We start from the raw sequence: 144,179 nt of genomic DNA, 5'->3' as shown, positions 1-144,179 counted from the left end.
AACCGGGTCTCAAACTGCTATATCATTATAGTGGCCTGATATGAGGTTTGATGTAGTGCAACCTGTTCGTGGTTTGAGGTTTGATGTTGTGCAGTCCGGTACCGTTAGTCATTAGTTGTCATGGTAATCTTGGGCACTTATGGGAGATTCTCTTTAAAAAAAAACCTTGTGCTGTTACTAGAACGTCAATATTCAATGTGTTACTCTGTGGTCCGTGTACATGTATTCGTACGTTACTTCTCAGAAGCCGCCCCAGATCTTAGACAAGTTTTTAGCTGTTTTCATTAGTCCCTAAATCCAATTCAAAACTAGTTCAACTCGAGACCCACTCCAGTCCGAATTCTAGCTCTTCCTTTGCGTTTATTACGCATGCTCTATTATAATAATTTTACATATCTTAGTTTCTACCGGACCTACAATGGTTATATTAAAATCAATAATGGATAATCAAATCTGAACGCATGCCAAAAGATTACGATACTCATACTTGTGTCACCAAAGAAACGTAAACAGTGTAAATAGTTTGTCTAAATAAACATGTTTTTCAGTTAACCTTCAAAAATATCACGTAATGTTATCATAATACATGAAATACTATGATTTGTTGTCATAAAAGCGTTTGTCACTCAAATGACTAAAGTGTCTATCAAACTTGATATGAGTAATAAAAAAAGAAACGAGAATTAGCCTTGTAACAATATTGTTCATTGTTTCCATCTTTTAGACGTATGTATGTTGTTGTACTAGTTGAAATGTGTATGTGGCTTAGGGACTCCATCGTCGTAAACCACAGCCTCTTTTACGGCACCGTTCAAGACGCACTGCATCTTCGTATACCACAGCCTCTTTTACGGCACCAAGACGCACCACTGAGAGGCTAGGTAGCTTCAGCCGAGATGTGTGCTCTGGCTTGCGAAACCCTTCAGTAAATTATAAGTGTGTGTGTGGTTGGGGGGGGGGGGTGAAGCCCAGGTTGTTGTGTAAAATGTGACTTCCCGACTTTATTTTTCAACTACTGCCCTCCCTCAATTTCCTTTCTTGAAAACCTGACCATCCCCGATAAATATTTCATAAAATATGAATTACAATGTTGTCAAAAGGGACACTGCTGCCAGAATCAATGGTAAGGACTAGATCCCACCGCTGCCACCAGATTTATAATTTTAAAGACATTGGTCATCATTTACCGCTACTACCAACACAGTGTGGAGGCACTACATTAATTAATTAATTAATTTCTGTGTTTGATGACAGAACTGAAGGCCATCTGTCCGTAAGACTAAGTCATAGATGAGTGCACTACTGACATTGTCTGGACTAAGGTCAACATCCCTGCTCTACACATTATTTCCAATATCTTATCACACTGTTTCCCCTTCACTCCTGTGAGACCCACTCCTCTCCTCACATCACAACTAAAAACTTATTCACTGCACAGTTGTCAGCAGGGAGTGTTCTGGTATTACCATGATTACTGTACAATGGTGGCATTGGTGGGATGTGGTAGATGTGACAGCGGTGGCAGCTGTTGGATATGTAAATCACAAAATATTACAAACGTGCGTTTATACAAACAGAGGGAGATATTAAAGCAGACACACACATCGTCTTGGCTATCGACTGCCTCATGATTAAATATATGATGGGTAGATATGAAGCACTAAGTGTTGCGCGGCAAAATATTTTGCAATTTTACAAGGTAAACGACTGTTTCTGAGGTTTAAATTTTGTTCAGAGCCAGTTTTACTCTTCAGTGATATTATCTGCCTCTGTGTATGTGTACCTCCATCAATACACATACAAAAACATTTACTGCCACCTTTGAACTTCATTTTTTTAGCTCCCTTCCCTCCCCCTCCTTTGCGACAACCCCCAATTTGTTTTATGTCCACACATTCCTCCCCAGGCCCATGCCATAAATTCTGACTACAGTCTTATGTGTGTATGTGTGTTTTTTATTAACTTTGGGACGTGATATTGATGACATGATAGGCTTACATACTAAATATGGCGGAAATTACTAAACCATGCACGTGTCTCTCGACTACAGGAACTCCGTGTTATAACATTTCCCGTTTAAATTCACTTCCTGAATCCCGTTCTTTCTCCATTGCTACTTCCGTGCCATTAGGTTTCCTTTCCATCAATTGATATTTGTTTCTGCGTGTGTGATATAGCCTTGGCAAGACTGTTCTAGCCATCTGTTTATGTTACGAAATAAAAATAAGTCTGTTAATATCAGGGCTACTTCAATTTTTTAGTGATGGGCATACACCTTCACTGCTGGACTACATTCCCAACTTTATTTTAAAATCATGTATTTTATTGATATGTTCTGAACAGTACAATTATGCATTTGAGTTAATTCCATATTATATAATGTTTTCTTATATACAGTGCTTTGGCTCTGATGATGCATACAAGATTGGATTGAGAAACAGTTACGTTGTTGCATATCCAATGTGCATTATTAAGGGAACAACCAGAATATGACAGGGGGAGGTCGCTGAGAGAAATCATTAATGAGGGCCATGAATTTCTGGTTGTCTGAAAGGGGAACTTTAGATATTTTGCTCCCTATCTGTGTTTTTAAAAAAAGACAAATTAAACTTCGGGAGCAGTCTTTTTTTTAATAAAGACTTGAAGTGTACATTAATTTTCAATTCTTGCAGCTATGACACAACAAAATACACTTCATAGCCGGATAATAGGAAAATTGCTTCAACACTGGTAGTATATTCAAGTATTGTGAAACTTTCACCATCGAAGGTGTCCCTTCCCAATCAGTAATGGAAGTGTACCCTCCCAACCAGTAGTCACCGTGGTGACAATGGAGGTGTACCCTCCCAACCAGTAGTCACCGTGGTGATAATGGAGGTGTACCCTCACAACTAGTAGCCACCATGGTGATAATGGAGGTGTACCCTCCCAACCAGTAGTCACCGTGGTGACAATGGAGGTGTACCCTCCCAACCAGTAGTCACCGTGGTGATAATGGAGGTGTACCCTCCCAACCAGTAGTCACCGTGGTGATAATGGAGGTGTACCCTCCCAACCAGTAGTCACCGTGGTGATAATGGAGGTGTACCCTCCCAACCAGTAGTCACCGTGGTGATAATGGAGGTGTACCCTCCCAACCAGTAGTCACCATGGTGATAATGGAGGTGTACTCTCCCAACCAGAACTCACTATGCTTTTTTTCTGGCCTAAAAAGTTCAAATAAAGTAAATTTGGATTTTTAAACCGATACAGCAGAAGTATTAGTGATATGTATTTTCATTATGGAACGAGGCAAGACAAAATTAGGCCTGGTAAGCCCTCATAAATTGTGAACATTCAGTCGGCAAAACTTAAACAAAAATTCAGAAAAAAATATATCAAGGGTTCAAGTGCAAGTAATAAACATATACAAGTAAGTAACGATCAGCTACTAGGTGAGAGAACTCAGTAAAATTATTGAGAGGCAAGTTACTTGAATGGTGAAATACTATAAAAGGTTTAGTAATGTCGAAAATAGCTCAGACCACAATAAAAATATAATGGCCTGGGAAAAATAGTGACCAATAACAACATACTCAATATCTTTCTTGCATTGAAAGATAATGAAATATGTTTTTAAAATTAATAAATTCACATTTATTAAACCATAGCTGTACAGTGAATGATCATGAATGGATCCAGGGAGTGACGACCTCCCTCTCGCTCTCCCAGCGTTGTCCATTTGATCACTCCATGCAATGCAACTGCTGTCACGGTACGGTGTAAACGTAGACATTAACTTTATCATAGCATAACAAATTTTATTGGTTGTGTTACTCATACCAAACCCAAACTTTTCATGTGAGCCAACTACGGAAAATCGTGGAGGGACGAATGGTATAGTAACACATCCCTGTACACAAATAGCGTGGTCCAATGACCTTGCCCCGGGGTCAGTGTGCTCGATCATCAACATCACATATCATCATCATGGCGAGGCCCAAACGGTTCATGAGTTCTGATCGGCTACAGGCCTACAGCGATGCAGTTTATGCTATCGTCATAACTATCATGGTAAGTTGGATAAGTCTCCAGTACATTGTCTGTCACATGTTTACGTTTGCTTTGGTAGACAGTGTGTATTTAGCACTTACATTGTCCGTGTTGATAGTATACTAGCGCTATTGTTCAATGGACACTGAATAACAATACATGTTTTGTACGTAGGCCTACATGTAATTATCATAGGAGACACGCTAAATGAGCTTTATAATATTATGCGTGGCAGCCACGGCGTACAATACACATCTGGGACTACATAATTTTTTATATACGAACAACAACAACCACAGCATCACGGACCAAAGGACAGTAATATTAGTTTCGCCAATATTATTTATTATATTAAAAGTAATAAAAACAATATTTTTTGCCACCTGTGGTTTTTAAACTTTAAATTCTAACTAAACGTGTTAATAATAACGGCCTAGTACTACTATTAAAATTCATGTTGTTTAAATGGAGACGTTATACGTTTTTACAGGCTGCAGTAACGTGTCGATTTATGCATAGACAATGGAGGGGCTTTTTATCATCGAATGGCCGATCTTAATTAGTCTGGGTGTGAGACGGGTCGTATTTCTGGGAATCGATTTTATGTACGTTAGGGACTGTTGATAGTAGTGTTACAAGATAAAGACGCGGAGTATTCCCGGTATCAATACTTTCCCTGCCTGCAGGATGAGATTCTAACTGTTGTTACCACAGGCTCTTGAATCAATCTGTGTAATTTTTTACTTTTAAAAATGTACTCTTTTAAAATATTACTATACATGTAGGAATTTTAAAAAACCCCACAGATTCATTCAAGTGCTTGTGGTTGTTAAGAAACAGTCAGTTGACTCATCAAGTAGCAACTTGTTCAACATTACCAGTTTCAGTGACTCTGTTTGGAGTTCCTTTTATCAGCAGGACAATAACAAGATAAAAACATAGCTGTATACAATGATGTTTAGTAAGACTAACATACACAAATACCATTTCCAATTCACACTATCATAATAAATATTCAGATTAATTATTACAACCAGTGACAGGCAAGCAGTAACAAACAGCAGAACTTGTTACAACCAGTGACAGGCAAGCAGTAACAACTAGAACATGTTACAACCAGTGACAGGCAAGCAGTAACAAGCAGAACTTGTTACAACCAGTGACAGGCAAGCAGTAACAAACAGCAGAACTTGTTGCACAGTGGCAGGCAAGCAGTAACAAGGAGAACTTGCTACAACCAGTGACAGGCAAGCAGTAACAAGCAGAACTTGCTACAAACAGTGAGAGGCAAGCAGTAACAACAGAACTTGTTACACACAGGGAAAGTAAATAAATGAATTGAATTAATGCCACTTTGCACAGTGTGTTGGAACTTGAGATGTACATTACATTTCATGGTTTGATAATAATCTTTTACAGCCTGGATATCAGTTTTGTGGATTGTGGTTGTAAGGAAGGTCCTAACTGTAGATTAGTGGATATTGGACCTAATCATAATTTTTTTTTTCCTGTACACAGAAATTATATGAATTAGAACACATTAAATATGCAATCAAGCCATCAAAGAGAATTCATACATTAATAACACTGACTAATTTTAGAGCCAAGTTTAAGTTTTACTTTCAAATGAAGTGATATATGTTGGTGATACCACTTTAAAGGGGTGTAAGCTTCAAGTTTATATGTGTTAAGGTATAGTTTTTACCACATATTTAAAAGGTACCCGCAATATTGTAACCACTGAGTACATTAAATCACCACTTGCAATTGACAACTCAAACCTGGTATTAGGATGTAGCTCATAAATAATCTGATGATGTAATTTATGATACATAGCAAAAAAATGTTCAGGAAATGTCTGTTATGCAGTCAGCTGTTCTAACCATACCAGAAGACAATTGTAATGTTATAGAAGACATGCATTGATGTTAGCATTATACTGGAATGTGGTTTTATTTAAGTATTTTCACTTGAGTGAAAAACCTTATAAGCTCAGCTTGTGCCCCTTTAAGTCATGTGACTAGAGTAATAAACACTATTTCCTGAATATGGTTTAAACCTGCACTAGCTGCAACTCAGACATTTTTTTTATCAAATAACCAGAGATATATTTACTAAAAATTAGTCAGTTACTTATAAAAATACATTGTATCTGTTATTTAGTGGTCAATATTAGTGTATGTCAATTAGTGGTCAATATTAGTGTAGTGGTAAGTTTAAATCTTGAACGAAAGCTCGATTTTGAATCTGTCACATGTTAAAACTGTAACCAGTGGTATTGGGAGTATCATTTTTTCAATCAGAAAACCACAATATATTCACTGAAAATTGTTAAAATACTGAATTAGACATTGTAATTTCAGTGGATGATATTATTCATAAGCAGTACAGAAACAGGTTGAAATCGTGATCGCCATTGAGGGCGCTGATTTTTGGGCGTGGACCCAAAAATCAATTCGATTTATCGTGTATACAGCTACAAAAATATGTTTACACACAGGTGATACAATACTGTTCACAGTGTATGATGTTACAAATAATTTATTGTAACTAAAAAAATGTTTTTAACTTCAAGAGATGAAGTGTATTTTTACAACTAGCTGCCAAGTGGTTTCTTTACAAAGATTGGTCTTATTGATCTACTGTTAGGTCAAATAAAAAAAGTTGTTTGGTTCTGGTTACCTGACCCCACCTAGTTTTTCATGCCGACCCTAAACTTTATTTTACGCATTCGAGAAAAATAATAATATAATCGCAAAAATCATGAAGTCTCGCAAGAAGTAGTGGATGCGGAAACTGACATCAACTTAAAAAGACGAAACAAAACTGTTCTTCCAATCTGTAATGGCTGTACATCTGATAGGAAGAAATAAACACCACAGAGACCATTTGGAAAACAATGGAAAACCTGAACCTAGACACTCACACATGAATAAAAATATATAATAAAATAAAATAAAAAATCTACCTACCCCACCTATTCTAAAATTGAATGTAATCGGAACCACACAATTTTTTTTTTATGCCTTAGCATAATATGATATGATAATAAAGTTCGTTTGAGTGCTCTTGAAGACACTTGTGTAAAGTGTGTACGTGTGTGTTAGAGCTTGAGTACCACATATATTTAGAAAGATGTCGTTGCTGATTGAAATTTCATTCACAGTGTAACAAGTCTTTGTTATCATACCAGATGTGTGTTTACATTTCCCACAGTGTCAGTATAGGTGAGACTGTACTTTAATAAAACTGCACTGGTGAAATTAAAACTAAATAGTGTCATAAAGATCGCAATAAATACAGTGTAGGTGGTTCCGTGAATCAGGCATGATTATACACAAAATCAGTTGTAATACTTGGAGATTCTGATTGCCTGATGTATATAGGGTTAATGGAAATGAACCCATATTATCCATCTATCCCCCAGGGAGGGAGGTACTCACTTAGTAAAGGGTATATACACATATGTACAGCAGTTTTGACCCCCTTTTTTGACTCATGTAGACTTTTGACTCTTGTAGCGGGTAGACCCATATTTGAATGCATGGATGACCTTTGACCCCATATTTCAGGCAACACAGTTTCCAAGTTGCCAAGATTTTCCGAAAATGTACTTTTGCACTGTTTGTAATTTATTGAGTGAGTAACTCAGTGTTGCAAACTTCAAGTTAGAAAACATACTAGAGTTGTCATAAAAATTAAAAATCCAAAAATAAATACCCCATTTGTCATCCGTAAGGGCACTTTAAGCCAAAGTAAAAACTATTTTTAGTACATTATGTCATCAGTTGATATCCAATTTATTTTTGCATCTTTTTATAAAATTTCACACACACTATCAATGTATATTGTCATGAGTCAAAATCACACATGAGAAGGCTAATTTTCACAGAGCTTTATTAATATTTCAATCTAAAATTGAAAAATAAACATGAAATGAGTATGAATTAACTGACAGAGATTGTATATGTCTAGAAATACTATACTATGTAAAGTGCAGTAAGTGATATTATGTTTTACGATGTCGACAGTGACTGGCAATCAATCACATCTAAATGCCAGAGAATCTAACTCTGCATTGCAATCAGCACTGATTATTCATACAAACCACAAAGGAAATAATTAAACCTGAACAATTTATAGAAATTATGCAACAAATTGAAGTTAGTAATTGTGTGAATATTGCATGGATAGCAATAGATATGGTCGTAAGTAAAACCTAATATTACATTGACACTGTGACCTCGTAGTTGATTGATTTATGAAGAAGGGTGAATCATTAATTTATTCATTAAAAAACATTCTTGCTTGAGTGAACATTGATGGTCACAACCTTAATTAGATTAATTTGATATTTCTTAGGAAGTCTTTAGATATTGCAGGGTAGTACTTACTTTACTGGGAAATATTTTGAGATTAACTGAGTTGCAAAATTTGAGTGACATAAAGGGCCTTGTCACTATGCGTCAAAGACAAATTTGAAGTGACATAAGGGGCCTTGTCACTGAGTCAAAGACAAATTTGAGTGATATAAGGGGCCTTGTCACTATGAGTCAAAGTCAAATTTGAGTGACAGACATAAGGGGCCTTCTCACTGGATCAAAGGCAAGTCTGAGTGACATAAGGGGCCTTGTCACTATGGAAATGTGGTTGACATAAGGGGCCTTGTCACTAAGTCAGAGACAAGTCTAAGTATTGTCCAGGCAGAATTAAGAAAAGTGTTAGACATAGCTGTGCAGCTGTGCTAATTAAATCAAAACATTGTGAAACAATTGTGAGTTGTATTTCGAGCATGGGTGGACAACTGGATGCAAATATTAACAACAACAGTAAAAATTTATTTTATCCAAAGCATATGAATTGTACTTATAATATAAAATGAATTAATACAAAACAGATTCTATATTTCCACTGTTTATTTTGTCTTATTTTGTTCTCTGTCATCAGGTTATTCCTTTAACACAGGAAGTAGAGAAGTTAGATCCAGACATGGTAAGAATGAATTCATAGTTTATGTTAGTGATAACAACAACTATTCTCTGATGTACCAACCAGGTGTTTCTCTGGTTGACCAATCACATTTTTCTTTGATGGCCTAATCAGATATTTCTCTCATTTGCCAGTCAAAAGTTTCTGTGATTGATTGGTCAATACTCTGATAGGCCAATCAGAAATTTCTTGGTTAGGCAAAGGGGATAAACATCCAAAAGTGAACACACATATACCTAGCAACAAGACCACACCTATAGCAACAGTCAAATGATTGTGTATATGAAAGATAACAACAGGGTTAATTAGGCAATTAGATAAACATTGAAAAAAAAGGAAATATGGTCACCCAACAACTAAAGATATCACACATAGCAACAGTAAAATAATGGACCTTGGTGCATTTTGCAAAGGTAACAACAAAATTGTCACATAAACTGTACAATTGTGCTACAACGCCATTGGTGGTATTTTTTCTTCCTTGTAGGATTTACTGGAAACATTGAAAGATATTTATGTGAAGATTGTTATTTACATCTTATCATTTCTCATCATTTATACCTTCTGGGAAGGCCATGTTTGGTAAGTTATTTCTCATCATTTATACCTTCTGGGAAGGCCATGTTTGGTAAGTTATTTCTCATCATTTATACCTTCTGGGAAGGCCATGTTTGGTAAGTTATTTCTCATCATTTATACCTTCTGGGAAGGCCATGTTTGGTAAGTTATTTCTTATCATTTATACCTTCTGGGAAGGCCATGTGTGGTAAGTTATTTCTCATCATTTATACCTTCTGGGAAGGCCATGTTTGGTAAGTTATTTCTTATCATTTATACCTTCTGGGAAGGCCATGTTTGGTAAGTTATTTCTTATCATTTATACCTTCTGGGAAGGCCATGTTTGGTAAGTTATTTCTTATCATTTATATCTCAGTTCTGGGAAGGCCATGTTTGGTAAGTTATTTCATATCATTTATACCTTCTGGGAAGGCCATGTTTGGTAAGTTATTTCTTATCATTTATACCTTCTGGGAAGGCCATGTTTGGTAAGTTATTTCTTATCATTTATACCTTCTGGGAAGGCCATGTTTGGTAAGTTATTTCTTATCATTTATACCTTCTAGGAAGGCCATGTTTGGTAAGTTATTTAGTGTTTACTGATTTGATCAGAGACAAAGTCATTTTTTTGCTGTTTATAAGGTGTTCATCGCATAATCAAGGGCGTAAAATGTTATTTTAATGGCAAAATTTATTGCAATTTTGAGCAGAAAGCTAAAAGTATTAGTAGTTAAATAACATTCCAGCTATTTTTTCCACACATGAGTAAGAGTTTTACTTTTATTTTTTATTTCAAAATGCTTGATTTCATTGTTGATGTTTGTTTGCGACACTTTCAACGCACCCAATGGAATACCTTACCTATTATATGTCTGAACTTATTAGTACATGTGTTACAGTACAGCTGAAGACTTACTTTCTTAAATTTTGCTTATGACCAAATAGTCTCGAAATTGTATATTTTCATAATTACAAATACCCTTCATTATATATATATATTGTATTGCAAAAGCAAATACTAAAATCACAAGGGTTTTATTACATCATGTCCTTTATATCACTCCTGCTTCCTTTGTTTTAAAAGAAACTTAGAATGATTTTATTTAGATGTCGAATGTTTACCATATGTATATAGCATGTGTATCTATCACCATGGTAACAACAAGTACAATGTATAACATTTGTATATAGCATATGTGTATATATAACTTACCATGGTAACCACAGGAACAATATATTAACATTTGTATATAGCATATGTGTATATATAACTTACCATGGTAACCACAGGAACAATATATTAACATTTGTATATAGCATATGTGTATATATAACTTACCATGGTAACCACAGGAACAATATATTAACATTTGTATATAGCATGTGTATCTATAAGTTACCATGGTAACCACAAAAACAGTGTATTAATATTTGTGTATTTTGGAATTGTTGCAGGATATTTCAGTGCATAGAATATGTTGGTGATATGGTAGTTTTAATCAATCTGGTAAGTGCATATACTTTTCAGTGTCAATACTAAATGTTAATGACAAGGATGATGTGTATATGTTGCTATAGAGATAAGTGACAGGTCTCAAATGTCAGGCCTCAAAAATAGATTTTAAAGATCAAAAGACAAGTTTAGTACAATGAGTAACTATATCACTCAGTTGATAGATGTTTTGTCATTACTACCTGTAATGTGTTTATTTGGAATATATTTAACTATGTTTTTTAATTGATTTGTTGTACACTATACGTAATTGTCATTTGACATTTCTGACGTGAACAGCTGTAGTTACACCATGTGTAATAAAGAGGGAGTTAAACGTACATGCAGGCCTTGAAAATTTATATTTTTGTCCGCTGATCTTGGCCCAGTATTTAGCCTCTAACAGCTGCAGTCTTTGATATGTTGGTTTCTGTGTGTCCACTTTGTTTTTGCTAAGGGTGGTATTAAGGTAAATCTACCAGAGTTCCCATTTCATTTTAACTGGGTTCCTAAACAAAATTACCATAGACTCATGGGGAAACTGCCATTTTTAAACCTTTCTCCCTTTCTGTTACTGGGTTCCCCAACCTTAGCAAAAACATTGGTCCAAGTGTCCATCTGACGTGCAGTATCTCTGATATGCACAGGCAAATTTGTTCAACCCTGGCATAGATTTCACATCAAGAGGTTCACTGTAAATTGTATATGATGTGAATGATTTCATTTCTGACTCTTATGTTCTGTTTTTACTTGCAGATATTACTTTTGATTGTGACATTTATTCCGTACAGTGTAAGTGGTGATATAGTGTATTAGCTAGTCTTAACTCTTATTGAAAACTCACATGATACCACCCACCAGTTTTTACCTAGACTTTCTTTACAGTCAGCTGGCTTCACTGGATAGTAAATAAAAATGTTACATTAGAGAGATTAGAATAATCAGAGCTTATGACTGTTACAACAATGTTATGTTTGTGCCATGTGTTGTCAAAACTTGCAGACTTTTTTTTTTAACTCAGTTTAAAGAAAGAAAGTGAATACACGTACCAAGAAAAAAGCAGAAAAATGCTCCAAGTTCACAAAAAAACACACACGATCTTGCAGACTGTAGATGTTTGTTTTGCTTCTGTGAACTGGTTTTAATGAGTCACATTTATTGTAATTTCACCAAGATTTCTAGTTTCTTTTACAATTTTATTTTTTCCAATACAAAGAGTGTCTTCAGATTATCTCATGTAAACACTGTAAAACTATAATATTGAACCGATGTGCATATATCATACCCTCGCTGTAAAATGCATACTTGGTACTCGAGCACTCATACAGGCAATAGGCCGGTGACATTTCCTGCATTTTATAAGCGCTGGGGGGTGGGGGGGGGGGGTGTTCAGGGGGGGTTGTTTCATAAATTGTAAATGATAGAGAAATGAATCCATACTAGATTCTTCAAATTTGTTACTGTAAAATAGTAATTGTTATAAAAATCAACAAGAATGAGACAACAATGCAAAGACGGCATCTCTACTAGCCATCTTGTTCTTAGAATCTCTGCTTATAAATCTATCTTAACTAAAATCAAACAACTATACAGCTGTGAGTTTAGAAAATGTTCCTGTAATCCCTTTTATGGTATGTTCTTATTGCTCTAACAAGCCTAGGAAAGTCTTGAACTTCTAAAACTTGCTTTACGCCAATAATTTTATAATTTCTCATAGGTCAGATGAATTAGATTGATAATTTGAGTTTCACTAGTTTCTTGTTTTTTATCCACTTTCTAGGTGACCCTCCTGACTGAACACATGAAAGACAAATTTGCTGTCCTCCTGTTCTGTGGTACACTTCTGACTATCACAGTCATAGAGGTAAGTGGTAAAGATGATAAGTTTTACTTTTCTTACTATAGCCTAGATATTTATAGAGAAGCCGTACAATTCATAGTTAGTAAAATTGACTTTTTCTTGGTCCCTATGCACATATAAAGAATTCAGATAAATTTACGTCAGCCATCATCTTTGTTTCCAATTAGTTCAATGACAAATTTTTTGATCTGTTTCTGTTTCAGATTTTTATTGTTTTACTTGCACTATGCAAACCAAAGATGGTGAAAGAAGAACTTATTGACAGCGGTCAGTTTGTAAGTATTTCAAAATATTATATAAATAATAACTTGCTCACATGATAAATGTACGACTGTTGATTAGCCAGGGCCATGCACACACACACATGCGTGCACATGCACGCACACACACACACACACACATACACACACACACACACACACACACACACACACACACACACACACACACACACACACATACTCCGACACACACACACACACACACACACACACACATGCACAGAGACACATACAGACAGACACACACATGCACAGGGACACACACAGACAGACAGACAAACAGCAATTTTGCTTTGTGTTTGGTTCTGACAGTTGACATCACTATTACTAATTTTTCTCGACAGCCATTTCTGCGTGGAAGTATAATCATAGCACTGGTATTCAAGATGATGTTGATTGTAATGGCTGGTGGATTCAGTTTTGTACACATTTATGCTGTAAGTTCTACCATATGTGTTTTTGTCGTCTCCATGTAGATGGTCCAGATGCAATAAAATAATAAAATGTTGTGTTTTCATTTGAGAACGCCATCATGTAAATGGGGTCTTAACGTCATCTGTTCTACCTGTGTTTACAATATAATGAAGTATCTAGGTCAGAATTCTACCATTTGTACGTTATTGAGATACAGTGTCTTGATTGAAAATTTGGTCTTGTTTTCTTTGCAGTCTTGGGTGTTTTTGATTTTGTTGATTTTTAGTAATACTCTGTCAGCCTTTGTGTGTGCTGGATATAAACAATTACAAGGTAAGTAGACAAAAAATTATCATTTGAATCTTATTTTTTCAGTGGAATTAGCATATCGCTTGTAATGTTCATTGAAAATTTCTGTAACCAGTGATTTTTTAAGGCAAATCTGCTGTGTATTTGTCAGATTTGACAAAGTCAAACCTGCAAAGTCCACATTTAAAGTGTCAGTCATGATATGGAAAGTTATTGACTAGTTGTATAATAGTAAATGTGTAAGTCATGACAGAAAATTATTGACCAGCTGTTTTGCCTTGCATTTTCTATTACAAATTTGTCAAGTTCTGTCTAAACAATTCTGGATGTGAATCATTATAAATCTATTTAACTATTAAATAAGTACTTTTGTCTTTTTTTTGTTGTATTTTATGCTATCTTCATTGGCTATAGTAATATTTTGAGGATGTTTTATAAACAATGAGTTTCCTTACACTAGTGGTTCTGTCAATACTCTCTCAATGAATACATATTAATGTTTGTGTTTTTTTAAATGCTATGCTTGTCAATTTTTGTTGAATTTACCATCATTCTTTTTTTACTCATACCACTGTACCAGCCAACAAGGATGATCACCATGGCAACTGTTGCAAATATATGTGTCATAGATTAATCGGAGAAAAGCTTCACAAAGGAAGAATTGAAGGTAAGGACACTCCATGTGGTATTAGGTATAGATGATACTGTCTGTCTATACTTTTTTATAAATCTATAAATTATGTATTAAATAATACAGTTATGTCTATATTTTTCAGCTTTCAGTGATGGTGTGTATTCAATAGTGGCTACTTTGATTATATTGGACATCTGGTGAGTTGACACATTTTATTTTTGGACTTGTCTCAAATACCAATTGAAAGTCGAATTATAGATTTTTTAAAGGTTGTGTGTGTGCACAGTGTGTGTGTGTGTGTGTGTGTGGGTGTGGGTGTGTGTGTGCAGTGTGTGTGTGCAGTGTGTGTGTGTGTGTGCAATGTGTGCGTCTCTGTCTGTGTCTCTGTGTGTCTGTCTGTCTGCCTGTCTGTCTGTCTATATGTGTGTGTGTGTATGTATGTATGTATGTATGTATGTATGTATGTATGTATGTATGTATGTATGTTATATGTATGTATGTATGTATATATGTATGTATTTATGTATTTATGTATGTATGTATGTATGTATGTATGTATGTATGTATGTATGTATGTATGTAAGTATGTATGTATGTATGTATGTATGTATGTATGTATGTATGTATGTATGTATGTATGTATGTATGTATGTATGTATGTATGATGTATGTATGTATGTATGTATGTATGTATGTATGTATGTATGTATGTGTATATGTGTATATGTGTATATGTGTGTGTGTATGCATGTATGTGTGTGTGTGTGTGTTGTATTGGGGACTACATGTGTGTATTGATGTTGATATTGACATATAGTTTGACAGTACTGGTATGTTTCCATGGCGAAATACAAATTATTACTATTCTAGTAATGTTGATATTTACATATTATTTTATAGTACTGGTATGTTTCCATCAGCTGAAGAAAGATCCTCTGTGTCACCCCTGTCAACAGTTATTTTACATCAAACTTCTCTCCTACTTGTCTATGCAGCTACATTTATGACTGTAGGTGAGAAAATAGTCACCAGTTTCTATTTTTACTACATTTCGTGAACATTGTAGATCAACGTCATCTATGAGATCACAGAGATAATATGGCATAATTACTATGTTTATAAGGTTACATACGGGTTGTAGATCATCAACCTGTTTCCATGACAACAGATACAATACTGTTTGTGTTTGATACATTTCGTAAAGGTTGTAGGCTAATGAAATGTACAACCATCTGTATTGTCCAATCATCCTAATAATAGCGTTAATTCTTACCTAGTACTGTTTTAGTCTTACCTTGTATTGACTTTTATCTCTACAGGAATGCTGTGGTTCATACATCATTCCATCTTTCAGGTCAGTATTATAAGATTTTCATGATTTTACAATTGTATGATGTCACACAGTTTACTTCAATGTATGATGTCATAGTTGACTTCAATGTATGATGTCATACTTCTATGTATGATGTCATACTTCAATGTATGATGTCATAGTTTACTTCAATGTATGATGTCATACGTCTATGTATGATGTCATACTTCAATGTATGATGTCATAGATTACTTCAATGTATGATGTCATACTTCAATGTATGATGTCATACTTCAATGTATGATGTCATACTTCTATGTATGATGTCATAGTTTACTTCAGTGTATGATGTCATTAATGTCATAGTTTAGTTGTGTGATGTCATGGTTCATCAAGATTTACTGCATAACTCAAAAACTATATATACATGTACATAGAGAACCCATTCAAGTGTCATTTTCTGTATATCATGAGTACTCTGTATTATTTATTTGTTGCCACAAATTCTTTTCTCACCTTGTCACATAGAAGTAAAACATTGTTTTCAAAAGGCAACAATTAATGAAAACTAACTAGTAAGTTCTGTGGACTTAACTATATAAACAGACGTTAAATTAATTTCTCTTTCTCCTTTCTCCATAGTATATATTCCGTGTCCATAGACTGATGAGTTTCTTCAACAAATTGGTAAGATTGGTGATATAACCAAGATCATTGTTTTGTCATAACTTACTTTATTCTGTGTTTCTGATCATAACCGCTTAAAAATTATATGCCAGTTAGTGGTTTTGATGATTAATGTTTATTTATTTTTCTGTTATAGAGCCTGCTGTTTATTGGTTTGATGCCGTTTGGATTCCGACTTGTCAACCTGTATGCCTTAGATGTGAGTATAATATCTTAATTCAGGGGATTTCAGGATCAAACTTGGCAGTGAGGAATAGCGCCCTCACTTTGGCTGTGGGGAAAGTGGGGAATAGCGTCCTCACTGCAGCTGTGGGGAACAACATATATATGGCAAATTGTGTGTTGTACAAAGTATGGTTTCTTGAGAATTTTGTCATTCAACTTGATATTCTGCAGTAATGAACACATCTTTGGTAGTTTCCATTTGTCTTAAAAATTCAGAATATGAATGAGTGTGTGTGTGTGTGTGTGTGTGCACGCACGCGCGCACGCGCGTGTGTGTGTGTGTGTGTGTGTGTGTGTGTGTGTGTGTGTGTGTGTGTGTGTGTGTGTGTGTGTGTGTGTGTGTTTGCATTTATGTTGCTAATGCTTCTGCCCTATGTTGTTATGTTTACAGTCTGCTTCTAACAGTACTGAGCTACCTCTGTCTTTACAGAGTTTGCTTCCAGACAAGGTAGTACCTAATACCCCAATATAATCCCTGTATTATCTCAATGAGGATGTAGTATTATTTACATTTCAAGTGCACCCGTACTCTGCATGAATAATACACAGTCACTGAATGGTAATGTAAGGTGTAATATTTAATATCAGTCTTTGTTATCACTGTACGAAACTAAAGACTTCCGGTTGTTATTAAAGTTGGGATGTATTGGGATATATACCTACCACTTTTTGCAACCTGCCTGCCTTCCTGTTTGTAGTCTGTCTGTCTGTCTGTCTGTCTGTCTGTCTGTCTGTCTGTCTGTCTGTCTGTCTCTGTCTGTCTGTCTGTCTGTCTGTCTGTCTGTCTGTCTGTATGAATGTGTGTATATGTGTGTGTGTCTGTCTGTATGTCTAAGTCTGTCTGTCACTGTCTATCTGTCATTCTGCTTGTCTGTCTGTACAGATTCTGAATACTGATATTTAATTTTAATGAGGTATGAGTGTATCATTGCATGCTATTTATATTACACAACTCAAAACTCAAAATCTGACAATCATTAGATTTCAATATTAACAATAACTGTTGGAAATTTTCATACATTGGGGTCGGAAAAATGCATGGTAATCAAGATGAACTTGTAGCTAACTTAATGTTTGTATTAAATGGAATGCCACCCCAGGAAATACAGGCGTTTTCATAAACTTTGGTTTCTGGAGAGTCATTTGAAATTCATGGTTTAAATGTACATCACTCACACTATGTGCAAGTTCAAAAAAACGTCAAGTGAAGTTGGCCCCCATTTGGGAATTTTAGCTGTTGGCCACATTGCCTCATGGGAGTCAGCAGAAATATTTATGCAGTGGTTGAACAATGAATATTCATGACCCCCTAAGAGCATATCACCTTCAGTGAAAAAGTCATGAATATTCATTGTTCAACCACTGCATAAATATTTCTGCTGACTCCCATGAGGCAATGTGATCCACAGCAAAGATTCCCCAAATGGGAGACAACTTCAACTTGATGATTCTCTGAATGTTGGAGATTTTATGAAATGACTTTCCAGAACCAAAAGTTCATGAAAATTCCTTTATTTCCTGGAGTGGTGTTCCCCTTTAATATAATTATTCTGTCTGATCTTGTATGTCCATGGATGTGTTTTTTTACGTTACACATATTTAATACCCAGTATTATGGTTACAGACTTTACAGCCATTTCCAAATATATTGTGTATAGATTACATTACAAATACTAACAAAGTATTACTCAAGAATTCAAATATGACCAAACACCATGATGCATGGGTACAAATGTGGTGTAGTTGGGGTATTTGCATGAGTGCTTGCAGCGTTCTTTGTTGACACTTTCACAAATGTAACGGGTGAAAGTGTGGCAGAAAACTCTGCAAACATAAGTGCAGTACCTCTGAGGTTCTGCTATGACACTAGACATCGAGGTTCTGTTTATCCAAAACAACAAATTAAAATAAAAATTATAGTACGATCATGCTATTCTGTGCACAAGGAATGTATGTGCCCTCATTTGCATACATTTGCATACTGTATCCAATAACGTTTCGGTATTGCACTGCCAGTGAAAATACCACTAGTATGCATACATTGGTGTAAGTAATCACTGGTACACATGTATAGAGTATGTAGATTACATGACAAATTCTATAGTCAAGTACCTGTAGATGATAAATTATAATGAGTTTTGTTCTTAATTTGACAGAAATCAGACAGAAAAGAGTACTACATCATACAGTTGAACTGTGGTGTAATATTCTGTGCCAGTATGTGTCAGCTCTTCATGTGGCTATCAGGACACTGGAAAAGGTAACGGGGAACACAAAGAGGCTGGCTCATGAACTTTGTTTGACATTATAAGCTTGTTCACATTCGTGGGTATAACACACTTCATTAAATACATATTGCAAGTTATAAATATAAACTAAATCAGTCCCTATAAACCAAGGGTAACCTTAACTTTCTAACTTGAATTCAGTTGTGTATATTCTTGCACAATTAGTTCAGGACACTTCGATGTATATTCCAACCCAAGTTGAATCAAGATTAGTCAATATATACAAACATGGTAATAAAAGCTGTTCTTGGTCTGAGAAGCTTGAAGTCATAAACCACTGATCCAGGCCTATCGCCATAGTAATATGGTAGTTAGTGAGGATTTCGGTATTTTACATTTGGTGGCAAAGTGATCTTGTACGTCAACAAATTAAGTTTATATGGTTTGGGGTCAAAATAAATACAACTTGATCCAAGCAGAAAATTTGTGTAATATTTGGTGGAAATGATCCAAGAATTGTAAAATTATGGTGTTTATAGTATGATTTAAGTGTAGATGATCCCAGGGTTGCATTATCTATCATCATATTAAACCACCTCCTCCATTTTACGGCACTGTCTAAAGACACACCACAGAGAGGTATTTTGTTGCTTCAGCCGAAATAAGTACTCTGGCTTGAGAATGGGTTATGTATATAGGAATGCACATGGAGTTTTAAAAGGAATACATTCCATAGCAACTGTGGTCTGATCCCTTACAATATTTTAACTTTTTTATCTTTAAAAGTCTCTCTAACTCAGTTATTGCAACATATTGTTGGATGATTGGTTCTTGTGTAGTAGTGACAGCATTTAAATACAGGTATTGATAGTCAGTTATACCGCATTGGCCTGTGCCATTTGCTCTTTTTTCACACGTATTATATTTTGTATTAAAATTGCTTTCAGGAAGAAGCACCTTTATTTACACCATAAGGGAATTAACTATGGCATAACGTTGTGTAAATTACTTGTGTATCCAGTTGTCAGGTGAGTCAGAAACACAAGATTTATATGTGTATTAGTAACTAATTTCATAATATTTATGCATGATTATGCACATAACGTTTAAGTCATATAAAGGAATATGTGTATCAAATGATACTGTGAAATTCGAAATTTTCACCTGGAAATTATTTTCACTTTTTTCTGTTGGTGTGGTTTTCTGTTGAAATAAAAGCCCTTGACAACACTTTTTTATTCATATATACTTTATTGTACACCCTAAATCAGTGAAATTAAGTAAGGCTGCCCTCGATCACGACCGAGTAATAATCTTTTTATCCATGGTTTTACATTACAGTGCCACTGTTTTTTGTTTGGCATTCTCCAGTTTCAAAGTGACGGCTGAGCTGCTAGCAGTAGTAAGTACAGAAATGTAACGGTATTCAATGTAGCCATACTTACTGCATAGTATATGGATTAATAACATTCATTGCATAGTACCCAGAACGTATCACACCATTGCATGTATCCAGACAGATGACATCATTGCATAGTACCCAGACCTATCACACCGTTGCATATATCCAGACAGATGACATCATTGCATACTAGTACTCATAGATCAATGACATCATTTCATAGTACCCAGACTTATCACACCATTGCATGTATCCAGACAGATGACATCATTGCATTGTACTCAGATCAATGACATCATTTCATAGTACCCAGACCTATCACACCATTGCATGTATCCAGACAGATGCATCATTGCATTGTACTCATAGATTGATGACATCATTTCATAGTACCCAGACCTATCACACCATTGCATATATATCCAGACATATGACATCATTGCATAGTACTCATAGATCGATGACATCATTTCATAGTACCCAGACCTATCACACCATTGCATATATATCCAGACATATGACATCATTGCATAGTACTCATAGATCAATGACATCATTTCATAGTACCCAGACCTATCACACCATTGCATGTATCCAGACAGATGACATCATTGCATAGTACTCATAGATCGATGACATCATTTCATAGTACCCAGACCTATCACACCATTGCATATATATCCAGACATATGACATCATTGCATAGTACTCATAGATCGATGACATCATTGCATAGTACCCAGACCTATCACACCATTGCATATATATCCAGACAGATGACATCATTGCATAGTACTCATAGATCGATGACATCATTTCATAGTACCCAGACCTATCACACCATTGCATACTAGTATTCATAGACAGATGACATCATTGCATAGTATTCATAGATCGATGACATCAGTCATTGCATAGAACTTATAGATTTAGGAAATTATTGCATAATGACATTTCCTGTTACTCATACAAAGACTAATTGTAAAAAGCAAACTTCATTGCACAATACATCTTAATATTGTCAATGATATTGTTGCATAATAGTACATGACATTTATCATACTGTGCATATCAATTGATTTATGGTTCACATTGACTGATGTTATTCGATTCTCTACATATTAGATCGCATTGACTGATGACACAGTTGCATAGTACACATTGACTGATAGGCTGTTGCATAGTGATACATTACATGGTACACGTTGACTGATGACATTCATTACATAGTACACATTGACTGGTGACATTCATTGCATAGTGCACATTGACTGATGATACAGTTACACACTGATAGTACATGTTGACTGATGACATTCATTTCATAGTACACATCAACTGATGACACATTTGCATAGTACACATTGATTGATGATATTCAGTGCAGTGGAGTAAACATGGACATAATATTCATTGCATTAAGTATATATAAACTCAGTGTTGATGGCATCAATCCTTGCAATCCTTTATTGCATACATAGTGCACATAAAATGGTGAGTACATGGCATAATACACATAAACTGATGACAATTGCATAGTAGACCTAGACTGATGACATTCATAGAGTAGTGCACTTTTTGTGTCTGACTCATCACCATTATCATTTTAAATGGTGTATATGGTTTTTACAGAGAATTCCTTTTTTTTTTAATTTTCAGGTACAGCTGTGTGTCTTAATTGTTCATTTTATTATCAAGATGTTTTATGAAATAATATTTGTAAGTATTTTGTCATGCTAACAAGTTGTTAATATGAAATTATGAGACAAAATAATTATTTTACTGTTATAATTTATAAATTGTTGTTATTACAGGCAATGTATAAACTGCAATTGAAATTATTGAAAGGGGTGCCACTCCATTGTCATGAACTTTTGGTTCTGCAGAGTCATTACATTGCATTATGAATTTATCCCCCTGGGGATCTTTGCTTTAGGCCACATTGCATGGTAGTCAGCAGAAATGTTTATGCAATGGTTGAACAATGAATATTCATAACCCCTAAGAGCCTGTATGGCAGTGCTAATGATTATAAGAAACTAATTTTTGTTCTGTTTTGTTTTTTCAGAAAACCTGTGGCAAAAAGAGTGCTGAAGAGACAGGTGAAAGTGATGGCCAATTAATGGTTTTAGATAGTTTGCCCAGATCTTCCAAAAACAGGCACACTGAATCACTTCGGGCTGGTAAGGAAAATACCAAAAACATAGAAATTAAAAAACTTGAAGAGAGCTGATATTGTCACTAGTCATTAGCAAAAGTCAATAAAAAATGGCATCATTACTATGATCATACCAAATGTGTGATTTTCGTCTTAAAATTTCAATACCAAAAACACAGAAATTAAACAACTTGAAGAGAGCTGATATTGTCACTAGTCATTAGCAAAAGTCAATAAAAAATGGCACCATTACTATGATCATACCAAATGTGTGATTTTTGTCTTAAAATTTCAAAAGCTACTAAGCAGATTGGGCTGGAATTTGATGGAGGTATTTCTAGGGATGTGTAGATTAAGAATTGTTCATGGCATGATGATCAATGAATGATGTAAGTTTGGTATAAAAATGCTATTTTTAGCCCCCAACTGGCACCACCTGGAGGGGGCTTATATGTTGGGTTCTGTCCATGTATCTGTGCATCTGTCTGTGGGTGCATGTGTGTACCCTCATCTCTCTTGCATTCACGAACTGATTTCAACCAAACCTGGCACAGAGGTCAGCAAAGGAAAGCACAAGTGACCTAAGGGGCCTTGTCACTACAACTCACTAGATGAGTAGTGACAAACCCTTAGATAACAAGTATTATCTGACTGAATGAAGAAAAATATTGTGGAATAATGTAATTATACCTTATCAAGCATAAATTTATGAAACATTGGGAAAAATAATGGTGATTTGGAACATTTTGACTTGGTCATATTTTGAGCACAACAGAACCAGTGATGTAGACACAGGCTGTCATGTTGTAGAATGACTAGGGTATATAATCTATATTTTCTGTTCAAAGACAATGTCTTGGCTTGTGCTTGGTATAATGTGACCTTGTTTACATATTAGTGTAATTATGTATGATATAATTATAAATTGTATAAAGAACAAGCACATGGAAGATATTCAAAGATATCTAGTTCTTATTTTATTCATTTGCAGGTGTTTTCCTCAACCATGATACAGATGACACATACTTGTGACATAAGGAGGATAGCTGTGGACAGGATACTGACACTGACAGGACACCTGAATTAACAAAAGGATATGGACAGAATACTACGATTGACCGTACACCTGAATTAACATATGGCTGATTGCTATGGACCGTCAGGATACTGAGATTAACAGGACAACCACATTAACATATGACTGATTGCTATGGACAGGATACTGAGATTAACAGGACAACCACATTAACATATGACTGATTGCTATGGACAGGATACTAAGATTGACAGTACACCTGAATTAACATATGACTGATTGCTATGGACAGGATACTAAGATTGACAGGACACCTGAATTAACATATGACTGATTGCTATGGACAGGATACTAAGATTGACAGGACACCCACATTAACATATGACTGATTGCTATGGACAGGATACTGAGATTGACAGGACACCCACATTAACATATGACTGATTGCTATGGACAGGATACTGAGATTGACAGGACACCCACATTAACATATGACTGATTACTATGGACAGGATACTAAGATTGACAGAACACCCACATTAACATATGACTGATTACTATGGACAGAATACTAAAGATTGACAGTACACCTGAATTAACATATGACTGATTACTATGGACAGGATACTAAGATTGACAGGACACCCACATTAACATATGACTGATTGCTATGGACAGAATACTAAAGATTGACAGAACACCTGAGTTAACATATGACTGATTACTATGGACAGAATACTAAGATTGACAGTACACCTGAATTAACATATGACTGATTGCTATGGACAGGATACTAAAGATTGACAGAACACCTGAATTAACATATGACTGATTACTATGGACAGAATACTAAAGATTGACAGTACACCTGAATTAACATATGACTGATTACTATGGACAGAATACTAAAGATTGACAGTACACCTGAATTAACATATGACTGATTACTATGGACAGAATACTAAGATTGACAGAACACCCACATTAACATATGACTGATTACTATGGACAGGATACTAAAGATTGACAGTACACCTGAATTAACATATGACTGATTACTATGGACAGGATACTAAAGATTGACAGTACACCTGAATTAACATATGACTGATTGCTATGGACAGGATACTAAGATTGACAGGACACCCACATTAACATATGACTGATTTCGATAGGATACTGACACTGACTGAATTAACATACACAGACAATATAAACATGCTATACAATAAAAAACAAATATAGTATATGATCAATAATGTCAGACTTCGAAGGTGATTAAACTAGTCCACAATGGTCTGATGTTTTCCAAATTTAACTAATTATGTAAACTTACAAAATACTTTGATTAATGTCTTCATGAAAGCAAACATGTTCTGTATAGTGAAGCCAAATTACAATCTGTATGATGTCATATGGGTTCTTCACTACAGTACCTCTTTGGGAAATTTAAGCTAATCCATGCTGTGTCTTTTCAAAACCTTTAAATATAATGGTTATTGGAGTAAGAACTTTTCAATATATTCAAGTTATACAATTTTCGAAACAAGCATTGCATTCCTGAATTAGAAAAAGTTAGAGGTGACACTTTATGATTGTATTGTTGAGTCATTTGTATTGCATTCAATTTAGCCAACCAGTGCTGTAGTTCCTACATCAAGGCCTCTTTAAGGGAGCCCCCAGTGATTACGGAGGTGGGGGTGGGGGGTGTTGGTGTTCACTTTTCATAAATAATTTCTCAGGGGACGGCCATATTTTAGAATAAAATGGAATTTGGTTCCATTACACTTTAACTTATTGTGTTATCTAACATTATTTTGTGATTTTGGGATTCCATCTCTGACACTGGTTCCAAATCCCATCGCTGTTACATCCCACCTTTGTCATTGCCATTGTCATAATATCAAAACATATCATTAAAACCATGCAGTGAATTTTATGCAACAGACCAGCCTTGAATTTCCTGACCTTCCCCGCATAATTACTGAAGGGCTCCCTAAGTCAGGTTTACTTAGTTTAGAACCTAAGCACACTTTCTCTTTTTGAATTTATTTCCAACATGGAAACTTACATAACATTGTAGTAGTTCCTATGTCTAGTCATCACAAAATGTCACAGTATATATACCATTCATTTTCTGCATAAAGTATATTAATTTCATCTCTATAATGTTATGGATATCTTATGTGCAATGTCACGTACATGTAATTAAGGATGGGTTTCTAAGTGAAAAGTTATAATAATGTCATATTAAGTTTTTTTTATATATGCAAAATCTCTTACATTTTGTAGTATTTATAATGTATAAAGAGTCAGATAATATTATCATGTTTTTCTCTGTGCAATGTCATTGTTTTGTAGGATATATTTTGTATTTATTTTTTGTCTGTAAAGTCTGATTATGTCCAGTTTGCTATGTACAAAGTCACATAATTTTGTAGTATTCATTTTGTGCGTGCAATGTCAGTAATATTTTGATTATGTTTATGTTACATAATGTCATTTTGTCACGTGTAATAAGTGACTAAATAGCTATACCTTGTTTTACTGTAAGCTTACAAAGATTTGTGCAATAATTATAATAAGTTACACTTTAATGTGCCAATAGTCGCATTACAGCTGCAAAGTTTCTAAAAAAAAGTACATTGTGTATATATAATTTTGTTTATCTTTTATTGCAATAGTTTATATACATTTCTGTACGGTTTTCTCAAATGTGAAGACCTTCATAAGTAACATTTTAACTCATTTAGCTGGTGAATGCATGAAGAAGTACATGATAAATATACGATATACTTATTGTAGACAATTAACACAGTGCCTCCATCATCATTAACAGACTGTGAAATAAGTAGATACAGTATTAGTATTTCAAAGTAGATGTTGGTTGCCATCTCTGGTTGTTCAAAGTTCAAACTGGGCCAAGTACAATTGGCTATTTAAAACCATAACAAGAATAAATTTCTTTGATATTGCTGAGTTTTTTTGTACTTGACTATTGCATGCTGTTAGCCCCAATAAGCCTGGCCAGGAGGGGGCTATAGGAATGACCCATTATCTGTCCATGCATCAATGTGTCCCTTCATTGTCAGCCATATTTCTGACACCCATGACTCAATTTCAAGCAAATCTGGCACAAATGATAAACACTATATGGTGCGTATGCATTGTCTTTTAATTTTGTGACCTTTTAGCAAAATGGCAGTCATATTTTGTGGCAAACATACATACACCATTCAAGTGCTGACCCTCACAAAATCAATAGTAACATTTTCAAGGTCAAATGGCCGGCCGAAATTTATCTATTTTACCATAACTCAAGACACAGAGACTCCATTGAAGTGTCTACACCAATATTATCGAAGGTAAGTTTTGTTTTCATATGTTGACCTTTGAGCTTGACCTCCATCTTTAGGTCAAATAGCAAATTGCGCAAGTGCCTGTACCTATCTTTATCATGGTAAGCTTTCAAGCTGGACAATAGTTTAAGCTTTTACCTTGACCATTATCTTCAAGGTCAAAATTGTTCAATAGCTTTGGATGTTTCATACTTAGAGACACCATTCAAATCTTTAAAGGCAAACTTACTATTTTGACAGCCTTCTGACCTTGACCTTCATCTTCAAGGTCATTTAAATTTTCTCAATAAGTTTGGAAGTTTTGTTAACAAACTGTCTACACTAACATAAAGGTTCCCTTTCTGATATGACACCAAGTGTGGCATATTTCATATTTGGGGTCGACCGGTCATTTGGGCAATTTACTCTAAGCTTTTATAGTTTTACACATACGTTGTACTGGTAGAGACACAATTAAGGTGTTTACTTCCACACTTTTAGAGACGAGCTTTCTGTTCAAACTGTAATTTACTCGATAAAACTGAATGTTTCTTTCGTTGAGACACCATTTAAGTGAGTGTTGACATTTATATTGTCAAAGGATGTCTAATCACAATGCATTGATGTCCCATCATTTCTCATATAGTATATTGTGGTCAGTTATTTTACATTACTTTAAATTATGTTATGAGTAGACATGTTAGATCGAACTTGCTAGTGAATTGTAGGACCATATTTCAGAAATCAATTAACAACACAACCCATGTAGTGTTGGGGTCTATGTCTTTGAATGCAAAAGACTTGTTTTCACATATCATTGCATCTTACTTTCAAGACAAATTGGGATGCAGTTAAAGGTTCTGCTTTGAACCAGCTAGTTGATCTTTGAAAAATTTGAACCATCATTTAAATCGTTGACCAGGACAAATAGAAATATAATCCAGTCTGTTTACATTCTTCATTTGTACTGAAAAGCAGTCCACACGTGAGGAAATAAATAAAATTAACAATTTATTAAAAATTGATGTAAATCAAAATACATAGTTCATATTGTTTTGAAAGTATAACATTGCTTGAAGTGTCTCTTATTGCATCGTCATCATTGTGATTTATTTATTTATCTATTTACCATTCAACAGGTATTGCCAAATAACAGGAGTAAGGTTCAGTGTTAGTGCAGGAGGAAACCGGAGTACCCGTGTGTTGTCCGGTAGTCATACTGAACGACACTCTCCTTTCTTACAGCGTAGTAAATGTAATCAAACCCTGAACAGATTCGAACCTCTATTGTAGTCGTAAGAGGCAAGTGGTTTTTTAACCACTCGACCACCGACACCCGACAAGGGCTAGACTTAAAGTGTAAACAAAGCCACTCAACCTTATTTCTATTAAAATAGATAGAATTTCTAAAATTATTTTATTACAACAGACAATTTCTAAATATTTAAAGTTCAATATTGGTATGGAGAGACACTTATTTCCTGATATTGTAAAACCTGGAACAGTTGAAGCCGTCACCAGTCATCAGATGTGTCAAAAATATACCTTGTAAGAACACTTTGTGAAATATAGTATCAATTGTAGAAATTCATGACAAAAACATATTCACCAGTGATCAGTATGGTGAATCGTATGAGTTACAAAGTGATTTTATTACATACATGAGTTTAACTTGTTAATGTAACACTGAGCTTTTAATCTGTGCTGGTCAACAATCCTCTTCATAACATATCTCATACAAGATTTCTTATGAAAAGGATGGGTTGATCATCGGAGATCAAAACTTGGAAAACTTGTCCAGAATAACTTTGTAACTCGGATACAAAATATTAAAGTAAGAAAGTTGATATCCAGCTATATATTTGTACTAGAGATTCTATCCTGAGAATATCATGGCAGTCTGAGTCTTGAATTGCATATAGATATAGGCACTTTGGTGAATATTGCTAAGCCTAGGGGGTCATATGGCCATACTGTAATTTCTTACTGTTATTTCTCTTGTGGGAGATAACAAAACATTTACTTGTAGCATTCTGAGGGTTAAAAGATATTCAAGTTTATAGTTCATCATGTATCTCATTTTCATGAATTGTTGTCTGTAATTCACATATTGTCTCGAAGTCACAGTTAGTCAGCCATTTATTATAACAAGCCTTCACTGTGGAGTAGGGACAAAATGTTGACTCACAACATGGCAACTTTACTGGTTTCTCATTAACTAGTACTTCCACCATGAACTGTTCATCGTTGTTGACTGTCTGATCACACTTGTACACAACAAATGCTATATTTCCAGCAAATGGTGATAACTTGCCTCCTCTAAATAAACGATTTCGGTGCTCATGAAAATTGTCAGCTCTTAGTTTGATGGGGTCTTTAAACAGTCCAAGAATAGCAAATATTGGAAATAACGTCTCGGCATGGCCAAACCAAAATACACCAACGGGGTAATTCTCCCTATGAATAAAACACAACATAACAGTGACATTAAACATGATACTCCAACACATGGTAATAATGTCAACTCATTGAGGATAGTACACATTGGGTTTATGCTAAGGAGTCCTAACCCTAACCCCCTAGCTTGATTATGTATGGTATTATAGTATCAGAAACAGAATTCCATACTTTCTATAAAAGTTTGAGTTGATATTTCTATAGCCCTTGGAATGTAAAGGGAAGATGACTAAACCTTAAGGTTAACTCTTGACTTGGTTTCTGTACTAAAACTCTACGCAATTCTTTTCTACATATAGGGTGTTAGGCTTTCAACTTTAAATTTAGACTGCAAAATTATGCAGATTATTTGTGGATGTAAGCCTTAGAATTTCATATAATTCATTTATAGTTTCAAAGTAAAAATAAGACTTACTGTTCACTGCCGACAACTGCTTTGTCCATTGCAGTGAAAATGTCTTTTAGTAAGGAACAACTTATATGGTAGTTTATTTGATATCCATAACTCTTCCTCCAGTAATGTTTGAGATCTGCCCAATATTCCATTACCTGCAGGTCGTCTTCAGTCAGGATATCACACCAATCAGACCGACCCAGCAGTCCAAACTCAAAAGAACAGATGGTGTGAATGGTTTTGGCATGATCTTAAAAGAAACAATGTCGTAGTATAAGAATATGAAACAATGTAGGTAGGTATACAAAGGCTATAAAGCTGCATGAAATTATGGCCGTAGAGATCACTGCAAGCACTTGTGCAATTACCCAGAGTATGCCACACTTGTACTTGTATGTAGTGGGGTTATTTCATATCATTGTAAATATGTCTGTTAGAACTATCACTGTGTGTTGAAAGGACACAGTCAAGATTACTCAGGGACTTTCTAAGCTAGCAGACATTACACTTATAAACTGGCTCTATTCCACCAATATCCTTTACTTACCACTGTTGAGTTTAAAATCAACACTGATATTCAGTTTCTTTGTCAGCCTATCCACAACTGCTTGAAGTTCTGCACCACTACCAAACTTTTTTACTTCATACAAAGCTGTGTCATTGTCCTCCACACTCACGGTAAACTTTTCACAAATGTCAAAGAACCGTAAAAGAACATCTGATTGGACATTGAGAGTATTAAGGTCAAAGGTCATCTTTTTCTTATCTTCATCTTTTCCCACCATGCTTTGCAAACCATCTATGAATATTTTGGCACTTTCAATTGTTCTGGACAAATTTGAACTTTTAAAAACAAACTTCTTGGCGACAAAATTATTTGCTGTTATAAGTTCAGGAAAATATTGAGAAAATCTTTGTCCAAGGAGAAACATTTCTTTTCGACCAACATCTGCCAGACTTTTGGGCTCAACGTTTTGAAATTGGCTCCTCCAGATCTTCAGTATACTATGCTGCTCCTTCATGTGCTCTTGCAGTTCTGGTAGTCTTTTTAAGTTGCCAAAATCTTTTTTGCTTGGATATCTAGTGGCATGTCTGAAGAGTGTGTTCACTTGTACTGGTTTACATTGGAGATTTCTCGACTTGATTAATTGCATAGTCTTTCCAAAGTTATCTTTTAGTTCATCGTAGCCACCAAAAGAATCTGCATATTTGGTTTTGGTTGAAAAGTTCACAGTTTGTAAATTCGGCGATTGTGTATACAAATACGGAATACTTGAGATGAACACTGCAAAATAGATGTACCAATGAGCCATCATAATAAGTAAAACTGTGTGTTAATGTCCTGAGATGTTTGGAAAGAATTCCTGGAATCTTCCAAAAGTTCTGAATCATCCCATTCCCAGTGAACGAACTTGTTGCCAGATCTCAATTTACTTGTGCGAGCTGTCTACTCAATCGCAAAGAATAGCGGTCATGGTCACCACATCAGTGTCACATACCGGTCTTTTCAAGTCCATACCTTCAGTTCCAGTTCACGTGATCGTATGACATTATCAAATATCTCCAGTCTTTTGGAACATCTGGTAGTTTCGCACTGGCCGGGAAGGACGACCTGAATGTTTATGTTGGCAAAACATCAATATGTCATGTCGCCCTCCAGCGTTCAGTTTTGATACAAGTGCATGCATTTTAAGTCTCTTCTTCGTGTAAGTTACAGCATTGCTAAACACTCTGTTTGTTATTAAGTAAGGATCAGGCTCACATAATTTTATCGAACGCAGCATTTTAGTCCGGAGATGAAACTTGGAAGTTGAAGATTCGATAAAAACAACTTCCGGTCAATGCGCGCCCTCAACGCTTCTCATGATCACATCCATCTTTAAAAAAAGCTTTCATTTCCTCTCAACTTTGGCAGGAGGCGCACATCGTCAGCTTGTTGCGGGTCATTGTCCGGAGAATATTCACATCCTTTGAAGAAAATCATTTCGAAAAAAGAAAATGTCTGGAGACGTCAACACAGGAGTAGACCAAAAATGCGTAAGTGAATATCCTATTTTCGTCAAAAACACTGAAAAAAATCGAACAGTAAAATTAATGTTCAGCAAACGGTAGTCGACACTGTACACTATCGGCGATCGCGTCATTTCTCATTATATATTCTGCAACAGCCGGCGATTTTTCCTCACAGCCCGTACATTTATTGTACTTACAATTGTGTTACATGTAAGCCAGATTCTTTGTATATGAATCTAATTTTGGCCGCAAGGGCACTCGACGAGCCAAAAGCTTTCCTTTTTTTACAGAGCGGGTAAATGATCGCAGTGACGAGGTGACACGTTGCTGTCGCGTGGCTGTAACTTTTCCATTGCTAGTAACATTAGCGATCTGTCGCTAACACGGATTTATATGGTATATCTCTTGTTACACTGAAAGATATGAAAATATATTGAAACCATTGATGGCATTGGCATCTGAATACGTGTTTTGTATTGTTTTGGGACAGATATGCAGTGTAGCTATAGATATTCACACCAAAAAATGCGTGATATATTACGTAACAGATAATGACCGTCACTTCGCGTTGCATTGTTTTGTTTTGTGCCAACGCATTGGAATTTAAATCACCTGGCGAGTGCTCTGTTTAGGCGAGGTAATGCTCGAACACGTTCACTCACATTTTGAACCTTCACTCGGACAGAGTACGGGGGTCAAAAGGACGTGTCAGTGAACATGCCGTGTGAATAGTTTTGTACTCTGCGCCGCCTAGTGGTTAGTTTTACATTGTGTAATGAAAATATAAAAAGTTAAGAGCACATGTTATACTGAGTGATATTCCCAGTTTAGAGATGGAAAAACTTGAATTTCACATACAATGTAAGGCTATCATGGAAGTTCGAATAATCAAACGATGTCAAACACTTGTTTTACAATTTGCATTTCTAAACAATTTGTAATTAAATAGTAAGAGGTAGTCGAATCAAATCTAAAAGATTGTTGGAAAAGTTGTATCCCCTCTCTCTTTTTATTTTATTCGAATTTTATTTATCATATGGCAAAACAAAATTTGAAGCTATTTAATGTTACATTTGGCATGCAAATATTTTATTTCAAAACTGTTTTTGTGATGATTGATTTGTGAAAATATGTAAACTTAATGTTGAGGTTTAAAAAGACAACAGTAAGAAATCACCATTTTTGAAATGTGACAAAATTTTCTGTTTAAAATGATAAATTTTACATTGACGTTTACACCTAGTGACATACTGTATTGTGTGCCACCAATTTTACTACAATTATAGAACTTAGAATGTCCTTATTTCCATGCCATCTTGCCATGCAAGGTTTGAAGATGATGGGAATTTCCCCAAATCATGAATATTAATGAGTTGTGTGAACACGTGAAATGGGGTGAAAGGTCAAGATGGAATTTTTCCTAGCATAATACTACACATAGTGCACATGTTTTTAAGTCATACTGGATTGCATTTGAATGGAAGAATGGATGTATTGTAGTCAAACTAGGGTGTCTAGACTGCTCCAAAGATATTTCTTTGTAAATAGCAGGTGAGGAAGGGTTAGAATGAAGGGAAACACAAGACTGTGAGTGCATACCTAGACTACACCACATACAATATACATAGGTCAATGTATGAGGTTATATACAGTAGTTACTATTATTACATGTAATATTACTAATTAGTAGTACTACTGTAATACCAATCACCAAATCTTCTTTCAATTCAATATTCAGAATTTAAAAGGCAATTAAAATGGCCCAGTTTGTAATTGTGTGTTAATGAGACAATTAAAATGCAGCTATTTTGTTGTTTAGTGTTATGAATTTTTCATTGGAATAAGATATTTCAAACTGATGGTGTTGATGATGCATAGCATTACAAAATCTGCTGTAAGCAGCACCCTTGTGTAATAGAAGGTGTTGTTTGAAATTGCAGTTTGAGATCAAAATATGGTTTATTTAAGATATGATCATGTCCATGCAAAGCAACTTTGGTGCCCAAGATCATTCAGGTTAAGTTGCCCCACCCCAACCTGATGACCCACCCCTAGGAAAACAATGTATAGGAGGTGATAGAACTTTTCATGTATACATATCAATATGTACAAACATTTCCCTTTTACAGGAAGGCATAGTTGATAGATGATTTCCTAATTGTATTATACATTGCTAATTCATTGTACATATTACAAGTCTGTTTCCATCCATAGGGGAAATGAAGCAGACCAAAGATTTCCTAGTCTATAGTCCCTGGGTCATTTGTTGTATTCCCCATCAAGTTATACAACCCTATTGGATTCTTACTGTTACCTTGATCCTAGAACTGCAACATGTAACAATGAATTGAGTCACATATAAGTTATCCATCAAGGACAACAAACAAGTGAATTATTTTGTCAACTTTGAGTGTTCCTCTTAAACTTTTCATATTGACATCATTCATACCAGAGTCTAACAGGTATAATAAATAGTTTTCCAGATCTTGTCTTTGAAATCACTTGATGACCTGTTTTGGTGAAATTGAATAGGGAACTACATGTAGCTGGGAAATGGTAACCATATTACTCCCATACTTTGACATGTTTTGATCACTTTATATACCTTGTTTCAAAGTTTGGTGTGTGTGAAGTTTTTTGGGGGGTGGGTGGTGGTGGGGCGTTACAATGGCTCATGACCAGTATACCAAACTAGGATAATGGCAAAGCATTGAGAGGGATGAACCATGACCAAGTGCAACAGTTATGAGAAACGCAAAGCCATGATATGTCAAATGTATGAAATCACTATAAACTCACAAAGAAAGAAAGATGTCTCTCACAGCTACAAACTTCAAGTTTTCTGTCCAAGCCAACAGTCCTATCAGCCTTTCTGCCAACTAAACTGATTCAACGGTGTCGATCAGACGATTGTCAGATAAAAAACGAGTCAAAGGTATGACATACCTTTACTGTTCTATAGTTACTTGGCTTCATGTACTCCAGGGTCTTCTTGGTCTGTTATGTTAGTTGTACCTTGGTGCCTCTAATGGTGTCTGCCTAGGTTTACGAGAGCTGTACTTAGATTTCACGATATGATAGTAAATCTTCTGTGTTGCTGTAAATTTAAAGGTACACCAGTCAACAACCTGTTCTCTCACCCCTATATGCACATACCTATTGATGAACATTTCAATGAACCATAAAACTTCTGACCCATATAAATCCTTTTCGTATCATGCAAACTGTGAAGTCATAAAACATGTAGCAAAAGTACAGTTTAAATTCATAAATTGAAACTTATGATGTGATCTATAGTTTGGTATGGTATGTACATGGTGAATGTGTTTCTTACCACCTGTTTTTGTGTTGGGCAGGTTGCCCATGTACATGTACTGAACACATATACCACAAGTACTTGGACCTAAATGTTTTTAATGTCTCCAATGTCTCCCATCCAACAAATTATACTGATGAAAATTTACTTGCAGTCAAAATATGTAACTAATGCAACAAATGTATTATTTGTACAGACAATATTCAGATCCCCATAATTCATAGGATATGCTATGGATAAAGCAACGATTACAATTTTTAACCATGTTCAGTGTTCACCACTATAGACAAAGTATGGTGCAAACACAGTCCTTGCCATTTAGGCCGCTATGCTTGGTAGGTTTCTACCGTGCTTCAAAAGTGTTCTACCATCCTTGAGCTTTAGTAATCTTTGAATGACAAAATCATAATAATACTTTCACATGAAGAGTGATCCCCAATGTACAGGGGTGTATGTGTTAAAATAAACATGTCAGAGTTTGTTCCAGTGTTGAAGACATGTATATTTAAAGTGCTGATCACTATATGCAAACCAATATGCAAATTAGTCACATCCAAAGTCTGATGTCTGCAGTTGTAATTAGAAAGTAGACAACTGAATGGTGTGTGCACCAAGTGTTAGCTGAGGTGGCTACAAAGGCCTTTTTATGTCCACAATGTTGTGTCCCAATGTACCGGTACTAAACTGTTGAAAGAAATTGCTGGTTTGATTGCACTTTGACATACCTGTCTGTAGGAATGTTTTCTACATCAGATATAAAGTTGAAGTCATTGTGACACTCTTGTCTCTATCACAAAGATGCGGCTGGTGTTTTGAAGTACACAATCATACTCTGACCTGGTCAGGTACGACATTTTTACAACAGTACTGTTTGTTCATACCAACCAACCAAGTCATGTGACAGTGTTTACAAGCGACATTTTCGAGGGTATACTTTTTGTTCATTGTAAATCTTTTTCATACAGTTTTCACTTTGCCTAGTAATTTACAAGTTGTCAGAATATGGTGTGAAATTTGAACAGTGGACTAAGATGAACTATATTATGCTAACACAAAGAACAGAATGTGTATGTCATTGTTATTGGTCATGTCTGGTCATGTAAATGTCAATTTTGGGCAAGTTTTCATCATATTCAAACAAAAGACAATTTGTGTTGGTAGATAAGTTTTCTTGAGTCAGTCTACATTACCAACAGTAAACATTTCATTGTGATCAACATATAGTTGTCTGCGTTTGAAAAGTGACTCACTCTTTACAAAAATAGTACACATATTCAAAATTCTGTCAGTGTGCTTAACTATTGATTGGGTGGTAATGTTGCCTCAGGCATATCTTATATATATATAGTGATCTATGATGCTGAAATAGAAGCCAGTTTGATGCGTTACTGATACTTGATCTAGCAAGATTTGCTGTTTTCTATTTTTTACTGTGGCACTCTTTAGGAAAGCTATTTATCATTTGAACCTCAACAAAAAATTTTTCTTTTATTCAATAGAATACTGATACATCAAACTTTAAGGTATATTCAAGCTTCCTAACAACTTTACCAATTTGTTGAACAACCTGTTCACTTTCAAAACAAGACCCAAAGTCATCTTGAAATGGAGAATTTTGGAAATGTTCATTATTTAACCAGTTGTTCCAAAGTTTTGGGCAACTTTTCTGAAACTGAAAGTATTTAATTTGCATATGAGCATTGCCTATCTACACATAGACCCTCCACCATGGATATGAAAATTTTAAAATAAAACGCTTTGTCCTTAGTAAGCTTTGACAAGTTGAATTTCAATATCACAAAGTCCATGATGAAGGTGATCTCTGAATGGTTAAAGTCAAGCAAATATCCATATTTTGGTATTAACAAGGTGATGAAATATACACATTAAAAGATAAAAACCTTGATGTACCATTGCACTGACCCACTTGTAAGACTGTACCTGTGTCGGTGTTTTGTGTGTGGGATGGACTCCTTTCTTCTTGGTATGAGTACCCTGGCCAGACTGAGTACCCTGGCCGGACTCTGACAAATTATTACACTGTACCTGACTTAGGTCAACCATAGAGCGATATACCATGACACTACAAGTCAAACAAGGATTGGTCAGAAGTGAAGATGAAATAGCATATACCATTACATTTATAGGGGTGATTGGACCAAAGCTTGCTTTAAGTAGTAATAGCGGGTAGTGAATACTATTTTATCTAGATGGGATGATTGGCTCAAAAGTTCTATAAGTGTAGATACAGAAAGGGGTATTAGTATGGCATTTGGAGTACAGTCATCAATATAGTCGAATGTTTAATGAGATATCAACATTTACGGAAATGACAGTGAAAAGAACGGTCTTGAAAGAGTTATTTCTACTATTGTAAGACAAGCATAGATGTGAACAAAACATATTTAATTACCTGAAATAATGGAATTTTGTATTCATATATATTCAAATTATTTCAATGAAATACCGGAAATTCTGGGAAGTATTACATGGATTGGTATGACAAAATACAACATGCTTCATATTTGCCTTTGTACAGTTAATAATGCAGTTAGTTATAACAATAGTAATATATTGTTTATTCAGTACTGTAGACCAATTGAGTTGGAAGTGCTGATGTGGCACCCACAGAGATGACAGTCCTAATGTATTCATGGTTATCTGAAATGTCATGTCATGCCACACAGCTGTGTGTGGGGAAAGTAGTAAAAGTGAATTAACATGTTTAAGATGATTTGTTACCATGGATATAAATAGATATAACTTAAAAAGTACCCATAGGCTGTACATTGTACATAGTTAGTTTACTAGCTCGATTTCTGTAAAAAAAATATTCCAAAATGAAACTGCTTTGCTTTCTGTCTGTCCCCAGTTGGTTTAGTAAAAATTCGAGAAAAGGAAGAGATATGACAAAATTGCAATGGGATAAGAATACGATGTTCAAACGTGCCCTGGGAAGAAATATACTGATAATTACCTGTTTGAAAGTATAGTTGTCAAAAAAAAATAGTGAACTTAGATAAGAAAGTAATCGTAACTTTTAACTGTTTTTGAACCATATATATACTACAGATTAAATTTACCGTACATATTGAATAGATAATTTTTATATTCCAGGTCAAAATCCTATGACCAAGAATATCATAGAATATGACATCATGGATTTTTTTTTATCAAAAAGACTTTAAAAGTCTATTCTGGTATATTTGTTTGCCTTAGTTAGATCTGTGATTCAGGATGATAGCATCAAAGTGACAGATTTCCTCCGTAATAATGCAACGTGTGTCAGCTGTGATCGGATTATGTATTTTCGTCATATCCTTCTTAGGGTTGTAGTTGGCAAAATAAAATTGTGTGTATTGAAAACTTGTTATTCCTGCAGCTACTGTTGGCTTATGCCTTTGAACATCATTTATCGGCTTACTAAAGCAGGGACAAATGTTCTGAAGGGTAGGAGTTGATGTTATAAGTACCTTTTGTTTGTAAAATTAGTTTTGTTATAATTGGGTCTCAGAAAAAATTATCTTAAATTTCATCAGGTTTATCAGAAAGTGTTAATTAAAAGTGTTGACTCCCTAGTGGGAGAGATAGAACAGCATTATTCATTCATGAATTCAGTTTTATTTGTAATTAAATAAATAAACCGCTACTTATTAAAACTCAATTAAGAACACTTGAGAACATTTCATCTAATTAATTTGACCCATGTAGGATTTAGTTATGTTTGATAGTGATCAAACACCTCATCAGTCACCCCTTTAACAGATGCTATCACCCCTTGAGTAGAATTCTAATGTCCCATATGTGATGACATAAAACCAGCATGGTACGCCCTTTATTATGCAAATTCTGTCCACGTAGCCAAAGCTATTTAACATAGACAAGTTGCATTGGTGCTCCATTCAACCTGAAGCCTTTCCAGTGACATTTTCTCATAGTATTTGTGTGTGTGAAATTTTTTTTTTGACAATCATGACTGATGCAGAGTGTATAAGTCCAACATCAAAGAGAGCTGACCCATACGGACTGCGTCCAAAGGTAATTGGTTATTTTCCAAGTACACATTTACACACCTCTAGCTCTGTACTTCGTGCATGTTGACAGTGACAACACGTGAATTCACATGATCATTTAGCATGCATGGATTTTTCCATCAGTTGTAATCTGGTGCTCCGAGACAGGTAATGAGAACATACTGATTTGACCTGAGAACTGGACCAATGTGTACAGGAGTGTCTGGATAGTCCTCTCAAATTTTTTGTAGTGCTGGCAGAAATATGAAAAATGTATAAAGTTTCATATATTTATATATCTGGTGTGTGTCCTCATAAACATTTACAATGGCAGCAACATACATGCATAGTGTACAGTTTACGGAACTAGGACTTGCTGATGTGTCACCTAGCATGAACTAGCACTGAAAAAAAGCGTGTTTCTGTGTCGTTTGATAGAACAGATGGAGTGAAATTACAAACACTACAACTATAAATAACTTAAAACAATATTTTGATTTTGGTAGTGTATGGCTTTATAAAGACTTCCTCCGGAGGTTTGTTTGGACGTTACGTGTAACAAGGACTACCTTTGCTGTGACTTTAAATTGTTTGCCATTAAAAGTTGTGTATGACAGTTCATATCTGCAGTCATTTTGAGTTGATGCAAATGTGACATTTAAATCAGCAATTGTGGTCGAGTTTTACCATGACACATGATAGTGTTTCATGTTGGGTGTGCACAGATAAAGTGAGGTTTGCATTCTTGTAGTTGAAAGGAAACAATTGCCTGCCATTGTTAGTCAATCTTTGCATGACTGAACATTTTAATACTCTTAGTTGATTTTCGAGGGCATGGTACTTAAAATTTATAGTGTCAAATGTAAAAGTGAGGGTCTGCCAGCAACTTGCATTGTTAGTTAGACTTCAAAACATTTTCAATCTGACAGCCCCCCATAATTTTTTGAACTAGACAAATGCGCACCGGGATATCTTTTTTCGTCAAGTCTTCCAAACCCTTGATTGTGATTTGTTTAATTGGATTCCTTCTGTAAAAGATTTTCCGTATCCCCCCCCAAAAATATAATTCCAACAGGAAAAATTTCAAATTCCAAAAAAGCTGAAATAAGTCTGTTTGCACTTGAATTGTGTTCAAAAGTATAGAAAACTGGAGTTCTGTTTGATCAATGGCTTATGGTTGTCTGTATTTGGAAAGAGTTTTGCTGAGCGTCCAGTAGATATGAATACTTTGAGGTCCTGCAGCCCTATTGATCTACAGACAAAGTTTCCATCCTATTGGCTTCATTTCCTAGTGGCTTTATCTGATTTCCAGGCATCTATTCATTGTATACTTATCATTGTTCAAATCTTGGTTATTCAATAAGTAGGCAAGCCAGATAATATGTGGTTTTACAAATATCATCATATCACTATGTATTTGCTGTCCTTATGTCAAGATGACCTTTGATGTTCATAGTTGATCATGTTCTGGAAAGGTTTTCCGAGTTGCATTTATCAGTAGGCAAGAGATTACATTTACATGTATGATTGGTCAAATTTAGGTTTACAGGATTGGGTGAGAAGCTCTCGACAGACTTCAGCTCAGCACGAATTTAATTTCCAATATCCATATATACATTATTTTCCATACACTAAGTAAGCTTGACATTGAAAAATTCCTTTCAAAGAGAGTTATACTAGCATAAATTTATTGTAATAAGTTTTTTTCTGATCATTGTAGAATTCTGTCATTGTATGCTTTCAAAGCCACGAGTGGGTATTGTAGAGGTACAGTGGTGTAGCCCTTACTAATACTATGACTCAGAGGATACTAATCAGAAAACCAGGCAATCTCTCATAATAGATTAGATTAGGAATCATAGATTTATATTTTAAAGAAAGACAGTTTTATCATGTCATGGTCCAAGGTCTGTGATTGACACTTTAGTCAGGAGACACTGGTATAGTTTCTAAGTATGTTTCCCTTTCCTGGCTTGAGCGAGGTTTGAATCGCCGTCGTAAACCGTAGTCCTTTTCATGATGCCATCTGAAACATACCACCAAGAAATAGTAGCTCTGGTTTGCGAGAATGGGTCTGAATATAAAAGTGTAAACATCAAACAACTTGATTAACAAACATGGAAGAAAAAATGCCTTTAGGGAATTTACATGCCAGAAAGTCGGTAAACTGTAACGTCCCGAAAATCATATTTGGGGTTCAGGTTGGGTAGGATTGAGGATACTGTTCTTGTGTATTTCAAACTGGCTAACAAATTAATACGTTATCATACTTAACACCAACAAAATTGTCCTTTTGACTAGATTATCAATGTAGTCCATCAAAAGTGGAGTCAAACAAAGTAAGAACCCCAGTAAAGTCTAAATATGGTAGGGTATAATGTTCCAAGGTCATTCAAGTGATATGCGTACCCTGACCTAGTAGAGTTTTGGTTCAGGGCTCCTTAATTTAAATCTCTCCTATGGCATGCTTTTCTTTACCAATACAATCAGCCGTCTCTGTCAACAAAGTACCTTGGGCTTTTATGTTCTTGTCAAAGTAGAACTTTTTAAGTCTGGAGTTGCACCCCTGCCAGGTTATAGTACAAGTAAAGTGCATTTCCAGAAGTGGACGAAGTTTCATTTCATTGCCCAGGGTACTTCTTTGAGTTAGTACTGATATGTGGTCACAGGCCAAAACGTTAGTTTTTTTTTTAACCATATTGGCACATAGCTAACTTTTAACCTTTGCCTTACATTATAGTACAGCTAGCAGGGAGAAATCAAATATATAAAGTTTGACAAGTGTAGAATCATTCTAGGAGCTCATATAACAGTCTTTAATATGAAGTATCTCATAACTTGACAGTACCACAGGGCTTGCTTTGATACACGAGATTAAGCAAGGGTATAGCCAGTACAGGCTAGTCACACTTGGCAAATTGTTAGACCATGTGTATAGTTTTAAAATGAATGGTTTGTCTGTCAAAAGACATCTTATTATCTCTCAGACTCTGTGAAATATGTGACCTTAGATGACCCACAGTCTTGATGCATTTTACTCCATCTACTTTGTAATGTTGCGTTGCTGTGTTGCTGTCTAAGGGAAACAATCCATACACTTTTACTTTGTTGCCCTTCAAAGCAATGACTGTCAAGATTACCAGCACTAACCATGTACGTATGGTTGCCCTATTTTACAACCAGACTTGCACTTTTATCAAACCCAATCTATTTTATAATTAACTTGGACACATAGACACCTGTTCACCGAAGATCCAACCATTGATGTGTGTTGCCTGCTCCCATAACTCTCTCCACATAACAGGCCTTATATTCAGCCTACACAGAGAAGGAGGGCTGTACCATGGTTTGATAATTTTGCATAAAACTAGAGATGTAAACTGGATAACATGTATTTTCAATCCGTTCCCATGGAAGAATTGAAGGATAGAACTTAGAAGTACATGTATTAGTTTGTGTGTTATGTGATGTCTATACAATGTAGCGTAGGTTAATGTACTATGTAGAGGAAATAGACAATATTGAGACTGTCATAGTAATGGTAACAAAATCGGTCGTACAGCTTCACATAACCTTTATGTATCCAACTCTCTACCAACTGCAGTTTATAACCTATAATTATCTAGGCTGAAGTCGCATCAATTTTATGAGTGAGTTATAGATGGATACGGTGGCCCAATACAGCCACCTATAAATTTCTTGTAAACAATAATTATGTCTTGAAAGAAATGTTGATCCTTGATCTGTTGGATCTGCTCTTTCATAAATAGTCTAGGCAGCTTCATTTACATTTGAAAAAGAGAACAAAATTTATTGAACTTTCCCAACCGTAACATTTCTTTGTTCAGCTGACCTGTGTTAGGGGTGGGGGTGGAGGTGGGGGTACCACTGGCCAGGTCTGGTAGGTGGGGGTAGCACTGGCCCGGTCTGGTAGGGGTGTGGCCAATGCTATCAACCCCAGACCCCATTTTAGACTAGTTTTGACCCAAAACCAATACCCTGTTTTAGACTTGAACTTTTTAGAAGACTCCATTTTAGACCAATGTTGAACGATGAATGCAGTGTTACACATGTGCAGTTAACGTAACAATGCATTATGGGGTGATATCTAAATTAGCAGATGCAAATTTGTCACCAAAGGTGCGAATACCCCCCCCCCCCCCCCGCCCCGCCCCCCGGGGGGTAAGTTGGAATGGAATGGGAGAGAAAAGGTGAAGTCATGCATGTTTGCCAGTTTTGAAAAAAGGTCACCTCTAAAAGTGCTCTATCCAGGCTTAATCTTGGGTCTAAATTTCACTGCCAAAGTGCCACGTATATGTACTGTCACAGTATTAGCAATAGTTTGATAGGATTGATAGCAATGCCACAACAGATTGTTAGCTCGATGTCATCATCTGTCACCTGTATGCTGTCAGATTGGTGTACCTGGACTTCAGTGTTATCACCAAATTTAAATCACATTGCTTTAATAATGTTACCATGGTTACGAATGTACCATGATGGGATCTCACTGAAATCTTGTAATACTGCAATTTTTGTGCTGGAGCCAAATACTTGTGGCAATGTATCTAGGTCTCGCATACTTAGTAGAACTAGAATGTACCCCTAAGTATGTAGAAGGGTTTCAAGTACTTGTCCATGAGATAATATACATGGATACAATGTAGCAATAGTAGCGCAGAAAGTACAAATAATTTCTTCATCACATCCATGGTATTGCACATGAAGCATTACTTCTCTCCAAAACAATATGGCAGCCTGATGTATGACGTTTGTAGGGAGAGTGTATACCAGTTGTTATGGTTTCCATGGAAGGATAGTAAATCAAGAATCAGTGAAGAAATGTACATTTAATGTGTTTCCATGCCAAAAGGGTTGATATAATGTACGTAATGTTAAAGTGCATTTGTTCCCCTTGGCTACATATACCAGTAGAAATGAAACACGAGTTAATGATAGATTGTATGCAGGCTAATAAAAACACCAGGAATGAGGACTTCTCTCAATTGTTTTCATTGTTGTTGGCATAATTTTGAATATTTATGTGTTTTAATATGTTTCCTTCCAACCTGCATGTTCAGACATGTAGAACAATATTTGTGGGTTTGTCTATGATCTCTCACTCTCTCTTACTCAACCATATAGTCAAATGGTTTTCTTCAGAATGTCATTCCGTTCTTGCCATGAACAGCAGTAGTAATATTGAAGCATCGATATTCCAATTTGTAAATGTGATGTTGTTATCACATCTCACATTACTTACTTTAAGTTTAAGACTCTAGATTGAGTTTGAAGTAACTCAACAAAGTAACTCATTAAAACTGCCTGTCAGTGTGTGCTGAATTACTACGTGTATATGCTGTTGACCCTTTCCCCAGCAGATTTAAATAGATTTTTGGTAGAATTTGTCCATTTCACTATACAGTACGTTTTAAAGTGAAAAATCACAGAGAAGCTCACACATATAGTTCTATTATCAGTTTGTAGATAGTATATTGACACATCATTTATAACTTTGTTGTACATTTCCTTATCGTTTTACAGGTCGCTACTAATGTATTCAAACAGTCTCACCATGTATCACGTGCCAAAAGAGGTCAGGTCATGGGTCAACGAGGTGGCTTTCGTGGCTGTACCATCTGGTTCACAGGTAAGAAGCTCGTACATCTCTAGTGGTACAACCCACGCTACAGAATATGAGGGGCATTAACACCCTTTCTGTGCAGTGGTATCACCCACCGACACTACAGAACATGATGGGAATGAACCATGATAGAATTTGGAAATGGACAATGAACTCTTTTGGGATTTTTGTAAATTTTCTGACCTGGTAACTTCAATAATTTAATATTGAATGAAATATTTTGTGTGTGTACATGGAGGTGGGAGTGGAAACTTATAAATGATGGCCAAAATTGTATCGGTTGATGAGAGGGGTGGGGGGAATGAGAGGTAGAGAGTGTTTTATCAGGAGTGAAGTTTTACCATGTCTTGCCCTTTTTAACATGTCCAGTCACTTTACTTTATACTTTGTATGTGTAAGTACTAGCACATGGTGTATTTTGTAGGTACTGAACTGGATCAGTTACGTTTTGCAGAATTAGTAACGTTAATTTAGGGTCTTCTACCTACAACCTTGTACATGCTTTTAATGATAAATATGATAGAAACATAGAAATTGTCATAAACTCTGTAGGATAAACCATGTGTTACTTATAGTATATGTTGAACTTAAAACCAATTTTCAAGGCTTTTTAACATTTGATAGGTCTTCATAAAATGTAGAATCATGTGGCTTGTCCATGTGGCATCACCAGTAAACTTGTTGCTTTAGTTAAATGAAACAAAAGCGCCACCAACATAAACAGAATTAGCTAGATAGCAGTTGTTAATATATACAACAAAGTAATGTAAAGGAATATGATATCTCTGTAGAGGTCAGAATGTCAACTTGTTCGGAGAAAAATAGGGGTCATAACTCCATATCATTAGTGCCAGGAATGTTCAAAAGTTTTTAAAATCACACTTAAACTTTATATTAGTGATATTTCTAAATTTGGAAAGTACTGAGAAATAATACTAGAATTTAAAAGCTGAGAGAAGTACAGTGTGCCCTCTGCTGATAGCCACATTTTGTTATGAGTCAGCTGATAAAAACTGTGATTTCTTGGGAGTCCACCACATAGTAAGAGATAGGGAACACCAAATTTTGATGTGCCACTAGAAATTGTGTGCATCAGTGTAATTGGCTTAGAGGGTACACTGGACCAAGTGTAAACTGTGAAAGTGTAAATGGTTATAAGTGTAGTAAATTAAAAAAAAAATAGATGGATGTTGATATGGGTTAAAATCACTTATGAGCTAAATCAAAATATTAAATTTCCACCCCACTATCACTAATACAACGGCAACATTCTAAATATTTAGAAGAAAAGAAACTAAAAAAAATTCTATATTTGCAAACTTGTGTTATTTGATTAGTCATGTTGATACTAATTATGAATATTCATAATGGGGAATTATTTATTCTTGCAAATTCTGATCAGACCATAAATCCTTAAAAATATATCCTATTACCACAAATAAAATTGTCTGGTCTGGATTTAGTTTGAGAAAAATGAAGTTACTTTAAATTTAATATCTAATGGATGTTATCTGAAATAATATTTTTTGAAAGATTACTGTTCTACGAAAATGTAAACGTGTCTGATGACATGTAAAATCTGTGGACATGGTGTATGAATAGTACAATAAAGATACATATTTGTAATGTCACAGATGTTACAACTAAAACCTGCCAACTCACACATATGCTGGTACATATTTCATAGGAAATTCCCACGTTAATATTTGGAAGTGAACATAATGACAAAATGAATCAATTTTGAAAAGCCGGGAAGTAGGTGTAGAGTATAAATAGGTACTACACAACCTGAAAATAAAAGATGGAACATTTTATTATAAAACACACGGTGAATCATTTTGGAGTATTTTCAAATTAATGAAAAAGATGTAATAAAAGATGAAATATTTTTATTAAAAACACACAGTAAATCATTTTGGAATATTTTTAAATGGACTTGAAAAGATGAGATAAAAAATGAAATATTTTTATTAAAAAACATACAATAAATCATGAAAGAAGTCTTGACAGTTGACATAAGGTGTAGTTTGTCAAAATGTATATCGACATTCAGTAAATATGAAAAGTACATAGAAAAGGAATAGTTTTTCAACAAATTCTCGCCAAGCTTGTAGCTGTTGTATGATTGATGTGTATGTCAGTGATGTGACACTGTAATTCGTAGTGGCCTATACAAAAGACAGTAGAAAAGTTGATGATGTCAAATGAGTCAAGAGAAGGTTGTACCACTCTGTAAGGTATAACATGATGGGCGCCCTCACATGATATGATATGATAAATATATAAACCTGAAAGCTGATTTGTGTTATCGCATTTTAATATAAATTCAAATCACTACCACTTTTTGATTGAAAAATAACAAATAAAACTAACACAATGAATAAGCTTTGAAAACTGCTTATCACACACATACAAATGTACTCACACAGGACACACACACACACACACACACACACACACACACACACACACACACACACACACACACACAGACTTGCACACGCACTCACACACATAACACATGCTTTCACACACACTCATCTAGGTACTCTCTCTGAGGCATATATTAATTGGACTTTCAGATAATCTTATCCTTCCCATTCTCACAAGCCAAAGTATATTTTTTCTCTGCTGATACAACTAAAAATGTGTTCTGGTACAGACCTAAATTGAATAAAGTCCTAGTTCTTGTACATTTCAGCTACCAAAACAATGATTTATCAAGACAAGACTTTGCTTGCTTATCAATTTCTGTTAGCAACATTTTGAATACTCACAAAAAACCTGATGGCTATGGAATATGTAGGACAGACTTCTAATGCTGTGTTGTCGTTTGTATTCTAGGTTTATCTGGTGCCGGCAAGACCACTGTCAGCTTTGCTCTAGAAGACTACCTGTGTTCTAAGGGTATTCCAGCTTATGCCTTGGATGGTGATAACCTTCGTCATGGTCTCAATAAGAACCTCGGTTTCTCACACACAGATCGTGAAGAGAACATTCGTCGTGTCAGTGAAGTGGCTAAGCTGTTCGCTGATGGTGGTATTGTATGTCTGACTGCCTTCATCAGTCCATTCAAAGAGGTAAGATTTCAGCATTCAGTGAATTTCACAATACCGTTCAACTTTTCTACTTACAACTTTCGCAGGAATCAATAACAAACTGGACATGCTACACTTTAAGATAGCAAGATTGAATGAGTAGTTTCTTGCTACATTTTGTCTAAGTTAAATGAACTACACATGCCACCATACAGACATCAAATGAACACCGCAAAGGATATTTTATGCACCCTTCATCAGATGTTTGATACTAAGATAAACATTGGTGCCCAAATATGTGTCAAATTTAGATCTTTCTTTGCTATATGATACATTTGGTGCTATCTAGTAATACTCAAAGCCAAGAATTTTATGGACATTCTTTTCTCAGATCAGTACTCAAAAGGAAACTTTTCGAAATGGCACACTAACCTCTCCCCTTCCCCAACCCTGTCATCAAAGAAATCAGCTCGTAAACCATTGCAAGTAACACTATATCAATCCAAGTTCCCTTCCCTACTTTCCAAATCCATGAAAATATTTTGTAATTTGTGCAATTGGAGATAATCCTTGAACGAGGCATAGTAATCAAGAAGGGTGCTCCAAGTTTAATCAGTCGGTTGATAGAGTGCCCATTACAAGTATTTAGATTCTCTTTGAAGACAATATCTGTAGGTTTTAATGACATTTCCAACACGAAGGTGTTCAACAGACGAGATGCAGTGAGAAAGAGAGAAAGCAGACCCACCATACAACACTCATTTAACCACATGTTTCAATGTGTTATATTCCAGGATCGTGATGCTGCCCGCAAGATCCATGAAGATGCTGGTCTGCAGTTCTTTGAGATCTTTGTAGACACTCCCCTTGAAGTTTGTGAACAACGTGATGTCAAGGGTCTGTATAAGAAAGCCAGAGCTGGTATCATCAAAGGTAAGACTTGTCATCACTCCATCTCCAATATTGTTGGTTATGATTGAAAATTTCAAATTTAGATAACACCTCTAATAGGACAATACAATATAGTTACTTTGAAAACGAATGTGACGCTTTGATCCATCTACTCCGGACCTTGATCGCGCAATAATTTAATTTTTCAGCGTTGATGTATCTCTGGACTGTGATTATGGGAAGTAGTAGACGGATTGAAATGTCGCAAATTTCTAATTTATCATTCCAAAGTAACTATATTGTACTATTGTATCGATTCTTGGAACCATATACAATTTCAACATCTCTACTATAAGTTGAATTTGAATTGTTACTGTGGAAGGTATGACCAGTGGTATATAACAAAATGTGCTATTTTGATACCATAGGTTTCACTGGTATTGATCAAGACTATGAGAAACCAGAACATCCAGAGTTGGTTGTCAAGGGAGGAGAACTCAGTATTGATGAGTCTGTCAATTCTGTCTTGGAGCTGCTTCAAGAAAGGGTAAGTTAACAGCCCTCTAGTTGTGGAGTCAAAATAATAAAAAGTGACATTGCTTGTGAGTCACCACATAGTAAGATAGGGGAACACCAAGTTTTGGTGCGTCACTAGGAATTGTGTGCATCAGTGACACGTCGAGTTGGCTTAGCAGTCATATCAAGAGAAGAATATAATTGAACAGAGAAGTGTAAAAGTGTTGGAGCTGCTTCAAGAAGATAATAAGCAGTTATCTCACGAGACCATAAAAAGAACTTAGTGAAAAGTATAAAAGTCTAGAGCTATGTCAAGAAATGGTATAAAGCAAGCAGTCATTTGGTGAGAGATATCAAATCAGTGGAAAAGTAAAAAAAAAATGTTCAATGCTAGCAGAATGTATAAAATGTTGTTTATACATTAGAAACAATATAGGAATATTAATGAAAACATGAATTTCATGAAATTGGAGCATTTTTCTCATCAAATTTTTGTTTGTTTTTCAGGGTGTTCTCCCACTCTCAGCTGTTGACTCAGTCAAGGAACTATTTGTCCCTGAGAATGCTGTGGAAGCTGCCATGGAGGAAGCCAAGAGTATGCCAAGTTTCAACATGACCAAGGTAAATATATCGTACATTTTGATTGGTTAACAGTTGACATATGATTTCCAAATTACCAATCAGCCATCACGTAAGGATTAGTGTTAGGATAAATGTAGAAAAGAAACAAGGCAGAGAAATGTTTTCATGTTCTGTATTAGGAGCTGTTTTAGTGACTAAAGTTTTGTTAAGTTTGGATCTTGCTTGAAATTATCTGATGTCAACTGAAATGAAATGCAATGCATCAGAAATATGTGTACAAAATCTTTACATACTAGTAACTTGCCAACCAATCATTTGTGTTCTATGTAAGCTAATGTGTTGATAAGGTGGCACACTGCCTACTAACCAATCATCACCTGCGTTGTATTACCTACTAATAACCAATCATCACTTGGCATTACCTACTAACCAATCATCACTTGTGTTCTGTTACCAACTAACCAATCATCACTTGTGTTCTATTACCAGGTAGTAACCAATCATAACTTGTGTTCTATTTCAGCTTGACATGCAATGGCTTCAGGTGCTATCAGAAGGCTGGGCTTCTCCTCTACCAGGGTTTATGAGAGAAAGGGAATATCTGCAAACACTTCACTTCAATTGTCAATTAGATGGTAAGTTTATGCCCATAGTTGATGCATAGTTGGTTTATTTTATCAGTAGCTCCAGATTAGATTTATGATAACCACAGATAATCCCACAGTCCTTTGCATCTGAGCATCCTCAGTCTGGATTGCAAGTTCCCTATTTAATAAGAAGTCCATCTCAATCTCAAAGACAAAGATAAAGATCTGAATTTTTTCATTTCTACTTCAGGTGGTGTGATCAACCAGTCTTTACCCATAGTGCTTCCAGTTCATGATGACGACAAAGAAAGGTTAGATGGTCTAGATGCCTTTGCTTTGGAATATGAAGGCAAACGCTATGCCATTTTACGTTCTCCAGAGTTCTATGAGCATAGAAAGGAAGAAAGATGTAGTCGTACATGGGGTACAGCAAATCCTGGCCATCCATACATAAAGGTAATTGTCTTCACCAGACACGTACACATTTTTTGGCACTCTAAGAGTAATGGCTGTAGCAGCTGGGGAAAATCACACAGATATAGCATGCAGGTGCTGTGTATTACCAAGCCTTGGTGAGTTGGGGATAAACTGTGGACTGACTGGGAAAGCCTTGACAGTTCCATGGTGACATGATTGCAGATGTGATGTATTATTGTGAATATTTGTCTGTGTCAAAATTTACTAGGAGCATGGCATTTGTCTATAGTGTCTATACATAATGTCTGCCAAGTGTCTCCAGAATTTGATCTGACTGGCCACTTTTTTCGTTCAATTAGATGGTCATGGAGAGTGGTAATTGGCTTGCGGGTGGTGATTTGGAAGTCCTGGAAAGAATCCGATGGAATGACGGCATGGATGACTATCGTAAGACTCCAAATGAACTCCGGGCTCTGTTCAGAGATATGGAAGCAGATGCAGTGTTTGCATTCCAGCTTAGAAACCCAGTACACAATGGTCATGCCTTATTGATGCAGGACACAAGACGCAGACTGCTAGAGAGAGGGTACAAGAAGCCAGTACTTCTGCTTCACCCACTTGGTAAGTCTGAAATAAAAAACCTGATATATTTTAAATACATTGGAATATAAGAGTCTTGTGACATTTCAACTTGTTAAAAGTAACCTTGTAACCATCAAACATTGTCACACTCAAATGGAAGAATCTAAATATTTTGGTTGTATTCACTCATGACCATACCTCTAACCACTTTTAACATTGTTTCAGGTGGTTGGACCAAAGAAGATGATGTACCGCTAGACTATCGTATGAAGCAGCATCACGCTGTCTTACAGGAAGGTGTGTTAGACAAAGATTCAACAGTCATAGCTATCTTCCCATCACCCATGCACTACGCAGGACCCACAGAGGTAAGTTTTAGTCTACTGACTGATACCAACCATAAAATTGATGAAATAATTCTGATTACTTGATGCAATTTCTGTTACTGTTAGAAAGATAAATGTATATTTATTGTCGTTGTTTGACATCTTACAGGTACAATGGCATTGTAAAGCAAGAATGTCTGCTGGTGCTAACTTCTACATAGTAGGACGTGATCCTGCTGGCATGCCACATCCAGATGGTACCAAAGATCTCTATGATCACTCACATGGAAGAAGAGTAAGTTGCCATCAGTGTGTCATCTCGATGTAAACCTGCCATCTTGAATATTGCATCATGGGAAATAAATTGTTACATTGTTTGTAACCACAAATAATCTAGTCATAGTTACCCTGACCATTTTAGGTTTATTCTATCAATATAGCTCAAGATTACAACCCATGACACCAAAGTAAAGTGTTTTCTGTATGTACCACAATCATTTGTAGCATCCATATCAAGTGTAAAAGTATAACGTTTCATTTGCTAATTGACCACAAATACCACATGCTAGGCTTGTAAATAAACCAATTGAAACAGTGAACTTTACACTTGATATGAATGCTATAAACGAATGTAGCACATAGAGAAATTCTTTATTTCAGTGTTACTCGTTGTATTAGCAAATGAAACAATATACTTTTACACTTGATATGAATGCTATAAATGATTGTAGCACATAGAGAAAGTGTTTACTCCAGTGTTACTCGTTGTATTAGCAAATGAAACAGTATATTTTTACACTTGATATGAATGCTGTAAACGAATGTAGCACATAGAGAAAGTGCTTTACTAAAGCGTTATTATATTATGCCAACTAGAGATAATCACATACTGTATGATAATTGCTACCATTAAAACATTTCTCTCCTTTCCCTACATCAGGTTCTTACCATGGCTCCAGGTCTTACACAACTTGAAATCATCCCATTCCGAGTCGCAGCGTATAACAAGAAGAAGGGTAAAATGGATTTCTACGATCCAGAACGTAAAGAAGACTTTGAATTCATATCTGGTACCCGTATGCGTAGAATGGCTCGTACTGGAGAAATGCCACCAGATGGTTTCATGGCACCCAAAGCCTGGGATGTACTATGCGACTACTACAAATCCCTTCAAAAACAACAGTAAACAAAATGGACCCGACCCTTACCTGCTACCTTAGAGAACTTGGTACGGTCCTTGTGTTACATAATGGGATGGGTTAGCTCATTTTCTAGGGTTGTAGGGATGGATGAAGTAAACAATGAAAGGTGATACATAACAAAAAACATTTCTGGTTACACTATCCATAGACGTACTGAAATACATCTTCTGAACTTGCATGACATTTTTTCTGTTTCCATGGTAACAATAAGACCAACAATTTGTATCAAATGTCTGTCAGAGATTCCATGTCTTAAACTCCTAGGTAACGTATTTTTCTCTTTTCATACCGCAACGTTAAATTGAAGAAAAGAAATAGAATTGTTAATACAACATTTATGCTGCATTTCTTGATAATAGACATTTCTTAGAATTTTGCAACCAGGAGGGAAGAACTGAGTAGATAACAACGAAACTGTGAAGACTTGGGGAAACACTGAACTATTGAATCAACAAGTTCTTCATCGTCTCCAGAGAATTGTCAATTTGTGTGATTTTGGTTTCAATCAAATGCATCTGTTGTAATGAACTGTGATCCTATCACCTCAAGGATGTCATTTTAAATAAACATAAAGAACTAAATCTTTATCCGATTCAAATTATTGATTTGTATCAGAACGATTTGCTCTGACAAGATCTCTAGTGTATCATTTGCTTTTAGCAATTACCGCACAAACACTTCAGGATATTTGTGAAGTCTTTTTTTTTTATTCGTTCACTTCTTCTAGTTGTTTTAATATCAATTAAAAAGATATGTATCCTGTATTTTACTCCATTTTAATATCAAGGTACTTTTTAGGAGATACAGATCGGTGTTCCAGCAAGTTCTTTCTGAGAACTGTATAATCCTGATTACACCATGCACGAGCCAGGTTCAACAAAGAATATGGAATATATGCTCTCTACGTCATTGGTTCTGCTGTGTTCGAAATACGAGTCAAAATATTCAAAAATTGCCATTACTTTCCCTGATTTAAAAAAAATATTACGGGCAATGGTATAATTATGTTATTCTCCAATCTTTTTCTTGATTTGGCTGAATGAAGAAAATAGTGGAGAATAACATCTAATGTAGTTGTATTTTGGAAGTCAGTCAGGGATAAAAAAAAACAAGGTATTTTAATAATTGTAAGTTTCAAATACTGGCATACCTACAGTTGCATACACTACTTTTTTTCATTTGAAAATAATCATGTACACGTTGTGATAATGTGAGACAATATTTGCATTATCATTGCTAGCTGTCAGTGTAAACTCAGAATCTGTCGTTTCAATTTTTTCAAGATACAGGAGAATGCGTAACGTCTCTGCATGGGTGCAAAGCAAATTTAATGTAAAGAATTCCTTGGGCAGTAAATGTAATTGGGAATATGTGAATATTATACACTTTGGTTGTACAATGTGATATTTATACAATAAACAGACGGTGGGCTTTCATAAGGGCAAACAATCTTCCACAATTTAAAAGTGCCATTGAAAAAAAGATAAATAAAGTTTGACAATTATTAAATGGTGAATTTTTACATGGTGTACATATTCTATTTGTATTCAGGATGGTTGTGTGTGGAGTCATGATGGGTGAATGGTTAGCGTGACCAGCTTGGAATCTACAGGTTGCAGGTTCGAGCCCTGTCTCTGCCTGCTGTTTTTAGCACAACTGAACTGAGGTTCAGTAGTGCTATAGGGATCGCCCGGCGTCTGTCTGTCTGTGTGTGTATGTGTGTAAACAACTTAAACTCAAAAACTGCTGAACCGATTGCCATGATATTTGGTGGGTCCATTACCTTGGGTGTCTAGTTGGGAAATTGTTCAAATCAAAATGATCGCATCACAGATGTGTGATTTGGGTCAAAAAATGTGATTTTTGGTCAAAAAACTTAAACTCAGAAACTACTGGGCAGATTGGTGCGAAATTTGGTGGGAACATTCTTAAGGGGATGTAAAGTAAGATTTGTCCATGACGGGATGATTCCATCAGTGATATGCAAATTAGGGCTAAAAATGTGTCTTTTTGGTTAAAAATCTATAATTCCAAAACCACTGAGCAGATTGGGCTGAAATTTAATGGAAATGCATTTAGGGATGTATGGACGAAGATATGTTACGCATACCATGATTCCATGAGTGATATGGAATTAAGGTGTAAAAATGTGAATTTTGGTCAAAAACTTATATCTCAAAAAGTACTAAGTGAATGGGTTTGAAACTTGGTGAGATGTTTCTAGAAGTGTTATTCTATATCATTGCTTTTCCTCAAAAATCTTCAACTCTGACATTACCCAGTAGATTGAGCTTAACTTTGTTGAGAATGTGTAGATTTGTCCTCATTAATAGCTGACACAGTGAGAACAGTACATTGTTAATTAACTATAATGTTTACTTTACTATTTCCTCTGGTGGTAAAGCCTGTAGCATGGCCAGTTTGGTTTATGACTTGATTATGTAATATGTTGTAAGACAGCTGTTTCATCACCTACCCATATAAACTGAATGTAGCTTGTGTTTAAAATATTACAATAAGACAACCAAGAAAGTTAAACATGTTACATTGGTATGACTTGGTTCCAAATTGATTTAAAAAAATAAAGAAGTACAAAACCTTGTAGACACATCCCTTTAAAGTTTGATTAGGATGTTGCTATACTTGCCTTGTACACTTCCAACATAGGATGGCTGGATTATGATGATGGAAATTAGGTATGAAAATTTTGTTTTGGTTACAACTTTAAATCTTCAAAAAATTATATATCTATCATCGCCCTGAACATGAAGTTGTGTGGCAACGCAATATTTGCGCTATTATTTTCTGTTTGCGTGGCTACAGTCCTTGGGCAAGATTTCAACCACGACTGTGCCTCAGTCAACCCAGCTGTATAATTGGGGACCTGGTAGGATGTAGGTTGCAATGTGAAGGCTTTAATCCTATGCGCTGAAATGGTTGCAATGGATTGCATGTTCTCCGGGGGAGTTGAGAAAGACTAAAAGGGCCGTTGTGCTGTTCTGATCCGAGCCAGGGGTAATAATTGTAAAGCACTTTTATTTGACACGGTGTGGGAAAGCGCGATATAAGAACCCAACATTATTCATTATTATATTATAGCATTACCAATTTCGTCCATTATGGGCTGGGAGGGCATACATTATTGTTTAATTATTGTATGTAGTATATCGGTGAAAGTGTGTTGTGTTTACAGTAGGCATTTCCTTTACATCCACTGAATGCTCTCTGCATCTTTACAGGAGACTTTCAGTTCAAATCTGGTTACAATTTACCTCAGTACACATCTCAAATTCAGCACTTACTACTAAAAAGTTGAGTCACTCAAATAGGTTTGAAACGACAATTTATTGTAATAATCACACACACCTTCACATCAGATGGAAATACAGCAAAATACATTGCCAAGGTCAAATGACAACATCTTGTACTTTGAAATGGAAGTAAATATTCTGTGCTTTAGACTGAAATTAGACGCACACACTAGAAATCCCCATTTATGACCAATCAGTAATCTTAATCCATATCACAACCATTCAGTTGCTGTGTTGTTGCACTCCTCTCACTGGCTAAAGTGAATAATGGATCGAAGACTGCAAAGAGATAAGATAATATTTACAGTAATTTCTTGTATCTCCAACATGTCATTCAAAATTGTCATTTTCTTACTGTTTTTATCTATATTGTGGTGTGTAATTTCTGTAGGTAATAAGGGTCTTGGTATGTATTTAATATTTGACATCCAGACACGGGGAAAACCTACAATTTTACTATTCCTGCATAGAATAACGAGAAGACTACAAAACAGCTCAACTCATTCAAGTGTGAAGCAGGTTACCGTGGCAAACTATGACTGAACAGCAACACAATAGTTACTATTACAGTGTTGTGAAATGAACTACTGTCTCTCATCAACATATTCACAATGACGAACAAATGATTTTGTCGACTCACCTCTTCCCAGAGAGCATCAGATCAAATGCTTCATTAATTTTATCCACTTTCATATGGTGAGTGATAAACTCGTCAATTTTGATCTTACCGTCCATATACTTCTGTACCAGTTGGGGTACACCATCACGACTTTTAAATCCTGTGAACACAAATAACGTGAATTCGTCAGAACCAGGTGTACTTAATTCAGGAATGCAACCTTAGTTTCATGAAGTCCTCAGAATAAATGATGCCAACATTACAAATTTAGACGTTTTTCATGGGTCATTTACTTACAACTTGAACTGACCACTTTAGACAGACATGGTGACAACATGACAACCATGGGGGCAGTGTGCCCTTTAAGCCAATTTGATGTACCACTGACACACTTTTTCTAGTGACGCACCAAAATTTAATGTTCCCCTATCTTTTACTATGTGGTGACTCGCAAGAAATGCCAGTTTTTATCATTTTGACCCAGAATAACAAAATTTGGCTATCGTTAGAGGGCACACTGCATGGGGACTGACTTGACAGGGATTATTGCAGTTTATACAGACACTGTAATTGGCACAATGACAGATGGTGACCAGCATTACGATAGTACAACACTGCATGTATGTGGCATTTACCTCCCTTGCAGACCCTTCCCGAACTCTATCAATAACTAGCTATGACAAGAGTACCGACTATCACTAACGTGTATTTCTAACAGCTCTATTAGTAACTGTCTAACATTGTGACAAATGCAGTATTTACCTCCAAAAGCGGTGCCTTTCCAAACTCTACCAGTGACTAGCTGGAATGGTCTTGTAGAGATTTCTTGTCCAGATGCGGCAACACCAATAATGGTGGACACACCCCATCCTTTGTGACAGGACTCCAAAGCAGCTCGCTGCAGTCAACAAACAGAACACAAAACATCAGCTTGTAAAAATACACATTACCATAAACTTACTTTGAGGTCAATTTGTATCAACTATGTAAGGCTAACTGAAGCCATGTAACCGAACAAATGATTGCGGAGGAGAAATCCACATGAAATTTATTCATAATGTTGTCATGACCAAATTCTCCTATCAATATCTTGACATTCAAAATTTTTATTTTCTTGCATTTTATCTGTATTGTGGTGTGTAATTTCTGTAGGTAATAAGGGTCTTGGTATGTATTTAATATTGACATCCAGACACGGGGAAAACCTACAATTTTACTATTCCTGCATAGAATAACAAGAAGACTACAAAACAGCTCAACTCGTTCAAGTGTGATGCAGGTTACCATGGCGACATATCCTATGACTGAATGACAACACAACAGTTACTACTAAGGTGTTGTGTAATGAACAACTGCAAGAAAGGAAAGGTTTACCTTTACTGAGGTAATTTCGAGCAAGTTATACTTGATAGCCATTACACTTTTAAAATCAAATCCAAAAAAGAATATTTTTCAGTCCATGTCAACATTTGACTACCCATTTTAACATGGATTGTTCCAATTGCATGCATAACTTACCATGGTGTGGACATTACCAATACATTCAAAGGTATAGTCCAGTCCTCCATCAGTCATCTCCACCAGTACTTGTTGGATAGGTTTATCAAAGTCTTTGGGATTTATGAATTCTGTGGCTCCAAACTGTTTGGCTGACATAGAGACAATTTGAAATGTGTGTAAATTTACAAATTTGTCAAATATGGCTGAAAGAGCACAACAATTTGAAATGGCTGGAGCTATCAACATTCTTGGTTCTTAAAATTGTCATTTTCTTACAGTTTTTATCTATTTTGTGGTGTGTAATTTCTGTAGGTAATAAGGGTCTTGGTATGTATTTAATATTTGACATCCAGACACGGGGAAAACCTACAATTTTACTGTTCCTGCATAGAATAATGAGAAGACTACAAAACAGCTCAACTCATTCAAGTGTGAAGCAGGTTGCCATGGAATCTTAGAGTTGCTATGGTTACACAAACTACAATACTCTACCATCACTCAATAATGAATGATTGATCTTTACTTCCATTACTTTGATTTCAGGAAGTTGTTGATATTTCACATGAAAAATAAAATTTTGAATTCACAGAAGAATCTTGAACTTGACATATTTTGTTCTATAACTAAAATTCTGATGTCCTCATGTCATTTTCAAGTTCATGACAATAAGAAACACAGATTTCAAAATGTTAATCTTTTTCTTCAATTGATAAATTTCAAAGTGCTTACCAATATCAAATTTGTCTGGATTGATATCAACACCAATTATCCTGGTAGCACCGGCCACTTTACATCCCATAATTACAGCTAAGCCAACAGCACCAAGCCCCCACACAGCTACAGAGGAGCCCTCCTCTACCTAAAAGAACAACACAATGGGGAAAGTTCATTAAAGGCCCATGTATCAAATATTGGGGGGGGGGGGGGGGGGCAGATGTCTGGTAAAGCTATATGAGAAGTTGATTTTGAACAAAAAAAAAATTAATATGAATGACAGCATCACGATTGTAAATATATTTTTACAGAGGTCTATGAAATATGTTAACACTCCAGTCATCAATAATTTACTTGCTTTTCATTCCATATATTGTTCCCATTGAGATAATTTACACTTTGGTCTTTTTAATTGTTAGATTGTCAAATGCTATCTCATTTCACAAAAAAGCGTTGTACATACTACAACACAAACTGCAACTGTAATGTTACCCCACCTTTGCAGTGTTAATGGCTGCACCATATCCAGTGGAGATACCACATCCAAGCAAACAAACTTTGTCCAATGGGGCTGCCTCGTCCACCTGAAATCAATCAGTGAAAAAAAGTTGTCCTATCAAAATCTTTCTGACTTATAGTTATACATACTAGAATAGACTGTAAATATGAAACTAACGTTTTTCATAATCTTATAAGAAAATGGAATCTAGCCATTTGTACTTTTGATTGTACCATTCAATTTCATCATACATCTTTCACTTATATTCAATTTTTGTTCCAAACACAACTTGAAAATCTTTCCTGAAATTTTCCACTGCATAGTGTAGTGGGTCAATCTGTTGACAAAGACTGAAGTGTGCTGTCGAAAATTTCAGGTAATGTTTTCAAGTTGTGTTTGGAACAAAAGGTAAATTGAATACCATGGTTTACCAACACAGATGAATTTCTATTTCCTTTCATATATATTTTACCAAGCTCCACAACAATTTAACAGGTATTTTGCCATATTCGGCGTCAAAATTTTGGTTAGAGATATTGAAATATCTTCAAAATATTCATTTTATGAATACAATTTTACCAGCTTTCTCCCTCTATTATTGGGTACCCAAACCTTCACAAAAACAAGTTATGTATACCTTTGCTACGGAGACCTCTGCCACCACAGTGTATTCACTAAATGTTGATGTACCCATAAAATGGAATAGTGTCTTTCCTTTGCATGTAAATCGACTTGTGCCATCTGGCATCACACCTTTGCCTTGGGTTGATCTGGGGAAGAAAAGACCGACATTCATATTATGGAGTTTGAAGTATCAATTTCCTTTTTTGCATTGAAAACTTGATGTGATAGCCCAACAAATATATAACTTCTGCTTGTTCAAGGCATGAAAAGGTTGAACTAAATTTGTTCTCCCTATGAAATTTTCAAAATGGTTTAAGTGACACAAGTAAAATATTTTCTACTTGGGCGAAAAAATTTGCTTGCCATATAACCTCAATTATTGTAATATTGATGCCTTCGATGGCATTAAAAATTATGTCATACATGCAAGTATTTTCATTAGTTTCATCTACATTTCATCTACTGCAATATTTATGTATCTATGTTGTATCATTGAGTAAATTCTGTTATTTCTAAATATCGGTTGGAGTTCTGCTAATAGCAAGTGATGGGCAAGTATGCTCCAGTCAGTGGTGCACTAGGGGTAGATCTTAAAATGTTGCAAAAAATAAAAAATGAATAAAAAAAATAAAAAAATAAAAAATAAAAATCCCCAGAAAATCATATAAATAAATTCAAACTTAGTGTTTCCTTTAAATTTACACACAAATTATTTCCGTTACCAAATGATTTTTAAAATAAAAAAACTTCAAAACTTCACAAAAAAGCGGAGGAAATACTACATTAAAGTGGGCAGTGTACATAATGAGAACAACTATTTCTGTTGCATTTTAAAATCAATTTGTTGTTTTTGAAAGAAAAATGCACATTGGGTACCGCTGATGAGTAGCAATGCATTCACAACAATACCAAAACAATTACTAATATTAATCAAAGACCTACCTGATAACACCACACAAGTTGGTCTTGGGACTGTTACAGAATTTACAGTTCCTGCATTGAGGAATGTACAATGGAACAACGTGGTCACCTGGTTTGACGGAGGTCACGCCTTCACCGATACTTTCCACAATGCCACCGCCTTCATGGCCTAGAATCACTGGGAATAGACCCTCTGGATCAAGACCACCAAGTGTGTAGGCGTCTGTGTGGCATACACCAGTAGCTAACACCTGTATCACAGATACAAATTATCAAGAACCAGATTCAGAAATCTATATACCATACTTATCTGCATTAGCGCCCTCACCCACACAAGGGCCCAGTACTTTCGTTTTTTGCAAGCTTTGTATTTGGTAAGGTGTAAACAAGTGTTCTCCCCACTATAGTGAAAGCATGGTGCCAACATCATTCTTGCCACCCAGGCCGCCATGCTTGGCAGGTTTCTGCCGTGCTTCTTAAGTGTTCCACCGTCCTTGAGCTTTAGTAATCTTTGAATAACAAAATCATATTACTTTCAAATAAACAGAAATGACTGATCCCAATGTCCTTGTATCTTTTAATATATACACCACGTGAGTCAAGAGTATGTTTCAATGTTGAAGACATGTATATCATATGCTGATCATTATGCACAATACCATGTTATTAATATGTTAATGATTATGCAAATTAGTTCAACTAATGAAATCTACTATTAAGCACTTTCTGAAATTTTGAAAAAACTTCATAATTTCAATAAAATATGTCTATGAACAGTTTTCGACCAACTATTTTTTGCTCTTCTACTGTACATAATATTTTCAAATTAAATTTTGTACATGTACAATATATATTGTTTGTGACTTTTCAATTCAACTTGGTGTCCAGTATACCTCACATGATTAGCACCATCAATCATCACAAATCCTAACTTTCAAAATCATGTCCCAGGAGAGACACGCAGACTTCAAAATCTTTTCTCACTAGAGACCTTCAGAATTGCTGACGCATCTGCACTGAGTGACCTTGGGGTTTGCATGACACAAGACATCACTCAGCCACTGATGCGAATCAATAGTTCACACAGAATGATAGAGGTTTTGTATACTTATATAATACCTTGATACGGACTTCTCCAGTTTTGGGTGGGGCAACCTCCACAGTTTCGACAACCAGTGGTTTCTTGGCTTCCCAGGCTACGGCGGCCGTGCACGTGATGACCTGAAATCAGACAGACACGATGATTTAGTTTGAAGAGCTTCACTGTATATTTGTTGATCAGTTTGTCTCATTACAAATTGATATTATTTGCAGGTTTTTAGGGTCTAAATAGTGCATTTATCTACACTTAAACACGGGGAATCCCTGCAGTTTGTTTTCCCTGCTTTTTAAAAGAACAAGAAGGTCATCAAGACCAGCTCGTTAGTGTCTGCTAGCAGGTTGGGGAAGAAAATTTGGGGACAAAGTTCCCACCTATTCGATTCTCTCGCCGGGCCATATCGCTGTGGACCGCCATGAAACACGTGTTCGCTTGAATACATGATGACTCCGCCCCTTTCTGAAAACGCACGCACGCACATAACACAAGTTTCACATAAAACATTGTATTTCAATATATAAGAGATTGGATTTACCTTTCCAGTGGTGTCAGACATTGTGGCTGATGGTGTTGAGCGGGTGTTATAATTTACCTTTCAATCGCGATGCCGACGAACGTACAAATGCCTGCCTATCTGTGTGTAGATCACGTTATGTGTGCACACGGCTCTCTCATCTCGCTTCTTTGCGTAATGTGTGTTGATCTGAGCGCATGGCGGCCACTACAACACACTTTGGAACATCTAGTTCTCATTGATGATACACCCGTCCTCTGGAGAAATCAACGATTTTGTTATATTTAAGAAGAAAACACAGATCTAACAATTTTCCTCTTTGCTCATCCTGCCGTATGGGAGCCACATGTCCCGGAATGTTCCCTTTGAAGTGAGTTAAGTTACTTCTGAATAAAATCAAAGTTAGAGGGCCTGAGTTATACCACTCGGATATAGGAGTGGTCTTACAGGGCAGTGAAATGAAACGACTTTGTCTTCATAATACATATTTTGGTTATAAAAAAAATCGTAACCATATGTACAGATCAAATCTCGTTAGTAACCTTTGAAAACAGGAAGAACTTTTATTTAATGCTTATTCAGTTATGGATTGCACGTAAGTAGTTTACACCCCTATGGGATTATGGTTCAATTTCCGTGACCCCAAATGACTTAAAATGGCGGAGCATAACAGCGGGAACTCGATAAAGTCGCCGGTTTTCATCGCAAAATCGTTTGCCGCTGGAGGTAAGCACATTATTTCAATTTGAAGATGTCCAATTTCGTATAAGAAAGAAACTGGCAATTTTTAAATGAAATATACCCCGGAATATTGACCGTTTCCACATGTAGCGTTGGGCATCATTCAGTTTGGACTTTAGTTTAGTGCTGTTTACATGATTATAAATCTTGTAAGTTGTAAAAAGTATATTGTAACGTTTGTTTTTGTTGCAAATAAAATAGAGTATCATTTCGTGTGTAATATCTCGAACCGAATAATTCTTTGAAGACGAGTTGAAAATAAATCGGGGGGGGGGGGGGGGGGCATGGTTACGGTGTCCGATCACTTCGTCCCTGGATGGAGATGACTGGATGGGGTCACAGTCCTTTTTGGTTATGATTGATACAATGTATCTGAACTACCTTGTAATTTTGTAACCAGAATTTACCATTCACAAAAAAAATGAGAAACACAATATAACAGTGAACACTACAATAATTGCAGCCAATGGTGTGCTATGTTAATTAAATATCACGAATTTCTGGGTTTGGATAGGAATAACCTACCTACACATTACACCTAGCACCTTTGAGACTAGGTCTTGTAGTCTCGGTTACGCAGCCTCTTGCCGTTGAGGGCATACCTCAGCAGGGGAGCTCTGTTGTGGGCTAATGTCCTGCTGGTGGCCCTCAACTGCAAGAGGCTGGGTAACCAAGACAATGAGACTTGTAGTTAGGTTCAAAAGAAACCACTTCTGATAAACCTAAGTAACATTTAGAGCAGTGATGTTTGGCACTGACAAAGTCTAGCAGTGCCCATTGAGGTTAAAATTTGCATGAGAAAAATAATTGTTGCAGACCTTTAAAAAGTTGGTCTTGAGCAAATTATCTTAATCATTAATTAATATGACTCCACTAATTAAGATTACAATCAAGAACCTAGGATTGAATTTTTGGTCTTTAAGTAATGTTTGAATTTGTTACTTGCATACTTTACTGAGATGGAGTAAGATATTTTCAAATGTGAAATCATTGCTATATGTATTGATATTCAGTGTTTTTGCTAAGGTTGGGAAACAGAGAGGGAAGGGGGTAAAAAAAGGTAGTGTTTTCATAAAATATATGGTAATTTTTGCATGGGAACCTGGTCAAATGATTGGTAAGATTTACCTACTTATTGCCTTTAGAAAAAACTCTGATATTGTTGTCTTTTCTTTTCTTATTTCAAATGTAGGTGTTGCAGGATGCTGTGCAAAAACCAGTATAGCACCTTTAGACAGGATCAAAATTCTACTTCAGGCACACAGTGTGCATTACAGACATTTAGGTGAGTTTCTGAATGTAATGTGACAATCTTCCAAAAGGGTTGCCATAGTTACAGTATATGTAAAGAGTGGATAATCCAATCTGATAATCTGACCAAAATTTAACCTAGGAGACTTCAATTTGTTCTATTTCTGAGTCTTTTTTACTTTTACATCTACAGTTTTTTCCAGTGGAATTCTGTACAATTTGGGTATCTGTCTTTGATCTTAGGGAAAGTAAGGACCCAGTGTATATGCAAAGTACAACACAATTTATAAACATGAAGTGAACCGAATTTTTTGGTCAGATTTTTGGTCAGTTTTCTTTGGTCTCTAACTTTGTTGTATGTACTAATATTCAAGTCCCTGTAGAAAGTAAAAAGGACCATCTCCCTGTAGCATAGTCGTTAGTACACAAGATTAGCAGTTGGGAGGTCATAGGTTTGAATCCCACTAGAAACAGGGGATTTTTCTGTGACTGACCCAAACCCAGGGTGAGTGTTCTACATACTCGATGGGTATTAAGCTGTATCACTCAGCCGTGACTACTCATTCACAAGACAAGTGCAAATTTGGGTGACTTAGAGGGCACACTGCCCCATAGTTGACTTAACAATGCAGTAAAAAGATGTTGTGATGATAAACCTATTTTTCCCTGTTTTACTATATTTTACTATATTTCAACTTTTTGTTTAACTATATTTCAATTGATAGGTGTATTTTCAGCATTATATGCAGTATACCATAAAGAAGGGTTCTTAGCTTTATACAAGGGTAATGGTGCAATGATGGTTAGAATATTTCCCTATGGAGCCATCCAGTTTATGTCCTATGAACAGTATAAAAGGGTAAGTCAACATGTATTACAAAATTTATATACTACAATCATAGAAGAGAAGGTTACTTCTCCATTGTCTATGCTACAATTTGCATCAGAAATAATAGACTTGTATATATATATCCCTATTCAGGTCAAGTTTGTGTGAAAAGATAATGGCTGTGTCAGGATTCAGGATTTATATTAGGAGAACACCACTCCAGGAAATAAGGGCATCTGGAACGGGAACACCCCTCATTAAAAATAAAGACATTCTAATAAACTGGGTTCTAAATTCTGGAGAATCATTTCATGATTTTTACATTAAATACATGATGGGTGATTACCGAGAAACATAGATGAAACTTGTTCTTTGTTCATTGTTAAGTGGAGGTCCTTGCCTTCAGCACACATTATCTGATGGAAGCCAACATACATACATATGCAATAGAAGAACGTTAACCCTCAGGAATAACAAACATATTTCTTTGCAAATGTAAGAATATCACATGATTGAAATTACACGTGTTATTGCAGTTATGTAGGTTTTTGTTATGTAAATGTATGTAAATTAGTCATTAATGTATTCAGTATTTTTTTGGTTGAACCCAAATGTTTTCTTTTGGGTCCTTGGTTGTCATGAAGACATTGTTTCAGAGTACCCAAAAAATACCAACCTTTTTTTTCAATTTTCCTGTATATAGCTACAACGTTAAAGTGATAATGTTTAATTTACTTTTAAAATGTGATGTTTTGTTGTCTGAGAATACTTTATTCAAATTCCTGGGATATATGAAAGCTGTTTTGTTACTTTATTCCTTCATTTATGTTTGTGTACAGATTGCCAGGGATTTCTTTGGCCATCACTACCAACTAGCCAAGTTATCGTCAGGGTCAATGGCAGGTCAGTTATGAGTCATGTGACCTTTGTATAGGGTCAGTGGCAGGTCATTTATCATGTGACTTTTTACAACCAAAAAATAATATATAGCTAATAATGTCCAGACTGTGAGAAGTTACTCGTTGGTGATTCATTATTGCTGCAACTTATACATTTAACACATGTACAAGGCATCGATAGGGTTTCTGTACACACCAAATAAAATTTTGCTCTGTCATGCGCTGACCCTGTAATATTCTTGTGGTACAGATCTGTCTCAACAAAGACAGCACAGGGTTGTAACAGAGCTGTAGCCACAGGCCTGTCAACAGAGGCGTGGATACATTACTGTATTCATTGCTGTGAGCACAGGCATGTCACAAGTTCTGTTTATTCTATGTGATGTAACAGTACCTGTATCATTACCCATTTGTGAGATACTCTTAGGAATTGCACACCATATATACATACCTGTGCCAACAGATTTGTTACATGTCTGTGATTACACCTCTGAAATCTTACCAAATTTACAGACCCTGTATGTAATAAAACAGAACGTGTGTCTCATACCCTATTACAGGGTCTGCACAGCAGGGTCTGTTACACAGATATCCTGTCTGCTGTAGTTTGTTTTAACTGTGTAAAGCAATGATTTTCAAAGGTTATGCATATGTCACCAGAGTTTACCCATACTTCATATTCCTTTCTGTCACTTATTGCAGGAATAACTGCTGTTACATTTACATATCCTCTGGATATGGTTAGAGCTAGACTAGCATTTCAAGTCACAGGGGAACACATTTATGATGGAATTTTTCACACAGTCAAGAGTATAGTACATCAGGTAAGTCAATATGCATTGACATAGCTTCTTTTAGCTTCTCTGACACAACTATATATGCTAAGTTACCAGACTCATTTTGCATTTCAGTATGAAGAGCGCCCTCAAGTGGCAATTAATTTAATTTATCCTGGCACGTTGCCAGGAACAGTGCCCTCAATTAGAGCGATTATTGATTTTTATATTTCCTTGGAGTGCCCAGCAGTGGGAAAAATTTTAATTTCATAGTATGAGTGCAGGGTCTATGGAGCAACATACTAGTAGTATTTAGACTGTAATGATGTTATTGGTCTCGGCTTATCAGTTTGCCCTGAAATGGGGAAAGGGAGATTAGACCACGCCCACAATGGCTGCTCTCCCAGTCTACATAGTATTAAAATGTGTCTTTTATTTCTTTTGATATTACAGGAGGGTGGTATAAAGGGATTGTATAGGGGATTCACACCAACCATAATAGGAATGGTACCATATGCAGGTAAATATCCAACCATCCTAACATGGACCTTGTGGGTGCTATATTAATGGGCCTGGGTGACTTTGGGACAGCCTGTGGACTGACTTGAAAAGCCATAGCAGTTTCACATGTAACATGATATGCAGTATGCAACATAGCCCTGTTGTGTTGTCCCAAACCTGAATACAGCTCTGTAGAAAGTGTGGTTGTGTGTGTTTATATCTGCATAACAAGAAAATCACTTGGAGTAATTCCTTGCTCAAATTTAAAGAAAAAATAAATAATATCCAAGGAATGACTCATGTCAAACCATTCAAAATCAGAATGAATGAACTTAATTCCTAAACTCTTTCAAATTTATGGTTGGTAACTCCTGTGCAATTCCTTTTTCTTGGACGTTTACTCAACTTGGAACTCAAGAAACTGTAATAGTATAGAATGCTGTGTATGCATACTAAATATGGCATTTAGAGGTTTTATAGATTGTTTACTGACCAGTACCAGATTAGGATTATTACTCTTGTAATTGAGGTCAAAGATAAACACAAACTAAAACTCTTGTTGCAACATGTTGATACAAACAGTGATAAGCTATTGAATGGATGTTGGTTTAATTATTGTCTCAGTAGGGAGGTAGTTCTATGAGAGATAGTGCCATAAGCTTGCAGTGTACCTTTTTGGGACTTCCAATGTTTACAGGGTTAGATTTACACAACAAAGGAACTGCTATTACCCACTTGTTTAATCTACCACATTGAACGTTGTACCAAATTTTTATACATTTTCTTGTTTCATTACAGGGCTTTCTTTTTTCACGTATGAAACATTAAAGGCATATTTTTTAACACATTTCACAAATTGGACATGTAAGTTGTCCATGAAGCACCCAGATGAAATGGTCCTTAGAATACCAGTTACTTTTCTATGTGGAGGTATGGCTGGGGCAATTGCACAAACAGTTTCGTAAGTGATGAAACATAGATTTTTATATGAAATAGCACCCTCTAGTGTTGGTAGGGAAAGTAGTACATACCATTCAGTAAAGTGATGATAAACACAGATTTTAACATAAAATCACACCCTCTATGGTTGAAGGAAGAAAAAGTGCAGACAGGTTTGTAGGTGATAAAACACAAATGTTAATATCATATAGTGCCCTCCAATGTTGACGGGGGGTGGGGGGGGGGGGGTGGGTGGGTGGGGGGAAATAGCACAAACAGTTTTTTAAACAGTAAACATTGTACATTTTCATATTATAGTGCCCGGGGAGTTGACAGGAAATGGCACAAACAGTTTACAAATGACAGTTTCCAAAATACAAAATGAATTAATCACAGAAAACACGGAAATGTGTTTTGTTGATGCCACATTAGTTTTGAGATAGAAAAGATAATTAGTAGGAAATATATTGATTGTTTGTTGTGTTTGTTTATTCAGATACCCTCTAGATGTTGCTAGGAGACGGATGCAGCTGGCAATGATATTACCAGATTCACATATGTTTAGGTATGTTTTTGAATTTCTCAAAAACCTCTCCTACACTCAAAACAAGGAAATGTGTTTCAATTTTGTGAGGTTTCATCTAATTGTAAATAACGAACTTGTTTGATGAGTATATCTATTGATACATTATCAGAGTAATTATATTCAATATATATCAACATCTTCATATTTCTTGTGTTCATATTTTGATTTTTAAAGTGGCCATATGGATGACAAATAGATTTTTTTATTCATTTAACAACTTTTCTGTGTTTTCCTTCTTGAAAAAACAATGTGAAACAACAACATATACCAAGTCCGTGTTTGGAACTCAATAAAGAGCAAAAAGCTAGAAAGATTGATATTGTATGTACAATAACAAACATTTTAGACATTTCAGTTTACGGAGTAACAAGTCATGAAATTTGTTTAAAGTTTCATCGTCCATTTTCAACATTATTTGCATCACTTCTTGGAAATGACTGATGGCCATTATGTTTCTCTTTCAGGAGCTGGTTTCAGACACTGGTTACCGTCTACAACAAAGATGGTATAGTTCATGGACTTTATAGGGGACTAAGTATCAATTACCTCAGAGCTATACCTCAAATAGCCGTGTCATTTACAATTTATGAATTCATGAAACAAGTACTAGATTTAAAAACTGGAGTTGATACAGTTTTATAGAACATGGACAATAAATAACAGAACAAGAATTCTTGGGGGAATGGTCTGTGCAAGACTGACCTGTCCTTTGAGCTTCTGGAGCAAGAGGAGGGAATCTGATTTCAAGTATGCAAATTGAGATTCAGCTACCCAAATGGAGTTCCTATTATGTATGTAATGAATCTGATCCTATCGTGGCTGACCTCCCTGGGGCGAGAGGATGGAATCTGATTTCAAATATGCAAATTGAGATTCAACTACCCAGATAAATCTGATCCTATCATGACTGACCCCTGACCGCCCTAGGGCTAGAGGATGGAATCTGATTTCAAATACGCAAATTGAGATTGAACTACCCAAATGAAGTTCTTTTTATGCATGTACTGAATTGAATCCTATCATGACTGACCTCTGACCTGGGCCGAGAGGATGGAATCTGATTTCAAATACGCAAATTGAGATTGAACTACCCAAATGAAGTTCTTTTTATGCATGTACTGAATTGAATCCTATCATGACTGACCTCTGACCTGGGCCTAGAGGATGGAATCTGATTTCAGATATGCAAATTGAGATTGAACTACCCAAATGAAGTTCTTTTTATGCATGTACTGAATTGAATCCTATCATGACTGACCTCTGACCTGGGCCGAGAGGATGGAATCTGATTTCAAATACGCAAGTTGAGATTCAACCAGCCAGATAAATCTGATCCTATCATGTCTGATCTCTGATCTCCTGGGGCTAGAGGATGGAATGTGATTTCAAGTATGCAAATAAATTCATATACCCAGATGGTGTACCTAATAAATCTGATATCGTCACAACAGTCTGACCTTCGACCTCGTGGGGTTAAATGATAGACTTTGATCTCAAGTATGCAAATATTATCCAGATACCCACCTGTATGATGGGTGACCTTTAACCTCAGTCACATCCTGCACACTCTGAAATCTTGTTTCAAATGTGCGAATAAGATACAGAATCACTGTCAGAATTCTTGTTGAAAATTATTTAAACTTTAGTAGCCTACCATTTTACCTCTTATGAGATATCAAGCAACAATATTTGATGACCTTTGACCTTGTGGAACCTCATTTTCAAATATGCAAATGAGTTTATCGATTCTGCAGTTCTAAAATCTTAAAAAGATTTAAAAATCTTACTTAACTGATAACAGAAATTGTTTATGTGTGTGTCTAGAAGTGATATTAGAGGAGTGCGTTAACTGTTATCATGGCAAACTCTAGGCTATATGTGACTATTTGTCTGGGTTGTTGGCCATATGTAGCAGAATATTGAAATATCGAGGAATGAAAGTATGCTATTGTGAATTTTAGACTTTTACAGTTCTGTAGACTCCAAACTAAAATTCTAAGGTAAACTATTGTTTTCGTAACTTTTTTTTTCTTTCTGGAAAGAAATCGTGTAACGCAATCAAAAGTCTCAAAAAAGATATACTTAGCTCTGTTTTATTGTGATTTGACTGTTGACATGACCTGTTGTATAGTCACTTTTGTTGCCATACTAGTGGCTGTGTCATAACATTTGTCGCTGTTTACAGAACTATGTAGTAAATATTTTTTATTCAACTTTGGATAGCAAATGAAGTCCATAGAAAATGATCATTTTCTTAAATCATCAATTAATTCACAAAAATGTATATGGACTTGTTGATTCAACTTTAAAGTTGGGTGGAAAAACTGGCCACTTTTTGTAAAAGCTAAAATGTTGTCAAGCTACAGAGGCGACACTCAAACAAATTTTCCAAGAGCCTCAGTATTGTATGCAATGCTTTGAAGTTAGCTTCAATTTATAGTAACAAGTCCCTTTTAATAATTTTGCAAACTTGTAGTAATGAGGCCCTCTATATTTCTCATATTTTATGCATACTTATAATAAAGCCCTTTATGTTTCTCATAATTTGTGCAAACTTGGAGTATGAGGCCCTCTATCAAGAATATTTCTAAAAAATTTACTTTGCAAAGTTGTCTTCCTCATGCTTGCTAAGTTGCTAACCCATACTTAAAATTGATGTCAAGTTTACATTTTAGAATGAGCTAATGTTTTATTGTATTGATTATTTTGTATTTTTATTTTATATTGTATATATATAAATATTAATTTTAAAAGAAATTATTAATTTTTAACGCATTAAGCATACAATTTTTTCTATCATATTTTGAAGGTCTGTCAGATGATCTTAATAAATATATTGTATGTTGTGATATCTGTGCTATGGGTTATTGCATCAGGGAAATCAGTAGAAATAATGTATTCATGGTTGAACAATGAATATTCATGACTCCTAAGTGCTTATTCCAACCTTTTCTTCGCTATGGGCCATTGCATCATGGGAATCAGCAGAAATAATGTATTCATGGTTGAACAATGAATATTCATGAGTCCTGAGTGCATATGAGTGCAAAGACACCCTATAAAGGCACAACATCAACTTGATGTTTTTTTCTGAAATTACCAGTAATTTTAAGTGATGTAAAATCTTGAAAATACTCTACAGAACCCATAGTTTATGAAAATGACTTCATTTCCTGGAGTGGTGTTCCCCTAAATATCGGAAAGGTCCAGTCGTTGGTCCCCTTATGTAACCTTTTGTTTGTGAGCATTGTGTAGGCAGAAACAATGCCTAGATCTGTCAGGCTATGTTTCCCTTTATTACAAAAAAATGAAGGGTCATCATGCAAATTTCTAGAGGCATGTACATTTTAATCCAACTCAGTGACAACCAGTAACTATTGTAAGATTAAAAGATATGAGAATACAATGGTGAACTCTAAATTCAAAAGGACCAGGAACAATTTGCCAAAGTTTGAGATTTCAAAAATGTAGCTTTTTAGGAAAATTTGTTCCAAAGGGTGCACACTGAATATTCATGAGTTGTGAGTGCATACGAGTGCAAAGATACCGTCTAAAGACACAACATCAACTTGATGTTCTCTGAAATCACAAGTAATCACCCATGGAATGTTTTTCTTGGTCATGAAGTCTTTTTGTAATGTTTGATGAGCCACAAATTGCATTATTATATCAAACCATTTCATATTGTGCTTAGATTCATTGTTTAGTTGGAAACACCATGACTGACTCAAAGAAAAAAGAAGTTTTTGTGTGAACACTGTATATTTTAGTATGAAAGAAAGGTAACCGAACAAAATATTCAAATTAAATGTGTACAATGCAATACAATGCAAGTGTGTTAAAACCATAATTTACATTATTATTGTGTATACGTATTTTTATTGTTTCAACTTATATAAATATGTTAATTACAGGAAGTGATTTTAAATAAAGTCATTCAAATGTATTTGTCTCCATTTTCAAAACTGGGCTTAAAATATATATTAACTATTGTTTGTATCAAGTACAACCTGTCATGAGCCTGAAAGGTCTACTATAATATGTAACCACTCCCTAACCATCAGTGTATTCACAGACTTTATTGTCTGTGGTGTATTGTATATGTCTGGTTTTTTTATGATAATCCCGCATTTGTCATCACCTAGGCCTATACTTCCGATATATCACTTACATGTTTAACTAGCCTAGGGCCAAGTCGTGTGGGGAGGGGGGTCGACTGCTGTGAGGGGGGGGGAGACAACTTGACTCTAGACTTTTGTAAAACTACTAAATTATACATATATTTTGTATGCTCAAAAATGTTTGATTAAAATTTAGGTTGTATGAGTGTATGGGGGAGGGGGGGGGGTTCTCCTACTATAAATATTGGTATGTAACACCTTGGAGGATAATTCCACTGCCACATAATTCCTCCAAGGTAACACTATAGCTTTATTGAACAAGATCTCCACCACCCTTCCCAAACGGCTCTCAGCACAATTACTGGTACAACTTCCCTTTCCAGATAACACGAACAAAAGAAAACATATAAAGACTGAGAACATCTCATTTGTATTTGAAAATAGTGGATGTCCACCAGAAATCAGAACAGCGCACATGTAAACGTACGTTCGCGTTCGTACGCGTACGCAAGCACGAAACGTCGACGATGTTACTTAATATTAAGGGGAAAATTAATTCAATCCGTGGGTGGATTTCATACAACAGTCAATTACTGTATCAAATCTTCATGAGTATTCTTTTCAGACTGTGTGAATACTCAAAATGTCGTGAAGACCGTATAAATGTGAGGAATTGTGGTGTATGTGCATTCGTATATTAGAAACCCGTCACACAACTTCCCTCCAATAAAAATGGTACGGTCCAAATTCACCTTTAACCTTTCAACCTCACAGATCGGTCACGCCATGCAACAGACGACGGAAATTGCAAACTGCATGGTGCATGAACATTTGTGAGGAGAGCTCCTGGTAAATATCCAAAGTTTTTTTTGGATGGCCCCAATTTGAGCTCCACTGTTGATATTGTGAACTATCACCATCTTTTTTAGAACAATTTGATCGTCCACCATTTGTAGTTTTATCTTCGAAATGTCGAGAAATGAGGTAACGCAACGTACGAAGTGAACGTCAAACAGAACAGAAGACAATCTGATATGATAGTGAGATTTTAATATATTTTGCTGCTGGTATCGTGACAATTACGCAAAGAAGATGACGGACGACTCTAAATCTGTGCTGTTTCTTGTTAAATCGTTTACTTCTGGAGGTGAGTTTTACCAAGAGCGTTATGCATTTATAAAAGTTATGATACTTCATCATGCTGCATGCCATCCCAACCCACTTGATCAGAACTTGGAGTAAAATACTGACAGTATAATTACTCCAAGATCAAAACGACAGCACGTTTTCTGTCAAGATGAGTTTCTAAATCTAAGTGTTATGACAATTTAAAACATCACCGCACCAATTCTCTATCCTGTGATTTTCCTAGTTGGTTGACCATATTTATCGAACCTTTCATTTTAGTTATTTTAAAGCGAAACTTTGTATAAATCATAATGTAGTCGAAGGGAGTCCCTACGTCCAGTTGCGTTATTTTGTTGAAATTTAACACTCTAACATGCCAAGGAAACACGACTTGGTTCTTACGTAGTTCAAACAAAAAAATGAAGCACGACCAGTCGTAGCATGGAAAACACTTATTTGGTTTTCGCAGATTTAAGACTGTTATTTATTAATTTTTGATATGATACTGGTGGATTCTATGCACGTGATGACTACATCTGATTCCAACTCTATATACAAGTTATTAGACGGTAGCAGGGGAGTTGATAGACAATATTCTGAATGCTCACATTCTGAAGTCTGTTGTGTCGTCTGTCTATTCACAATGGAATTGCTTTGTATATATTCCTATTGTTGTGACCATTCAGAATATATGGTACTGTTCACTGAATAGGACATTAAAGTATGGTTATTTTGGACTGTAAATTTCATACAACTGTGACATCAATGTGTTTTTTACTAATAGTGTTTTCGATAGTAAATTTGCTGCTGCTGCTGCTGTTGTTGTTGTTGTTGTTGTTGTTGTTGTTGTTGTTGTTGTTGTTGATTATGTTAGCCTATGTCCACAGGATGGTCATAATACAAAATACTAGTAATAGCATTACTTAAAGGTATTTACAAATATTCAAAAAATACCATCACTGGGTGTTAAATTGAAAATCAGTAAAGTTTGGAATTGCCCGAAGAATATCGTTTTTCATGTTGATGTGATGGTATTTTTTTATATTCATAAATAGCTAATAATGCAATTGTTATTTTATGACCATCCATAGAATATTAGCTCACAAGTGATTACAGTGCCTCTGTCAGGGTATAGTTGAGTGATAAAGTTCCATATTCCATGTTAAATTTTGTTTAAAATATGTGAACATTTTAATCTACATATCTCACGTGGAACAGATAACCAGGGATTAAAATGATTGCTTCATAAATATTAGCTAGCCATGTTATGTAATGGTTTTGAATATAAACAGATAATTATAAGAAATTAACACTTTTGATAGACATTTTATATGTGTTAGACACACTGTATTTTGGGCCAAAATCCACAGTTTGTTTTGATTTTATTTGGGGGTGGGGGTTGGGATGGGGGTAGGGGGGTTGATATTGTGATACTCTAGCATGAGACTAGCAGTAGCTGCAGAAATGTTGGTGTTTTAATCTACTGTTGCTATGAAATTAACTGCAAGATAATGTGTTGTTGTTTTTTAAATCATTGAAATTGAAACACAAAATGTATCATAACTGCCTAACAGAAGGGTAAATGTGATAGATGTACATCACATTCTGACATATTTGATATGGCCATGCACAAGCAGGGTCAACACATTCATTCCAAGTGCTAACCGGAACCACACAATTTTTTTATTAGGACTATTCATAAAATAAACAGCATATAGCACAAATTTCATTCATTCTTCATCAGTTCAGAGATGAAGTAACTTCACTTTGTACAATATATTGTTTATTCTGATAGGTGTATCTGGTATGACATCTAAAACAGCCATAGCACCTCTAGAAAGATTAAAGATTTTACTACAAGCACACAATCGGCATTATAAACAACATGGTAAGTATATTACAGATTATTTGGTCATTTTCATCAGACATCACAGTGTCACACATGGATTTTTTCCTGTACTGCCATAGATAAAAACAACACATTCAGAACACGGTGACGCACTCCAAAATGAAAACAAAATATGAGTACCATAACACATTGTTATTACTGAAGTCAGTGACATCTGATATAGATGTGGGATTAAGTTTTGGTTGATGCCATGTTTTCATGATTTTATTGATGACATGCCAATGCACTCCAAAATGAAAACAAATACCTGTACCATAACACATTGTGACCACCGACATCATAGAAGTCTAGTATTGATGTAGGTATAAAGTTTAAATTGATGTCATGTTTTTAATTTTTCAGTGATAACAATGTGTTACCAGCCAACTTGCAATTGCTCATAGCTTGTTTTCGCACGTTCACAGTGTTGCCCCTTATCTCCCATATTGTTTGTAGTATTAAAGTTATGTGTGTGACACATATAGTTTCTGTGACATCTATTAGATTATATTTAGATGTGTGGAGAGACAGTAATCACAAATCATCAACGTTTGAATTCTATGGAAATTTGTCAAAGAAGATTTTGTGTATGCTAATTAGGCACCAATTAAATTCTTTGTTTGCCTTTCAATGTATAGTGTAGGATATTAAGTTATTTGATACAACAGGCATATATGAATATTAAAAAGTAAATAATACAATAATACCTACCGAAACAATTTAAAAAGTAAATAATACAATAATACCTACCGAAACAATTTAAAAAACATGCATATAAAAACATTAAAACTACCGCCATCAGCTATTGTCAAAGAAATCGTATAGTAGACATTAGTTTATTTGTATAGTTCTCCAGAGTAGCAGACTTTGGGTACAAACAGAAAAGTGAATTTTACATGACATGTTTAGCTTTGTGGGGTTTAATCCGTGTTTGTTTCCCTATCTACCTGGTAGGTTTTGGGGAAATTTAAGGATGGCAAACAAAGTATTTAATTTATGGAACCTTATCATCTTTCATGTAGAATTCTGTATTCAACAAAAAAAAAAAAGCAAAATGGAACAAGAAATTAGAGATTGCAGTATTGTCAATTTAAAAGAGAATATAGATTATTTTTTGTCCACAATCATAACAACTTTAAATCTGTTACAAGTTGAAACATGTTTGGAAATATACAGAATTAATCAATGGTATTGTTAGTTTGATGGAATAGGAAAGGATTCTGTTTCACTGTGAAAATGAAATATTTTATGCATTTAATGTATATTCCAATAGACTAGGAATAGGATAACAGAAATTGTTTGATGATACTGACTGAAAATTGTAGTAAAGGTGGAAATTATATCTTATTGAGCATAATTATGTATGTATGTATGTATGTATGTATGTATGTATGTATGTATGTATGTATGTATGTATGTATGTATGTATGTATGTATGTATGTATGTATGTATGTATGTATGTATGTACAATTATTGTATGTATGTATGTATGTATGTATGTATGTATGTATGTATGTATGTATGTATGTATGTATGTATGTATGTATGTATGTATGTATGTATACTATGTATGTATGTATTGTATTGTATGTATGTATGTATGTATGTGTGTGTGTGTGTGTATGTATGTGTATGTGTGTGTGTGTATGTGTACACGTATGTATGTGTGTGTACGTGTATGTATTTGTATTTATATATAGGGGCAAAGTATGTGTGTGTGTGGCTAGGGAAATCCAAAGTCAAAATTGTAATTTATTTTTGCTGCCTCAGATTAGAATCATTGTAATAAAAAACATAAATAAATAAATTGATTTATACTCTTCTGTCATTACTAATTTAACTTTTTGGTTCTTTTCTCCAAGGTGTAATATCAGGACTAGTTGCAATTTATAGAAAGGAAGGGTTTCTAGGATTTTATAAAGGTAATGGCGCCATGATGGTTAGGATATTTCCCTATGATTCAATCAAGTTTGGTTCCTATGAACAGTATAAAAAGGTAAGAACTTTTGAATTGTCTGGAAGAGTATAAATATCAAAATACACTAGAATCAATTGGTGGTACAACTTTCTATTGTACCCTCCTCTCTCAAAATCACCCAACAAGTATAGGTTAGAGTTCAGTAAGAGTGATGTCATTGATAAGTTTGGGTTGTGTAAAGTACCACTTCAGGAATTTCATGAACTATTGATTCTTGAGTCATTACGTCATCTGCAATTACTTGTGATTTCAGAGAAGGATCAAGTTGATCTTGTGGCTTTATAGGGTATCTTTGTTGTGGGCTATTGCATCATGGGAGTCAGTAGAAATAATACTAGTATATTCAAGTTGCACACTGAATATTGATAAGTCCTGCGTGCCTATACCTTTCAATATATCTCATGAATATTCATTGTGCACATTGGATATATTTATCTGCTGACCCAGTGATTCAGTGTCCCACAGCACAGATACCCTATAAAGAACAATATCAACTTGATGTTTTTGCGAAATTGCAAGTAACTATAGGTGATGTAAAATCATGAAATGACTCTCCAGAACCCATAGTTTATGAAAATGACTTCATTTTGTGGAGTGGCGTTCCCCCTTTTAAACATGTCCATGATGACCTCCCTTACCAAACTCTAACCCATTTAAAAGTCAACCATTGGTTGGTTTGATTATTGACTGCATCAAAACTATCACCCAGGGGCCCATATGGTTTGTATGCAACAGTGTTGCAAACATTTATTGTTAATGTGTAGCTGTATTTGGGTAGGGTGGAGACATTGTTTAAATTTCAAATATCTGAATTTTATGAATGAAGCAGACAATCTTAAAAGCTATTGGTAACTGGTTCTTTGTGATCTGAAGGTACTGATTATTTCTGACATGCTTTATTTATTAGTTTATTTATTGATTTATTTCAGCTTACTTCATATTATTTAGGTCCTAAAAATGAAATTGGTAAACTTTTGAATGGTGCATTGGCAGGTAAGTAAGCTAAGTAACAGTTTTAAGACATTATCTTAACCTAGAATGTGAGACTTATGCTGTGTTTACATGATGACGTTTTCAAATAAAAACTCTAACATTCAATATCATTTTTGCTTTATTGCATTCTAATGTATTTATGCGATAGACCGACAAATATTTCTGACTGTTTGCATTGAAACACCAATAGATGAAACAATTGAAAACAATGTAATTTCACATGCACAGACATAACCCAATGGTTAGGACTAGGAGCATTGTAAGTGCATCAACAATAGGGTCATTCATGTGCACATAAATGCGTGTTTTCAAATTGTTGCTTTGTCGGCCACTATCTTTTAATTTTTTTTCTTTAAAATTTTTTTTTGATTTAATTTAAAAAAAAAAAATTTGTGCTTGGAATTGCTCCCAGGGATTTTCTGTTATGCAGACAAACACACGCAAACGCTACAGAAATCCATTTGGGTTTTGGACTATGTGACAGAGCTATGTTGCATGCTCTATATCACATTGCTGTGGAACTGTCAAGGCCTTCCCAGTCAGTCCACAGGCTCCGTGTGAGTAATCCTCCCCAACTTTTCGAATCAATACTCCAGGAATCCCCCAAAATTCGCACTCGTCTTGTGAGTGAAACACAGCTGAGTGATACACAGGCTACCCATCGAGTCTGTAGAACACTCACCCTGAACAGCAGGGAACAGAGACAGAAAATCTATAATTTCACAGTCTACCATACAGAAAGCTCTAAGTATTATTATCATTATATCATTCAAATGTATTGTCAAATAATCATCTTTGTTATCCTATTCCAGGTGTTACTGCAGTCACATGTACCTATCCGTTAGATATGATACGTGCCAGGTTAGCTTTTCAGGTCAAAGGTGAACATATTTACAACGGAATTATAGATGCTATCAAGTCTATATATAAGAAGGTAAGTTGAATATACAATTTATATTAAGTAGAATGTACCTTGGCAGCCGATTTCATGCCTGAAATCAGAATTCTTCAATTTTCTCCAAACTTTGCCATGTGAAAGCTTGTTGCTGGTCCTTTTGATATAATAAAAGAAATTTTGGGGTTTGCAGTCTTTTTTTCAAGGAAATTGACAATCCACCGTGAATATTCATGACTCCTGAGTGCTTATTCCCTTCATTTGTAAAACATCTCATGAATATTCATTGTGCAACCAAGAATATATTATTTCTGCTGACTCCCATCATGCAATGGTCCACAGCAAAGATATCAGATAAAGCTATAAGATCAACTCAATGTTTCTCTAGTGTTGGAAGTAGCTGTAGGTGATGTAAAATCATGAAATGACTCGCCAGAACTCACAGTTTTATGAAAATACCTTTATTTTCTGAAGTGGTGTTCCCCTAACAAGAAAACTTTGTAAAGTAGTTGACTGACTCAATGACACCGTTTGTATCTTTCCAGGAAGGTGGGTTGAGGGCGCTGTATAGTGGATATACACCTACAATTCTAGGAATAATGCCGTATGGTGGTAAGTAAGGCCGGGGAACATAGGTAAATTGATGGGGAACTATGGTAACAAGATTTAGTGGGGAGGGGGTATCTAAAATATTGTGTGTGTGTGTGTGTGTGTTTATATTATGTTTGAGTATGAAATGACTTGAGTAATGATCAGAACATGTGCAATGAAACAAAACAATTAGTTATATTTGGTTTAGAGATGAAACAAATCATATTAGAAATGGTGCAATTTTTTGAATAAATCTGAGCTGTTATAAGCTCTTTTATCAAAGGTGTAGTAAGTGGAGACTACCTTATTGTTATACGATATTATATTAACAACCATGTAATGTATTGTAAGAGAATTTAGTCCATTCATTGATGGTATGCATGCAGTTGAAAGAACCCAATAAAGAATTTTTTCTGTGTAATTTTTTTTTTTTTGGGGGGGGGGGAATACAAGATCACATCCTAGTACAACCAAGTTTTATCGAGGTCATTTTATGCAAATTTCACCATTTCTTGAAATGTGAAGTTGTAAGTTACATCAATAAATGTCGACTCCTCAACTCTCATGCGAACTTGAAGCCGACTCAGATTAAAGGTCGTTTACATGTAAACACATACCGTCTCGTGTTGTCGACCAACACTACTTAGGTGACACCCAATAAAATGTCACTGAAATGAACAAAATGGTACATTCTATTTCCCAATTATTGAATTCTAATTGGAATGAAAATGATCTAACATTTTCGGATGCATTGAACTTACAAAGATTGGATGAGAAGGGCTTCACAAGAAGACAACTCAACACAATGTAATAACATGTGGGCGAGTCCACTGTTCATGGATGGGTGGGCCGTTACGAAGTCTTGGAAAGCTCCATTTTTACATGTACATGATGTACTCCAAGATCTATGGTTTTCAAAGTTACTATGTCTATGATTTGCTTCTTTTAAGAAAAAATAGGAAAGTCAGATTTTCCATGGCTACATCAGTATTGAACGCTAAGTTCCTCCTCTGACCCTTCCCTTTAGTTAACATTTCAGGCGTATCATGTGGCGTCACAGTATATTCTATGACCTTTCCAAGTCTTAGTGAAAGTAGACCCACAAAGTCATCGTAGCAGTTTTGTTGGATAACTCTACTTCTTGAAAACTATGTACCCGCTTTATTTCATTTTCTTTTGATTGGGTTCATTACCATCTACACAGTGACACGAAGTGGGTTCGTGTTCTTTAAAAAAAAGAACGGCCCGTGCTCAATAAAGTCGTACCCTACAGTGGTGTATACAGTATCGACTATTTTTGTATTTTTTTAAAAATCTGAACATGCTGGAGAACTATAGCTAGACATGTCTTACAGTGTGAGGTTTTTTTTTTTACATGGGAGCATGATGTGTTGACTGTACTATACTATGAACCTGTGTTTGGCATGATGCAGTACAAGTAAATTTCCAGGGAGACACAACAATGGCAACAAAAACTGCAACATTAATGTTGTGTATTTTTATGTTGATTGCGACAGGACCTACATGTTATGTATCAAAATAAAAACAATTGACTGTCAGTACCATGGGAAGCAAAACACACAGTCTGTCAATACCCAATGCTGAAATAAACATGGCATTAGACACCATGTGATGTAAGTTTCAGTGACGTCTCAAAGAATAAATGGTATGTACCAATAAAAAGTCTGTCTATTTCAGACAGCTGTTAATTCATAAAGTTGTTAAAAACAAACTTCTTTCTCTTCTTAGCTCTATCATTTTATACATTTGAAAACATGAAGTATTTTTGTCTACACTATGCACCTAATATTCTTGGCAAGCCATCACCAAATAACAAAGATGAAATAGTTCTACGGATTCCAGCCAGTCTACTGTGTGGTGGTCTGGGAGGAGCTGCTGCCCAAACTATATCGTAAGTCTGTACATATCATGTTATAACAGAACTTCTTGATGTATGAATACAAGTGTGGCATACTCTGGATATTTGCATGAGTGATTGCAGTGCCCTCTGTGGCCATAATAAGTGAAAGTGCAGCAGATAACATAGCGAGTAATAGTACATACCCTAGTACTCACACTGACACTCATAAGCAATAGGTGTCCATACTTACTACATATGGTTACCCAAAACATCAAATTTTGGGGATATTTGCAATAGTGCTTGTGATGGTTTCCATGGTTGTGACAAGTGAAAGTTTAGCTGGTCACAGCACAAACATGACTGCAATATCTGAGTACCCACACTGGCAATCATCTGTCATGGGGGGGGGGGGGTGTCTGTTATTATTATAGAATTAGTTTTATGAAAACGTAACGGTGTAGAACACTTGTTGCATGAAGTATACGCTGCACTGCAAATACCAATAATATGTACAGGTCACTGACAGGCAATGCAAGTAAATAATGATTTGGTTTTCATCAACTATATGACAAAAAGCAGACATTCCCTATTACTGACATTTTTTCTCTTCATTTTCTGATGTTAGTTTTCCATTGGATGTTGCAAGGCGGAGAATGCAGTTGGCACAAATATTGCCAGACTCCAAGGAATTCAGGTGAGATATTTCTCATGTATACCTCAAGAGGGCAGCATAGTATGTGTGCGCTGTAATGCCTAGCAATACTTTATAAGGTTCTCTATGTTACTAGGTTGCCAATACTGCTGCTTGTTAATGTAGAACCAATATTACAAATTTCTACAAGAACCTAACCTGTCCTCATTAATGACACACAGTACTCCCTAACATGTTCTCAGTTATGACAGTACTCCCCAGCTTGTGCTGAATTATGACTACTCCATAACCTGTACTCAAAGAGAGTACTGACTACCCCCTAACTGTACTCTACTCTAACTTGTACTCAACAGAACTCCCTAGCTTGTACTTAATTAAGACTACTTAACTTGTACTCAATTAAAACTGTACTCCCTAACTTGTACTAAATTAAGATTCTAACTCATACTTCACATCTGTTTCTCCTCTAGTAATGTTTTCAAGACCCTAGGCACTGTTTACCGAAAGGATGGTATAGTAAAGGGACTATACAGAGGACTAAGTATTAACTACGTCAGAGTGGTACCCCAAGTAGCAGTGTCATTTGCAACATATGAAGTAATGAAACAAGTCTTCAATCTCAAAACAGGAGTTCAGAAAAACTAACTTAGCTGTGATTAACCAAAAACCTTCCAGAATACCTACAAACACTTTAAGCTGCATATATGTTGACAAAAGGCAGTGAAAAATATGGCTGTTTTTATAAAGACTGAAACACGCCATGAACTAAAAGAATTATGTCAACTTATTATGTCATCTGGACAAACAACACTGCCGAAGATAAAAATGATCAGCTTCCCAGCAAAACAGGTTCACGTCAACATAATTTTATATTCATATTTGTCGGAACAAAGAAGTATATACATGTAGATATTGCTTTATTTGTAACAGGGTACGGTCTCAGTGTGTATGGTAATAGGAGAGTGTACTTGTACTTGAGATCAAAAGTACATTTTCAAATCAAATGTTACACCATTGTTTAAAGCCACAGTAGCTTCTTATTTTGAATTTTCGTCTTCCTGTTTGTTTGTTTGTTTGTTTGTTTGTGTGTGTGTGTGAGTGTGACTCCTATATGAGTTGTACTAATCAGTTAAATGACAATCTCCCAGTGATTAAATGATGAAATACTATCAATATCCTAAAAATTTACAATTTGTTGAGAAAGAAATAATAGTCCATATCTAACCTGTGTCTGTTTACATACAGACATCAAGCCAGTGGTAAATAGTCTATTCAGCTTATTGATAGGGTTGAAGTGTTTCAAGTAAAGGTTTGTGTATCTTTATGATGACAAACTTGCCATAAAATAGTGCACAGTGCCAGCTACCGGGGCTTTAAGGTGTTCAGTTTTGATTATTTTACCCTGGTAGTTGTTTTCAAAGATAGACACAAACTAAAATTGTTGTTGTAACATGTTGATACAACAGTGATAAGCTATTTAATGGATTATTGGTTTAATTACAATCTCAGTAGGGGGAGGCATCACAGGGTTTTATTGCGAGTTTCATGAACTTGCAGTGCTGTTGTGGGACTTCCAATGTTTACATTACCTTGATCACAGGGTGATTAGAATCACACAACAGAGGAACTGCTATCACCCACTTGTGTAATCTACCACATTAAAGAACAATAGATTTAGTTTGCACCTATCTTAGTCAACCAAGTTGTATCATTGCCATACACACTGCAGAACTAATTTTGTTTTGTTCATTTGGTGCTATATATAAGCATGGAAGTATAACCCACATACCATATACATATGGGTTATACTTCCATGATATAAGTGATAAGTTTTTGTAGCTACAGAGTTAGAGATATTTCATTACTAGTTTTGACAATATTAATCATAATCAAACTATATAAGTGCCTTACATTTTATCAACTTTCTCAATATTTTGTTGTGATAATTACTGACTTGAATTTGAGTGCACCCAATGTGGTCCAAGTGTCAGTAAATTCTTGCTTTATACTTTTAATGGGAATAATTTATCCTGGGCATTTTAAGAATATTGTATTTTACATAGTGGTGTTTTAAATATAATCATTAAATTATTTTGTTGATTTTTTAAAAGAAAAATAATTATGCAGCTGATAATTGCCAGTAAAGATTTTATCTGCCATTGTAAAATTTTATTTGTGATATTGAGTACAAAAACTGCCGCACTTTTCAAAGACTTTTTGTATCTATGCAAATGGTCTCATCAAGGACTATTGTGGGGTTGCCTAGAGACTTGTTGGTGGTGTTCAATTCTATGGTGATCCCTAGGTTTGTAAGTTGATATATATGTATATACCACTGCAGTCGGGGTTCAAACCCATTCAGGATTTGATTAAATTTACCACACTGTAAGTAAGAAGAGTGTCGTTCAGTTTGACTCTACCGAACAACACAGGTTTTCCTCGGATACTCCAGTTTCCTCCTGCATTAACACTGAACCCAATATGGGATGGCCCTCACTGGACTTCTTGGGAGACAAGTATTTATGTACTTGAAGAACTATCCAATATAATAAGATTATTAATAACATCCTAGGCATGTTGTACAAAATAACGAACATCTTTTATGCTCCCCATAGACAACTTGTCTTCTTCTGACATCCGCATCCTGAAGACACTATTTCTCACTAAGAAGCTCTGTGAGCGTTCCTTTGCTTACACTGCTCCTTCAATTTGGAACAGTCATCCCCAGATTCTTTGTCACTCTCGCTCTGTTTTCCTTCCGCTCTGCCCTTAAAACTTACCTATTTCAATCTTAATTCTCACTTACTTACACACTTCTCTCTACATCCTTCCATGTTTTCAAATTATTTCTCTGTATCCTTTCATTTTGTTAGTAATTCTGTTACTGTGCCTGGAGTTTATTTACTGATAATGTTATTAAGAATGTAAATAAATACATGACAAACAACTGAACAATGCTGTATAATGTAGTTATTGTGTTAGGTAGAATGTGTACAAAAATCATAAATTAATGTATTTGGAATTTATCAATAAACAATAATTATTTGGAAATAATTGTTGCTTATTTTGTTAATAATAAGGCTTTTCGACCATTTGGGGCTGTATAAAGCAATGTCTTGCGCTCATTACCATGAACGACCATATTTGCCATGCTAGCTAACTAGACCATGGTACTCGGTAACTGTGGTTCGTGTACATTTTCTAAAAGGTAGTTTTACCCTGCATTTGAAGATTTGAGACATTTCTTAATCAGGAAATGGGTGTACATTTATCGAGTTTTGGGAATTTTTAGATGGAAAAATGGACCTACAGGGATTTTACCTGGAAAAATGACCCATACATGGGCAACACAACTCTGTCATCTTCTAAAGAGTAATACCCCACCTCCCCCAGATTTTACACACTTTCTACACATACTCTACACACATGTAACTGGGACCAGACACTTTCTTTGTATGATAGTAATTTATTTCTATAGCATCTATGTTACAACAGTTTTTGTGTTTGACACACGATGAAAATGGTCAAACCTGCCATAGCTTCACGTTTCACTGGCACGCCCTGTATTAGACAAGACTAAATGAACATGTAAGCTGGAAATATTTACAGTTGTATTTAACACGTTTACAGATGGATTTTCTTGTAAATTGAAAATAAATACAGCTTTCATAGTAAGTTTGCCAGATGAAAGCGATTACAAAAAAGAAAATGAGGCATGTACCCTTTTGAAAGTTTGACTAACATCACATTGTGTCTGCAACACTCATGTATAATTTGATAGCTATTTTATTATGAAATGAAATCCAATGTTATAATGTTATACTGCTCGTCTGTATACGCCATGACAGGGCGCCCTCACACATCAGTCAACCCATAGGAGGCCAGTGAGGGCGTAGCAACATGACATATCATAGTCTATTATACTGCATGATTACAAAATTATTTGGTGTTTATCTAACATATTCTAATTTATTAAAATTTCCTCTCTAGAGTTGATTCCCAAATTAATCATATATTATACAGTCTTATATCTCAGCCTTCAAAGTGGAGTCTAGTGCATTTATTTACGAAGTTCAACTATCCCAGTTAAATTTCTTGGTTTCATTTGCACATTTCCACATAGCTCCTAACAATTTAGTGATTCCGATATCCTTGGATTTTTCCAGGCCTCTCATTCCTCGGAATTTCATGACTGAAATAAATTCCCTGTGGCTAAGTTTTCCATCACCTGTAAATGCAACAGATAAGATGGAGACGTGAATAAAAACAAAAGACGCACCTTATCTAACTTATTGAGGGCGCTAAACAAGTTGACGCCATGTGTGACTGCAGTAACCAATTCTTATGTTGTAAACCTAGATATTTTTGCTACTAGAAAACTTTGCAATTTCACATTATGCGACTTGTTCTCAAAAAACTAATTTTTACTAATTACCAGACTGGTACATTGTGATCATGTACAAGAAGACAATTCAGTCAATACTTATTGTTGCATTTTTTTTTCCTGCGAAATTAGCGAAAATATGCCTTTGGCGAAAAATTCCAGGTTTAAAGTATTTTTTTTTGATAACTGACAACGCACAATTAAATTGCACTCATGTTTGAAAAGCTTCAAAAATGTTTTTACTGAAAGATTTCTGTCCCTTGTGATAACAAAAGTTCATGAAAAGTTCATAATCAGAAGACAACATATAAAAACAGAATAATGGCTGTAATAGAGAAATCAGACATTTTACCAGCACATGTCAACAGCAAGACTTCAAGAAATGAACTCGTGTGACCTTTGGAGGTCAAAGGTCAAATTTTCACATACAGAAATTATACATCCACTTAGATTCTACTAGTTGTTACTATGACAACACAATGTGTGAGGAGTGGAGACACTTACCATTTTCATCAAACAAGGTAATAATAACATCAACAATATGTTCACTTAGTTCAACCCCTGCTACTGTCTTGCCTACATGCCTTAGAGTTTCTGCAAAGAAAACGATAGAAATGTATGATTTAAAAGATGGCTGATATATGTCTTCAACATGGCAAATGTTTTTAAATCATTTTGTTGTTGTTGTTTTTTTCAATAGATTTTCACGAAATAAAGGCTTGGGTAAAAAAACAGAATTATCATAACCATTTTTTCCCTGGTAGACGCCACTATTAACACTTAGTAAAGTTTCCAATATCATTTTTGCATATTGACTATATACACATGACTAACTTTTCTATTGCTAAAACAACTCCTCAAACTGTGTGTGGTATTTCTGTTCTAATATGATGGAACAAAATATTTTAGGATCACCTTAAAGCTATCAAAAATGGCAATCAATATTTGCATAGTACTAGTATTTTCTTGCTTTCGTTAGTCCTACCATAGATACCAATGTCCCTATGTATCCCACAATGCATTCTTACCTGGATCCACAGCTGCTCCAGCTACATGGTAAAATGTGAGTGCTGTGTCTACATCATGTATACTTCTAAGAAACTGTTGTACATTCAGGAATTCTTCTAATGAAATACCCTGTAGACAGAAATCAAAGAATTGATCAAATAGATAGATAGATAGATAGGTAGGTAGGTAGACAGACAGACAGATAGATAGATACAGACAGACACGCATACACACACATGCACACACACACACACTACAATCTGCAAAACCACTAAAACCAACTGTATCTGGAATGGTATGCTAGCAGGCTATTTTCCCCTTCACACTATTAAGTACAGTTTTTACTTTAATATTAATTTTTTTACCCACCTGTCCACTTTCTTTGAAGGCTTTCTTGACTCTTTTGATCATTTTGGTTCTTTTCTTATCATTAAGTCCCGCATAGACAACTAAAGATTCACCAAACTCTGCCTCACTTATCTTACCATCATATGGTTCAAATCTTTCAAACTATTATTAGAAAGTTAAGAGAGAAAGAAATCACTATTAGAATAATTTCATTTAAAACTATCTATATTGATGCATAATTATTAAGTCATCATTCAGGCTGTGAACTTATATATAGAAACAAAGTCCAGAAATGGCCAACTGTCCTGTCCAACTCAAACCAGGAGGATTTCCTGTGGCAACAAAACTGTTGACAGACATGACATGAAAGAATTGAAATCGCCAAATTTTACAACATAATCAGTCTTATTTTTTCATTATTGCACTGATTAACTCGTACTTCAGGTTTTGAAATCTCATGTTGTAGTTTTCTTTGAAATTCCTGACTAGAAAGAAGTAGGTAGTGAGGGCGCTGTTCATGTTGATTAATTCTTACCTCAAGTTTTGAAATCTCATGTTGTAGTTTTCTTTGGAACTCTATAAACTTCTGAATGGTTAGTTTCTTGTCTAGTTTTTCACCAAAGAAGTAGGTAGTGAGGGCGCTGTTCATATTTTCATTCAGTGTGCTACCAGTGACAGCGTGATCTCGATGACGTTTACCAGTACTCGTCTGTGCCCGTATAATGTTGGTAACCTGTTGAGTAGAACATTAGATATGAAATATAGATGAAATATAGATACTAGATACAAGCTGAATACAATATTTGAAACTGTACAAGTTTCTATGTTCTAATATCAGGTTTAGCTGCATTTTTAACATATACACATGGACAATCAATCGTACAGACATACACATTATGATGCGTTCAGTAATTTAGACATTTTCTCTTCAATCAACAAGCCATTGAGAATGACATAGTCCCCGCTATGATTGGGTTTTAAGGAATTAGCACTACTCTGATCACGCAACAACACTTGTGAACCTAAATCAAACAGACTTAGATATGTTGTGTCTGCTTGTCGGACATGGAACATGCCTACAACAATAAAGGATTGGTCGGGTATGGGGGATCATATCAATATGAAAATGGATATGCAAATGTATGTCATAGAACACTGTCCTAATACCAAGCATGTCTGAGTTATGGCTTTGGACATAGAAAATTCACAAACAAAATGGCTGCCAGGCAGCCATATTGGATCGTATCATGACGAAAATGGATATGCACATGTATATCATAGAACACTGTCCTAATACCAACTTCGAATGAGATCTGTTCAAGCATGTCTGAGTTATGGCTTTGGACATGGAAAATTTGCAAACAAAATGGCTGCCAGGCAGCCATATTGGATCGTATCACAATGAAAATGGATATGCACATGTATGTCATAGAACACTGTCCTAATACCAACTTTGAATGAGATCTGTTTAAGCATGTCTGAGTTATGGCTTTGGACATGGAAAATTTGCAAACAAAATGGCTGCCAGGCAGCCATATTGGATCGTATCACAATGAAAATGGATATGCACATGTATGTCATAGAACACTGTCCTAATACCAACTTTGAATGAGATCTGTTCAAGCATGTCTAAGTTATGGCTTTGGACATGAAAATTCACAAACAAAATGGCTGCCAGGCGGCCATATTGGATCGTATCATGACAACAATGAATATGCACATATATGCCATAGAACACTGTCCTAATACCAACTCTGAATGAGATTTGTTCAAGCATGTCTGAGTTATGGCTTTAGACAGGGAAAATTCACAAACAAAATGGCTGCTAGGCGGCCATATTGGATCGTATCATAAAACAAATTGACGTGCATATGTATGCCATAGCATGTTGCCCCTGTACCAAGTTTGAAAAAAATCGGTACAGGCATCTCCAAGAAACGGCTGCGGACGGACGGACGCACGGACACACGGACGCACGGACGGACAGACGGAACCCAATCCATAAGTCCCCGTTCCGGACTTCGTCCGCGGGGACTAATCAGTCAATCTCCTCAATCTCAATCAGAATGAACCTTGTGAAGTGCTTCACATTATCTGAGAATTCTAATGTTTTCCTACATACCTTTACAAACTCATCTGGTTGTATTTCTCCATTGCCATCTAAATCAAACATTCTGAAGGCAATCTCAAAGTGTTTTGGTGGGGCTGAAATGAAAACAGTCAACAACTATTATACAAGGGTTGAATTCATAATACAAAGAGATAATAGTTAACATATAGCAGTGTGTGCATACATATATATATACATACATACATACATACATACATACATACATACATACATACATATATACATATATACATACATACATACATACATACATACATACATACATACACACACACACATATGGACAGATAGGCAGACAGAGAGACAGACAGAGAGACAGACAGAGCTCATCAGAACATACAGTTCTGAAGAGGCAGAGGGAGCCAGTCATAAATACAGAAAGAGGAGTGAACAGGGAAAGTAGGTGAAAGAAAGTCATAAAAGTTCATAGCAACATAATTTTCACTTACTTGATAGAACTGTCAACAGAAAGATATAATCAGAGAATGAAATCAGACCACATTGTCCTAAAGTATTGAAAATACTGTCAGCATCAGTAAACTTGGAACTTCCTTCATGTTTCTGTTAAAAACAATAAAATTGAAAATAACAGATTTAGAATAAAGTACAGATATTAATAATTATTTACAATAAAATAAGAATGAAAGAATGCAAACATATTGGATTTGTCTGCAACCAAACTATTTTTTATCCAAAATCTGAATATTAACAAAACCAGAATAAATTTCAGTAATTTTTATTTTATATATCTTTTATGCTATTGTCAAACTAATAAAACTATTAATGATAAACACTGCATCTTAACATGTTTTTGTGAATTTTCTTGTAATATGATAATCATAACAATTCTAGATTCATCTTCATGAATTTAAATCATTTTTATTCACAAACCGTGAATCAAATTTCATGAGATTTTTTTTTACGATTAATTTTCATTTCAAAGGTTTTTCAAACTTTAGCTGTCTGTTTTCCTTTTTGCAAATGATATAATAACTTTGAAATTGCACGTTTTTTTTAAAGCAGCAAGAAAAAAAATATTTGTTTTAAAATGTGATATGATAACGTAAACCTGATAAGGAGTAGAGTCCTCAAATACAATATTTTTAATGTGCTGTATGAAGATAGATTCGAGATAAACGTAATAGCTTGCAATTGTTGGTGAAACTGAGCAGCTTGGTACATGATATTATAGACAGATAGAGAAAGAGCATAGCGAGGGCAACTGCAAGAGTTGAAAGAGTATTTGAAAAACAGTTTGTGTGCAAGAAATGCCATATACATTTGTCATGCACGACCTCAATGCAAAAAATTGCCATGTGAGTTAAAATTGTGATAAAAATTCCTGAAAATACATAATTTTCTTAACTCTTGATAAAATAGCTTTCACTTAGACAAGAAGATGTATCAATGTACTGATTTACTCAATGTCTAAGTATTGGTTAGTATCCACAATGTGAATAGGCAGCCATGGACCCATAGTACATGACGCTTGAACCTCACTTCTCAGTTACACAGCTCATGTGATACACACAACACATGTCAGACTTTCAAACTTAAAATAAGGTGATGGTCAAGGTCAAAGTAAGTATCTTGCACAGAAAAAAATAAGTGTGAAACTATGAGCACACACTGTAGTTGGTGTTGCATACGTTTCTAGTACTGGTAAGTTAATGCAAAAACAGCCCTGTCCCCACTGATATCATTTTAAAAAAAATTCACTTCTCAAGGGTTTCAAATACCCATCTGTCTGCCTACCACAAACAGACAATTTTTGTTTTAAACAGCTAACTCTCAGATATGCTTGTCCACATGGAGAGGGGGAATTTCATAATATTGGGTATATAACTTTCCAAACACTTTACTAGTTGGAGTCCATATTCATATAAACAACAAATCAACAATGGAGAAATTATTGTTCATGATTCCAAGAACCAATAGAATAGTACAATATATAGTTATTTAGGAATGATAAATTGGATATGAATGCGATGCTTCAATTGTTTTCAATTTATTGTTCCAAAGTAACTATATTGTACTGTCCAACAAATCAACACAATCAATGTTGAATGGCATCAAAAGAGTAAATATTGAACCTTAAACATTATAAATTTATCACATGACAAATATATCCGTGACTGGGACAAGCACTGTTCTCTCATACCCATCCATTGGACAGGTGAATGTTATATTTTTAGCTCTGTTTTTCACTATTTCCTGGCATGTTATTTTGATACAATCACAAATTTAAAACAGCAACCAATTTAAACAGCAACTGTAAGATAAGTCTAATTTCAATGTGGGGGTAGGGCTTATATTTACACATCTACTCTCATTATTAAATAACAATTCAAACAAATCTTATTAAAAAAAAGGTTAGTGAAAAACTTTTCATGAAATTGCATGCTTCTGTAAAACTTGAACACAACACATTAATTCAATAATCATCAATATCTCTAAAACAACTGGAAAAAAACATCATTAACAAAACATTATCTCAGCAAGTTTTTTAATCAAAACACATTTTAATACCATTAAATACTAGTAAGGTAGTAAAACGGTCTAGTAGTAATCCTAAGATTAACTGCTGATAAACTATTTTTAGGAGGAACACAGCAATGTTCCTGAAGTGGAAGAGAAAAACTGCATTTACACAACGTTTTCAAATTAAAAAGTTAAATTCTAAAAAAAATCAACAATATTGTTTTCATTTTAACACGTGTTCATGTGTTTACACAATAGACCAACAAAGTGAAAGTTGACGTGAGATAATCTGACATAATCATTCCCACTTTCACTATATTCCTGTATACCTCCTGAGTAGTTTTATCTACAGTGTTAATCTTACAAGTGCTGCCAGACCATTTTACTTGCACTCTATAGATTAAAATGGCAACACCTAATATGGTAGTATAACTTCCTAATATGGTAGTTTAATTTCTGAAATGTAAGATTGCTATAAAAAAGTCATCAACCACAAACTATGTGCAATACTTAAACCATTTACCTTCTTCCAGACAAGTTCTGATATTTCATTCAATTCAGAGACTAAATTAGCCCACAGGAGGGTCAAGAAATTGGTCATCTGTAAACCAATGGTTTTATTACAGGAATGAAATGATAGCCATGATTTCTATCTGGTTTAGTTGAGATTTGCCAAACAAGTTACAGAAAACAGGAATTTTGTTGAGAAAATTTTAGTAGGAAGGGAGTAGTTGAAAATGATTAGCATCATGTCCATGCCCAGTAGTCAATTGTACACACTGGATTTATCCTCTAGTTAGTTGTATAAAATCACAACTAATGCTTATGTCACCTACTATGCTCCTCACATCACAACATCAAGTGCTGATGTCATCTACTCATTGCTACACATCACATCTGCTGCTGTACATTACAACACCAAGTGCTGATGTCATCAATTCTGCTGGTGTACATCACAGCATCAAGTGCCTGTGTCATCTACTAATTGCTACACATCACATCTGCTGCTGTATATCACAGCATAAAGTGCTGATGTCATCAACTCTGCTACTGTACATGCAACATCAAGTGCCTACATTTGTATACTATCAATTTTGATGTACATGTCATCAATTCTGCTGCTGTACATCACAATATCACATGCCTTTCTGTTGCTGTACATCACAGCATCAAATGATGATGTCATCAACTCTGCTGCTAGACATCACAGCATCTAGTGCCTACATCATCAATTCTATACATCCCAACATCAAGTGCCAATGTCATCAACTCTGTTGCTATACATCACAACATCAAGTGTCTACATGTACATAACCAGCATTAATGCCTTTGTCATCAATTCTGTTGTTCTACATCACACCAGTTGGTGGTTTTGTCATCAGTTCTGTTGTAGTACATCACAACACAGAATATCTAAGTCATCATATCTGTGCCACAATAGCATTGTCATCAGTTTTAGTCAGAGTATTAAAAAACCCTCCATAATACTATCATTTCCAGACATTTTCCAGTCAGCAAATAGAAACAAAACAGGATGATGACGATGTCTGCTTCTGACTTGCAATGTTCCTTTATACTATCCAGACATTGAAATTTAACAAATAGTTAGATTTTTTCCAAATATTTTCATAAGCTAGCAAATCTAATTTGTATAAATAACCAACAAATGTCAGAGACTTCAGGAGCAGCAATATAGCATGTAAACTCCTACGATGTTACGTGAAAATAATCTTATTAGACGTTTAATTTACACAACACACTCTTTACTTGCACCATTACGCAAAATCAACCCCGTAAGCTACAAGTTGAACAAGAATTCTCTAAGAAAAATATTACAAAATAGAATTAAGTGACAATGTATATATTAGTACTAATAAAAACGTAGAGGAAAACTTGTAAGCTATGAACTGTTTTGAAAATTGCTGAGATAAGCAGTAACTATTATTATTATTATTATTATTATGGAAAGCACACTATCAACAAACTTAAGACAGACACAAACTAAAATATTGTTTTTGCAAGTGGTAGCTTTAAATTACAAGTGGGTGATGGTGGTGCCGTGGTTATGTGGATATAATGATTGTGTAACTAAGATAGTGTAAACACTGAAGTAGGATGAAGGTGCAGTCACTTGAGGAAAACTTGTTATCGGAGATGTCACCATACTGTGGGTGTAAACAATGAATGACTTTGAATGTGCAGTCACTTGAGGAAAATTTGCTATCGGAGATGTCACCATACTGTGGGTGTAAACAATTAATGAATTTGAATGTGTGGGCACTTGAGAAAACTTGCTAAAAGAGATGCCACCCTACTGTGGGTGTCAACCCTGAATGAATTTTAATATGCAGTCACTTGATGAAAATTTTCTATCAGAGACACTACTCTACTGTGGGTGTAATTACAGCAATGTCCATTGATAGCTTATATCAAGATGTTATAAAACAGTTTTAGTTTGTGTCTGTCTTAGTTTGATCTCCGTAGTACATCTAGTAATATCTACAAGGCTAGAAACTAAGTCTACTGGAATTATGACGTGCATCGTTAGCTGGTGATAGCATGGGATAGATGAGCAGCATACAAGCAATGAGTCGCTGCCTAAACTATCGGTGTGTACTCTACCTTTGTCCATGCTCCTGTGTGCTCCACTACACCATCTGTCTACAAGTCAAAAATTGGCACAACACATTACACAACAACAACAACAACAACAACAACAACAACATCACAGCACAACAACTACGACTCTTGCTATCTGAAATATATTTGACATATTCTGGGTTGACTCTGGTTTGTAAGATATGCCATGTCAGGGCGCCCTCACACACTGGCCAGTCACTTTCAAGATATCAAAACTGTTGATGATACAGCGACATGTATCTTACAACCTAGAGAAGAGCATGAATAGTTTTTGTATAAAAAGACAAAGTTCAGTTACAAAAGACAATACAATTACACTGTCCCCATATTTCATAATGTGCACATAGAGTAGTGTTCAACAGTTGTCAACAATTACCCATGATGCATTACACTAAAATATTAAACCCCCCAAGCACAACTAAATTCTACTGACTACCTAGGAAACATTTATTTAGTTATTTCAGATAGCAAGAATTAGCATATTCCCATGCCCATATATGGTATAATTACAAATATTGTTGAATATGACAGGGTTGTTGATTTATTTTACCAGGGTTTACTTCTAAAGTTGTGGTTACTACATCATGTATGAAAACTATCAAATACCCCCCCCCCCCCCCACCTTCCCTTATTGTTTAATAATATGGAAATTATGTGGTATCACCCCAATCTCAAGACAAACACACATACATACACAGACACACACAAACACACACTCACACATACATACATACATACATACATACATACATACATACATACATACATACATACATACATACATACATACACACATACATACATACATACATACATACATACATACACAGGCACATACACCCAATGTCCCCCACTAGTTTACTTCAACAAGAGTACAACACCAATGCATAGTATGGCACATAAAGTACATCTTGACTTACAAAGACTAAATGAAAACTATCTAATGTACAGCTACCTTAACAATAAAGCACTGGTCAAATTACATAAAAACCAAACCTTATAAATATACAGCACAACCCCTCAATGGCTAAAAGAACAATACGATGCTTTTGATACAAACAAAAAGTAAATGTCTCTTGAGTGACATATCTGTTTTGATTGATAAAATTATGGCATCATCTGTGATAGGTCAAATCCATCTGAATTTGTATTTCCAAGTCACCAAGCTTGGTATTTAAATGTTCAACTCAATATTTTCAATCTGTACATAAATGTTACACATGCAAGATACAAGGTTCTTATGGCAGTCTTAGCACACAGACAGATGCACACTAATACCAGCAAACAAATAAAACTTGAAACACCTGAAATACAAAAGTCTACCTAAAATATAAGTTTATACAGATATTACAATTCCTTGCATTCTGTTGACAGGATGGCAGACCATACTAGTTAAAATTAATGAAGCTCAATGTTTTTCTTAAGGATTAAAATAATTTCATCATTTTAAAGTTCTAAAACACGAAGAATTAATTACAAAAGTCAGTTTGAATGAAAGACAAATAGTAGCCCATTTATACAGACATGAAAAAAAAATTTCATTTCAATATTCACGCAAACACAAATGTGACTTGTATGATGTAACCTTCCTGAAAATTTCTTCAGACCCCTACAAGAGGTGTCCTGAAAACTCCCTCAACTTACCAATACTCATCAGCATGCACATCTCAATTACATTTACTGCCGTTCATTAGACTTGCTTAGTCAAGTCTATGCTAAGTTTGTTTGATAAACCAATTTAGTATTATAATGTGTGTGTGTGTGCTTTTCATTCCTTATCTTATGTGAGATAGCCATGTGTGTGAAGTTATTGCAAAATCTCAGGGGGATAGCTACTCTTAGGAAAACTATATGATTAACGTTGACATATGGATGGGAAAAAATAACAACATTTACAAGTATTCATGTACCCAACCTGTCTTAAAGGTTGCTATAAAAAAATTCCCAGGGGCTGAGTTACCATGTCTATGTTTGAACAGGCTAGCATTTAGTATTGCAATCTTTTCTATGAAACTATTCAATAAATTTGTATGCTATTCTTGTTTAACTCCAGCTCTACAAAGAAAAATGTCACTTTATGCGTTCTCTGAACATAAAAAACATTAATATTGGCTAGGTTGAAGTTTCACCAGTAATCTTTATGTTACCAGTAATATTGTTTAATTTCACTGTTCTGTAGAGAAGGTCAGTAACAATTTACACAGATCAAGTAATACTTGCTTTGACAGGGTGCTATCAAAGTTGACAGCTTTGCGAATAAGTGAAAAGAATGAATCAATATCGTAGCACCTTATCTGTACCTACCATCTCCATGGTGATGACATGAACATATAAAAGGTCATGATATGCTAATTATTCTCTAGAGTTTGTTACAGGAACAGAAACTGTTGATTGTCTTACCTTGGGGTCATATCTTTTGAATTTATCCAAACCAAGACCTGAAACCATTGTAAAACAAACAATATAATAATATCTCAAATTGCTAGTTTTGTACATAAAGTTTACAAAGAAATCTTTAAACACAATTTCCTGAGACAACATAAAGATCATGCATAATATAAGCCTTGCGATTTAATGTAGTTGGTGGCACTGTCATTCTTATAGCGATAAGGTCTGTTTTGTTGTCAACGTTTTTATTAAAATTTTCTACACACTTATATTACAGTGAAACACCACTCCAGGAAATTAAGTCATTTTCATAAACTATGGGTTCTAGAGAGTCATTTCATGATTTTACATCACCTACAATTATGTGTGTTTTCAGAAAATATCAAGTTCATCTTGTGCCTTTTTTTTCCACATAATTTTATCATGTACATGTATTGAAGTGGACATTACACACTCTCCCTGTGAAAGTCTTTCAAGGTCAACCACCCATTATATGGTGGCTAAGATGCTCTAAGACTCTCGTAACAAGTACATTTGCAGGGATTTCATTGCAGCATAATTTCAATTAAATTAGTATATGGTATATTTCATTCACAACTTACCATCTGGTTGTTTGGCATCTGGTGTGATGGACCTGACAAAGTCTTCTGGTGTCATGTAGATATCATAGTCACCATCACCTATCTTTACCATCAATGTAGCAAAGTATCGGAATATCTTGTCTGGTGTAGAGTATGCACGTATTCTGTTTTCATATTCTATCACCTGGCAAAGAATCATAAAAGGATTGGCATTCATCCAAAGATTTTGCTACGGTTTGGAAACCTAGGAACAGGAAGGGGAAGGGGGTGGTGGGGGGGGGGGGGGGGGTCTGATAACATTGGTGGTAAGATCTTCCATTCATTGTATGAGAATTTTGTTTGAAGCAACTCCAGTACTACTACTGGTAGACTGTAAAAAGTGTTATATATCGCGTCGCTCAGCCCTCATTGGCCTTGAATACACTGGTGCAAGAGTGCACCCCATTATGGCACACCTTAGACTGATCCTTAGACTACCCCAGAACATGATGTGGTAACTTGGGCAGATTAACATATTACTTACCTGTCACTCTCTTTACCAAAGACATTGAAATATTTCTTCTCAAGAAGACTGCTCAAGTCTCTAGACTTTTTTTTGTTCTTTTTATATTGAATATAATATTTTTTTTAACACAAGTGTGTTCTTTTATGTGAAATAATGACCCGAGTGAGTGATTATGAAATGGTGAGGTATAGATAACGTGTGTAGCCCTTGGGAGACTTCTAGTAACTGGGACAAATTAAACAAACAAGTTGAGCATATTTCTACTTACAAAACTAAAACAAACTCATAACATTTGAAGATTACGAGACTTCAAAAGGAGAAAGAAAAAAATCTCTCAAGGGACTGGTGCCAGTCTACTTCATAAGCAGAACTTTGGAGATTTAGCGGCTCACTAGTTTCCATTAGTTAGAATGTGAATCCAATTTGTATTCAAAGCAACACTACATTACATTGCATATAATGGTGTCTATAAATATATGTACATATAAAGAATTAACTTTGACACCCAAGACAATCAATTTTCAAGTGTAACATCCATTTCACTCTGTAAAATTCATTATGTGTAGCCATTTGAGTTAAATTCCCTTTCTCATAGAAATAGACTTTAATACAAGGAAAATGATCATTGACAACTACAAAATACTAAATTTATTTCATATAGACATTTATGAGGCACCTATAATGAAACTAAGATAAGATAAACTTCTACTACTCTCACTGGAGAGGATTTTTACTGACTATTAAATTCATAGATGTTAAATCATACATGTATAAAATATTAAGTAATACTGTATCTTTGTAGACACTAGACATCCCTTGGACTCATTGAAAACAATGAAACATGCCTTTGCATATATTTCAGTCATTATCTGTCAACCTTTTGGTCTGCACTACAGTGAGTCTATCTGTCTGTCTGTCTGTCTGTCATCAACAGTTTGACCCTCAGCTTGGCTGATAATCCTTGTAGTGTGTATATCACTCATTGTGTATAAGTCTGTCTGTCTGTCTGTCTGTCAGTCATCAACAGTTTGACCCTCAGCTTGGCTGATAATCCTTGGAGTGTGTATGTCACTCATTGTGTATGTATGTCTGTGTCTGTCTGTCTGTCTCTCTGTCTGTCTCTGTCAGCTTGTCTGTCTGTCTGTCTGCCTGTCTGTTCTTGTCAATTTGTCTGTCAGTAATGACCACCATCCTGTCAGTCTGCATTGGTCTGTAGTCACTGCTCATCAGAATATCTGTCAGCCTTGGTTACTTTGTCTTAAACTTAAGAGTCTACACCAAAACAAACTGTGTGTATGTCTTGGTCTTACAATCAATACACCTTCAGTACATCTTTCTACCTTGGTCAGTTTCTCTTCTAATCTACAACAGCTCTTTCTAAATTTCTCACTTTTTTTGTCAATTCTCTTTTGTCATCTTTCTCTGTCTTTTCTCCATAGTTTGTCTAACCTAAAATACTTTGTCTGTTATCACTTTTGTGGTCTGTCAATCATACATCAAACTTACTCTTCTGTCTCGGAATCCTGGTCTTTTCTTTTTCTTTTTCCCAGAAGCCACTTCTTCTTCTGTTTCACCACTTTCTTGGGATGCTACCTCACCTTGGTCACTTTCTTGTACAGCACCAGCTGATACTAGTAGTTTCCTATTGAAGTCATAAATAATAATTATGAAATATTATCTGAATACATACATAATGTATATTTTCTCCCTGGATCATCCAGTTAACATTGAATACTATGAATAGTGATTACCATGGTACAATTTATGTAAATTTATCATAATTTCATTTGTAACATTTCCACTTACTTAATTTTATTCGTAGTATTTACTGTCTTCAAAATTAAGCAACTACATTTGTATTTTGGGCTGATGGCCTTGGATGTACAAAATAAAAGACCATACCTACCTACTTACCATGGTACAAATATTAATATTCTTTATCCAGGGAAGATACCGTAGCAGGAAATAATGACCAGAACGAAAGAATGGTCCCATTAATCCTTATTAAGATAACACTAATGCAATGACCTAAGATTGAAACATGGCCCTTTAAGATTGTCTGACATACCTCCTATAAATCCATGCTCCTGTTGTTATAGCAACTGTACCACCTACAGCTGATGTAAAGATAACATAGTATTTAGGAATTCTTTGATAACTTGACACATATCGTCTGTGTACACCAGGTAGTATCTGTAGGGTTCTTCGAATGGTTGAACGAAACATCTTCTTTTACAAATATCTGCTGAAAGAAATGTTTTCAGTAAGTATTATCTTGACTAGACTTTAAGATACGCCGGCTCACTCCACCCTCACCAGCCTCCTCTCTCTCTGAGAGGGGTTGACCGATGTGTGAGGGCGTGCTGTCACGGCATACCTTAAAGACTATATCTTGACCGAACTCAATGATGAAACTTGTAAAAATGAGGAATTATGATAACCTAGAGGGTTGCTCTGTTATACTGTGCATAATCTAAAACAGTAAACATTTTGAATTGATGAAAGTATAATTTGCAAGAGTTGATTCTAAAAATCTAAATTTAAATTTTGACTGACAAAAGACTGTAGCAATTATCTACTGTCTATCAAACAATTTCAATAAAGTATGAACTTGTGAGTTGCAATTTACATGTTTGTGTTTGTCTTCTAGACCAGGACTAGTGTGTTTGTGTCACCCAGTCTGTCACGCAAAGCAGACACAGGCAACGCTTTCGATATTCGGTAAGTTAGTATGACTCCTGTTTGTAATGCACGTACGTTAGTGCCTTGATAGGAAATGAAATTCCTGAAGAGTAACTTTTACAACGGCTTATTATGAGTACATGTGTAAGCGAAATCGCAGAACGGCTACTCCGCCTGTGCTCTAGATATATTTCTCAACTCAGCTGGTGCCGCACAGAAAATCTCATTTTAAGTAAACAAAATGAAAGCTCACCAACGAAACATATAGTCCATGTTAATGACAAATACTTTACGTTTTTAACACAAACCTTGTGTGCAGCGTCACGTCTGCAGGTATCAATTTAGGGTTGAAGTTTGGGTTGTTTCTGGTGACTTTCTGCTAACTACATCTTGTTGACACCCTTGAGTGTAGTTATTACTTTTCAGTCTGTGTTTTCGTTTATATAAAAAATAACCATAAAGTCATCTCCATATCGTCTATTTTAATTTAAAAACTGCAATTTACTCAAAAAATTGTTTTTAAATCTTTAAGATACCATTTGATAATATTTTGATTGACAATATATTTTGTTGAATTTTGTACTGCTAACGTTTCTGAATAAATGTTTTTTCGATTGAGCTTCTGCTGATCAAGATGGCGTCGTCTGGTTGGTTCAGAGTGTTTGCCGTAGGTAGAAAATTTGCCACTAAATGTTCGGCGAATACCTTCAGACCAAACCCAGTTTTGGTATGTATATTCTTTTCTTAATGAAACCATTCCTTTTAATGCTACAAGTCCATTTATAATTACAGAGTTGCTATTTTAGTGGCCAGCAGTGTGCTTTGCACCTCTTCTTGTCGCTCACGGTGAGTGTCAATGTCAACCGGCTCCCTTTCCAACGAATGACACCCGAGTACACCTCACTTCTTTTTCCAAACAAAATTTCAAAAACAGTTGATACATTCATCTAATGAATTTAAAAGGAAACGTCTGTTAGCATTTCATTTACTAACAAGGCGATACTTCGGTGGAAATTGTCTAAGTGCTTTCAAAAGGCACAGTTTAATTGAAGTGCTTCGCCAAAAAAACTTTCTTGATCAGTTTGTGACTAAACTAGTTTATTTGTGGGCGTGGCACTCATTTCTTTATTGTTTGCTGGACACTAGGTATTACTTTTGTTGTAATTGCATAGTGATATAAATAAATAGCTATGTATACAAATGCTTTCTTGTTATCTTAATATTGAATTCCTACATTATGTAATATCAAATGTGTTTGTATTGAAAAAAAGTTATGTACATATTAATAGCATTAGGCTAATTAGCTTAGAGCCATTATTGTTCTTTGATAATTCTAACACAAGGTTTTCTTCACATCTCAAATGTTCTTTATGAAGACTGATTTTTAAGTCATCACCAAACAATGCAGCTATTTTTAAGTGCAGAATTGGCAAATGATAAATTATTAAAATATATAAAATGCTAAGTCTGTTCAAAGATTAACAGTAAAACATACAGTGGACTCTGTAGATCCAATTATCGATACTGTCATACATCAATGATAACTTCCATTATGCATCTGTCATCATTCAAAGAAATTATTGAATAGACGTAACAGTTGGCATTTACTACATTGTAGATATGGGAAGTATGATACAAAACTTGTTCTTTATGTCTAGCTTGTGACATCTATAGAAATATAAAGCTAATATGAATAGACATCAATCACTTGTGAATATTGTTGTATGATGTTGATGGATTCTGGATACAGGAAATATTTATGACAGTTCTTAACATGTCTTGAATTTGACAATAATTTGTACTGTGCTTGCAAGAAGTGTAACAAGATAGCAGGATGTACCTGTATTTTACCAGGTGACCTGCAAACAGAGGGGTGGTGAGCCCCTCAAATAACCCTTGTGGAGAACACTGCAAGTCATTGCACCGTGTATAGTTGATTTGAAGTAGTTTATAAATTACAGCCTTCTGTCCCTAGCAATGGCAAACCAATACTTGTAAACACACCCCATGATTTAGTAGTGTCCTTCACAACCAGATCCAGATACTGAGAATGACTGTTCATGGACTCTGAGTTCATACTGAGTCATGAAAATTGCGGTTCAAGTCAAAAAAAATTCTTGGAAACGAATCACAAATTTTGGCAAATCCAGATTATTTTCTCAAAATTTAAAAAATTATGAAAATCATGCAAATGTTAATACATTTAGACTAAAATTCACCAACAACCATTTTAAGTATGTTCTTGAAGATTCAACCCATAATAAAGTTCTGATCTCCCTGTGTACATGTATCCATGCATTCTTTGTAATTTGAATGATCATCGTTTATTTGGCAAGCCAAATTATAGCTAGAAAGTAGGAGTTTGTCTTAGTAATGTCATTACAATGTTGGTACATGTACATGTCATTCTTAGTATTGGTTGGATATTTAATGGTTTGTCATTCTAAATACAATAACAGATAGTCAACTATCTAAACCTAGACACAAATGAAAAGTACATATTGGTATAATCATGGTATAATAAACTGTACATTGATGTTATTACATTCAGTCACTCTATAGTAGAGTAGCATCTCTGTTTGTGAGTTTTTCTCAAGTGGCACACATTTACCCTCATTCAGTATTTACACTATCTTGAATATGAGGTGATTATATCCATAAACCAAGGCACCAATATATCACCCGTACCCACTTGTGTAACCTACCCCATGCAACAACGGTGTTTTAGTTTTTGTCCTTAGTTTGCCCATAGCCAGATTTCCATAGTAGTGTATCAACAATAATAGTTTTAGTTTGTGTCACTTTAGTTTGTCTTTCGCTTGATTTCGTAGTAATTTCTGTGTTGGCAAGTACACTCTACTACTGGTTGAATATTAATTTATGGGTTTGTCAGTCCTTAGTATCTGAGACTAAAATAAAATCACTGAAATGGTTCAATATTTGCCATAAACACACAATTTGGAGCACTATTTGTAGAGAATGATGAAAACATAACAGTAACCCTGTGACATTATGTTGTTGTTTTCATTCTAACCTCTGACCCCATTTCTTTTCCTGCTGGTAGGGTTGGTCCTGTTGCACAAATTGGCAATTTTCAGCCTCACTGTGTACAGCTGCATTACCAAGGGATGGTAAGTACTGTTTTCTTATTTATTTCTCTCTCTTTTTCAGCTAAGATAAAATATCAAGTGCTAAAATTTAAAATTGTGACGTGATCAAACAATAGGAGTCATGCATGGTGCATTCTTTGTCATTTATGCTGGTACTAACTGTGGTTGGTCTTTGATCAATTTTAACTTGTATGTTAGAATACCGTATGAATTTATTTTTATACATGTATAGACTATCAATATACATGTAGCTCTTCTAAAATTAGACAAATGGAATCTAATCAAATTGAAAATAGACTAGTCAGTGACAATTAAATCGTTTGAACCGTGAGTTCATTTAAAATGGCCATATGGATGAGGATTGGGTATTTATTTTGGATTTTTAATTTATCAAACAATTTTATCATGGCTTTATACTTGAAAAATCGATGTGACAACATATGCCAAGTCCTTGTTTGAAACTCAATAAATTGCAAAGGATTATTAAATATGTAAAATGTTTATTCTTATATGTATGATAACAAACATTTTGACTCATTTTTGGGCTTTTTGCAGTGCATTAAAATGATTAAGTGACGAACACAGACTTAGACACTGTTGTTTCACATTGATTTTTCAAGTAGGACGCCATGATAAAACTGTTTTATAAATCCAAAATAAATACCCAAATCCTCATCCTTATGGCCACTTTGAAATATTGTATTTTGAATAACATGTTCAAACTAATAATTGTACACATATATATTTTCATATGTAAAAATGAAAATTGATATAGTAAACATATACAATTTGTGGAAATAAATTGGGGTGAAATATTTCACATGACAATCGTCTGTACCACCCACAGATGTCTCCATCACAAAATAAAAAAACATACCTCATACATGTTAGATTTTTTGGACTTCAGCAGCAACCACTTAATTTAACTTAAGACTTTCATTGTGGTCACAAAATATTATATCACATAATTAACAATGGTTTTAAAAATAATATTTACCCAAGGCACTTTCTTTATTTGTTCATGGTACACCTCAAACAATCTTAGGTGGAGCACTTTCCATAGTCTTTAAAGTTTACTACTGATCCAGAGTGACTATAGAGTTTCAATTAGGCCACATGGTGTTACTACCAAACCAGAGTGACTATAGAGTTTCAATTAGGCTGCATGATGTTACTACCAAATCAGAGTGACTATAGAGTTTCAATTAGGCCACATGATGTTACTACCAAACCAGAGTGACTATAGAGTAGTAACTATTGCAGTTAAATGCAAGCATTGAATCAACCGTATAGAGTAGTGACTATGCAATTAACAGTAGCAGACTTAAAGTGAACAAGGAAGACTTTTTAGAAGCATGACAGGTTAATGAGAAGATGGTTGGTTCAATAAATCTGTAAATAAATCCTAGTCAAGAGTTCATCTTCTGGAGTCAGTGTTTGATGAAATCTGACAGATATAATAAAGTATGTATACTGCGATGTGTCAGCTCCATTTGCCATGTTTGAATTCCTGTCATGGCTTCTTCAGATTTCACTGTTGTGCAATTGATAATGTTAAAGGTGCAATAATTCCTTGTGATCGGTACGTAAAGCTGTGCATACGCAATGCAGACAAGATTTTGTTAAACTCTCTTCTGGGGACTGACTATAAATACAGCCAGGATGTTATTAGTTACAGAATGCATACATCTCAGACTACATCAATACATCGTTCTAAAAGCTACTGTGTTTTAATTCGAAAATGAAAAATAGTATAATACAGAAGTCAGGACAACTGCTGACAGTCCAAATGCAACATGTTTATTTTGTGCACAGTTTTTAAATAAATCTGCCTTTATTACCAGGTAGGTAATATCTGTGTTTAATTATGCAGAATTTGCAAGTGAAAATGATCCACTTTCAAGCTGATTTTATTTGGCAATGTTGTAGGTAACATGTAAGTGCAAATAAGTTAGAGCCAAAATACACACGTTCAGTTTAATAGAGAAACACACATGTTCACTTTCTCATGCCATCATTTTGAAGATCTTTACGTAGAACTGTACATGTGTACACATTGATTTTTCTGGTAATTACCTCAAACTAGACACTTGTAATATTCCCATGTTGAGATTTTATAAAGTCTTCACGATTGTATCCTTGAGATAATCACTAAATCAGGAACACGAAAGCAAACATACCACAAAATTCACCTGTAAAATACACACACATGTATCTTCTAAGTAATTACAAATCTTGCAGTAAATAACTAAATACCTCAAACTAGGGTACTTGTGATGATATTCCCATGTCACCACAGTTATATGTCCTTGAGGTACTCACTAATAATTGATCAGGAACACAAAAGCAAACATACCACAAAACTCACCAGCAACATATCTTCTAAGTAATACTTAAATCTTGTTGTAAATTGGTACTTGTAATATTCCCATGTTAGATATTTCATAGGATATACATGACAGTGTAACTGTCACTATTTATCTGTACATGTAGAGATACTGCTTTAAAAATTACATGCCAGACGAAGTGTAATTTATCTAAAACTTTTATTTCATATATACATGCCTAAAGGTGACTTTATTTATAATCCAATTTGCAATTAGACTTTCCTACCAGATATATACTCTTAAATGAAACAGACGTGACTTCAAATTTTCTCCTAATTATATTCATTGATGTTGTAAATTTCATGTTCAGTCTTGCATATTTTACTGTATTGACTAAACCAATTCAGCCATGTGTAAATGATATACTGGTAGCAGAAGCTCCCAAAATAATATGTGGTGTCAAATTTCATTTAGTTATTCTCGTCAATATTCTAAATTTCATGTTTTTTATATTTTGTTTTTGAACGATCCCAAAGTTATTAAAACATTCTTCCGTTTCCAGCAACTGAGATGAGCTTCTCAATGATCAAGTGATATCGAATTTCTTCATAGCAATGCCATAATGAGGATAGAATTGCCATGGGTAATTTTCCAATCTGTTGTCACCAACAGTGGAATTTAGTATCATTTGTTATATCTCACATATTTATTAAGTGAACTCATTTCAACTCTGGGCTATATTACAATCCTAGGAGCTGTGACCTTTCGATATTTGTGTTCAATTAAATTTTGCCTTTTGAAATAAAAAATACACCAAACAGTATAAATAACCTATCCAAACCATGTGAAACAAGTCAACAAATGATAAATTTATGGGATGGTGTTAGGCTTTGAACTAGTCATCCCCTATGTGCATTGATCAGCAAGTACTACAACACAATTTTAAAGTCAAAAATAAGAACAAAAAATCTACTAAAAAATATTTCCCTTTGTGTAACGACCAGGGGTATCAGTTTCATAGTGTTCAATATTTCATTAAAAATGATAACAATATCATTAGAATAACGTTCGTTGATACACAAACTTCAATATTTCATGTCTACGTTTCGATAATGTGACTGTCAGTGTTAATTGATCCTGATATTAATATATTTTCTCTAAAAAAAAGCAATTTGCAATGTTTCATTGCTTTTCACATTGCTAAAAATGTAGACACATGGCTAAAAATGAAGATAAAAATTAAAAATTATGTGGTGAAAAATGATACAAATATTTCAAAATTAGCTTGATGAATATGATAAACCAACTGATGATATAAGCTCATAATGTTAAAAATTAATGTAATATTTTTTGTAATCCTTTAATGGCAATATTGTTATTAATATGTGATCAGTTCTAATTTGGATAATTGATGTAGTGGGTTATCAAAAGTATGACATATTAATATTTCATTTGTGACATTAGATATATTTATCTTTTCAGATATCATAGACAAATTCATTAGTAGAGGTGAACTCTCATGAATATATAGGTCCTATAAATGAATTTTTTTTAAATTTCCAAATATTACATATTTATTATAACAAATATGTATGACTTTTAGTCATATTTCTAAATAAGGGTCTTCTGACATGAGATGTGGAATGATTTTAAAATGTAATAATAAAAATAAAATTTCTTTGAGCCATGGGTTAATTGCAATACCCTGTAGATCAGAGGTGAATTATTTTGTATTGTGAGTGAATTTATATGTATGTTGCCACGCCATCCTCCTTTATCATTTCAGCATGTAATATTTACAACCACTGTAGTGTTTGAATAAATGTAGCTATAACCAGAACATGGTTTTGTGTGTAGTAGATAAGTCGAGGTGTGGAAAATTCTCCATATTATGCTATTAAAATTCTTTTAGACACAAACATGACCAAAGCAGACAGCAGGGTGCAGTCAGAAATAAAAATAAAATATCTGCAAGCCATGTGTTAAATGCAATACCCCGTAGTTCAGAACTGAATCATTTTGTTTATTGTGAATGAATTTATGTATGTTGCCATGGCATCCTGCTTTATGATGTGGATGGTTATATCTATTTATGTCATTGATAGCGTGATAAGAAGACTTTTCGGCACATTGAATGTCAATTTTATTTTGCCCATCACCGATAAAACGATGTTCTGATCAGTTTGACAGCTATATAATAATTTCATCATCTGTCAAACCAGGTACCCGAAAATCAATCAGACAGCCATGGGCACTTAGCAACACTAATATCTTGAGATCATAGTTCACAGCAATTGTTCTATTTTCTCGGTTTTCTTCCTTTTTGTATTGAAGAGGCTTTTTATCAATCAATCACTAACATTTACAAAATACAAAATGCTGGAAGGATTTCTATTTAGATTATGAATGAAATGACGATTATTTTATTTTGTCATTCCGATGAGTATCATTAGACCAGAACAAATGAAAACTCAATGTAGTTGGTAAGTTGCGTTGCCAGTGTATTGTTAATAATTAGGACAATTTAATATGCAAAAATTATTATTTATGTAAGACGATGTCGTATGAATATATATATGCAAAGTATGATGATTAGTATGCAAAATATGACAATTTTAGAAGACTGACACGCTGCTGTGTAGAGCATCCAATTGTGTAGGGGGAAAATACAATATGCTAATGATATGTAAATCAATATGTAAATTAGGATGCCCCTTTATTTTTCAAAATTGTTGAGAACCCTGAGCTGCTAAAATCCCCACACAACTGAAGTCTCTAGGCTTAGAAGAGACAGCTGGAGAAGACACAGACTCACTCTATCATGTAATATTTCAGATCTTGTTTCACCTAGAATTCAGGACAGTATGCAATCAGCCTGTCTTTCATCACCCTACTATAATAACATTGAGGATGACATGTGTCTCATTATGATATTGTTATTTTCCATTTCACAAAAAATTGGTACAAAAGATCTATTAAAAAATGAATGATAACGTGATATTACAAACCTGCAGGACATTGCGCCAGATGGTATACTTTCACTTGATGTATTTGTAGAAATGGAGTAGATGGCAACATGGGGCACTATATCATTACAGTGTAGAACAAACAGGTTAGATTTCAGGCGATACACAATATGGCACACTACATATATGGAATATGGTATGCCATGTTATACTTTCAGTTTTACTCTATATGCAAAGGAGGGAATAGACTGCAACATGGGTATATTTATTACAATGTAGTTCGACTTTGAGTTTCAGACATCAGGATAGATTCCAAGTTATACACAATATGATATGACATGGTATATTTCAGTTTTACTGTATGTGTAGGAGGGAATAGCCTGCAACATGGGGTATATTTTAGTACAGTATAGTGCAGGACCATATTCCAGGCTGTACACAATGTGGTACGCCATGTGATACTTTTAATTTATGTACATGCACACATGGAGGTACATGTATTGTACATGTGTTTCATTATCTAGTATACTGGCCAACAAAGATTTACAGCTATGGAACCATACATGTATACATTTAGACATGTGTTTAAGTTGAGTTCAGAAATGTGATAAATACATCGACCTACAGTGTAACCTTTCACATATGAAGTGTTTTATGGTTCCCAATATTTTTTTAGTTCAGTACTTCAAACGAGTATATCATATTTATTGTGGTGTGTAAATCTGTGTACATAGCACACATCCATAGCCTGATGCAGTGGAGTTGTCAATTAAATTGTGTTTTACAAACAATCATAATTAGTGATCAATGTACCTTAAAGTAGGACTTATCAGGAAATCTAATTGATTTAGAAACTAACTATAAACTTTATTTCACTGAAAAAGAAATTAAAGAACGGCCTAAAGTGTAACACAGACAGTATTGATGTGATTGAGCAATAAATTTCAAAGGTCTTTGTTATACTTTATTGATTTCTTACTTCCCACAGACAGTTACTTTGTCCTTATTTTTCTCTTTTCATGCTATAACTATATCCTCAGTACCTGACAATTTCTACTTTAGTGTAATTTTCGTTTGACGTTTTCGCCATGATTAATGTACCCGTAACCTGAGACAGTTTTTGTATAGAATTGTTACATGCATTGAATACATAAAAATGGTATATTTAATTAAGCAAACCTGATTATGTCATTTGGGTGTAGACATGATAATGAACATGTGTGATAAAGTCTTTCCTATTTAATATTCACGCCATTTCCAATTCTCTTTTTTTTCTTTTTTGGTTGACATAATGATACGCTATCAATATAGAAAAAGCTATCAGGGTTTTTGAAACTTTTTGAGTTGAGTTTTGTTGAGACCGTCATCAGTTCTGTAGTTTTCTGTTTGTTAATTTGTAGTCAAACAGTTGCCACGACTTTTATTTGAATAGTTAACTATTTAGACACACCTGTTTGTATGTGGTGAGGTCAAAGGTCAATTGACATATTATGGATGGGATCATGTGCATATAAGGTTGGCAAAACCATAGCAAAAATTATTGTAACTCCATATAATTTTATATACAGTATTTTATTAGTAATTTTTTACTGAGAAAAGTATATATCAACTTTAATGTCCTTAATATTAAAAAATATTAGTATACATAGATAGAAATCATTGTAATCTTTTACAGTGGAATGATTCTATAATAATGTATAGCCTCCACCCGTGCCAAATATTAATTTAGTGTACAAATGAAGTTGGTGTGATTGCCATAGTGTTTTAGGGGGGTAGGTTGGTAGGTAAAAATTTACTCGCGTTTCTCAGGTATTTTACTTGAGTTCCCCACCAATACTATGGTACAATGGACATATTTCAAGGATGCTGTAATACTACTGATAGTAGTATACTATGTATAAACCACACCCTTAGCTAAATATTAGTGTACAAATCTATAGCTCTTGAGATAGCCAGGTAAATATACACCACATTGATAACACAACCACAATTCCTGTACAAATGCAATACCCTGGTAATATGCAAATATTTGTCAGACTTGAGTGCAGTATGAATTTGTGATTTGCAAAGTAGTACCATACTCCAATTTGGCAATATTTTTTCAAGGTTACAAACTGTTACATATTATACAATGCAGCTTTTTTGGGACATATTGAGATGCAGCTATAATTAATTATTTTAACCAAGGTTTTGCATAATTTAGATTTAATATATGGTAGTTGTATTGCACTTAATCAAGTACGCAATGTGACACATGTAATATGCTGATTAAGCCTGCACTAGCTGTAAGTGGAGTATTATTCTTCTGATCAGACAAGCAACAGTATAATAACTGAAAATTGTTATATACCAATAATTAGACATTGTATATGCTAATTAGGGGATTGAGTTTATATTATAAGTAGTACCAGCAACAGGTTGAAGTCATGATCACATTTTTTGGGCGTGAACCAAAATCACTTTCATAGGATTTAGTGTATTATGTTAAGTGTACAGATTCACAATATAATTTACCCACGGGTGATTCAATACTGTTTAGGGTGTACGATATTACAAGTAACGAACGAATATCAAAAAATGTTCCAGTGCAGTCTTAAGCACTGTAAAAAAGTTATTGAAATAATTGTAACTATACTAAAGATGACGATTAGGAAAGGCATCATACATGTAGGTGATGAACTGTTTTAACAAGTTAGTTTTTTCATATACTAGAAATGCACAGTGATAAATTTGAGCTAGAATGACTCCTCAGCACACTGACTGTGAGTGAAAGAGAACCAGCTAGTATACCACCAACACCATTTTAAGTATTACACTTCATTTAATGCAGAACAGATACGCGCACTTTTTGCACAGTTGACTGGTGAGATTTTATTTCATGAAAGCTTTCCTAAAATTCTTTCCACATTCAAAAGATTAATAAGAGGTTTACCAACTTGTCTACTTTGCTGATATGTGTCTATGATAGCTCTCACACATAGAGCTATCGCAGACACACATCATCGACATAGACAAGCTAACCTGATACTGCATGTACCTTCTGAATTACACTTGCATTGCAGACATAGCAGAATTACTGAATATTACATTATAGTTCAATTATGATAAAAACACATCAATCATATCAGAATCTATCTGTTCATGTAACATAATGTTCGTATTTTCCTAAGCCAAAAAGAAGGTCATTTGATGGAATCCAAGCTGTTTCACTGCACCCGCATGTTACACCCACAAGTAACTGTTGTGAGTACCGGTAGTCCTTGAACTATAAAAATGTGCATTATTTATATACTGACCCTATACATTTATCGATTCTAATGTTGGAAAGGAATGCGAGACTCTTGTGTATTCAACCAAGAGAGCTACAAAACTTGTCTAGAATAGCAATACCTACAATACTTTCTGTAAGGTCAAGTTGTCTTTGAACAAAAACTAGAAGGTAGACATGCACATAAAAAATTCACTTCACCTATGGGAAATTTGCCAAGATAAGGATGGGCTACTCAAAATGACCTATATTCCTTTTCTATTTATGAGTATGTGCTTCAAGATTTGAAGGGTTGAAAGAACCATTTCATCATGAATTGCAGTACTCCCTAGACCTATCAGCTCGACAGTGTCTACTTTGTAGATCTGTGACTGCTACACTTGTGCTCTTAACCATCTGTTTGAATAAAGAACTAACGAATGACTAGCAGAGTCACAGAGCCACTGGGTAGACAGATTAGCACCCCAGGGTTAGTACTCATTCTACACACTGTCAAATACTATTGTGTAAATTGGAAGTGAAAGTACTGTGTTTTATAGCCATAAAAAGAACACAAACACACAAGTAAACAATGGAAATCCTAATATTTACACTGCCCTTCTTTTCAGCCATATAAATATGCAGTATGTTTGATATCGTTAAATTCAAATTTCCCATCGCTGTACATCTAACTACAAACCTTTCTATGTAATGAAAATTTAACCAGAACATTACATACTGTGTACAGTTGAATCCTTTCAAGATAGCTTTTATCCATTAATAAGTTACCAATACATGTATTACACCAGCAGTGATAAATTACTGCTGAAATGTACTAGCATGTTTTTGTATACCCACCCTAGGGCGATTTTGTATTCAGTGGTAACTCAAGTATTGACTTGAGATATTTTATCGCAACAAAATTGTGTATCTGATATGTGATAAATTTGTAAAAGAATTTATTCAGAATTACTGTACTTTATTATAAAGTTCACTTTTATTGGTTCGAAAACAAAGTGGAAAAAATACATGAAATACCTGTACTATAGATTTTTACGTGTACAGTTTATAGTTACTCATTCCGTTTTGAATTGACATTGATTCAAGTTCAAGTTCAAAAAGGAAATTGGGTCCTAATGATTCTCCATTAGTTTATAAGTCCAGATTTTGCCATATTGTTCATATTCATCATACACACTTTATAAATGATTATTTTGCACAGTTCTATTTTGCAGTATTGAAGACGTGTTACATAATTATGCTGGGTGATAACCTTATAAAGGCTTAACGTTGTTGGCAGCTTGTCCAAAATTTTTGGTCACTGGGTAACAACAGTTAGTAGAACCATAGATCCTACATGAAGGGCTTAATCTTGGTGAATATAAATGATGCTAAACATCACAGTAACTATGGCATATTGTATAGGATAGTGTGTTGTATCTGTAGAGAACAATTGCAATGAATCTCAGTCTTAACTATACATATTATATAGGTTCTATTCATTTGTACCCTCTGTTTATCTAAATAACAAATGAAACAGAATTGCTGTTTGTTATGCATATTTGACCATAGACAGTGGAGCAACTTGTCACTGACTACGATTTTACATAGCTACCATTGTATGCTAACCCAGGTATGTTAAGGAGACTAACACAGCAAAGAATTCCTTCTACAATGTATTCTAAAATACAATATCCCCGTACATAGCATGGTTCAAAATTAATTAGCAGTTGTTCAGGGCACATAGACTAGTAAATATTGTATCTAGACTACCACATTAGCAGTAGTCCAGGGCACAACATAGACTACTAAACTACATATAGACTATCAAATTAGCAGTAGTCCAGGACACATAGAGTACGGTACTAAACATTGTATCTAGACTACCATATTAGCAGTAGTCCAGAGACTACCATATTAGCAATAGTTCAGAGACTACTAAACAACATATCTCGACTACAAATTAGTATAGTTCAGAGAACATAGACTAATAAACATTGTATCTAGAGTACCACATTTACAACTTCTGTTAAACCAATGGAAGGCAATAGAACACTTGTACTGAAACATTTCACATGGCTAAACCTGACGAGCATTAGTCTGAACAGCATATTGAGTACCAAACTTTATATATCTCCACTATGAAATGTATAAGGTAGTAATAAGTCTGTTAGATCAATTGAAAACTAGCTGAAACCATTCACTTGTCTGACTACCAACTCGGAGTGTAGAAGTTAAATTTGAGCCCTGTTTTAGCCACGCTTAGGTCACACTTTTACCCAACCAGTGAGTAAATTTGCAGCTTCACAAATTATCCTGTAATTCACTCTCAATTATCACTACAAATAGATGCTAAAGTTTGATATTAAGGTAAGCTTGCACTACTGATTTCATCACGTCTTCAAATACGTGACTTAAATTCCAACAGATCAAATCATGCAAACTGGAGTAGAGAAAAAAGTCTAATACATAATGTATCCTATGTGGAGTAGTGAGTAGCTAGGTGATCCATGAACTCATATAAGTGTAAGGTTATCACATCAGAAGTGATTTCAGATGTTTCATTTACTGCCTAAGACTTACAAGACATATATTGTCAGTATTTCATGTAATGTGACAAAAGATTTATGATGCGCAGAGCAAAGTTCCACTCTGATAAAGTCAAAGGGCTATAGCAAATGACAACATCAAAAATGCACAGATGTGCTATCGTGAAATTGTAAGTAGCTAATTGTAAAAAGTAAAATACAATATCGTTTCCTGTTTTAATTTGTTTTCAATATAGAATGGCTATTAGGATAATTGATTAGATATTTCTTAACAAAATTATTTGTGTTGTGAGGATATTTCATAAAAATTATGGCTATGTGTCTGTTTCATTGAAAAATGGAAACTTTGATTAATGGAATTAAAATGTGGAGTACATTTGTATATTGATACACGTATTAAGTGAATGATTTATGTTTTCAATGAATCATAATTGGTAATTTTTAATGTACCTAGTAGAAATATGATGCATCATCTGCCCACTCAATTATTAATTATTCATATTAGTTATTGTATTTATTGTCTTTTATTTTGTATGTTTATTTAGATATTATGTCCCAATATTTTTCTTTGTTCATCTATAAGGGAAATACAAGTTACCTAAGGGGTCTTGTCATTATGAGTCAGAAGAGCTTAGACTCATAGAGCAAAATCCTTGTGTCATGAGTATTTTCTGGCTGAATGAAGAAAAAATATTTTGTTTGAATGTGTTGAACCTGGCATGGGTGAGTGGTGTACAATGACTGAATGGCATGAAGTGTGAATGCAAGTGTAGCATACTCAGGATATTGTATATGAGTGCTTGCAAACTGTTCTCTCAGTTATACTATGTAAACTTAGTGAAAACACTGCAAGCACTAGTGAAGCAAATTTCCATAAAAAGTCATGCTGTGTAATCACGCGATTTCATGTGCATGTAACAATAACGCCCTCATTTGCATATCGTATGCACACATACATGTATGCAATAATGTTTTCAGTATTGCACTGCAGTGTAAATACAGAATGTGTGCGTACTGGTGCAAGCAATTACTGATTCATAGATGTACATGTATGTAGTAATGTGTAACATGTAACGTCTCACTTTTTTAAAGTGTCTGAATATATCATCAGGGGTGTGCTCTGTGAGTACAAATTTCATTACTAGGTGTTACCCAGAGTCCATGATCATTCATTGTCACAGATTACTTTTTATCAGGTTAGTGGAAAAAATGAGACTGAAATATTCGTCATTGTTGCTACTTACTCGCTTAACACGGTGTAGCAGTATTTACATATGCGGAATAACAAATCTTTCGGTCTATCGTAAATATACATTGGAATGCGAGAATGGTTTTCATACACGACGGGAGATTTACAGAACTAACTTTCCCTGTGGAATATAATGTATCAACTGTAATAACTGCCGTTATAGAAATAAAACTGATATTACATCACAGAAGTGAAGAAAACAAAGTGACAACAGTGATATTTTTTTGGTCTGTTATTAAAACCATGAATATATGAAGTCTTTCCTTTCTCCAGAGAATAAAGGACTTACACTGTGATATTGAGATTGTAAATTTGATATTCCTATGATAATTGAAAAAGTTCAACCATCAATCAACAAAGGTGATATTTCAAGAAAGTATGTTTACCCATGGGTAAAAGAAAATCAACCCCTACCCTTTGAAACAAAAAGGTTTAAATCTTTAATGTCAATAGCTATTTGATATTCTAACCACAAGTCACGGCAGATGCACATATAGGACACACAGCTGTCAAGATAAAAATAACAACTCATTTCAAATATGAATTACTATATTATCAAGATTGTGTATAACATAACTTATTTTCCTGATCAGTTGAAAAGTTAATTTTTAATGTTTTGTTTTTTTGTGGTTTTAAAGTTAAATTCAATATTAGTTGGAGCACATAAATCATTGTACATGTGCATGTATATCATTACAATGTCATGTGTATATGTCTGTCTATCTAGCATTAGCAAGCTAACTATATACACTAGAATGTAGATGTTCCTATGTACGTGTGTGTGTGTGTGTGTGTCTATGTATGTATGTATGTATGTATGTATGTATGTATGTATGTATGTATGTATGTATGTATATATGTATGTATGTATGTATGCATGCATATATGTATGTATGTATGTATGTATTTATGTATGTGTGTGTGTGCATGTGTACATGTGTGCTTGCTTGCGTGCATGCATGCATGCCTGTGTATGTATGGATGGATGGATAGATGTATATGTATGTATGTATGTATGTATGTATGTATGTATGTATGTATGTATGTATGTATGTATGCATGCATGTATGTATGTATGTATGTATGTATGTATGTATGTATATATTTGTGCATGCATGGGAACTTTATTAAAGGAAACATTCTGATCATGGTATGCAAATTAAGTCTCTTTAAAAAAAAAGAAAAGTATCAAACTTGTTGGTCTTGAAAACTAACCTTAAATGAAGTAGACTAAGTACAGTTTTAATATTCTAGAGATAACACATGTACACTGACCTGGATAGGTACATAACATATTTATGACAAGTGTGGCTAATATTATCCTGTAGCTTTTAGTCCCTGGAGTTTTTACCAAGGTTGATCTCAAAATCACTCCACGTTTAAGACGTTAGTATTATGAGTGTTTTAAAATGGTCAAGTTTTGAACTCACTTCGTTTGATTAACACAAATGAAACAAAGTTGTTATTATGAGTGATGGGAATATATATTTAACTGTAATCATCAGGGCTTTGTGGGCTCAATTATGTGTGTGTGTGTGTGTGTGTGTGTGTGTGTGTGTGTGTGTGTGTGTGTGTGTGTGTGTACGTGCATGAATGTGTGTGTACGTATGTACGTACGTACGTGCATGCATGTGTGTGTGTCTGTGTGTCTGTATCTGTGTGTTTATTAACGTTAGTGACTTTCTGTGAAAAATGTTGTATGGTTGAAGAATCAAGACTCGAAAATAAGTTTTATTGCTGAAGCAAGACTCCCTTGTACAAGTAGTCATGCATGTAAATATACATTGAATGCTGTCCTGCATATCAGTAGAAACCTACTAAAGCATTTGGAATCTGTTAATGTCAATGGTAGTATGCATGTACATGTACCTGTTAACTAATGAGGCTCTAATGTAGGAACGTGACCTATATTTCATCATTTGTTATTCATCCAACGATATCCTTGCCAAGTTATTCAGTTTAAAAAAACGGCTTGTAACCAAATAATTCCCTTGTCAGCTTATTCAATTAACCTCATGAATCTGAGTTTTAAAAAAAGGGAGTTTTGTATTTACGATACCCATATCAGGTTTATATTTAGTTTTGAAAGCGCATTTTTGTTCAGACAATTTCCTACTCAAGTTTATATAATTTTTGAAAAGGGGCTTTTTTGTCCAAAAATATTTACATGTCAGGGTTAGAGTCACCTAGAATCTAATCGTGCAAGGATTTTAAAAGGGTTTATTCAACTTATTGTCTAAATATATCATGCATTAATATATTGTGTTTGTAAGGCCGGAGATTAATTCAACTGTTTCTGGAAAATTTCATTTTAGTTGTAAGAAATTTGATAGTTGTTACAAAGTAATTTGTGTATATCTAATTATTTGGTTACCTCGTGACATTTACATGCTAAAGAATTTGATTGAAATTAAATCAAATTAATTAAATTGTAAGAGAAAATCGAATGAAATCAGTTGGTTGAATTAGTCTACTAATTAAGATTGAAAATGGTCTGACATTTCTTAATTAAATCAATTAATTAATTAATACGTACCAGGTATTGATGCCAAATAGCCAGGATTTATTCAAGTGATACATTTGTATTCAGGTTGTGTGTGTGGAACATTTGTCAAAGAATTGTTGGAAAGTTTCTTGAATTGGGTTTAATCAGGCTGGACATGTGAATTGAGAAATATGATGAAATTAGACAAGTGTATGTCAGCAGTGAGAAATTACAAGATTTACAACTCAGTGAGGGTTTACATGGTATGCTGAGACCTACAGATGATAATGTAATCAGGTGTTCAAATACTATGTGCATGTACAGCTGAAATTATAATAGCATTCAGTTTAAATGATTTTACATGGTTTGCTTAGATCTACAGATGATAATGTAATCAACCTAACTGAAATGTTCAAATACTATCTACAGATGAAATTACAATTGTGTTCAATTTGTGTTCTGTTTCAAGTATTACATGGTATGGTGAGACCTAGAGATGCCTTGATCATAATGCAATCAGCCTACGGACAGGTGAACACAAATATGATTTTGGCTGTAGATACTAGCTGCTCTGTGTAGCTGCTGGCTCAGAGATGTTGTCTTAGCTCAGGCAGACTGATGATATAGAGAATCTATATCAATTTTGTATTCAACTCACTATGACACTGGAGATGAAATGTAAAGCAAGATGCACAGCTGGGTATTTTCTTGACTTCAGTTGTGCTGACTCAGATGGAAACTACTGTTATTTATAAACTAAATATGGGCCTCTGCCAAAGTAAAAGATACATACATGCCTAGCATTACTTTATGGTTGTTTACATTGTGAGGTGAATATTTGAATATAGATTCTTAAAATTGTTCAATTTTTTTCACCACCAGACATTTCAAATTATGAGGTATTGTGTATAGTTGGTATATAAATATGTTTTACAAGATAGAGGTACAGATGTATATGGAAGTAATGTATGGTTGGGGAAAAAAAAAGTGTTCTATGTAGAGCATAAATCTGGTGGTCGGATTTAGTCTCGATTACCCAGACTCTCGCTGCTAGGGGTTCTTCTATGAGACTGCCCAGACGGAGAGTGGGGAAACCATGTTTCAACTACCCCGCACAGGAGTAACACAGTACATTTCTTCCAATTAATAAAAAATGGGTTTATGAGGCCTTTTTGGTGCAATTTAGAGATATCACTCACTTTAGAAGTGATAACTTGTTGTGAAAGTTCCGAAATAATTTAGCCTATAATGTTGGATGTGAAGTATTCCCAGCATGCACTGCTCTAGAAGCTATTCCCTCCATGGGTGAGAGTCTGGGTAGCGAGACTATAGGTTAGATGCATGAACAGCAGAGGAATCAATGCCGCTTTGTAATACCATGAGGAATAAATTGAGGTACACATATACAAATATACACTGGGATGACTGAGGAGAATGTATGTAGCTATAATTAGACATCATTCCTTGTACTAGTTATTTTATCTGTTCAAATATAACCTAAGGAAATCACTGTGACATATGTGGTTATGTCTCAAAGGTACAGAGGTTGACAAGGTACATACATTTATGTCACGTATATATATCATTCAAATTTTCAGAGACATTTATGAACAAGGACCATGCCATCAGCTAATCAGCAATACTTATTGACTCGGAGACATTATTAATTGATAATACCTTGTTTATTTCATTTAAGTAGCAGTTAATTGAGGGATATATTGATCATTGTACCATGCATAAGTTGTACACATTCAAACAGAATATATCGGATTTCTACCATAGTCATTCTATTCTACATCATTAGTTCTGTGGTGCTCAAATTGAGAGTCAAGACTTTCTAAATCACCATTATTTTCCCCATAATTTTCTTGATATAAGCCTGACGTGTAGAAATGTTATATTATTCTCCAATTCTCCAATTTTCTTCCGCCAACCTAAGGGTTTTATCCCATCTTGTCTTTGACTCAGAATGACAAGGCCCCCTAGGTCACTTATTAGTGAAATGACGAAAAATATTGGGAAATAATATCTGATTGTTCATTTCAGACTATGAATTTCACACTGTAAAATTGGTTGTATAGATACATTAGCCCTGTTTAACACATTTAAAAGCATTAGTACATGATGTACCTCAGATGCCCCTGGGTCTTAATATATCTCAGATATTGGTTTACTGTACAAGTAGTATTGTATGTTGTGGAAGTCATGCTAACATAGAGAACAAATGCAACATATCACTCCAGGGAAAACAATTCATAAATGGTCTTTAACATAGTACGCGACTTGGAAGTAAAAATCTTAATTTTTGCTGTTAGCACTTTGTTCAAGAAAACTCCAACCTATTCTCAGTGCAAATTAAAAAAAAAAACATTCAATCTTCACCTTACCATTTTATAAATTAGAAGTAAAATTATATCAACTGAAGCCATGTTAGATTCCAATATGGCCATGAAATACCGTTGGAAAATAAAAGATTATTTTCTGTTTAAAATAAATCAAGGGTCACCATACAATTTTATAGAATAGATGTCAAAATGATATCATAATTTAGTCATTTTAGAATCCAATATGGCCACTAAATCCAATATGGCCACCAAATCCAATATGGCTGCCAAAATGTGGGAAAATAAAGAGATTAGAGATTTCCTTGAAAACAAGACAGTGAACTCAAATGTCTTTTAAAGAGGACCTGGAACAAGTTGTCAGATGGTTTGGAGAGATTGTAAGAAGTTAGAAAATTGATCCCCATGGGGCAATGTATTCTGCCCTAAGTTAATATAAAGCTTTTAGGACACATTCAGTATACATTTGCTTTTACATGGATATCAAACTGTCCTATGGGTTTTTGTAACCTTTTGAAGGGAGCTTTTGTTACAATCGGAAGTAAATAAAATCTATTTTAGTTTGAACTCTATTACTGGTACTTGCACATATTACCACTGCATAGTCTTGCTGCTGTTTGAATACCCTAGTGTGACTACAATGTATGTTCAGCTGATGTATTTAGTCATACTGTAATCTATTTTATTTGGAATAAAATTATATAATTCAAGGGCAAAAAATATGAATTTAACAAGACAACACCAAAGGTAATAATAAATATGTTAATCTATATTAAACGTATAGTAGTACAAATGGTTATAATTTGAATAGTGACTCTATCTATATAATACCAGCTAATCTCCTTACATAATCCTAATCATTATCTTTATTTCTTCTATAGCGCATTACATTTTTAAAATCTCAATGTGCTTCACAGACCATTTAAAGAAAAAAGAAATGGAAAAGAGATTGTTAAAAGTATGGATATCACAGCTGGGTGGGGGTGGAGGTGGGGGGACACACAAAACCTAGTAATAATGTTTATGGAGTTTTGCCTTGAAAGTACCAGTGTCCTGACTGGCTTTCATATCATGATTTAGTGAGGTCCACTCCCTAATAATTTTAGGAAAGAAACTGTGTTGATACACTTGGTGTTTAAACTCAAGGTGCTTGAAACGGCCTCTTGTACCTGGTACTAGAAGATCAGTGTCTCTTTAGTAATTGCTATCTCCTCATTCACACTGCCAGTATGCGAGTACGTTTAACCAGATCAGCATGTCTTTGCTACAGTTTCAATACATGTACAAATAAGTTTTGAAATAAAATGTGTAATAACACCAAGTATATGACAAGAACATCCTGTCACCCAGAATATCACTTCCATGTTACACTATATGAGAAAAACAAGTTATGGCTATAATATATATACTGTTTATCATGCAGGGACATAGGTCCAGACCATATCTATTTCAAATCATTTTAGATATTTCCATGGGTCAATGCCCGATGGTATGAAAGATAATGGGCAATATTGACTGATAGTGATAGGTACATATTGATGTAGCCTTCAGTTTATTGAATGCGTGGGAAGCTAGGGAAGGACCAGACACATCCTGTTATTTATACTAAAATATAGATAATTCAAAAAGGAAAACTAAAAAAGTACTACATACATGTACCTTCATCAGGCTATATCAATTATATATATATATGCTAATCTACTTCAGGTCCCCAGGTTATATCTTGGTTGCACACCAAAACCACAGAAATGTGCAAGTTTTTTCCATCTATATATACATGTAGTTACCCCTCTATAATTATATTGAGGGGAAGGGGGGTCAGCAAGTGTAGAATACTGTATATGTTTAAAAACATAATATATGCCTTTAAAAACTTGTAAAAACATGTTTAAATATTTGCCACTGCTTTGATTGTATTGTTAGTTTGAATAATATTATGCAAGGTATTCATAGTGTATGTATGCTACTGCCTACATTCATTGATTCCATTGTGCCTCTTTCCAATTATTGCCAATTCAATCAACAAAAGCAGCTAGGATTCTACAGAGAGTGAAAGACGTGTGGGCTCAGAAATTTATGTAGTACTGTATTATAGAGTCAGTGGTGCATTTCATCATTTGATCTTCCATAATAAAAGGAATGATGTCCTAACATGTTACTGCAACTAATAAATGTTTCTGAGTTTAGAATCTAACAAGGTCTGTCTCTCGTTTATTACCCATTCTCTCATTTACGTTGAGGTCTGCTTAATCTCAATCCAAACCCAGAATTTTATCACCCTTCACCTTTAGAATTTTTACTTTCTGTGTGAAGAATCAATCAGGAAATACTTCTCTCTGTGTGATTAAATATACCAGTTTTGTATGATAAACTTGTTATTTCAAGTATTGAACTTTGCCGACATAATATTACTACGACAGATTTTGCATTCATGCCATGACAACTTTCCTCATTGGCAGAGAAATTACTTCTTTGACACATTCATCCAGAAAGTGACAAGAATAGCAAAACCTTTGTCTGATTAATAGCCTCCATGTCAGGGTTGGTGTCAGCCTAGCAAGCAGTCCCTCACACAGCTGCAAACTCAGTGATTTAAACTCAAAGTGAGTATTTCTGGCCAATTGTCATGAAATCTGCATAAAATTGACATGTCATGTGGTGACATTCAAGGTTATTTGTACATTTCTGGTCACATTTCTGCATATACCTAACCTGTCAACGTTCTCTACAATCACTATTTTCTCCACGGATGTGGTTGAGATGATCGTAGTAATCGTAATGCATACAATCGTAATGGATACGCATACAAGGCACAAGACTACTATATATACAGCCCACTAGACCAAATACACGTAGGTCACATTTGAGTAACTTAATAATTGACACAGTCAACGTAATATCAGTATCATGTGACTTTATTCAACCAATCAGCTTCTACATATGGTATCAGTGAAAAATACTAAATTTGAATTACTGAGTTTTCAGGCTGTGTTGAGAGAATGTATGCCAGGTCCCACATCTATGACGAAGGTTACAATGAAGTTATATATGAGTTCATGTAGGATATGAGTTCCGGATAAAAACGATAGCAATCCATTAGCTAGCCTATACAAGGCACTAGATCTGCGACTACACAAGCTCTCATCTACTATGATAGTTAGCATAGTTACAGATCAGTGCTGTGGATAATCTAACATGTATAGCACATGGTTTTTATCCTGAACTCACCCCATGTATTTATGCCGATCTCAATGTATCACCCACACACCTGTTCATGTGTGTATTTGGCTGACAGTAGTAGGAATAGGATTACAATGTCAAGTCCCCAATAAACATTAAACAGACAACTGAAATCCAAGATATATACTATAACATATGTTCAGTATGCTAGCATGGTCAACGTGTAAATGATGTACTTTGTGTGTGAATTACATGATGACTGATTGAAGCAGACAGCTGGATAAATCATAGTTAATGATGCAGAAATAATGTGTACTCTATCGAATGATTATTTAAACCAGTCACTTTCTTTGAAAAAGAAAAGTTCTCCTCAAGTGTGAGAAGAATCAAGAGAATCGATAATTTAATGAAGAGAATCGATAATTTAATGGCTCTTAAAAGTTAAATATCATGTGTTGGTTATTGCACATAAGACTAACAACGCTTCTAGTTTAAAACAATACTGGCTGTATACATTCTCAATATTTTACTGAATTTTTGAAGAGCTAATAACACTCTATCCAGACTACACATCATGTTACCATGGCAACAAATGGAATTGAGAACACACAAGATTGCACAGTGTCATGTATACTCATGAAAATATTGGCTTCTCGGTCATATTACCCTGGCAACGGAGAGTTGATGAGACAGAAGATACTGTATTTTCCTGAATTTTTTAAACTGGTATACTTAAGAAAATAGGCCAGACTTCTCAGTTGTGTTACCTTGGCAACAGAGAACTGATAATGCAGCAGATTTGTAAGATTTCCTTTTGATGCTAAGTAAGTTGCTTTCTTACAGTCAGTCATGTTACCTTGGTAACAGACATCTTGTAGTGTTGTCTCATGTGCACAGTATTGAAGACTTGATCAAAATCTGATGTGATTGTTATAAATTGAAAAGAAAGTTCAATGATTTGTCAAAAATTTAAATTAATCAGGTCTAACTTATCTTTTTTTTAAGTTTTAATTGTGTATGTTCAATTTTTTATGTTCAACAAGATAAAATTGGAATATTTTCCAACAAGGCAAGCTCAAGACTTAGTGATTTGTCATTAATTTAATTTACTCCACCTGACTTATCATCAATACATCCTTCTTTAACGTCAATTTTCATCACTTGATTGATGTGGTTAAAGAAATGATAAAAATTAAGACATTTTTCAGGTTTGGCAAATACATTCATATAAATTTGTGAATGATCAGCAGTGTAACATGAAAAGAAAGCTTAGTGTGTCAGAAATCAATAACCCTGTCCGTACGTGGAATGTCACATCAGTTTGAAATACAATCTATATTGGTTCTACCATACCAGTTTAGAACAGATTTGATTTAATCAATGCATTTTTATATGTTTTCTTATCAATTCAGGTAGGGCAAGGGTAATAAAACCTTCTCTACTTGCCAGTTGGAAACCAAGACACAAGGAGTCTTGTGGGATGGGGTGAGGGTGGTGGTGGGGGGTGGGGTGGGGTGAGGGTGGTGGGGGGAGGGGGTGTTTTGATACAATTTTTACATAAGTTTGTAAGCAGAAGAAGTATCAGTCCAACTACAGTTGTATACAGAAACAGGATTGAGGGTAATACGGTAGTGGATATGAAAGAAAACAATCTCCAGTTTCCGAAAAAATATATTCTATATTTTCAAAATAAAACATTTCAGTCTCACACAAGAGACCTTGAAGGGGTTTGGAAAATGATTTTCATTTTATAAAGAGAGCACTCGGAAGGTCTTGATGAGTGCCTGTAACTGCGTTCACAGAGAACATTGAATATATCGCATATCTTGTCCTGCCTCATTATTTGAGCCACTTATCAAATGTTCTACTTCGCTGAACTTTCCTGAAGGAACTATGGTTTATTAGCAGATATTATGAGTTCTGATGCCTCCAGACTTGGGTAATGATTGTTGGAGAATAGAGAAACTGCATAGCTGATTGCATTCTACAGATGAGAAATATGATATCCAATATGACTTGTGTTTTGATCAGATTGTACCTAACTAGTTAAAAATTGCATTATGGATGAGAAATATGATCCACAACAAGACTTACATTGTGATTGGTGGGAAAAAAAACTAAGCTGATTGCATCTGAATAGTAGAAAATTGAATTTTACAGGCGAGAACAAGCTTATTTAAATCTGATAGAGGAGCTGGTTCAATTTAGCCAACTATAGTACTGCCCTTTATTTCAACTTTCTAAGATTTATGTGCTTGGCTACATTATTTAAGTGTTCACTACTTCCTCCAGCAGAAAATTGCCTTGTAATTTTGTTTTGAGTCACACACTGATTGAAATCATTGTCAGCCATTTGGACAGCATGTTCCAGTTGCTTTTATTTTCAACTTTCTAATTCTAAGTTTTATATACTTGAGTAAGTTATTTGGATGTTCACAGCTTCTTACATCTGAATAACCAGCCTTGTAAGTTTGTTCCGAGTCGCACAAACTTATTGAAATCATTTTCAGCTGTTTGGACAGCATGTTCCAGTTGCCTTCATTTCAACTTTCTAATTCTAAGTTTTATGTACTTGAGTAAGTTATTTGGATGTTCACAGCTTCTTACATCTGAATAACCAGCCTTGTAAGTTTGTTTGAGTCGCACAAACTTATTGAAATCATTTTCAGCTGTTTGGACAGCATGTTCCAGTTGCCTTCATTTCAACTTTCTAATTCTAAGTTTTATGTACTTGAGTAAGTTATTTGGGTGTTCACAGCTTCTTACATCTGAATAACCAGCCTTGTAAATTTGTTCTGAGTCGCACAAATCATTGTCAGCTGTTTGGACAGCATGTTCCAAGTACTTTTATTGTCAACTTTCAAAGATTTGTTTACTTAAGTAAGTTATTTAAGTAAGTTAATTTGTGTCACTTTATATAGAATTTTAATAACAAGTTTGGACGTTCAATATGATAAAGAATACATGTACACGCTATCTTATATTTAAAAAATTGGTATATGGTTAGGGTTAGGGTTAGGGTTCAATACATTAAATTTAGGATCATACTGCAAAGTGTATTAGCACCCTACCGATATCTACTGATGGATTTCCATTCCATTTTCTAAATTGAAATTAATGAAATTCTGTAATCCTGCTTTACCAGCTTTACCTGTCACTGCAGGTCAGGTCAGTTTTATCAGTCACTGCAGGTCAGTTTTATCAGTCACTGCAGGTCAGTTTTACCTGTCACTGCAGGTCAGTTTTACCTGTCACTGCAGGTCAGTTTTATCTGTCACTGCAGGTCAGTTTTATCAGTCACTGCAGGTCAGTTTTATCAGTCACTGCAGGTCAGTTTTATCAGTCACTGCAGGTCAGTTTTATCAGTCACTGCAGGTCAGTTTTACCTGTCACTGCAGGTCAGTTTCATCAGTCACTGCAGGTCAGTTTTACCTGTCACTGCAGGTCAGTTTTATCAGTCACTGCAGGTCAGTTTTATCAGTCACTGCAGGTCAGTTTTATCAGTCACTGCAGGTCAGTTTTATCAGTCACTGCAGGTCAGTTTTACCTGTCACTGCAGGTCAGTTTTATCAGTCACTGCAGGTCAGTTTTATCAGTCACTGCAGGTCAGTTTTACCTGTCACTGCAGGTCAGTTTTATCAGTCACTGCAGGTCAGTTTTACCTGTCACTGCAGGTCAGTTTTACCTGTCACTGCAGGTCAGGTCAGTTTTATCAGTCACTGCAGGTCAGTTATGATGAATTGATTTTGATTGACGATATCTTTGAAAGGTTTCTGGCTTTTTCACTGAAATTCTATAATTAACGGGGAACACGACTCCAGAAAATAAAGGTATTTTGATAAACTTTGGGTTCTGGAGAATTATTTGATGATTTCACATCATATTATTTCATTTGGTTACCAAGAAACACCAAATTGCAACTCATTGTCACCTCTGTTTTTTGTTTGCTAATATTCCAAAGCATGATTGGTCATTACAGATATGATTATTCATTAGATGCACTGAATATTCATGATTATATATCTAAAGGAAGTAAGCTCTTAGGAGTCATGAATATTCAGTGTGCATCTATGATCTAATGAATATTCATGTCTGCTAAGACCCATCATGCAACTGTGTATCAGTGAAAGACCAATAGAGATAATGGTTAAAAAGATTTTCAATTTGGTGTTCCTTGCGAACCAAAATTATGTGATGTGAAATCATGAAATGATTCTCCAGAACCCGAAGTTTATGAAAATGTCGTTACTTCCTTGTGGCATTCCCTTGTAATATCATCACAAATACACTTCTAATGCAAATATTTCAAGAGAACTGTCCCTCTTCTTTTAAGGTTTCTGCTAGAGTAATACACTATATGATATAGTTCAGTAAGTTTAGATTTTAACCAAGCTTTGTCAGTATTAATACCTTTGAGCTCAGCTTTATTTCATCTACACATATGTTATACCAAGACTTTATGTTGAAATGTTATGCCAGTATAAACCAATGAGATTGTGTTTGTAATTCCAGGTGTGAATTGTGCATACGATTTGCTGGTTTCCTGATTACAGACCAATCAGATTGTATGTTCTTTGTTTTCCCAGGTGTGAATTATGAACACAGTGGTGGTTTGCCCATATAAACCAATCAGATTGTGTTTGTAATTCCAGGTGTGAATTGTGCATACGTTTTGCTGGTTTCCTGATTACAGACCAATCAGATTGTATGTTCTTTTTTTCCCAGGTGTGAATTATGAACACAATGGTGGTTTGCCCATATAAACCAATCAGAATATGCGTTCCTCGTCCTCCAGGTGTGAGTCATAGGTATCACTATGGTTTGCTCGAGTGAACCAATCAAATTATTGAATCCGTAAAAGAATTACAAAAAAAGTTTGATATATATAAACCGTCAAATCTTTCATTGTTTGTCATTGCAGGTGTGAGTTGCGAATATCGTAATGGTTTACCAGTGTTGTATGTTCCATTGCCATCCAGACAAGAGTTATGTCAGTTCACCTTGAAACCGTTTACACACAATGTTGGTGATTTCATACAGCAACTGAGATCAGAAGATGGTGGTATTGAGAGAGCTGTCATCTACAACAGAGGTGAGACATATCCAGTGATTTCTGTACCCCATCCAGTGTGACATCACATGACAGTTCAACCCCAATATGTATCTTACCTGTCAGTTGCCATCAAGATTTTCACCAATGTTGTATGAGGTCAGAGTTCACCTTGGAAAGTCTATCTCAATTTAAATCTGTCTAAATATTGCGTAGATTTCATTGTGGTCACAATGTGACAAATGCACAGAGCAAAGAAATTACTATTTCGTGAATTTGACCTCGTGCAAATAAGTTATTTTTGTAACGGAAAAATTCAGATGAATGCATGGATTTAGATGAAAACTAGAATCTGATATTATTCTTTAACTACAAGTTAGCACAATCAACATAATATAGACATCATGTGATTTATTCAACCAATCAGCTTCTACGCAGAGTATCCATACAAAATACTAAATTTAAATTTCTGAGATCACAGGCTGTGTGGAGAGAGCACTTTGCAGGTCAATAATCCATCCTACTAATGGTATAAGGTTATTGCCCTACTAAAAGGTCCCTGGTTCAATACTACATGTTGAAATACTTCTTCAAAGCAGAAGTTTGTCATGCATTCTTGTGGTTCATTTTATATATGAAACATACTACACTTTAAAAAATAGGCACTTGATTTTTTTCATGTACACGTACTCCCTGTATTATCTTTTCCTGACACATCACTCTTAAGTGTGATAGCTGTGTATTCAAATCTATGAACACACACTTGTAATGTGATAGGCATCTTTTGTATGAATGCCTGTAATCAGAAATACACCAACATGTAATATTGTGTTTCACGTGATAAGATATATACACCCACATTGTGACATGAAGTGTTTTGTGTGGGGTGATAAGTAGGTAACTGCTATCTGATTTCCCAGGAGTTTCGTTATAAAATATCGGTTGAATATCCTGCTACAACAGGATATGAATTTCTAAAACATAAAGTAAGTTTCAATTTCAAATAATGAAAAAAAGACAAATATTACTGAAGAATCTTGATATTCATGGACATACATCTGAACCATACCCATTGACTTACTGACTTGAAATTTTGTTTGTTACAGATGATGTTAAGGTTGCCAAGGCAACCAGTGTGGATGCTTTACTTAGAGAGAGCTTTAAACTAGTGATCAATGATACCAGCTATGAGGTTGAACCGCCAACACAAGGTAAGCAGATATTATGACAGAACCCCATGATGTATGAGTGCAAGTGTGGTGTACTCTGGGTATTTTTCACAAGTCTTTGTAGTGTTCTGTGTGACTGTACTTTGCTAAGCATACAAAGTGAAAGTGCAGTAGAAAATATAGTCTAGGTCCTGACAGGGAACATATTCCATACTACAGTGTACTCCATTATCAGTAAATGTATAATAACCTTATCAATGCACCCACTTATATGCTCAAATAAATAAAAATTTCACCATTATCAGGTGTAAATGTATAGGTTTAAGACCTTTGTTAGCCCCAATTGGCACCACCTCGAGGGGGGCTTATACGTTGGGATCCATTTGTCCAACTCAAGAAGTTGACTACACATACATTCCATTTAAACATAAGCAAAGTAAGCTTTCTATTGATACATTAACCTTTGTCTTTGACCTCCATATTCAAGGTCAAATGGCAAATAAATTAAGTTTTATATCTAGAGACTCATTTGCACAATGACTTTGCCATACAATACATGGGGGAGGGGGGGGGGGCTAAGTGTTCTATGAAGACTTGTTGATACTTTGTATCATACTCTTTCAGAGAATAGTTGTAAATGAGTGCAATATGCATGTAAGATTTTTTCATGTTTTTTTTTTTTTTGTGTGACTTTCCTCAGAGGTCCTTGACAGTGAAGATGCTGACAAAATATCAGATGTGAAAGCTCTTATACAACAACTTTATTCCACACTGAATGTAGAACAACACCAGCTACTTCATGAGAAAAATTTAATACAACGACTAGAAAATCTCAAAGGAGAAATTGAGCCACTTGAACAGGTCAGTTTCAATTCTGTTATTGCAATCCTGTCAGTGATTTTTGTAACTGTATTATATTTTTTTTTTTAGCATTGAGATCAGTAGTGCTATAGTGTGTGTGTGTGTGTGTGTGTGCATGCATACATGTGCGTGCGTGTGCATGCATACGTGTGTGTGTGTGTGTGTGTGTGTGTGTGTGCACGTGCGCGCGAGCGTGCGTGCGTGCATGCTTCAAGTTGGTATTTGGTGGGTGTCAAGTTGTGAAATTAGTCACACCAAAGCAATTACTAAATAGATTTGTGTTCTGGGTCAAAAAATGTGATTTTTGGTGTGAAATAATTTAATTCCAAACTATTGGGAATTATAATTTGAACTGGATGGGATGGGGATTGGATGTTACTGTAAGTTTAACATCACATATCTGCAGTCAAAACTTGCTGTGACTAAAAATAATTGTATTTTTTTCTTTGGTTATCATCAGATGAGACAAGAATTAGATGCACGTTCAACCACACGTACCAATATACTAGTATGGGGTGGACTAGCATACATGTCGTTACAGTTTGGCTTCTTAGCACGCTTAACTTGGTGGGAATATTCCTGGGATATCATGGAACCTGTCACCTATTTTGTTGGCTATGGTACAGCCATGGCTTTCTATGCATATTATGTGCTCACCAGACAGGTAGGTTATAGCTTACAATAGTGATATACAGACATAGAAATGATGTAGAACATGAGAAGTGATGACATAGACACATGAAGTCATGATGTAGAACAACAGAAGGGGTGACATAGACACATGAAGTCATGATGTAGAACTACAGAAGTGATGACACAGACACATGAAGTAATGATGTATAAAACTACAGAAGGGATGACATAGACACATGAAGTCATGATGTAGAATGACAGAAGGGATGACATAGACACATGATGTAGAACTACAGAAGTGATGACATAGAGACATATACTTATCTTGCTTATAGTGTTTTTATTATGATACCTTTTCAAGCAGAATAACTCCCAACAGTCAGCAAGCCAAGAGAGAATAGTATCTGGACATACATGTGGACATATGTCACCTTTTCATTTGTTTTCTTTCTTCTAGGAATACACCTTTAATGGGGCCTATGACAGGCAATACCTTATCACCTTTCACAAAGGTGCTAAAAAGAAGAGTTTAGATCTCGGCAAGTACAACAAACTAAAAGACCAAATTGCAAAGGTACAGTAATGCAACTCAGAATTTTATTGTATTTTGTAGACCACTTTTAAGACTGAAAGAGGTAATGAACAAAACCTTGTAAACGTACATATTCTATTTTGTATATATGATCGATGTCTTTTATGCTAGACAGTAGTTCAAAGGTCATGGATAGACAGTACATGTAAGATCTATTATGTTAGAGCGCCCTCAGTCATCAGCCTACCCTAAGAAGGACAATGAGGGCAAAATGACTTGACATATCTTAGTCTTGGTTACCCAGACTGTCACTGCTGGGGGCTCTACCATGAGACCACTCAGACGAGAGTCTTGGGAAATGTAATCCCATGTCGTCCACACTTGAAGTACATTGCTTCCAAGTCATAACGAATAGGCAATATAACGCCCATTCTTGGTTATCAAGATGTATCGGTCGTTTAAAACATGCAAACCTATTGTGAAGGCATCTAGATTGTTCAGCATGCAATATTGGATGAGTATTCCCAGAATGCACTGCTCTGGAAGAGAGATCCAGTGTGTGCTGAATTTGTATTATGTTTTCCCCAGACCCTCATCTGAGTGGTCTAGTAGTAGAAACCCACTAGTAAGAGTCTGGGTAACTAAGACTAGACATATCTTAGTCCAAATTTGGTGCTAAATTAGAAATCCTATATGTCACTATCTAGCCATATTTTCAGAAATTTTTACTTTGCCACATGACTTGTGACTGACAGTGTTATGCTTAGTGTTGCCCCAAGCTTACCAAACAAGAGAACAGACATATCAATCTTTAATAGTTTTGTTGTTCCGGCAATGTCCAGTTTTAACAAGTTTTGGAAAACTAGATTGGATTGGTTTATTATCGTGGTACTTATGTCTCCAAAAATATATATATATATATATCCACTAATTTTGATTCTCTCTCAACAATGAACAGGCTGAGTACGATCTGGAGAGACTACGTGATCCACTACAGTTGCAACTTCCAATTATCCAACCACCATCCAATAAAGTGAAAGCTCCAGAACTTCCTGAAGCAGTGCCAGCATCATAAAGTCGGAAATCCATCCGTGCTTCAGTCATGATACTAAAGTAACTAGGAATGTATAAAATAATAAAATAAAAACAGGTCTCCTCAAGTGCATAGATATTGTTAATGGTTTGAACAATATGACATTCTTGTACAAATCCAGCCTCTTTAACTTCTTTGATATAGGTAATTTTGTACAATGATCGGACTCCCTAACTGCCTGGATATGTGTCACATTTTGTACAATCTCCAGGCTCCTTAACTGTCTGGATATTGTGACTTTTTGTAGATGTCCAGGCTCCTTAGTTGCCTGGATATATGCAACATTTTGTACAATGTCCAGGCTCCTGAACTGCCTGGATATGTGTAACTTTTTGTATAATATCCAGGCTCCTTAACTGCCTGGATATGTGTAATTTTTTGTATAATATCCAGGCTCCTTAACTGCCTGGATATGTGTAACTTTTGTACAGTAACCAGGCACCTTAACTCAACAGATATATATACCACTGTCACATTGACACACACATTAGTATATTACCAATGATTAACAAAACAAATCAAATTCTCGTAAATATACAGGGTATATAGTCATATGATATGACAACAACAAAATAAAATTAGTGAGCAGCATGTTTGAAAAAGGTTTGAGTAAACTGCACATTTTGTAAGAAGAGAATTTGGTACGACTACATCAGAGCTTCGATTAAACCAAGGAACAACATTGAATTTATCTCCAAGCAAACAAGCATGTCCTACACCCTATGTATACCAGCTAGTACAACTAGAATTCAGAGAGATAGCCAAGAAAAAGTCATATGGTTGAAGTTTCCTTTGATTTCACAATGTGTTATGTACATATTTGGTGTATGCCAAGTTATTTGCAGAATCGGTTTATTTATTAGCCAAAACAAATTATGAATATTGCTACTGGTTTGTCATGCAGTGTGACTTTCCTATTCGATCCATGAGACGATGTGACGTATTTATGACATGTTTATTTACATATCTGTCAAAATAAATTTGCCAAATTTGTATTTCCTGGCATATCATTTCAGTGTTTGACTTGTACGACATATTTTTAGTCGAGTGCCGTATGCGATTTAAATATTCAAATATATCAAAATTAAGTTTGGGTTTTGGGCTAATGAATTAAATTGATAATGTAAGAAATTGTAGTTCAACTGAGTTGATCATTTCACCTATCAATTTTCTTTCATGTGAATGTTGCAAAAAGCTTATATTTTCAACACATTAGTAATACTATAAATTTCTCAAAATCCTGTATGCAAATAGTGTGTTAATGAGGAACTTTCTGATTGGGTAATTTTGTCACATGACTTAGAAAGTTAGTCTGATTGGTTTGTATAGTAATTTGATTTGAACATCAGTTGTTAAGGGCTGGTGATGCAGATTTATAGTTGTACATTATAAGATGTACTGACTGAAAATCTGTATGCAATTGGATGTTAATGAAGATCTTTCTCATTGGTTAATTTTGTCACATGACTTGATTCTGATTGGTTTGGAAAGTCATGTGATTTGAACATCAGTTTAGGACTGATTATGCAGATTTATAGTTGTATATTATGGTATGTACTGACTAAATGAACTGATTACACAGTTGATAAGCATGACACCTCATTTCAAACTTGGCACAAAATGATGAAATGTAACAATTTTCAATCTCAACTGTAAATAAATTTGTTATAACTGATGTAAGATAGATATATAGAAGACGTAATCTTGGTATTGTAGTGGTATAGAACTGATGCAATAATCAATGTTTATTCATAGATGTTGGAGAGAGATTTATTCAACTTTGACAATATGGTATTGATATCTACGCAACTTGACACAGAGTTCTTTATCCACATTTTTCATGTTTTAGTTCTAGAATTAGAAATAGCATAATTATAAATAGCTGTGAACCATCTACGATGGGATTTTCTATGAAATCAATTTTGTTCCAAGAATATACTTCACAACTGTTTGTCTATTAACACATACACTTAATATTAATTTGGTCTATTTTGTTCAAATTATAATCATCTTTTTTTAGCCCCATTAGGTCAAAGTTCAATTATTTCAACTTATATTCAATTGCGCTATATACAAATGATTTTTGATTCGAGAAAGAAAGAAACCAACAGTTACAGGAGCAATCAGAATTTGAGTTCCTCAGGCTGGAAAGTTACAGCGCTGGAAGGCTAAGCATGGTGTTTACTCTGTAGATACAGACAAATTATATGTCTACATAAACAAAGAAAGAACAGTTTGTGTTCTCCCAGTAATTGTCATAGGGTGAATATAATTGTCAGGTGTAGTCAATATCTAAGACATTATCATGTAAACTCCGTTGGGTTCTGTCTAAAATTGTTGACACAACTGTAGGTGAAGGAGTAAAGCAGTCACCCAATGTATATTAAATAATCAGAGAATTTAAAGGGCAAACGTGTAAAAACAGTCAGATTTCTCCTTGGTCAGATCCAGCCTAAAATAATACATGTTTGTACATGTATAAATGTGTAGATATGCCTCAGTGCACAGTGTAACTTTCAAAATGGCCGTTGGTGGCGCTCTAATAGTCTATTGATCCAGGGACCTCATGATTGTTGCAGACAATAGCAACACTGGCAGTTGTTATCACTTGCTTTCATTTGTTGTTCCAGATTCCGATACATCTATTTTATATCTGTCCATATCCAAAATATTTGCCTTATCTTGTATCAGCTTTGCATTCCAATTGATAGTACATTAATAATAGACTGTATTTGCATGGTTTTGATTATCACTGCTAAACAGAAGCGACTGTATTTGCATATTGAGTAGTATACTATTCTCAATTTTGATTTGTGCCTTCAGTAAACTAAATATTGAATATAAATTAATGAGATTATTTTGTAGTTCTAGTTACAGTTTTATCTAATTTCTTTAATGGTTTATGTGTGATAATGTAAGGGAAAGAACAGTACTTAAATCTGTTTGAGAATAACGTTTGTCACTGTCTTCAAATTGAGTTTTCATTTACATGTTTGTCCATGTTGATGCATTGAGACCCTAACTGGGTATTATTTTACTTTCAAAACTTTGTCCTAATGTATGCATGTTAATGTAAATTTGAAAGTAGTTACCAGTGTGATCCCCATCACACACATACAGTGTGACATGTGCTGACAGTGACTTGAACACATGTGCACGCAGACATGCACACGCACACACACACACACGTAACCTGTCAATACCTCGTGATCAGCAAGACGACCTTTACTATATTTCCAAAAGTTAGATCACTTTCAAGTTTAGTTTCATTATACTTTACACTATTACTAATCTATAGAAATACTGTCACTATTAACAGAAACTCCAGTTGAACTTCACAGAATGGCTAACTTACCGTATGTGCAAATAGATTTTCATAATAGCAGTGGTATATTCATTAGAACTTAGGGTTGGTGTGACTTTTCCCTTCCCTGTGGAAGTCTTTCTCTCTGCCCATACTCAATCTATCTCTCCTCACAATCCACACATCCAATCTTTACCTCTTGTAATCTACATATTTCGTACTAACTGTAATAAAAGCTACTACTAATTTTTGTAATTTCTACTCCATAATAATTTGTGTATGTAGTTGTATGCATTTGCAATGGTATTGTAGCTTTACAGATATAATTGTAACTATTATTTTTTCTAGTTGTATATTATTTCAATCTCAGAATAAATTTGTAACAAATATATTTGTCCTGTCTGCTATCTTCACCACACACACACATGCACACGTGCACGTACACACACGTGCACACACACACACACACACACACACACACACACACACACACACCTCAATAATATCCTTTACAAATATCAATGTATGTGAGGTAAGGGAGACTACCAGCAAATAAGTCACAGATTCACCATGAAGTACTACCAAGCAGGGCTCGAAATTAACTATTTTAGTTGGTAGTCACTTTGACTACCACTTTTCCAAGTGATGCAAGAAATGGCCTGATCATGAAAATCCGGGTCAATTTGCAATTTCACAACTGTCAAAATGAAGCAACATGTGTCTGTAATAAACTTTTGGCTAAAATCACTAACAATTTTGTTCATTTTCACTCACTATTATTATGACAAGTTATTTAATCCAGTGTGAGATTGGGGTTTGAATTTGGATGAGAAAAAGTTGTCCATCATACAGAATAATCATTCTCAGGGCACCAGTGATAAGATAGCTCTAAGGTGAAAACCTGTATTGAATCACGGGCCTGTATTATATTAAGTGTATGCTTGGTGCTATGGTCATCGAGGGAAATAGAACAGTTCCTACACACCATATATATAATAAGCAAAGTAGTGTTTTGAAATAACCGGTGAAATACAATCAATTCCAAACCAAACAAATATTCAAAAAAGATATGCAATATGCATAAACTTTGTATTTTATATTTAAAATTCAATGCGATGAACTTTAAAAAAATCGTCATCTGAATAAAATTATCAACTCATAAAAATTATTCTTTAAAAGATATTCATAAAAATGTATCCATTCTTCACTTTTCAGAACGAGACCATCTTAGTTCAAGTTGGACTTTAATAGTCTGAAAGTGAAGTCTATATTCCCATGTTGACATTGTTCTGACGTCACTGTGATGAGATACACCTCTCCACTGTCTATTCTGACGTCACTATGTAATGGCTATAGGTTGCACCTCTCCACTGTCTATTCTGACGTCACTATGTAATGGCTATAGGTTGCACCTCTCCACTGTCTATTCTGACGTCTATTAATGACGATAGGTTGCACATCTCCACTGTCTATTCTGACGTCACTATGTAATGGCTATAGGTTGCACCTTTCCACTGTCTATTCTCTGACATCACTATGCAATGGCTATAGGTTGCACCTCTCCACTGTCTATTCTGACGTCACTATGTAATGGCTATAGGTTGCACCTCTCCACTGTCTATTCTGACGTCACTATGTAATGGCTATAGGTTGCACCTCTCCACTGTCTATTCTGACGTCTATTAATGACGATAGGTTGCACATCTCCACTGTCTATCCTGACATCACTATGTAATGGCGATAGGTTGCACCTCTCCACTGTCTATCCTGACATCACTATGCAATGGCTATAGGTTGCACCTCTCCACTGTCTATTCTCTGACATCACTATGCAATGGCTATATGTTGCACCTCTCCACTGTCTATTCTCTGACATCACTATGTAATGACTATAGGTTGCACCTCTCCACTGTCTATTCTCTGACATCACTATGTAATGGCTATAGGTTGCACCTCTCCACTGTCTATTTTGACGTCTATTAATGACGATAGGTTGCACCTCTCCACTGTCTATTCTGACGTCTATTAATGACGATAGGTTGCACCTCTCCACTGTCTATCCTAACATCACTATGTAATGGCTATAGGTTGCACCTCTCCACTGTCTATTCTGACGTCTATTAATGACGATAGGTTGCACCTCTCCACTGTCTATTCTGACGTCTATTAATGACGATAGGTTGCACCTCTCCACTGTCTATCCTGACATCACTATGTAATGGATATAGGTTGCAACTCTCCACTGTCTATTTTGACATCACTATGCAATGGCTATAGGTTGCACCTCTCCACTGTCTATTCTCTGACATCACTATGTAATGACTATAGGTTGCACCTCTCCACTGTCTATTCTCTGACATCACTATGTAATGGCTATAGGTTGCACCTCTCCACTGTCTATTCTCTGACATCACTATGCAATGGCTATAGGTTGCACCTTTCCACTGTCTATTCTCTGACATCACTATGAAATGGCTATAGGTTGCACCTCTCCACTGTCTATTCTCTGACATCACTATGTAATGGCTATAGGTTGCACCTCTCCACTGTCTATTCGTTGACATCACTATGTAATGGCTATAGGTTGCACCTCTCCACTGTCTATTCGTTGACATCACTATGCAATGACTATAGGTTGCACGTCTCCACTGTCTATTCTCTGACATCACTATGCAATGGCTATAGGTTGCACCTCTCCACTGTCTATTCTCTGACATCACTATGCAATGGCTATAGGTTGCACCTCTCCACTGTCTATTCTCTGACATCACTATGTAATGACTATAGGTTGCACCTCTCCACTGTCTATTCTCTGACATCACTATGCAATGGCTATAGGTTGCACCTTTCCACTGTCTATTCTCTGACTTCACTATGCAATGGCTATAGGTTGCACATCTCCACTGTCTATTCTCTGACATCACTATGTAATGACTATAGGTTGCACCTCTCCACTGTCTATTCTGACATCATTGTAATGGCTATAGGTTGCACCTCTCCACTGTCTATTCTGACGTCACTATGTAATGACTATAGGTTGCACCTCTCCACTGTCTATCCTGACATCATTGTAGTGACTATAGGTTGCACCTCTCCACTGTCTATTTTGACATCATTGTAATGGCTATAGGTTGCACCTCTCCACTGTCTATTCTCTGACATCACTTTGTAATGACTATAGGTTGCACCTCTCCACTGTCTATCTTGACATCACTATGCAATGGCTATAGGTTGCACCTCTCCACTGTCTATCCTGACATCACTATGCAATGGCTATAGGTTGCACCTCTCCACTGTCTATTCTCTGACATCACTATGCAATGGCTATAGGTTGCACCTCTCCACTGTCTATTCTCTGACATCACTTTGTAATGACTTTAGGTTGCACCTCTCCACTGTCTATTCTCTGACATCACTATGCAATGGCTATAGGTAGCACCGCTCCACTGTCTATTCTGACATCACTGTAATGACTATAGGTTGCACCTCTCCACTGTCTATTTTGACATCACTATGCAATGGCTATAGATTGCACCTATCCACTCTCTATCCTGACATCATTGTAATGGCTATAGGTTGCACCTCTCCATTGTCTATTTTCTGACATCACTATGTAATGGCTATAGGTTGCACCTCTCCACTGTCTATTCTCTGACATCATTATGCAATGGCTATAGGTTGCACCTCTCCACTGTCTATTCTATGACATCACTATGCAATGGCTATAGGTTGCACCTCTCCACTGTCTATTCTCTGACATCACTATGCAATGGCTATAGGTTGCACCTCTTCACTGTCTATCCTGACATCACTACGTAATGGCTATAGGTTGCACCTCTCCACTGTCTATTCTCTGACATCACTATGCAATGGCTATAGGTTGCACCTCTCCACTGTCTATCCTGACATCACTACGTAATGGCTATAGGTTGCACCTCTCCACTGTCTATTCTCTGACATCACTATACAATGGCTATAGGTTGCACCTCTCCACTGTCTATTCTCTGACATCACTATGCAATGGCTATAGGTTGCACCTCTCCACTGTCTATTCTCTGACATCACTATGCAATGACTATAGGTTGCACCTCTCCACTGTCTATTCTCTGACATCACTATGTAATGACTATAGGTTGCACCTCTCCGCTGTCTATTCTCTGACATCACTATGCAATGGCTATAGGTTGCACCTCTCCACTGTCTATTCTATGACATCACTATGCAATGGCTATAGGTTGCACCTCTCCACTGTCTATTCTCTGACATCACTATGCAATGGCTATAGGTTGCACCTCTCCACTGTCTATTCTCTGACATCACTATGTAATGACTATATAGGTTGCACCTCTCCACTGTCTATTCTCTGACATCACTATGGCTATAGGTTGCACCTCTCCACTGTCTATTCTCTGACATCACTATGTAATGGCTATAGGTTGCACCTCTCCACTGTCTATTCTCTGACATCACTATGTAATGGCTATAGGTTGCACCTCTCCACTGTCTATTCTCTGACATCACTATGCAATGGCTATAGGTTGCACCTCTCCACTGTCTATTCTCTGACATCACTATGCAATGGCTATAGGTTGCACCTCTCCACTGTCTATTCTCTGACATCACTATGTAATGACTATATAGGTTGCACCTCTCCACTGTCTATTCTCTGACATCACTATGGCTATAGGTTGCACCTCTCCACTGTCTATTCTCTGACATCACTATGCAATGGCTATAGGTTGCACCTCTCCACTGTCTATTCTCTGACATCACTATGTAATGGCTATAGGTTGCACCTCTCCACTGTCTATTCTATGACATCACTATGCAATGGCTATAGGTTGCACCTCTCCACTGTCTATTCTATGACATCACTATGCAATGGCTGTAGGTTGCACCTCTCCACTGTCTATTCTCTGACATCACTATGTAATGACTATATAGGTTGCACCTCTCCACTGTCTATTCTCTGACATCACTATGGCTATAGGTTGCACCTCTCCACTGTCTATTCTCTGACATCACTATGCAATGGCTATAGGTTGCACCTCTCCACTGTCTATTCTCTGACATCACTATGTAATGGCTATAGGTTGCACCTCTCCACTGTCTATTCTATGACATCACTATGCAATGGCTATAGGTTGCACCTCTCCACTGTCTATTCTATGACATCACTATGCAATGACTTTAGGTTGCACCTCTCCACTGTCTATTCTCTGACATCACTATGTAATGGCTATAGGTTGCACCTCTCCACTGTCTATTCTATGACATCACTATGCAATGGCTATAGGTTGCACCTCTCCACTGTCTATTCTCTGACATCACTATGTAATGACTATATAGGTTGCACCTCTCCACTGTCTATTCTCTGACATCACTATGGCTATAGGTTGCACCTCTCCACTGTCTATTCTCTGACATCACTATGCAATGACTATAGGTTGCACCTCTCCACTGTCTATTCTCTGACATCACTATGTAATGACTATAGGTTGCACCTCTCCACTGTCTATTCTCTGACATCACTATGCAATGGCTATAGGTTGCACCTCTCCACTGTCTA

At 35.2% G+C, this 144,179-nt stretch overlaps 8 protein-coding genes across 12 annotated transcripts; 5 read left to right on the top strand and 3 right to left on the bottom strand.

Moving 5' to 3' along the window:
• Positions 1 to 3,967: 3,967 nt before the first annotated feature.
• LOC144452190 (endosomal/lysosomal proton channel TMEM175-like) lies at positions 3,968 to 26,019 on the top strand. The gene is made up of 22 exons (XM_078143236.1): positions 3,968 to 4,053; positions 8,980 to 9,024; positions 9,509 to 9,603; positions 11,035 to 11,086; positions 11,828 to 11,863; positions 12,852 to 12,935; positions 13,136 to 13,207; positions 13,558 to 13,650; positions 13,882 to 13,960; positions 14,517 to 14,603; positions 14,713 to 14,767; positions 15,471 to 15,583; positions 15,890 to 15,924; positions 16,525 to 16,569; positions 16,706 to 16,768; positions 17,186 to 17,242; positions 18,951 to 19,054; positions 19,970 to 20,050; positions 20,364 to 20,424; positions 22,084 to 22,143; positions 22,493 to 22,607; positions 23,574 to 26,019. The coding sequence occupies exons 1-22, from the start codon at positions 3,970 to 3,972 to the stop codon at positions 23,612 to 23,614; spliced, it is 1,557 nt and encodes a 518-aa protein (XP_077999362.1). The 5' UTR covers positions 3,968 to 3,969; the 3' UTR covers positions 23,615 to 26,019.
• A 2,021-nt stretch (positions 26,020 to 28,040) lies between these two features.
• Positions 28,041 to 31,414, bottom strand: LOC144452229 (multiple inositol polyphosphate phosphatase 1-like). The gene is made up of 3 exons (XM_078143281.1): positions 30,355 to 31,414; positions 29,829 to 30,057; positions 28,041 to 29,413 (listed from the first exon to the last, which is right to left on the bottom strand). Exons 1-3 carry the CDS (start codon positions 31,121 to 31,123, stop codon positions 29,014 to 29,016), a joined length of 1,398 nt encoding a protein of 465 aa, XP_077999407.1. The 5' UTR covers positions 31,124 to 31,414; the 3' UTR covers positions 28,041 to 29,013.
• A 304-nt stretch (positions 31,415 to 31,718) lies between these two features.
• Positions 31,719 to 54,443, top strand: LOC144451969 (bifunctional 3'-phosphoadenosine 5'-phosphosulfate synthase-like). Of its 2 annotated transcripts, none has more exons than XM_078142909.1 (12): positions 31,719 to 31,844; positions 44,694 to 44,799; positions 47,638 to 47,873; positions 48,626 to 48,764; positions 49,151 to 49,269; positions 49,746 to 49,859; positions 50,344 to 50,455; positions 50,658 to 50,863; positions 51,184 to 51,445; positions 51,632 to 51,774; positions 51,902 to 52,027; positions 52,673 to 54,443. In XM_078142909.1, exons 1-12 carry the CDS (start codon positions 31,806 to 31,808, stop codon positions 52,916 to 52,918), a joined length of 1,848 nt encoding a protein of 615 aa, XP_077999035.1. In that variant the 5' UTR covers positions 31,719 to 31,805; the 3' UTR covers positions 52,919 to 54,443. The 2 variants fall into 2 exon arrangements, with proteins under 2 accessions (XP_077999035.1, XP_077999034.1); XM_078142908.1 differs by lacking the exon at positions 31,719 to 31,844 and adding an exon at positions 39,033 to 39,174.
• Positions 54,444 to 56,267: 1,824 nt separating this feature from the next.
• On the bottom strand, positions 56,268 to 63,092 carry LOC144452030 (alcohol dehydrogenase class-3-like). The gene is made up of 10 exons (XM_078143028.1): positions 62,757 to 63,092; positions 62,242 to 62,343; positions 61,144 to 61,373; positions 60,215 to 60,347; positions 59,576 to 59,662; positions 59,094 to 59,223; positions 58,383 to 58,513; positions 57,627 to 57,762; positions 56,886 to 57,024; positions 56,268 to 56,524 (listed from the first exon to the last, which is right to left on the bottom strand). Exons 1-10 carry the CDS (start codon positions 62,775 to 62,777, stop codon positions 56,494 to 56,496), a joined length of 1,140 nt encoding a protein of 379 aa, XP_077999154.1. The 5' UTR covers positions 62,778 to 63,092; the 3' UTR covers positions 56,268 to 56,493.
• Positions 63,093 to 63,391: 299 nt separating this feature from the next.
• LOC144452548 (solute carrier family 25 member 16-like) lies at positions 63,392 to 69,899 on the top strand. The gene is made up of 9 exons (XM_078143650.1): positions 63,392 to 63,461; positions 64,669 to 64,761; positions 65,453 to 65,586; positions 66,396 to 66,459; positions 67,158 to 67,279; positions 67,685 to 67,751; positions 68,531 to 68,693; positions 69,168 to 69,236; positions 69,722 to 69,899. The coding sequence occupies exons 1-9, from the start codon at positions 63,392 to 63,394 to the stop codon at positions 69,897 to 69,899; spliced, it is 960 nt and encodes a 319-aa protein (XP_077999776.1).
• Positions 69,900 to 74,470: 4,571 nt separating this feature from the next.
• Positions 74,471 to 84,057, top strand: LOC144452260 (solute carrier family 25 member 16-like). The gene is made up of 9 exons (XM_078143322.1): positions 74,471 to 74,525; positions 76,302 to 76,394; positions 78,258 to 78,391; positions 79,303 to 79,366; positions 80,179 to 80,300; positions 80,807 to 80,873; positions 82,602 to 82,764; positions 83,339 to 83,407; positions 83,836 to 84,057. Exons 1-9 carry the CDS (start codon positions 74,471 to 74,473, stop codon positions 84,008 to 84,010), a joined length of 942 nt encoding a protein of 313 aa, XP_077999448.1. The 3' UTR covers positions 84,011 to 84,057.
• Positions 84,058 to 84,179: 122 nt separating this feature from the next.
• Positions 84,180 to 139,020, top strand: LOC144452568 (calcium uniporter protein, mitochondrial-like). Its single transcript, XM_078143681.1, has 10 exons — positions 84,180 to 84,214; positions 102,482 to 102,552; positions 103,133 to 103,240; positions 105,578 to 105,644; positions 130,890 to 131,060; positions 132,125 to 132,229; positions 132,888 to 133,048; positions 133,509 to 133,712; positions 134,139 to 134,255; positions 135,172 to 139,020. Exons 3-10 carry the CDS (start codon positions 103,148 to 103,150, stop codon positions 135,286 to 135,288), a joined length of 1,035 nt encoding a protein of 344 aa, XP_077999807.1. The 5' UTR covers positions 84,180 to 84,214; positions 102,482 to 102,552; positions 103,133 to 103,147; the 3' UTR covers positions 135,289 to 139,020.
• Positions 86,847 to 102,912, bottom strand: LOC144452567 (calcium uptake protein 1, mitochondrial-like). 4 transcript variants are annotated; one of them, XM_078143677.1, is made up of 14 exons: positions 102,822 to 102,912; positions 101,900 to 102,076; positions 101,338 to 101,473; positions 99,348 to 99,510; positions 98,758 to 98,795; positions 96,340 to 96,378; positions 94,241 to 94,318; positions 91,686 to 91,797; positions 91,228 to 91,310; positions 89,641 to 89,838; positions 89,127 to 89,267; positions 88,778 to 88,886; positions 88,254 to 88,343; positions 86,847 to 87,593 (listed from the first exon to the last, which is right to left on the bottom strand). In XM_078143677.1, exons 2-14 carry the CDS (start codon positions 102,055 to 102,057, stop codon positions 87,439 to 87,441), a joined length of 1,500 nt encoding a protein of 499 aa, XP_077999803.1. In that variant the 5' UTR covers positions 102,058 to 102,076; positions 102,822 to 102,912; the 3' UTR covers positions 86,847 to 87,438. The 4 variants fall into 4 exon arrangements, with proteins under 4 accessions (XP_077999803.1, XP_077999802.1, XP_077999804.1 ...); XM_078143676.1 differs by having other exon boundaries at positions 101,900 to 102,073; XM_078143678.1 differs by lacking the exon at positions 94,241 to 94,318 and having other exon boundaries at positions 101,900 to 102,073.
• Positions 139,021 to 144,179: the final 5,159 nt, after the last annotated feature.

Source organism: Glandiceps talaboti, chromosome 22, assembly GCF_964340395.1.
Source record: "Glandiceps talaboti chromosome 22, keGlaTala1.1, whole genome shotgun sequence".
In the NCBI taxonomy this organism is placed as follows: Eukaryota; Metazoa; Hemichordata; class Enteropneusta; family Spengelidae; genus Glandiceps; species Glandiceps talaboti.
The sequence above is the reverse complement of the archived record's forward strand: the minus strand, read 5'-3'. Positions and strand labels throughout refer to the sequence as shown.

Coding starts and splice junctions, on each gene's coding strand:
- LOC144452260 (XM_078143322.1), top strand. CDS start 74,471: ATGACGGACGACTCTAAATCTGTGCTGTTTCTTGTTAAATCGTTTACT. Junction 80,874..82,601: donor AGGAATAATGCCGTATGGTG/GTAAGTAAGGCC, acceptor TTCTCTTCTTAG/CTCTATCATTTTATACATTT. Junction 83,408..83,835: donor CCAGACTCCAAGGAATTCAG/GTGAGATATTTC, acceptor TTTCTCCTCTAG/TAATGTTTTCAAGACCCTAG.
- LOC144451969 (XM_078142908.1), top strand. CDS start 39,109: ATGACTGATGCAGAGTGTATAAGTCCAACATCAAAGAGAGCTGACCCA. Junction 49,270..49,745: donor TGGAGCTGCTTCAAGAAAGG/GTAAGTTAACAG, acceptor TTTGTTTTTCAG/GGTGTTCTCCCACTCTCAGC. Junction 52,028..52,672: donor ATCACTCACATGGAAGAAGA/GTAAGTTGCCAT, acceptor TCCCTACATCAG/GTTCTTACCATGGCTCCAGG.
- LOC144452567 (XM_078143677.1), bottom strand. CDS start 102,057: ATGTTTCGTTCAACCATTCGAAGAACCCTACAGATACTACCTGGTGTA. Junction 98,796..99,347: donor AGATGCCAAACAACCAGATG/GTAAGTTGTGAA, acceptor CAATGGTTTCAG/GTCTTGGTTTGGATAAATTC. Junction 89,839..91,227: donor AACCAGATGAGTTTGTAAAG/GTATGTAGGAAA, acceptor TCTACTCAACAG/GTTACCAACATTATACGGGC.
- LOC144452190 (XM_078143236.1), top strand. CDS start 3,970: ATGGCGAGGCCCAAACGGTTCATGAGTTCTGATCGGCTACAGGCCTAC. Junction 22,144..22,492: donor TGTTTTATGAAATAATATTT/GTAAGTATTTTG, acceptor TTGTTTTTTCAG/AAAACCTGTGGCAAAAAGAG. Junction 22,608..23,573: donor CACTGAATCACTTCGGGCTG/GTAAGGAAAATA, acceptor ATTCATTTGCAG/GTGTTTTCCTCAACCATGAT.
- LOC144452229 (XM_078143281.1), bottom strand. CDS start 31,123: ATGATGGCTCATTGGTACATCTATTTTGCAGTGTTCATCTCAAGTATT. Junction 30,058..30,354: donor TGATTTTAAACTCAACAGTG/GTAAGTAAAGGA, acceptor GTTTCTTTTAAG/ATCATGCCAAAACCATTCAC. Junction 29,414..29,828: donor GCAGTTGTCGGCAGTGAACA/GTAAGTCTTATT, acceptor TTTTATTCATAG/GGAGAATTACCCCGTTGGTG.
- LOC144452030 (XM_078143028.1), bottom strand. CDS start 62,777: ATGTCTGACACCACTGGAAAG. Junction 57,763..58,382: donor TTGGTAATGTCCACACCATG/GTAAGTTATGCA, acceptor TGTTGACTGCAG/CGAGCTGCTTTGGAGTCCTG. Junction 56,525..56,885: donor CTGATGCTCTCTGGGAAGAG/GTGAGTCGACAA, acceptor ATCTCTTTGCAG/TCTTCGATCCATTATTCACT.
- LOC144452548 (XM_078143650.1), top strand. CDS start 63,392: ATGGCGGAGCATAACAGCGGGAACTCGATAAAGTCGCCGGTTTTCATC. Junction 63,462..64,668: donor AAAATCGTTTGCCGCTGGAG/GTAAGCACATTA, acceptor TTTCAAATGTAG/GTGTTGCAGGATGCTGTGCA. Junction 68,694..69,167: donor GCAATTGCACAAACAGTTTC/GTAAGTGATGAA, acceptor TTGTTTATTCAG/ATACCCTCTAGATGTTGCTA.
- LOC144452568 (XM_078143681.1), top strand. CDS start 103,148: ATGGCGTCGTCTGGTTGGTTCAGAGTGTTTGCCGTAGGTAGAAAATTT. Junction 132,230..132,887: donor GGTTGAACCGCCAACACAAG/GTAAGCAGATAT, acceptor GACTTTCCTCAG/AGGTCCTTGACAGTGAAGAT. Junction 133,713..134,138: donor ATTATGTGCTCACCAGACAG/GTAGGTTATAGC, acceptor TCTTTCTTCTAG/GAATACACCTTTAATGGGGC.